Below are 122274 nucleotides of genomic sequence, written 5' to 3'. Positions count from 1 at the left end.
TATATATATATATATATATATATATATATATATATATATATATATATATATATAACATATTTTGAAAAATTGTCTTTTATTTTCATTTCTATTATTTTCTATGGAAAGAAAGTAATATTTTTGACAACCCACGCATCCCTGGTGTTCCTGGGAAAGGCTCTGGATAGATTCCACCATGATTGGGATAAAGCAGTTAATGAAGTTGATTAAATATTAATGATTAATAATATTGAATCATTCTATTTTTATTGAAACAATAAAGCCACACACATAATATCAGCATTTAACTGAGGAATGCAAGAGTTCAAAAGTGGAAACCAACTCTGTGGCATGTGAGAAAATAAAGGTGAATGTTTTTAACACAGTGAAAGATATACTGCAACATACTGAAAGAAAACTGATTGGCCTCACCTGTACCTCATCCACACTACCATAAATAACCTGGACAAGCAGCCTTTGCTCCAGCATTGGACATGTGATCATTTCAAGCCTTTGCTCTTTGGCTATTTGACTATTTGTTTTGACATTTGCCTGATTATCATTGTCCCATTTCTACTTTATACCTGTGTGTGATGGCCTGTCTCTCATTTTGAGTAGGCCCTTTTGTCGGTTTGCTGAATGCTTCAACAGCTCAGTCATTGTGGCATCCACTCCATGAAACTAGTTTTAATTGCACAACCTGACAAATATGACTGAGTTCCTTTCAAATGCTCCAAAAGTTTCCTACTACAGTGCTTGCTGTACTTTACTTCTCAAGAGATAAAGTTAAAAAAAAAAAAAAAAAAGGCAAGGTAGCTTAGCTCATCTTGCTACTCACTGCAAGAGCTCTCCAATGCACCACTGCTATTTGGACGATCAAGGCATTGCGCATTCCTACAACCGATTTGTTCTACTATTATACTTGCATTAATAGCTAGTCTAATGATGGAAATACACTATATAGGCAAAGGCTTGTGGACAACTGACCATCACTGCCATATGTGCTTGTTGATCCCATTCAAGATGTAGTCTATCCTTTGCTGTTATAATAACCTCCTCTCTTCTGGGAAGGTTTTTCTCTAGATTTTAGAATGTGGCTATGGGGATTTACCCATTTAGCCACAAGAGTATTAGTGAGGTCAGACACTGATGATGGGCGAGGAGGTCTGGAGTGCAGTCAGCATTTCAGTTCATCCCAAAGGTCTTCAGTGGGGTTGAGGTCAGGGCTCTGTGCAGGACACTCATGTTACACCCATTCCAACCTTGGCATACCATGTCTTCATGGAGCTCGGTTGATGAACAGTTGGTGCAGTGTCATGCTGGAACATGTTTTAACCCCTTAGTTCCAGTGTGGGGAAATCTTAATGCTACTACATACATAGTAGATACATACATACATTCTATACATTCTATACAATTGTGTTCTTTCAAAGTTGTGGCACCATTTTGAGGAAGACCCACAAATGGGTGTGAGAGAAAGGTGCCCATATATTTTTGGCCATATAGTGCATATTTGTATTTACTATGTAATATGTAATATTTACTATGTAAATCACACATCAGCTCCAACACTGTACTCCATACTCCAATTATGTCATGCCAAAGCAATTTCCATCTAGTATGTCAGTCACTAATCATTAATTAATGATTCAATTGTTTGATATTTCCTGGATGTTTTGTATAATTTATTATAGTAAGTAATGTAAAATTGTATAATCAAAGTACAGATCTTATGGCATTGTGCTTCTTTATTGTCTAGTCACAACATGGCCACCAGATGCCAGGAATGGGCCATTTTCCTGTGGGTATCAAGCACATCCTCTATTCTGCACATTTAGAACAGCAAGAGTAGCTGAGTAAAATGTCAGACTCACATCAAGTGGCATCATACTGTCAAGTCATCTTAAGATTTAAAACAACAACAACAAAACAAAAAGACAAAGTTGGAATACAGTGAAGCAAAGATAACACTGATTGACCACTTTATTGGGTGCTTTTTTATTGCACTATGGTACACGCATTCTGCATTTTATCAGGTTTACTTCCAATATATGTCACTTTGTATACATATAGTTACTGTAGCTCATCTGTTGTTCGTGTCATCAGTGGAAAGAGACCATCATAGAGCCACCACTGACTAGATATTATTTGCATGGTGGACGATTGTCAGTTGGCAGAACATTAATTTCACGTCTTTACATTTTTTTTTAATCCAGAGATTCTCAGATTTCACATAAACAACAACAACAACAACAACAACAACAACAACAACAATAATAATAATAATAATAATAATAATAATAATAATAATATAGTGTGTGTGTCTTACTGAAGTCTTTTCCTTCTTGTTTTGAGCTACAGCACTATTTTAAATATGAATATTTAAATTTATTACATTTATTAGATCATAAAACAATTCACATTCTTATTCTAACTGTTTTGCCATTAGCTTACACTGGGCTTCTGAATGCAGTAATTTAGTGCTGTGTAAGCTTGCGTAGTCTGTTCTGCCTTTAAGCTATTGATCTGATGTGGGATGTGGGAGAACAACAGTTAAAACTAGGAGCTACACTAATAGAGGAGATGATGTCAAAAAACTCACATCAGAAGATTTGCCTCTCACAGCCCATGTTGTAGTTTGTTCATAGATTATTTGGGAATGTTATTCTAATATAATCCTGTGGAATTCTTCATAGATGTATGAGATGTGCTGAATCGGCTCTCAACGCAGAGACTGTTCTTTCCTGCTTAGTGGAGAAAGTAGGATGTTAGTTCATTAAGTTTACAGAGGTAAGATCGAAACAAAAACCACCACAGTCCTGCTAGAGAACTGTTAAGACCAATTTAAATGGATTACTTGTCTTGAGTAGGGGGCACGGCAGCTTGCTGGTTACCATGTTTGCATCACACGTTTAGGGTTAGGAGTCTGATTCCTGCCTCCTCCTTGTGTGTGCAGAGTTTGCATGTTTCCATGTGCTTTGGGGGTTTCCTCTGGGCTCTCTGGTTTCCTCCCCCAGCTAAAAAGACATGCGTTGTAGGCTTTGTCATTTCCACATTGTCCATGGTGTGTGAATGTGTGTGCAATTGTGCCCTGCGATGGGTTAGTTAGCACCCTGTCCAAGGTGTACCCCGCCTTGTGCCCTGAGTTCTGTGGGATAGACTCAAGGCTCACAGCGACCCTGTGTAGGATAAGTGGTACAGAAAATGGAAATGGACTTGTCTTGAGTGGCCTTATCAAATATAGGCATTCTTTATTCAGGATGTATTTTTATTTATTTATTTATTTGTCTCCAGTGGGGTGTAATGTACACGTTCCTTGGGCTACTAAGATTAGCTAAACTTACAATATAAAGTGAAAGTCCAAATAATTGACTAATGAGCAATACCTTCTAAATATTGATCAGGACACTCAGTAGTTTCTTTTCTGCATGAGAAATTACAGACAAATTCATCTGAATAAAGTTAAAAGTGGGGCACAATAAAACCAAGATGGAAAAAGTTTCACCCACTTGACGAGGGCACACACACACACGCACACACTCACACACTCACACACACACACACACACACACACACACACACACACACACACACACACACACACACACACACACACACACAAAAGGACAACACTAGTAATTACTGTCAGTGTGCATTGATTCATGTTCCTATCTCTGACTGTTTTAATCAGAACCATTCCCTGCTGAGACTAATGCGACGTGACAAGAGATGACTCTTGATTGAGCTCTGAATGAACCGATTACAACTCTAATGTGAAACTTTAAAGACTTTATAGCTGGTTTTCCTATAACTTTTACTAATTCATATGAAGGTGCTGTACAAATACAGGTAATTCTTTACTTATTGTACACCAATAATGACCATTTGTGTGGCTCAGTCACTGCTGCACTTATTTCATAGATGTAAGTTATGCGTGAATCCTTCCTGGACATTTACGGAAAGTCATTATAAACTGTTCATGGTATTAGACCTCTAAGTTGTTAATTGCTCGTGCGTCATGCAGTGGCTTCCAGCATCTCACAGTTCTGACTAATGGCATGTTGCTCCAGCAACAGACACCAACTCAGTGTTGCAATTATCTTGTAGAGCTAAAGACACATCAACAGTCCAAGTAAGGCAAAGGAAGCAAACTAACTTTGCTTAAACCATTGCTTGCTTTTAGTGTAGATTCATCTTCAACAATGATTTCCTAACAAATTTGTAGGAATTCTCAATTTGAACAGGTTTAGCATCCCTGGGTGTACTGTTTTCCATTACATTGGACTCTCCAGTTGCTAGTTTAGCTGTTACAAACACATGTTTAATAAATCTTCTATTGGGCTATGTGAAATTCAGTATGCTTCGCTGTGGCCACATGTTTGTCATCTGCTCCTGTTTTTCTCCAGCAGCCAAATACAATACCCTGTATAAACACAGAACATTCAAATGACTCACCCAGCAGAATGAGTGCGAAACAGTCAGTCACCCCCTCTCCATTTCTTTGCTATGAATGCTATACCAAGAAGACTCACTGCCATCAATAACAATAATTAACGGACAAATGAGCATGAAATGGGTGACTGGACTGCAGCTCTGCATGAATCTCATGTACGCATGCTGTAGGCTACTAATGGATATTTTTAATGATGAAGAACTGCACCGAGTGTCACAAAGCTGCTTCCTGTGATAGCAGTGGTGTGACTGCTTTGTGGCACAGAATATTAAGGACATACTCAAGAACTGCAGTAAACATCTAGGTTATCATTTAGGATTCAGGATTCTGGCTGTGTGACTGTATTGAATATATTCTTATCGTGTAATAATAAATCTAATAGCAGCTCTAGCTCTCAGGAGGATGTTAAACCAGAAGGCAATTTGTGTCAATAATATTTATGATGCAAGAAAGGAACCTGTGTTCAATTATTATTATTATTATTATTATTATTATTATTATTATTATTATTATTATTATTATTATTGTTTTATAAACAATACAATATACAACATTTTTAGACAGGATCATTTAAATAAAAATGTACCACAAAATGTACAGGTGATTTACCATTTGTTAGATCTGTATAAGGAAATGAAGTAGCTGAGAAGCACAGGACATGAAATAGACAGAATAAATACAAGAAATCTTCAAGCAAAAGGTTTTAGTGCTGTATTGCATATGAATAATAACTGTTTTATCCCTTAAACAGGCAGTGAACCACAAGATACATACTCTTCAGTTTCTTGTAGAGCGCATGAGAAATAGTTTTTCACCCAGTCCCGTTATCATTTATCATAGTTGGGTCTGTTTTGAGTATATGAGTCACATGAATTCGTTTAAGTTTTCTCTGACCGTTTAGTCAGCCTGACCTAAAACCAGCATGCCTGCCCATGGTACAGGACATGCTGACTTTGTGGTAAGTAATTACAACGGGGGAAATAAGTACTGAATGTGTCAACTTTTTTTCATATATTTCCAATGAGGCTATTCACATCAAATTTTTAAAAGACTTTGGTATTATCTCAGGGGCACACGGTTAGCACGTTCGCCTCACACCTCCAGGCTCTGGGGTTCGAGTCCTGCCAGGGCCATGTGTGTGTGGAGTTTGCATGTTCTCCCTGTGCTGCGGGGGTTTCCTCCGGGTACTCTGGTTTCCTCCCCCAGTCCAAAGACATGCATGGTAGGCTGATTGGTGTGTTTAAAGTGTCCGTAGTGTGTGAGTGTGTATGTGATTGTGCCCTGCGATGGACTGGCACCCTGTCCAGGGTGTACCATTCTTCTAAACATATTGTCTTTAAATCTTCTTCAATTGGATTCAAGTCAGGTGATTGACTGGGCCATTCTAACACCTTGATTTTTTTTTTTCTCTGAAACCAATTAAGACTTTCCTTTGCTGTATGCTTTGGATTGTTGTCCTGCTGGAAGGTCCACCCACGTCTTATCTTCATCATCCTGGTGGATGGCAGCAGATTCTTCTCAAGAGAATAAAGGGCTCCATTCATTGTTCCTTCAATTATGTGAAGTCTGCCAGTACCATGTGATGAAAAACAGCCCCACACCATGATGCTTCCACCTCCAAACTTCACTGTTGGTGTAGTGTTTTTAGGATGATGTGCAGTGCCATTTCTTCTTCAAACATGGTGTGTAGTATAACAGCCAAAAAGTTCAATTTTGCTCTCGTCTGACCAGACTACACTCTCCCAGTATTTCATAGGCTTATAGCAAACTTTAAATCCAATATTTATCAGTCAACTACTGAGGCTGCAAGCACCATCCAGAATATGGTACCAGAAGTCCACCAGCTCTTTGACCAAGTGGAAATACTTGTGTGGTTACTCCTTGTTGCCCCTGTTTCTTCAGCTGAGGCGGAAAGAAGCTTCAGCACTTTTTGGAGACTAAAAACCTGGCTCCGAAGCACAATGGCACAGGCTCGCCTAAACAGTATAGACAGGGAGATGATTGCTCAACAATTCATAGATGGGAAGGAGAATATTTGGCTGTTTCAAGTAGCTAAAAATATTGAGATGCATGTTAGCTTAATCTTTGTGTAAATATTTTGTTGTTTTTGAATCAGCTCGAAAATGATAGAAGTGTTAAAAAAAAAGATTGACACTAAAAAAAAAACTTTATTTACACTAAATATTATTGCATGTTATTGTGGTTATAAGGTCTCCAGTGACATGTTTGTTAGTTTAGTTCAATTAAAGTCTCTTAGCAACAGTGTGGTTTGAATTATTTATTTATTTTCAGAAATGTAGACTGTTGAGTAGAGCAGAATAGAATAAAGTAGTGTGTGAGTATGCAAGTATATATTATATACTGAGTGCTATTGCATGTATATGCAATACAATGTACACTAAACACAATTTGTAATATTTAAATAATACAGTGCAATGTACAATATAACATGCAAGTACAGAATCATAAATTGCATATGGAGCCAATTAAGAGCAAGAAGAGATAAAATCCATCAATTAGAAAAAGATCAGAAAAAAGAATACCCTTGACACCCCCCCTCCCCCCACCTCGCCCTTCATCTGAAATGATGACTACGCCCCTGATCTGCTGTGAAAAAGAGTCACATTTTATACCAATTAGTTTAACTGTCATTCTGCATTAGTTTGTATAGCTTTCAGCTGGAACTGATTCATTTGAAATAAAATTATTCATGTTTTGTTTCCTGTTGACCTGCCACAAATGTTTGATTTCCATGGTTCCTTGTTAGAGATTTCTATATGTTAAAGCAGATGCTAGCAGAGCTGGAAGTACACACAATTCATACAGACCACAAAACAGGGTGATATACATGGCCCATAAATATCTATCCCAATTAAAAGTATTAAAAATTAGCAGTAAAATGATGTTAATCCTCCAAGTACTGCATTTTCTTGCTAGCCTTTTTGGTCTGTCTGTGTCCATGGTTTGTCACCAGTAGCATAGTAACTACTAGCTAGTGCCACACACATGCTGGTACAATATCCTCAACCAAAAGACTTATACAACTCCATCTCTCCTTTTCTTCCTCAAGTCCACCATTCCTGTCAAAAGACATAAATTTACTCTTATATTCAGTAGTGAAAGTGGGGATCCTTTGAAAAGCAGAGATCACTCAGATAAAAGGAAAGTTTCTTTCATGTCTAGCTCACATTTGATTGGCAGACACCTGTTTTGCTGATCTAAGAGTAGGTGCTGAAGATTTTTTTGTAAGAACCAAAACATATAATTTCAATTCCAAACATGTGTGTGTGCGTGTATGTGTGTGTCTGAGATAGAGAAAGAGAGAGAGGGAGGGAGAAAGGAAGGATGTAAATGCAAGTTAGCAGGCAGAAACTGGTTACGTTCCTATCTGATACACAAAAAAGAATAATTACCAAGATACTGCAACTATTGTGACTGATAAACATAAAACAACACTCCAAACCTGTGATGCAAAGGATCTGTAACAGCATATGTTTATAATGAGCGCCAAATGTGATTAGAGGGATTTTGGATACTGCGGGTAGTGAGTGGGCAGAGGAGATCAAAGCAGAGGAACTGCAGTTCACAGTTTTTTTTTTTTTTTTTTTTTTTTTTTTTTTTTAACAATCGCCGGGACCCATTTCTCAGTAAGTCACATTTTTAAAACTCTTTTTTTTTAAAACAGCAGTCTATGTGGGCTAAACTGTGGATCACTTTTCATTGCTTTGGCACAAAATGCATTCAATGATTACATCTTTGAAATGACATAAATTATTTTCTCACTTAAACACAACCATCAGCAAAACTCTATGCACCTACAGGCCAATTTGCACATGTTTGCATACGTTTTCAAAACTGTTAAACGTTAGTTCAAAACCCAACACAAAACTGAATAAGACAGCAATTTGCTACATTTCAGTAATACCATATTGAAATATATTCCAAATCTAATAAAAAAGAAGTACTATCAAAAAGAGTAGCCCAACCACAGCTGATTTCCATTGTAGATGAACACCTACTGAGGTGTTAGTTTTTCTCATTTGGTAAGACACGCTTACAGTTTAAAAAAATTGGTTTAATGCAATTTCCACAAGCAAGTGGTAAATTTTCAAAACTATTAATATTAATCTCACAACAGATCATTAAAAAGGCACTTTTTTCAAACATTTCAGCATATTTTCAATTATGTTAGTGCACAACACAAAGTACAAAGTAATCCTTTCACTATAAAAAATAAGTGTTTCCTCTATATAAACATTTCATTCACAGTAACTGTCTTTCATAATAATACTATTACTATCAAACTGTTCATTTGCATCTCTTCTTGTTCAGTTTAATACATTTGTCTTTAACAAAATTGAACTTAATGGTTAATCAATTAATCATTTGGTATGTCTATAGATTTTCAACAGGTCTGATCATTGTGTGTTGGTGTGTTGGTAAGGTATAAACTGCAAATTGCTTTAAGAGCTTTCAATCAGGATAGACCAATCATAATAAATCTCAGTTATTACTCATTTCTTTCACCTGGTGATCACAATTGAATACCATATAAGCAGAACTGTGTGTGAGCATTTGCAAAGGGTAAACATGGAGCAGGATAGAGTGGAAGAGAGAGAAAACCTGCAGAGGGATCAAAGAGGTGGGCATGGGCCTGGGCCTAGTCAGAGAGGTGGGCCTGGGCCTAGTCAGAGAGGTGGGCCTGGGCCTAGTCAGAGAGGTGGGCATGGGCCTAGTCAGAGAGATGGGTATGGGCCTAGACAAAGAGGTGGTCATCAGAGGAATGTAAGTAGAAGGCAATGTACTATCATTTCAAATGAAGTCCAGGCCATCATTGTTGACCATGTGGTTAACAGAGGCCTTTCCATGGCAGAGGCTAGTTCACTGCCAGGTTAGTTCACCCTAACCTAAGATCAACTGTCAACTCCATCATCAGAACATTTCGCCAAAGAAAACCAGTAAGTTTGCTAAATATAAAATATACTTTTATGGTACAGTAAATTGCAATACTACATAGAATTATGAACAAAATTTCATTATCATAAATTGTCATTTACAGTAGTAAAATATTGATAGCATACTCTGTTACTCTCAGAATTGGCAGGAAACTACCTGTTGGTGGTCGCACATGTATAATGACTGACCAGTAAGAGTTGGCTGTGGTGGAAATGGTCAGGGCAAGGAATGACATAAGGCTATCTGAAATAAAGCAAGCTATTGAGGAGAGCAATGACACCTTTGCCAATGTGGCATCAATCAGCCTTCCAACTACTGCACACCTTTTGAAGAAGCACCAGGTTTCTATGAAACAAATTTACCTGCTGCCTTTTGAGAGAAACAATGCCAGAGTGAAATGACTGCGTGCAGAATATGTTTAGGTACAGCACTAGGTGATGTATTTTATGTTCAGTTTTTGTCTGTGATTCTCACAGTACTGTACTACAGACTAACAATGTCAACTATTCTTTGTAAAAGAGCTAACCAAATTATCTTTTTTTAGAGGACAATGAAGCTGGATGCTACTGTGAATTATCAGAAGTACATTTTTGTTGATGAGGCGGGCTTAAATCTGGCAAAAACCAGATGCCGTGAACGTAATCTTATTATCCAAAGGGTAACCATCCAAATGCCTGGACAACGTGGGGGAAACATCTCAATGTGTGAAGATGGTGTGGTAGGCCGTAGACCAGTTCTTTGACCATGTCTTCAACCATGGTTTGTCCTTTAGAGCAGCTGGACAGAGGATCTAGCCCATTCTGAGTGGGAGCACTGCAGCATCTATTGTCAGACTTTTTTGGAATGAGAGCAGGTAAGTCACAATGTTACTGTATGCCATTTCAGCTTTTTTGTATTGCCCTGTTGGTAGACCAAACTGTGTCTATAGTAATGCAGATGTTTCATCAATCATAATGCCAATTTTGACATGCTTTTTGCTTTTACTTTATAGAATCCACACACTACCACACACTGGTGGCAGAGGAAATATCTTTAGTGTTGTACAGGAGGCTGCTATTGTAGATATGGTCATGGCAAACAATGTGATCAGACTGCATGAAATCCATTGCAGATCAGGGAGCTTTTAGAAATAGCAACAGTGTGAGTTTGGCAACTTTTGATAGAGTCCTTAAACAAAGCCATGTCAGAATGAAGCAGCTGTACAGAGTTCTATTCCAAAGAAACTCTGGCATGGTGAAGGAGGCAAGATTGCAGTATGTGTAGGTACGGATTTGTTATTCTAATGCCTTATTATACCATAGTTACATGCAACTGGAATAATTTGCTTTATGAATTTGCTTTTATTTCTTAGAGAATAATGCAGCTTGAAACTGAAGGGGTACAGCACAAATTCATGTATGTGGATAAAGCCAGCTTCAACCACTGTAAAGTGAGAAGACGTGGAGGAACATCATTGGGCATAGGGCCACTGTTACAGGCCAGGTCAGAGGGGTGCCAATATCACCATGTGTGCTGCCATCTGCAATGATGGTGTCGTTTGCCACATACCAACTATTGGCCCATACAATACAGAATGCCTCATCACATTTTTTGATGTACTGAATGAAAACTGGGTCCACCCCAAGAAAGAGGGCTGTTGAGGCCTGACATGACGCTGTATGTCATCATTTGGGAAATGTTGCCTTCCACCACTCTCACCTTGTGAATGAATGTTTGCAGCACAGCCCCGTATGATGATACAATTACTCTCTGCATATTCTCCTTTTCTGAACCCAATTGCAGTGTTCTTCTCTGCTTGGAGATGGAAGGTTTATGATCACCGGACATATGAGCAGATGTCCCTTCTGGAGGCAATGAATGCTAGTTCCCTGGCAATAGGTCCAGAGGATAGCCAGGGTTGGATATGCCACTCAAGGAGGTATTTCCGTCAGTGCACTGCAAGAGAAAACATCCAATGCGATGTTGATGAGAACCTGTGGCATAATTGTCAGAAACGAATGGACTAAATGTGAAGTTCTGAGTATTTCAACTATTTATTTATTTATTTTAATTATATATTTCCATCCATGGTGAAAGAAGACTGAGAGGAACATCGAGAGCTGTAGTCTCAGATGAGATTAGGGCTACTATAATTGATCATGTAATAAATCATGGTCTATTAATGAGACAGGCGAGACAAATCTGCAATGCTCAACAGTGGCATCTACTGTAAGAATTGTCCAGCAAAACAACAGATAAGATGTGCATTCTGCAAAGGCATGTGACCGAACGCCACATTTCAGAAGTACACTGAGCAAAGCCTCCAAACCCACTCGTGTATAACTGTTTTTGTAATTCTGCTTAGGACCCAACGGTTACCTCACACAGGTGGGAGAGGAAGGATTTTCACTGATGTGCAGGAAACGGCAGTCGTTGAAATGGTCATCAAAAACAATGGCATGAAACATATTGAACTATAGTGCATCATGTCTGATTCATTCCTGTAATTTGTATTTCAGTGAATAAACTCTGTAAACAGTAGAGAGTATTATTCTTGTTTTGCAAAGAAATTTTGCAACAACCCCTCCGCCCCTAAAAAAAACAAAACATTGTGGTCATTGTTTTGTGAGTGACAAAGTGAGCTTGTTGTGTGACAACCTTTGCTTGTGTTTTGGAAGAATGAGTTGATTCAAGACATGTATGAAGTGTTTTGGTAGTTTTAGTACATTTTGGGTGAAATTAACTGCTGTGCCAAGCTGAAAGTTGTTTAGGAGAACTGTTTGAAGAGTTTTGAAAAAGTGACCTAAGTTTTGTGAAATGAGTCCTAGCGATTGTAAAAAATAAAACTGTAACAGTGTGTATGTGGATGAAGGCGCTACCATAGTGTGACCTACTTACCTGAATGTGTGAGTGTGTTTGTAGGGTCGCAATGAGGTCTGCCAGCCTTAGAAAAGACAATGAGCATTTAAAGTGTACCAAAGAGGAATATGCATGTGGATACTTTAATGAGCTTTCTCCTTGTTACAATGCAACCGATGTTGCAGCGCATTCATGGTATCATGTGCTAGTTTTATCACAATTATGTCTGCTGAAACACTGTGAGCTACTTGTTTTGTTTCCTTCTTGAAAGTGGGAAGAATTCTGTAGCAAAATAGTTCCAACTTTGAGTCCTGTTTTGTACCATGTTCTGCATGCTGTGTTGTGAAGGGCACTGCCAGTAAAAATACTTCAGTGACAGAAAGACCAGTGAATATTATCTATCCAGTAAAGGTGTAGCACAATGCCAGTATCATCACTGGAAAAAGTTTTCTTTTTAATGAAATATTAACCTACCACTCTGCTCCTGGAGACAGTGATGAAAACGCATATGTAGAAATGGCCGTAATGTCATCATGGTTTGTGAATACTGGCTCTGTTCATAACTGCTCTCAGCTAGACATGTGCGCAGGACTGTCTTTGGAATTCTACTCGCACAGTTCTTATAAACAAGCCATTTGCCTAATTTAAACCCCGGCGACCTGTACCAGACAGTTTCTTAGGTTGAATAAATTAACGCTCTAAATGTATTGCATGTTAATGAATATTGTCTTTCTTTGTCTAGCATCCACATGAAACTAAAATACTTCTAGATCCCAGACAACATGCACACCTCTAATCTCAACTAAACAAACAAACACACAAACAAACAAACAATACTCCTCCAATTAGTATCTGTTTAGAACAGTTCATTCTAAATAATGCTTTCACATGGGGTTATATCCTTACTATCCAGCAGAACAACCTGTCATTGGTGACCAAAAGCATTTCAACAGAACTATACTTCTGTACATCGCTCTGGATAAGGGCTTCTGCCATAAGGGTAAATATAAATGTAAGTGCTCACAAAAAAAAAGGAAGCTTATCTAGTACAAGCTAGATATGTAATAACCAGAGTCACTGAAGACTTTTGTCTTAGTATCATAATAAGGATCTTATCTTAATATTCATTTTCAAGGTATGGCAAACTGTCATATATTCTTTACAAACTTAGTATATATACAATGTACAATACATAAGTTTTTAATTATTGTATTTTTTTTATGTACTGTATATGTGCCACTGTGCATGGGTAGTTTACAGTACACTGCAAAATAGTGATATTTTAGCAAATAAAGCATTTTAAGTTTAAATTTAAGCCAATTTAACTAATCCATCCATCCATCCATCCATCCATCCATCCATCCATCTTCAACCGCTTACTCCTTTTCAGGGTCGTGGGGGAACCTGGAGTCTATCCCAGGGAGCATCGGACACAAGGCGGGGTACACCCTGGACAGGGTGCCAGTCTCATTTAACTAATATTTCCCATAATTATTTTTTAAACAACATCTAATATTATTAAACCCCTTTTATTAATATTAGATATTGGTACTTTTACTGATTTCAAGCTTGAAATTGTCTTACTCTATACTGGCAGAGAATTTTGCCTATTTCAAGCATTTATTCCGTAAAAGAAACACAATCTGCAAATCGAATGAGAATTTTTTTTTGGCCAGTCCAAAACATTAACTTTATTCTTCTTTAACCATTCTTTATGTGTTTAGGGTCATTGTCTTGCTGCATGATCCACTTTCTCTTGAGATTCAGTTCATGAACAGATGTCCTGACATTTTCCTTTAGACTTCACTGTTATAATTCAGAATTATATCCATTATATTAATATAATTATATACATCAATGATGGCAAGTTGTCCAGGCCCAGATGCAGCAAAACAGGCGCAAACCATGATACTACCACCACCATGTTTCAAAGATGGTTCTCATTTAAACCAATAAGTTCAATTTTGGCCTAATCTATCGATGAATCATTTATGCATTAACCTACCGGCTTGTCCACATGATCTCTGAACTGCAGATGTGCAGCAATGTTCTTTTTGTAGAGCAGTGGTTTTCTCCTTGCAACCCTGCCATGCACACCATTGTTGTTCAGTCAGTGATGGTGGACTCATGATCATTAACATTAGCCAGTGTGAGAGAGGCCTTTAGTTGCTTAGAAGTTACCATGGGTTCCTTTGTGACCTGGCAGACTATTACAAGTCTTGCTCTTGAAGTGGCCTTTGTTGGTCAATCACTCCTGGGGAAGGTAACAATGGTCTTGAATTCCCTCCATTTGTACACAATCTGTCTGACTGTGGATTGGTGGAGTCCAAACTGTTTAGAGATGGTTTTGTGACCTTTTCAAGCCTGATGAGCATCAACAACTCTATTTCTGAGGTCCTCATATCCTCAAACATGTGTTATGGAGATCAGACTTTGATAGATCTGTTCTTGAAATAAAACTCACACCTGATTGTATCCCATTTATTGAAAACACCTGATTCTAAATTCACTTTCAAATTAACTGCTAATCCTAGAGGTTCACATACTTTTTTCAGTATCCAATGTAATATTGGATCATTTCCCTCAATTAACAAATGACCAAGTATAGTGTTTTTGTCTCATTTATTTAACTTTGTCTACTTTTAAGACTGTCAAAATCTGATGATGTTTTAGGTCATATTAATGTGGAAATATAGAAAATTCTATATTCACAAACTTTCAAGCACCACTGTGAATAAATACATTGCAGTAAACAAATCATTCAAATGAATGCAAATTGAATTCAAATGATACAAGCTCAAAGTTATGCATAGACTCAGCTGACAGTTATCTATGCAGACATCACATTTTGCAGGACCACATGCCTACAGCCTGAAACCAATCTGCAGTTTTCTTTCACACTGATGTGTAAATGTAGATTAGTAATAAATGTCACCAGCAGTAACTTAAAAAAGGCTTACAGGTGAAAATTTATGTGTACTAAGAAATGCCTGGCATAAAAATACACAAAGCCATTTCGAGGCAGTGAAGTGGTAGTGACATTTGACTGGTATGTCAAACTTCCACTCCACATTTGTGCTTAATTAATTGGTGCTCTGTGAAAGCTGCCAAAGAGCACTTCAAACCAAACTTAAAGAACAAAGGGTGTATTAATAATTTTGGACAGTATGCAAAATGCGAAAAAAACAAACAAAAAGAGTCATTTGACAATTCAATTCACCCTGTACTATATTGAAAACACATTATTAAGACATTATTAGATGTGTTACTTTGTGAATTTTATTTATTTTTTAAAATATACACTCATTTCAAATCTGATGACTGCAACACACTCCAAAAAAGTTGGGACAGTCGACTGTTTACCACGGTGTAACATCACCTTTTCTTTTAATAACACCTATTAAGCATTCGGGTGCTGAAGACACCAGTTGGTGAAGTTTAGCAAGCGGAATTTTCCTCCATTCATCCATTATGCATTTCTTCAGCTGTGCAACTGTACGGAGCCTTCGTTGCCTTATTTTGTACTTCATAATGCGCTACGTATTCTCAATCAGTGACAGGTCAGGACTTTGCAAGCTAGGCAAGGCAGGCCATGCTAGCACCCGCACTCTCTGCTTACGCAACCATGAGCTTGTAATCCAGGCAGAATGTGGTTTAGTGTTGTCCTGCTCTAGATGACAGCATATGTTGCTCCAAAATGTGTACATATCTTTCTGCATTAATGGTGTTCTCACAGATGTGCAAGTTACTCCTGACACACCTCCATGACAGATGCTGGATTTTGGACTTGACGCTGATAACAGCTTGGATGGTCCTTTTCCTCTTTGGCCCGGAGAACATGACGGCTGTTTTGTCCAAAAACTATTTTAAATGTTTACTCTTCGAACCACAAAACATGATTCCTCTGTGCTACTGTCCATCTTAGATGAAACTGAGCCCAGAGAAATTGGCGGCAGTTCTGGATAGTGTTGATGTATGGCTTCTGCTTGCATAGTAATGCATTCACTTGCAGTGGTGTTGACTGACAAAGGTTTAGCAAAGTATTCCCGAGCCCATGTCAGGATATCCATTACAGAATCATGACAGTTTTTAAGACGGTGATGTCTGAATGATTGGAGATCATGCGAATTTAGAAGTGGTTTTCAGCCTTGCCCATTATGCACCGAGATTTGACCGGATTCCTTGAATCTTTTAATTATATTTTGCACTGTAGAAGGTAAATGCCCAAAATCCTACCAATTTGTCTTTGGGGAATGTTGTTCTCAAAATGTTGGCTTATTCACTGACGCAACTTTTGGCAGATTGGCCCTTTGGCCCATCCTTGCTATTGATGGACTAGGCCTTTTTTGAAGGCTCCTACTCTACTGTGATTAGACTATTGGCTCTGATGTTTCACATCACCTTCTTATCAACTTGTCACATCGCTATTAGTCCTAAAATGCCCCGTCCCAACTTTTTTGGAAAGTTTCAAAATAAACGTTTACTTATTATGCAGTTCATTAGGTAAAAATTAAATACCTTATCTGTTAGGATTTGTGAAATAGAGAATCTCTGGGTTGCAATGTTAGGAAAAGAGAAGAAAGAAGGCACCCTCGCCTTGCTACACACTTCCCACACCAAGGCCTTGGGAGAGTTTTGCCAAATGACACACAAATTCAAATAGCAAGATCTCTCATTCATTCCAAGAAAGAGAGAGTATATATCATGCTTGACACACAACAGAGACAATGGATTAACTATTGATTGGCTAGATGGAACAGCATATTTGCATGAAACAGGAAGGTATGTAAATGCGTGCAAATGGTATTTGGGGAGGCAAAGGAAAGTGGTCAGGGGCTTCATCCATCCACACCTGAGTCAACAAAGAGAAAAGGTGCCAACACAGGAACCAGAAAAGCAAGAGGGAAGGGGGTGTTCATAGAGAGGGGAGAGTGTTCAAAGTAAACTTATCATTGTCTTTATACGTTAAATACAATTTAAAGTACATTTACAAATTACTCCTCTTTGTTTTTATTAGCATTTTCCATACTGTCCCAACTTTTTGGGGAATTAGGGTTGTAGAAATATCCTAAATTTAGAATCATATTTAGACCTCATTTAGGACAAAAGCTATTACAGAACAACATTTCCTAAGTGCATTATCTTATCTTAACCACAGAGAGGAAAAATGTATTACAGAAGCATCCTAACATGACAAAAATTCTAGAAAGTGTCTTAACTTTAGGTCAACAACCCCATGTCCATGAATGGTGTTAAATTTATTAATGATACACGACAAAGAACTGTGATGTTTGATGGTGGAAAGACTTTTGGAGTACCCAGATGATGTTCTGTGCTTTGAGAACAAAACATTGATAATTACAGACTTCCATGAAATATGATAATGCAATTACCATTAGAACTGCAACTAACATTATAATAGCTAATGAACTGTCAAGGAGCATTACCAGTCATAGTGCACGTGATTTAACATTCAACATACTCCATTTTAATTGAAAGTTCACTTCACACTTGTTGGCTGTAGTTAGTTGCTTGGTAACAGACCTGAGAGTTTAATATTTCTTAACTAGAGCTAAGATTTTGTAATATAATATAAGAATACTAAATCAAGTTAAGATTTTCTTCTGGCCATTCTCCATTGACCTCTCTCATCAACAAGGTGCTTTCATCTGCCTCTGGATATTGTTTCTACATTGCACTATTCTGAGTAAACTCTAGAGACTGTTGTGCATGAAAATCCCAGGAGATCAGCTCTTACAGAAATACTTAAACCAGCCTGTCTGACACCAACAATCATGGCACGGTCAAAATCACTGAGTCCCCTTTTTTTTCCATTCTGATGGTTGATGTGAACATTAACCAAAGCTGCTGGCCTGTATCTGCATGATTTTATGCATTGCACTGCTGCCACATTATGGTTGATTAGATAATTGCATGAATAAATACGTGTAAAGGTGTTCCTAATAAAGTGTGTGTAACTAACCAATAACTTATGACACTAAAGAGACCTTTCTACTGACACTGAAAAACACCAGAAGAAAGATGTCTAGGGTTCCTGCTCACCTACATGAACATGCCATAGGCCTGCAGCAGGGAGGCATGAGGACTACAGATATGGCCAGAGCAATTAATTGCAATGTCTGTAATGTAAGACGCATAAGACAGTGCTACAGGGAGACAGGAAGGACAGCTGATCGTCCTTGCAGTGGAAAATTACATGTAACCATCTGTCCACCCAGACGTAATCTAGAAATTGCAAACGTTTTGGTGGAAGAGTGGAGTAACATCTCACAGCAAGAACTGACAAATCTGGTGCAGTCCATGAGGATGAGATGCACTGTTGTACTTAAAGCAGCTGGAGGTCACACCACATACTGACTGTTTTTTTTATATTGACCACCCCTTTGTTCAGGGACTCATTATTCCATTTCTGTTCGTCCAATGTCTGTGAAACTTGTTCAGTTTTTATGTTAATACAAATATTTACACGTTAAGAAATTTGCTGGAAACAAAAGCAGTTGAATGAGAGGACGTTTCTTTTTTACAGTATAGTTTAAAACGTCGTGTATGACATCCACCGTTTAATTTTCTCTTATTGGTCCAAATCATACATCACATTTCAGCTGTGCTATGGTGGTCCATTGGTTCTGTTTACAAAAGAAAAAAAAAGAAAGAAAAACCCCACAAAACAAATTCCACAGCATGTTAGGTTCACTTCCTGCAGTTGGGTCGATTCAGGGTGTAGGGGGAGGCAGCGAACATGAAGTGGGGAAACATACCAGGGTTCGAGTCAAGGGGTCAAAACAGTGCATATGCATAATGTCTGATTACATGCATAATCGCCTGTTTTGAATACCTAATACATCTTCAGTGGGGGTAGAGATATGCATTAAAAACATAATCATTCATCCCTCTTTCATCTTCTTCGTAATATTCCACATCCTGTTCTTAATTATAAGACATATCTATTCATTCTCTCATTCTCTCTCTCTCTCTCTCTCTCTCTCTCTCTCTCTCTCTCTCTTTTCCAATGCCGAGAGGATGTCAGCAGATGCTTCAGCTGAACAAACTCCGCGTAGAGCTCATCAACAAGCACCACTTGAGAAAACACACGTTTCTGATACTCTGTCCACAGCATCTAAATGAGATTGTATGCAAACCCCTCAACCAGTCCGTCACGCGCATGGACACGCCCCCTTACGCTCTGATCACACGCTCTACTACAGCGCCAATTCAGCTCTAAACGACTCACGGACGCGCGCGCGCACACGGACTGGGACTTGGCGCTGGAGGAAGTCGCGTAACGGAGTTCATCTTGACTTCCCGAAGATACCTGTGACTCTACCTTTGGCGGTGACTCACATAAAGCCGACACAATAGTCACTTCACGACAGCTCCTAATTCTCGCGTCTCCACTTTAGTTTACTGGAGGGAAAAAAGTGAACGAGCGCGCGCCACTTCAGTGTTGGTGGAGGAGTGACGGGTGGCGTCACTGGGAATGGATGTGATGTCTGTACCTGCATGTGTTAGGCCTATATGTGTGGGACGTGGGCTTTGGGGAATGGGAATTTACTCCTAACATCACAGAGAGATTGGGGCTCTCGTTTTTCAGCTATTTCTGCCAGCTGGCAACATGAAACACACACTTTGGTGGAACTTGGCCAGATTGATTGTGTTCTGGAGAGTGGTACACGCACAGGTGAGTCAGCTGCTATAAGATCACTTCTAAGCCTTTCTTGACTCCATGTAGTGTGTGTGTGTGTGTGTGTTTGTGCGTGCGCGCGCGCGCGCGCGTGTGTGTGTGTCTCAGATATACAGGAATAAGATCACCACAAGAACTCTAGCCTATATAAACACTATTTAAAATGGTGGTTCTTTTGGGACAAAAGTAATTCCTTATAATAGACGCATAAGGTTTTCAATTTTTAAAAGAAAAATAATTCCTAAATATCAAGCCTTAGAGTTTTAACTAGAGATGCACCGATACTAAATTTCTCAGCCGATACCGATAATCGATTATTCATAGTGATATCGGCCGATACTGATAACCGATACCGATAGTTCTGCCTTTTATGCCTTCTTTTAAATTAATACTAATTAATTCCTCGGTTCTAAAGGAAATGCAAATAAAAACTTTATTCTCTCCATTTTCAACAAGTTATTTCAGAGTAACTGGTCTTATAAACATTATTGAATGTTATTAGTTCATATTAGGGTACACGGTGACTTAGTGGTTAGCATGTTCGCCTCACGCGTCCGGGGTTCGATTCCCACCGGGGCCGTGTGTGTGCGGAGTTTGCATGTTCTCCCTGTGCTGCAGGGGTTTCCTCCGGTTTCTCCGGGTACTTCCCCCAGTCCAAAGACATGCATGGTAGGCTGATTGGCGTGTCTAACGTCTCCGTAGTGTATGAATGGGTGTGTGTATGTGATTTGTGCCCTGCGATGGACTGGCCCCCTGTCCAGGGTGTACCCCGCCTTGTGCCCTATGCTCCCTGGGATAGGCTCCAGGTTCCCCCGCGACCTAAAAAACCTCCTGTTAGTCTCACATTCACTCACCACAAACAAAAGCATTTCTACTTCATCACTGAACATCAAACTGGTAATATATAATATCAACTTTTTTATATATTAACATTAACTTGATATGAAATATACTACTCTACAAATATATTTTTCTGTGCAATATATACTTTTTTGCCAACTCATCTTCATTTAAATCTTTCAATAGTGTACTGGCGCTTTAATTCAGTTTAATTCAGGCAAAAAAAAAAAAGACTCGACGCCGAAACTCCCGCTTCACTGCTGCAGCGTCCGGTGTAATATTTTACCAGTGCAGAGATTACAGAGCTTACAAACTACAGTTTAGTCGTCATTGTCACCCAATTCAAAGTAATTCCATACAAGAAGCATCTTTACACACAGCACGAATTCAATGTGCTTTCCCACCCTTTTTTGATTGACAGGATATAATCAGCCCTGATCATCGGATGTTTTAAAACTATCGGTCGATGGCTGATAGCGTGAAAAATAGCTTTTATTGGCCGATACATCGGTGCATCTCTAGTTTTAACCCTAAATAAGGACAAAACAGATGTAATTTTTAAACTTCTTTTTCATTTTTTACATTCATAAATGTACACTATTTAGAAAAATAGCATTTTATTATTTTACAGGTTTGGACTGTAAACAATTAGTCAATTAGATCATTGGTTTAGAGTAAAATTCCAGAAAATGCAATGCATAATGGGATATTGAATATTTTTGGCAGTGGTGAGAGTGGTAAAAATTCTCCTTGTGTTGACATCTGTAAATTCATGTATAACTTTTGTTCAATTTATTTTAGTGAATATTTTAGGCAAGTACAAATCCTTTTTGAGTTTATATTTTATATGTTACTTTTATATGCTATATGCTAACTTTGGTGTAGTAAACCTCTGCAATTCATCTTTTACTGTGAGGTAATTCAGTGGTTGAGGTGATTGAATCAATGCAGTTTAATCAAGCTAGTTGTGGTGGCTCAGTGGTTAAGGTTTTGAGTCACAGCTCAGAAGAACATGTGTTCAAATCACAACAAATCTCAAAGATGCCATTGTTTACTGTAAACTTAAAGTAATTTACTGGCAGCAGAGTTACTGTAAATTTTACAGAAAATGTTTTACAGTGTACATTTAATTACCATTTTCATTTAAAACCTCATGCATGTTAAATGGCATGTAAATAACATATTTATGACATTAACTTATTTCTGCAAAAAAATAAAAAAAATAAAAATAGGTCAGATAGAACCTTATAATATAACCACCTGCATACCTCTGCCAGAAGAGGTATGTCTTTGTGTGCATTAGAGCCTCGGAAGGTTAGTCAGCAAGAGAATATAAAGAAATATACAGCCAACGAAACACAGGTTGAACAAAATCGGTATCTTACAACAGACATGTCAATCTTTGGATTTAAACCACTTTGAAAAGCTGTTGTCTGAATTGAACTGTATATGTTATTGTAAATAAGTTATAAGTTATTGTATATACAATGAATATTTAAAAATAATAATAATAGTAATAATAATAAAAAATAATATTTGAATGTCCAATATCTTCTACAAGCGTTTCCTGCCTTATTAGACATTACAGGAGGTTTCACCAAACCCATGGTTTGTACGTCCTGGGTGTATTCCTGCCTCATGCCCAGTGTCTGAATCAATGAATGAATTAATTAATACAATTCTCATTATCTGAAGTGCTTTGAAAAATGTGGAACTACTTAACAAAATGTAATGTGTTTTTTTTTTTTTTTTTTAAATCATGTAATCTCAATTATTAAAAAGTGACCTCTTTAACTGCATTTGTACCCATATCCAAGTAAACATCCTACCCTTGGAACACCCTAACTGTTCTATCCAATATGCACATTGCTTTTTTTTCTGCTGTGTATTTAATTGTCAGAGTTTCTTTCTTTATAACCTTTTCCCTTTCACACATGAATTGAAATTAGGATTGCACCTTGCTGTTGTGACTTTGCTTTATGAACATTTTATATGAATTAATTATTTCAGAAACTCCCATTTTCCCAGCTCTACTGCAAAGCGACAGAATGATTGGCACTCACTTTTTTCATTGTTTTCTCTCACTCACTCACTGAGTCTTCTCCTTTACTTTTTGTGAGCTACCATTTCTTGAGCTATCATTCTGCATACGTAGTGTACATACAGTTGCAATAAAATGTATTGAACCCCCACTGCAAATCAGGTTTCAAATTTACAGACTTTCAGCTGTAAAAGCAATTGAAATAGTTACACAACGAATGCTTCAAGTGGTTTCCCCAAATTCAACTGAAAATGCAACTTATAATGACTTCTCCAGTCTCGAAATAATTCAACCCCTTCATGGCAAGCATCTTTAGTACTTAATAGAGCAAACTTTTGCTGTTATGACCTGCTGCAAACGAGATGCATAGCTTCTGGCAGCGTTCCTGAGGAATCTTAGCCCATTCCTCATGAGCAATGGCCTCCAGGTCAGTAATATTCTTGGGTGTGTGTGCTGCAACCACCTTCTTTAAACCCCACCAGAGATTTTCTATGGGGTTCAAGTCAGGTGACTGTGATGGCCCTGTAGAATCTTCTAGGACTTCTTCTGCAACCAAGCCTTGGTGGAATTTGAGGTAAGCTTGGGTCAGTAGTGGTGTATATCTTGGAGTTCTGGCATGGAAACCTTCTGTATTTAGTACGCACCCTACTGTACTCACTGAAATCTCAGTGCCTGTTGCCACCAAGTCTTCCTGCAAGTATTTTGCAGTTACTCAAGGGTTTTTACAACCTGCCTTCTCAGAAATCTTGTAGTTGTTGATAGCTTCCTTTTTTTTTTTCCGTCCAGGTATTTCATATATTTTCTGCCACTAGCCAGTTCAGGTATTTCATATGTTACAGCTCAAGCACACCTGGTGCAACTAATGAAGCCCTTAATAAGTTGTATCAGGTGTGCTTGAGACAACACCGGTTTTGCATATTTGTGCTGTTGTGAGAATTCTATTCAGGGTGTTGAATAATTTTGAAACTGAAGAAATCATTATAAGTTGCATTTTCAGTTGAATTTGGGGAAACCACTTGATGCATTCATTGTATTTAACTATTTCAATTTCACAAGTCTGTAAATTTTGACAATAAACCTGATTTGCAATGTGGGTTCAATAATTTTGATTGCAACTGGAACTGTATGTGGTGATCTTACTGGGGGAACATGCTTGAAATGAAGTGACCATGTGGAGGTAAGTGAGAAATGCACAACAAAATATCAAATGTTGAATTAACACCTATGCTGTTTATTTAAGTGCATCTGTAAAGGTGAAATAAACACTGGGTATACAGTATCTCACAAAAGTGAGTACACCCGCTTGGATTCATATGTGTCGAACATGAGTACAGTTAAAAGGTCTCATTTACCAACAAACATAACTGAGAAAGACCATGCAATATACTTTTGTGCAGTTGCAATTTCGCCAATTCAAGTATTTTTCCGCAAAAAAAAAAAAAAAAACTGCAAGTTGCATCCCAATTTTTAAAAAAACCAACCACAATCAAGCATTTTTGGCCACAAAAATCACAAAAACCTCAGACTCAGGATGTCTCAATGTCCCAGTGTCTCAATTTTTCAATAATGTAACTTGCAATACTAGTAACGCACCATTTACTGTCTATGATTTGAATTGATAGATGACATTGAAGAGCTCTTGTTGTTTACTCAGGCTGGTCCAGATGGGGAGATAACAGCAGAGGAGCAGGTGCAGATGCTCCTGGATGCCAAACTTAAGTGCCTCCATACTGTATCTACACATGACCTGGCAGGTAAGAAAAAATACTAGGACAATTTTCTCAGATACAGTAGCCATCAAAATTATTCAACCCCCATTGCAAATCAGGTTTATTGTCAAAATGTACAGACTTTCAGCTGACTGCAATGAACAAATCAACCAAAAGCAATTGAAATAGTTTAACTATTTCGATTGAAAGAACACTTTAATAGAATGAATGCTTCAAGTGGGTTCTCCAAACTTATAACTTCTCCAGTCTCAAAGTTATTGAATCCCATGAATAGAATCCCTCACGACAGCACAAATATGCAAAACAGGTGTTCTCTCAAGGCTAGGGGCAGTAAATTATTACATACCTGGACAAGGTAACAAGGAGAAACAAGGGGACAGGGTGTAAATCAGCTGGAGAGAGAGAGAGGGAGAGAGAGGGAGAGAGATTGTGTTCCAAGTTGGCTTATTCCACTTGCACAGAAAGGCCGGTCCTCCTTGCTGTTCTCCTGACTGTGGAATGCAATTGTAATTTTCTTCACATAGTCACTTTCTGGAAGGATCCTTTGCTATGAATATGTAAGTTTACATGCTAGATAAAATTCTACCATTTCGAGAAAATTGCTTAACATGATTCTAACCCATAGTCACACTAAGTTTATGTTTGTGTTGCAGCTTATACTGCTTTCAACTAATATAAACTAACATTGGTGAAATCCTTCTCCATACACTTATTTTCATCATGTGTGCCTTTGGAATATTTTGCCTTAATCTGTGATAACATTTCTGTACATTGTTATCATAATCATTTAATTGTAACAATTAAAGTGAATAAATTATCACGTTTTGGGTTTTGCATGGAATATACATAACTTAAAAGGCGCATGCATATTATTGACTTGATCAAGTGCAAATATACTGCAGAAACTGACATCTTACCAAGTGAAAAATATCTAGAATATAGTCCAATTTATCGAGTATTACCTATTATACAATTACAATAAACCAAATATAAGATTATTAAACCCATTTTGAGACTCATTTACTCTTTTTGTGATTTATATTTTCTTATTCTATTGGAGAAAATTTTGCTTCTTTCTAGAAATAAATGCACAAAATTATCTGGCAATAGAACAAGACTATTTCAAACTTGAAATGAGTAAAAAGTTAAAATTCTAGAGATAGATTTCATATCTCGTCATCATACTTTTGGTTTATGGTAATCTTATAATAGGAAATACTAGATAAAATTGACTATATTCACTTTGCTAAGTGAACTTTGTAATAAATGTATTGCACAGTGGATAAATAGCAATAATCAGTCATTGTAGCATGTGGATGTGCATGTATAATGGAGTGAGCATACTAAGAATGCAATGAGCATTAAGAGGTGTTCAGAGTTATCTTACTGAGTGACTAATTACAGTGTGAAGCACCAGTGAGGGGCAAGGATCTTTGATTTGTTTGTGAACATCTGAGCTGCCATGCATGGTCTAGTTCTTAACCATGAGTTGAAAGTGTAGTGGATGAGACCTGAGGCTTGTATCAGTATTTATAAGATACTTTTATCTCAAGTGGACATCCATGCTTATGTGTTAGCCCTCAATAAGAGAATACGTGATTATTTTGAGAAGATTGCTTCACAGTGATCAAGTTGTTTTAAAATAATTTCCTGCAACGATTCTGGAGGTTGCCTATCGAGAACCCATCATGTGCCACTGCACTATAATCCCTTACACTTAACAACAGCCCCATGCATGCAGGTGTTTCCATGCAAAAAAAATAAAAAAAATAATTGCAAACCATATTACTGTTTAGTTTGATAAGCAAAACATGTGTAAAAAGCTTAGTGTGGAAATATCCCAGACAGAAGAATTGTCAGCTTTGGAGGTTTGAGAGGACAGTCACTTTGGTGCTAATAATATGGACTAAAGTAGTGATGGAAGCATCTTAATTAAAATTAATTTACAGTAGTGTTTGAAAGTTTGTGAATTTTCTATATATGTGTATAAATACTGTTTGACCTAAAACATCAGATTTTCACTCAAGTCCTCAAAGTAGATGAAGAGAACCCAATTAAACAAATGAGACTAAAATATTATATTTAGTCATTTATTTATTGAGGAAAATGATCCAATATTACATATCTGTCAGTGGCAAAAGTATGTGAACCTTTGCTTTCTCTATCTGTTATAACCCCGTTGTGCAGCAATAACTGTCACTAAATGTTTCCGGTAACTGTTGATCAGTCCTGCACATTGGCTTGGAGGAATTTTATCCTGTTCCTCAGTACAGAACAGCTTCAACTCTGGGATGTTGGTGGGTTTCCTCATATGATCTGCTTGCTTCAGGTCCTTCCACAACATTGGATTAAGGTCTTTGACTTGGCCATTCCCAAACATTAACCTTATTCTTCTTTAACCTTTCTTTGGCAGAACCACTTGTATGCTTAAGGCCATTGTCTTGCTGCATGACCCACTTTCTCTTTAAATTCAATTCATCAACAGATGTCCTGACATTTTCCTTTAAAATTCTGTTATAATTCAGAATTCATTCTTCCATCAATGATGGCAAGCCGTCCAGGCACAGATGCAGCAAAACAAACCCAATCCATGATATTACCACCACTATGCTTCACAGATGGGATAAGAATCATATGCTGGAATGTGGTGTTTTCCTTTCACCAAACATAATGCTCCTCATTAAAACCAAAAAGTTCTATTATGGTCTCATCCATCCACAAAACATTTTTCCAGTAGCCTTCTGGTTTGTCCACATTATCTTTAGCAAACTGCACTGTTTTTGGAGAACAGTGGCTTTCTCCTTGCAACCCTTTTCTCTAAATAAACCAGGGTGCTCACTCACTCCTGATTATCATCCCATTGATTGAAAACACTTGTCTCTAATTTCACCTTCAAATTAACTGCTAATCTTAGAGGTTCACATACTTTTGCCACTCACACATATGTAATACTGGATCATTTTCCTCAATAAATGGCTGACCAAGTATTATAATTTTGTCTCATTTGCCTAATTGTGTTCTCTTGATTTTCAAAATTTGAAAATTCTAAAGGGTTCACAAACATTCAAGCCCCACTGTAAGTGAGATACTATCTCTTATATAAAAAGCTTCAGACTTTTTACAAATTTGATGCTGCGGACAATAAACAAATTAAAATCCGAGCCCCACATTATATAACCTGCCTGATTTAAAGATTCCCCTTCAGTCAAACACTCAAAAGATTATTACATTACAGCCCTTCATGGGCTGTTCGTAGCCTCTTCAACAGCTATTCATATTAACACTTGTAGCTATGTGAGGGCGAAGCAAGTTGCTTGAGAAGGACGTCATGCTTGGAATGATCAGTGACAAAAGAGGAAAAGGCCACCCAAGAACTCGCTGGCTAGATACCAGCGAGTATCAAGAACTGAACATAGCAGGATTGAAAGAAGCCGTGAGAGATCAGAAGACATGGAGAACATTGAGCTATAGAGTGGCCGAGAGTCGTACTCGACTGAACGGATTCCAAGTCCAAGCTATGTGGGGTGTAAACTTCTTATTTTCAGATTGTTTAAATTGCCTCTATGCACTTCACACCAGTGTGTTTGCCAGGTTTTTGTAAGTAGTGCTCTCAGAGCAAATTTTTTTTCCAATTACATCTACACCCTAAGTACTTGCAAGCACCCATTTCACAGCTCCTCGTTTGATCATTTATTTTCTTATAATGCCGCATCATTCTGCATTTTTTTGCATTCAGCTGAAACATAAATAGCAGATATCTGAGGCACAGCTCTGTTGTTAACAAACTCTGCAACATGCACAACTGTGGAATGAGTACTGAAGTGTGCAACAATTTACTTTATAATTTAGCTTGAGATGTATATTTAATTGATATTTAGTGAAGTTACTTAATAATGAATGTGTATGACTTTCTTTCACTCACTCATCATTTTCAGTAACCACTGTATCCTGGTCTGGATTGCAGTGGATCCAGAGCATATTCTAATAACACTGAGCACAAAGTGGGTGTAATGAACAGGACTCAGAAAGATGATTAGGATTGATGTTCATGAGGTTGATTGCAAACTACATCCACGATCCAAAACTCATAAACATTTATAACACGTGAAACTATCACAAAACATAAAAACTGTCATTGATCATCCAGGTAACAACACTGTATTAAGAATCAAGCGTATGTAAACTTTTTCATTTGTTTGATGGTGTAAATTTAGTTGTTATTGTCTTGTGGACTACAGTCAGGTCCATACGTATTTGGACAGTGACACTATTTTTTACATTTGTCTCTACACCACCACAATGGATATGTAATGATACAATCAATATGTGATTGAAGTGTAGACTTTCAACTTTAATTCAAGGGATTTAACAAAAATACTTCATTAACTGTTTAGGAATTGCAGCCATTTTTCACAGTCCCTCCATTTAAGCAGGCTCAAAAGTAATCGGACAATTGACTGATAAGCAGTTTCATGGCCAGGTGTGGCTTGTTTCCTCATTATTTCATGACAGATTAAGGAGAAAAAAGGTCTGGAGTTGATTCCAATGGTCTCCAAGAGAATTTGCATTTGGTAGCTGTTCCAGGGAACTCTGGGAATATGCGGTCCAAAGAGGTGTCGATGCAATTGAAGGAGGCCATTGTTAGGCTGAAAAAACAAAACATACTTTAAGAAACTTTAAGAGTGGCCAAATCAACAATTTGGTACATTCGTAAAGAGAAAGGATGCACTGGTGAGCTCAGTACTTCCAAAAGATCTTGAAGGCCATGGAAGATAACTAAATTGGATGATTGCAGAATTCTTTCCTTGTTGAAGAAAAACTCCTTCACAACATCTAGCCAAGTCAAGAACATTCTGGAGGAGGTATGTATGTCATTCTCAACGTCTAAAATCAAGAGACACCTTCATGAATGTAAATACATATAACCCTAACCCTGGTAACACTCAAGTACAGAAAAGCCAGATTAGACTTTTTTTTTTATAAACAAAGATTATCTTGTACCAGAATGATGGGAAGAGAAGAGTATGGACAAGGAAAGGAAGGTCTCACGACTCACATCATCTGTTAAACATGTAGAGGCAGTGTTGTGGCATGGACATATATGGCTGTCAGTGGAACTGGGTCACTGGTGTGTATTGATGATGTAACTGTAGAAAGACTCACAAACAAGCAGCAACTGAAGACAGCTGCAGTAAATGCCTGGGTAAGCATCTCAAGGGATGAAACTCAGCATTTGATCATGTCCATGGGTTCCAGACTTCAGGCAGTCTTTGACTACAAAGGATTTGCATCTAAGTATTAAAAATAATCGTAATATTTAATATTGTTTGGTTTGTCCAATTACTTTTGAGCCTATGAAAATGGAGGGACTCTGTAAAAATGGCTATAATTCCTAAATGGTTAATGCAATATTTTTGTTAATCCCCTTGAATTAAAGCCCGAAAGTCTATACTTCAGTCACATCACTGCTTCATTTTAAATCTATTGCGGTGGTGTACAGAGGCAAACCCATCTCAGGGAATAATTGCACACACTCCAGGCAATTTAAAGATTTCAATCAGCCTATAACACATGTCCTGGGGCTGGGGGAAGAGGCTGGTGCACACAGGGCAGAATCCCCAACCCTGGCAGTGAAAGGCAAACATGCTAACCACTAAACCACCATGCCCCCATACACACAGACAGACACACAGACTGACAGATCAGATTCTAATATTGTATAGCAGCATAATACAGGATTTTTTCTAAACAAAATCCTCCAAATAGTCTGAACACCGTACACTAAATAAAAAATCTTGCATTTATTTAGTCCAATTTTAAAAAATCATCAGTTATGTATGTATCACGGTTATGTGTCACTTTCTCATAGTCTACCATTTGTACTTTTTACTAATTCTCTGATTTATTAAAGGTGGCTGTTCAGCTGGCATGAGAAAAGCAGTTCTCTCATTCCCTGTCATATTGATGTATCTTCACTAGACTGCTAGGGCTGCATTCATATCGTGTGTCTGAGCCTCAATTAGCCAATTCCAGTTTGAATGACCAGAAATAAGTTGCATCTGAAGAGATGATGGAATTCACATTTCTCCAGTTTTACAGAGGGGTAGTTTTAGATTCGTTTGTTGAGCACAATACACACATGGCAGATCTGTTCCTTTTCTGAGGGCAAGAAAATCAAGATGTTTATCTTGGAACCTCAAGTGTACCTTGGTTTATCACACTGAAGGGAACCCTTAACATTTAATCAGATGACCTACAGATAGGATACAGATACAGATTTAGAAATGCCCTAAATATTATTCTTTTTGGAATTATGCATTCACATCTTACATTTATCAATGGACTTAAGCACCAAACAGATCGTTGGGTGTATGAGTCAGAGCTTTGCAAAAACAGAGGTATTTGTCAGTTATCTGATATTCCAACCTCAGAATGAAGGTTTTTCTTGTTGTTGTTATTGTGTTTTTATTTATTTATTTATTTATTTATTTTTTAAATTTTAGCTGATTCAGATTATTTGTTGAACATGAACAACAAGAAACAGAACAAGAACAAAATGAACAACAAAGCAGTGCTGAATTACATTACCCATCAGCCCCTGCACATCACATGAGATCATGCATACCTGAGAATCATACACATTTGTAACACTCCTTGTCTAGTGTTTGTTGTTAACTTCATGTTCTTTTGTGTTTCCATGCTTGCTTCATTCTTGTTCATGGTCTTAGTGTTGGTTTTTGTATTGTACTTAGTAAAAAGTCATCTGCACTTGCATTGGCCTCTGATTCTAATGCCTGACATAACATCGATGACAATCATGACAACGATGATGATGGCAATATTAAATAAAGAAATATTGCATTATGAATTAAATCATTTTATGAGTTGTCTACACTTTTGAATTGTTTTACACCATTTTCTGAAGTGTCACTCTGTTATACCTCACTAAAATTGTAGAATATATTATGATGTAACTAAATTAATGATAATTGCAGCTCCTATTTTAATATCATGGCAATGGATTAATTTATCACTTATACTTTTATTGTTATTTCATGTTGGTGTTAATCTGGCAGAAGCAAAGTTGAACTCAATCCTTGTTTTAACTTTCAAATTATTTACCAACAATTAGATTATAGTGTATGGAACTGTTAATATTGCTTATACAGCATATAGTATAGGTTTAATAGGCCTAATCCTTTGGCTAGGTTGCATGACTGTATGTGTATATATAACACAAACATACAGTATACATATATTTAAATCAATGCAAAATATGCAAGACCATTAGTGTGAAGGTACTTATGTAGTGTTTCTGTAGTGCATTAACAATCTTTAAAAACTCCACTCATGTGGTGTTTTTTTTGTTTGTTTGTTTGTTTGTTTGTTTGTTTTTACGGCGGAAAATACATTGTGTGACATGGTCTGATTTTATGGTGGCATATTGAAAGCAACATAATGTAACAATTCTCGTCCTCCACTCATTCTGTGTGACATCCCATAAATGTATTTAGCAATACAAGAACGCTGAAATGAAACTAACATGACTGATTTCCTCGATTTCAGTTCAAGAATCTGTAAAAACAGCAGAACTATCATTATACGGCCAGCATCAGGCAAAGGAAGGTAGTACAGTTCTAAATGCATGGTTGCCAATAATTAAGACATGTGGTTTTGTTTAATATTTCTCTCATATTTTTAATGTTATACAATAATAAATAATCACAGATAATTTTTAATAACATTGTTTACCCATGATTACCAAGGGTGCCAATAATGGAGCAATAATGGAACCATTATTGTGTTCATGTCATATATTGTTTTTTTTATTCATTATTTTAGTCATCTGTCTTTGTTTTAAAATTTTCTATGCATGGCCTAAGACAACCAATTATTATATTCTTAAGAAGCCATAAAAAGTAAAAGTAATGCAAGCAAGCAATTTAGATGCCTGAAATGCAAATCAGGACTATATCAATTTAGAACATGTTGACAAAAGAAACATTATCCCCAGAAGCATCCTGATTATAGCAATGATAGTCAACAATAGAACTATAAATGCTGCACTGCAAGATGTAAACATCTAATCATTAGTCCAAAGCAACTACAGAGATGAGCCAGGAGACTTTTGAAATGACTTTTTCTGGTCAAACGAGATGATAAACATGCACCAGTGGGACATGAAGATAAAGTATAAAGATAAAAGGAAATAAGTGTACATTTTTTAAAAAAAATTCAGCAATGCAACAGCACAGTGAGGTTCAGAGCTTGTTGGAGTATAGTACAGCTTCTTCATGTGTAGAGACAGAATATGGTGTCCTTTTAGTGGCTGCATCTCATTCCATAACCTTGTGGCCTGCTCAGTATGAGAGTGCTGATTTCCTTGGTGGGCTGTTCCATCAGCACAGTCAGAGTGTAATCCCAGAAGTCAGCACAGCAGAGGTTAATGGGCTGCAAGCCAGCATTAACGACATCTTGGCAAAACTAGAGCTTGATCCTAGTGCAATGACCTAAGTACTGGGCTGTTACACAGTGTAACATTTTCGTAAAGGAGCTTGTACATTCATTGGGAGTGCAGGAAATCTGTGAACTGCTGTAAGAGAACACATAATGATTGCAATGGCAGATGCAGAAACCACAGGCTGCAAATGTTGTAAATAGAGAGACCAGTGGCCTCAATTCTCGTACAAGTTGATGAAGCATTGTAGGCATATAAAAAAATCTGACACACATGTTTGCAATGGACATTACAGTGTAAGTCATGTCACTAACACCTTTGCTCTTGCCTCTCAAAGAGATAATTCCCACAACATTTACAGGCAGTGTTCCAAGTTATAGGAGCTATAGCAGCAGGACATGGGAAATCGTTGAGTCTGTTGATACAAATGAGAAGGCAAGTTTGACTTGCTCAATTACCATTGCAAGAGGCTAGTAAAAGCACTTTGTGCCACTGGTCACTAGTGCCTGTGCCAGGTCGTTGGTGCATAGGTTCTGGGGACATTGGCTGATCACCTGTCTTTGGTGGAAACATGAACTGAGCATATTTGACTAAGCAAAGCTGGGGGTCATATGGAAAGGTTTATTAGGAAAAAGGAAGATGGAATGAGGCTCAATATCAACATACTCAAGTGGTGCAACCTTTCCATGTCACAGGTACTAGTGTGGATAGACACTGCTATGGTGGTGCTGTATGGTCCTAGACTTTCCCATCAGAAAGGTGACATGCACTGCATTCCTCTCATTTACGAGTTTCAGATAGCTCACAGAGCCATAACATTGCTCGCTTGCATCAGCAAAGTGATGAAGGTGTGCCTGTGCATATTTGTTAAAGTGCTTGGGTTTTACACATTGGCTGACTTTTATGCAAATCAGTTGTACAAGACTGATTAATACAAAAATTAATTATTAAGTCATTATTAAATGCAACACTCATCTTGGGAACTTTAAAATAATTAATTAATATATTTGAACCCTGGATGTGGCCCTCTTAATCTGAACATATGCTTGATGAGAAAACAACATGATTCAGCAATAATTTACATTAATAAACTTTTTTATTTTTCTTGGGGAAAAAGTGGATGTGTGCCCTCCAGAATGGGATGGTTTGATCTGTTGGCCACAAGGTTCCCCTGGATTTCTGAGCAAAGTGCCCTGTCCCAGATACATCTATGATTTCAACCATGCAGGTATGATATTTAAATTTACAGCATTTCAGCAGGGACAATTATCCAGAGTGACTTACTGAAGTTCTTTGTAGTAAAAACAATCCTCATGCTGATACAAATAGGTTAGGGTGTAAGAATCAGGCTAAAATTCAGTTAAAAAGGAGTTACTGTGCATGTTAGAGGTGTGAAAAGGTGTTATAGGGGCTTGGCCAATACAGTAGCAAAAATTATCCGCATCCAACCTCAAGCACAGGTGCAAATGGCCCATAACCCTAGGACCACACAAACCCAAAGTGTGGAGGCTATTTCAGTGAACTACCCAAAAGACATTTCAAGTGAAACTGCATGGAATGTTTACAAATACAAGAGACTGACAGAAAATCCAGAGACTCTATTTGCAGACCTCCATAAGGATGGTGGCACCAGCAACCTGATTTTTTTTTACACATACAAACCCCATGCATGGCACAGGGCCATAATTTCAAACTTTTCCTCTACTGAAAGAAAAGACATCTGTTAGTGTTTCCAGCTAAAAAGAAAAAAAAATGAGAGACAACAACTATCAGCATTGACATATTCTAAACAACAGGGGTAGTTGTAGTAAAAAGCATCCATGGGCTCTATGAAAAAAAAACTTCCTCAAGATCAAGGAAAGAGCACAGCAGGAGCCCATTACCAATGACCAACTCCTCACCCCAAAGGAGTCAGACAGACTACTTGCTTCCACCTCCCCCTCAGATGAGCATAAAGATCCCCCCAGCATTGAACAATCCAGATACCCCATCCATACTGTTACTGCACTGACATTATAGAAAGCTTCACAGTGCTGGAAGGGGAACTGGTACAGCTGTAGAGATGACCATCTCTCTACATACAGCCCAATGCACAGGCCATCCCACAAATATTTGGTTTAATTTTTATCGATTCACACAGTACAGGTACTGTAATTATAGTATTCAAATTAACATAGGTAAAGTGTGTGTCGTTGAATAATGCAGTGGTAATGTGCTGTTGCAGAACACCAGCAAATGGGGTTCAATACTCAGCTCAGGTGAAGTTTTTTTATTCTATTTTATTCAGGGCATTGAAAATATATTATCATATCATGTTTGATGTACGAAAACATAGGTTAATTAAATTCAATCAAGTGGGACTGATGTACGAATTTGAATTAAGTAAATTCACTGGGCTTTTTTTTTTTCCAGTGTGTGGACTTCTGTGTTCACTTTAAACCAGTTTTTTTTTTAAATAATAAAACTTTTAATCTAAGAAAAGAACAAAAGTTTCCATTGGCAAGAAAGGAGAAGATGGAATTCATTCAGCATTACCTTGAGGAACTTTCTACAGTGAAAAAATTCCAGTCATTTAAAGAACACTCAACTGAGGTCAGGCTCAACCTCCAGTTGCTGGCATGCCAAACCCTGCATATTACCACTGCATTAGTCTAGTACACATGCTGTAGCAACGTTAATTTAAATACAACCCCAATTCCAAAAAAGTAGGGACTGGGCAACAAAAGACTGGAAAAGTAAGTGTTACTAAAAAGAAACAGCTGGGGTTTAATTGGCAACATTCCCAACTTTTTTGAGACATGTTGTGGCCATCAAATTGAAAATTACCTTATTTTTTCCTTAAAATAGTACATTTCCTCAGTTTAAACATTTGATATGTTTCTATGTTCTATTGTGAATAACATATGGTTTTGTGAGATTTGCAGTTCATTGTATTCTGTTTTTATTTACATTTTACACAGCTTCCCAACTTATTTGTAAATGGGGTTGTGATTATACGATATAGTACATATAGTAACATCTAATGTATTTTCACTTTTACAGGCTATGCCTACAGGAGGTGTGAATCCAATAGTTCCTGGGTGCTTGGAGAGGGCTTGAATAAGACGTGGGCCAATTACTCAGAGTGTATAAAATCCCCTAGGCCCAACAGAGAACGAGTAAGCTACAGCTCAGTAATGTTCTGATTTTATTGTCCTGCAATTGAGATATTCCCACTGTATATACACCACTAATTTGTACCTTTTACATTTAACCTACAGCAGGTATTTTTTGAGAGGCTTCACATCATGTACACTGTGGGGTATGCAGTGTCCTTTGGGTCTCTTCTAGTGGCTATCCTCATCATTGGATATTTTAGGTAAATTTGTGCCTGTATATTTATATTGCAGAAATTGTATAATTAATACATATTGAAGACACAACAACACTGCAAAACACGATATTAGTTTAACTAAATTCAACTAATATTTCTCCTTATTAGACTAGTTGTCTCAATGACCAGAGGTGAGATTCAAATTCAGCAGAGTGAAATTTAGTTAATAGCTGAAACAGGCAGGCAGACAAATCCAATACAAAATCAAGGTCAATAAACAGGAGAGGGTCAGGCAAGGCACAGTCAGCACAAACAGGGCAAAGACAAAGTCGAAAACCCAAGAAACTAGCAAAAGTCAAAACCAGAATAACAAACACAGGACAATAAGGCTTGGTATACAGTATCTCACAAAAGTGAGTACACCCCTCACATTTTTGTAAATATTTGATTAAATCTTTTAATGTGACAACACTGAAGAAATGACACTTTGCTCCAATGTAAAGTAGTGGGTGTACAGCTTGTATAACAGTGTACATTTGCTTTCCCCTCAAAATAACTCAACACACATCCATTAATGTCTAAACCGCTGGCAACAAAAGTGAGTACACCCCTAAGTGAAAATTTCCAAATTGGGCCCAAAGTGTCAATATTGTGCGTGGCCACCATTATTTTCCAGCACTGCCTTAACCCTCTTGGGCATGGAGTTCACCAGAGCTTCACAGATTGCCGCTGGAGTCCTATTCCACTCCTCCATGACGACATCACCGAGCTGGTGTATGTTAGAAACCTTGTGCTCCTCCACCTTCCGTTTGAGGATGCCCCACAGATGCTCGATAGGGCTTAGGTCTGGAGACATGCTTGGCCAGTCCATCACCTTCACCCTCAGCTTCTTTAGCAAGGCAGTGGTCATCTTGGCGGTGTGTTTGGGGTCGTTATCATGCTGGAATACATGCTGGGATTATGCTTTGCTTCAGTATGTCACAGTACATGTTGGCATTCCTGGTTCCCTCAATGAACTGTAGCTCCCCAGTGCCGGCAGCACTCATGCAGCCCCAGATCATGACACCCCCACCACCATGCTTGACTGTAGGCAAGACACACTTGTCTTTGTACTCCTCACCTGGTTGCCACCACAAACGCTTGACACCATCTGAACCAGATAGGTTTATCTTGGTCTCATCAGACCACAGGACAAGGTTCCAGTAATCCATGTCCTCAGTCTGCTTGTCTTTTGTGGCTTTTTTGTGCATCATCTTTAGAAGAGGCTTCCTTCTGGGATGACAGCCATGCAGACCAATTTGATGCAGTGTGCGGCGTATGGTCTGAGCACTGACAGGCTGACCCCCCACCCCTTCAACCTCTGCAGCAATGCTGGCAGCACTCATATGTCTATTTCCCAAACACAACCTCTGGATATGACGCTGAGCACATGCACTCAACTTCTTTGGTCGACCATGGCGAGGCCTGTTCTGAGTGGAACCTGTCCTGTTAAACCGCTGTATGGTCTTGGCCACCGTGCTGCAGCTCAGTGTCAGGGTCTTGGTAATCTTCTTATAGCCTAGGCCATCTTTATGTAGAGCAACAATTCTTTTGCTCAGATCCTCAGAGAGTTCTTTTCCATGAGTGCCATGTTGAACTTCCAGTGACCAGTATGAGGGAGTGTGAGAGCGATGACACCAAATTTAACACACCTGCTCCCCTTTCACACCTGAGACCTTGTAACACTAACAAGTCAGATGACACCGGGGAGGGAAAATGGCTACTTGGGCCCTATTTGGACATTTTCACTTAGGGGTGTACTCACTTTTGTTGCCAGTGGTTTAGACATTAATGTCTGTGTGTTGAGTTATTTTGAGGGTACAGCAAATTTACACTGTTACACAAGCTGTACACTCACTACTTTACATTGTAGCAAAGTGTCATTTCTTCAGTGTTGTCACATGAAAAGATATAATCAAATATTTACAAAAATGTGAGGGGTGTACTCACTTTTTTGAGATACTGTATGTCAGGGGTGGCTGCACAAACTGAGCATTTACTTAGCAAATGTAAGTGAATGAAAGTCTCTCTTATAAAGTGTGTGTGACATGGAACAAGTGCATGAGATCAATAGTCTGGAGATTGTGAACGTGTCAAAAGAGGTGGCTTCTGGAAAAGTAATGGTAAATGTTCTACACTTATATATATAATGTGTATATATATATATATATATATGTATGTATGTATGTATGTATGTATATATATATATATATATATATATATATATATATATATATATATATATATATATATATATGTGTATATATATGTATGTATGTATGTATATGTATGTATATGTATATATATGTATATGTATATGTGTGTGTATATGTATGTATATTTTAACCTTAGCAGTTCTATAAAGCACTTTACACTGGTTCTGATTCACCCATTCACACACATACTCACACATCAGTGGTAGGAGAGCTGCCATGCAAGGCGCTAGCTTGCCATCGGGAGCATCTTGGGGTTCAGTGTCTTGCCCAAGGACACTTTAGCATGTGGTCTGGGACGGCCATGTCTGTAGGCCGTGGTGTATTCTGGGGAACTGAGTTCACAGACAAAGTTGACCTGACACTAATTTTAAACAAATATATTTAAGCCTATTTCAAAAACGTTTTAATTATTTGAAGAATTTATTTTTAGAAAAAAGCTAAATTATATGCCAATACATTCAGACAGTTTCAATACAGCTTGAAATGAGTAACGGTACCTAGAAAAAGGCTTAATTGTCTTATTTTTGTTATATAATAATTTTTTAATGAGAAATGTTAGATAATCTTTCCTTTATTCAAGATATCTTAATATTAAATTCCGAAAAAGTTGGGACATTATGGAAAATGCTAATGAAAACAAAGAGGAGTGATTTGTAAATGTACTTTGACTTGTATTTAAACAAAACATGCATAAAGACAAGGCATTTGATGTTTTACATAATCAACTGCATAGTTTTTTGAAGATAAACTTTTATTTTGAAATTGATGCATGCAACACGTTCCAAAAAAGTTGGGACAGGGGCGATTTAGGACTAATAGCGATGTGACGAGTTGAAATAAGAAGGTGATGTGAAACAGTTGAGGCAATCGTCTAATCATAGTATATAAGGAGCCTCCATAAAAGTCCTGGTCCTTCAATAGCAAGGATGGGTCGAGGCTCGCCAATCTGCCAACAGATGCGTCAGTAAATAATGCAACACTTTGTGAGCAACAATCCCCAAAGAGAAAGCTATAGGATTTTGTGCATTTCACCTTCTACAGTGTACAATATAATTAAAAGATTCAAGGAATCCGGTCAAATCTCGGTGCATAAAGGGCAAGGCCGAAAACCACTTCTGAATGTGCATGATCTCCAATCCCTTAGACGTGACTGTCTTAAAAACAGTCATGATTCTGTAATGAATATCCTGACATGGGCTCGGGAATACTTTGGTAGTCCTTTGTCAGTCAACACCATTCGCTGCTGCATCCACAGATGCAAGTTAAGGCTTTACTATGCAAAGCAGAAGCCACACATCAACACTGTCCAGAAGCGCTCCCCACTTCTCTGGGCTCGGTTTCATCTGAGATGGACAGTAGCACAGTGGAATCGTGTTTTGTGTCCAACGAGTCAACATTTCCAATAGTTTTTGGACAAAACAGCCATCGTGTTCTCTGGGCCAAAGAGGAAAAGGACCATCCAAACTGTTATCAGCGTCCGTCCGAGAGTGTGGGTGCTAGCATGGCCTGCCTGCAGTCCTGACCTGTCTCCCATTGAGAATGTGTGGTGCATTATGAAGCGCAAAATAAGGCAACAAAGGCCCTGTACAGTTGCGCAGCTGAAGAAATGCGTGATGGATGAATGGGGAAAATTCAGCTTGCTACACCAACTGCTGTCTTCTTCAGCGCCCAAGCACTTAAAAAGTGTTATTAAAAGAAAAGGTGATATTACACAGTGTTAAACAGTTGACTGTCCCAACTTTTTTGGAGTGTTTCAGTTATCAGATTTGAAATGAGTGTATATTTTCAAAAAATACATTCAATTCATAAAGTGAAACATCAAATAATGTGTTAATAATGCATTTTCAATATAGTACAGGCTGAATTTAATTTTCAAATGACTCTTTTTTTTTTTTTTTTTTTTTTTTTCCCCCCTTCCATTTTCCATACTGTCCCAACTTTTTTGGAATTGTGATTGTACTAAGATCATTTTTTGCAGTGAATCACGTTTATCACTGCAACTGCATCTAAGCTAACATTCTCTGTAACTTATATATATCGTATTGCATCACATTTTTTTAAAATTTGGATATTGACAAAGGTGAAATTAGATGGTTAAATAAAAATTGGCCAGTAATATCTATTGAGGGTTTATAACGCATATAATCACCCTTTACAACCATGGCGAGCAGAAAAGCATGCACAAAACATTGACCTTCTGGTGGATGGGCTAAAACAGCAGTAGACCACATTGAGTTCCAGTTACATGCTTTTCTGCTCACCATGTGTCTAAAGAGTGCTTATTTGAGTTGCTATAGTCTTCTGTCAGCTCAAACCTTTCTAATGCCATTCTTATCTGATCTTGCTCATCAACAAGGTGTTTCAGCATGCAGACCCTCAACTCACATGATGTTTTTTTTTTTTTTTTTCCCCCCATCATACTATTCTGTGTAAACTCTAGAGACTTTTGTGTGTGAATATTCCAGTTTTTGAAATACTCAAACCTGCCCATCTGGTACCAACAACCATGCCAAGCTGAGATTACATTTTGCACCATTATGATGTTTGATGTGAACTGATGTTAACTGAAGCTCTTGACTTGTATCTGCATGATTTTATGCATTGTGCTACTGCCACATGATTACCTGATTGGATAACTGCATAAATGAGCAAGTGTACAGGTGTTCTTTAAATTGACCAGTGGGTGTATATCTGACCTGTTCTTAGCATTTGTTACTGGACTATTCTCACAAACTCTCAGAACTAAAGCACACTGTTATGAGACCTTTTAGAAATTAAAGAACACTGTGACAAAATCTGATAATACACAGGTTTCGGAGATTATATTGTTAAATTCAACCTCAAACTGTACATTTGCTTTCAAAATGTTCAAATCCATTCTAAATGCTCAGAACAAAGAGAAAGCAAATGAGAAACCACAATTGTATATCCTGGAGCTGTTTGTGCATAAATAAAGGTGATCGGTTTAATGTGTCCAAATGGTCCAGATATGTACAGTGCATCCAGAAAGTATTCACAACGCTTCACTTTTTCCACATTTTGTTATGTTACAGCCTTATTCCAAAATGGATTAAATTTATTATCCATCCATCCATCCATCTTCTATACCACTTAATCCTTTTCAGGGTCATGGGGAAACTAGAGCCTAAGCCAGGGAGCATTAAATTCATTATTTTCCTCAAAATTCTACAAACAATACCCCATAATGACAATGTGAAAGAAGTTTGTTTGAAATCTTTGCAAATTTATTAAAAATAAAAAACAAAAAAAGCACATGTACATAAGTATTCACACCCTTTGCCATGACACTCAAAATTGAGCTCAGGTGCATCCTGTTTCCACTGATTATCCTTGAGATGTTTCTACAACTTGATTGGAGTCCACCTGTGGTAAATTCAGTTGATTGGACATGATTTGGAAAGGCACACACCTGTCTATATAAGGTCCCACAGTTAACAATGCATGTCAGAGCACAAACCAAGCCATGAAGTCCAAGGAATTGTCTGTAGACCTCTGAGACAGGATTGTATCGAGGCACAGATCTGGGGAAGAGTACAGAAACATTCTGCAGCATTTGAAGGTCCCAAAGAGCACAGTGGCCACCATCATCCATAAATGGAAGAAGTTTGGAACCATCAGGATTCTTCCTAGATCTGGCCACCCGGCCAAACTGAGCGATCGGGGAGAAGGGCCTTAATCAGGGAGGTGACCAAAAACCCGATGGTCACTCTGACAGAGCTCCAGAGTGTCTCTGTGGAGAGAGGAGAACCTTCCAGAAGAACAACCATCTCTGCAGCACTCCACCAATCAGGCCTGTATGGTAGAGTGGCCAGACGGAAGGCACTCCTCAGTAAAAGGCACATGACAGCCGGCCTGGAGTTTGCCAAAAGGCAACTGAAGGACTCTCAGACCAAAGATTGAACAAAGATTGAACTCTTTGCCCTGAATGGCAAGTGTCATATCTGGAGGAAACCAGGCACCACTCATCACCTGGCCAATACCATCCCTACAATGAAGCATGGTGGTGGAAGCATCATGCTGTGGGGATGTTTTTCAGCGGCAGGAACTGGGAGACTAGTCAGGATCGAGGGAAAGATGAATGCAGCAATGTACAGAGACATCCTTGATGAAAATCTGCTCCAGAGCGCTCTGGACCTCAGACTGGGGCGAAGGTTTATCTTCCAACAGGACAATGACCCTAAGCACACAGCCAAGATAACGAAGGAGTGACTACAGGACAACTGTGTGAATGTCCTTGAGTGGCCCAGCCAGAGCCCAGACTTGAACCCGATTGAACATCTTTGGACAATTTGAAAATGGCTGTGCATCGACGTTCACCATCCAACCTGATGGAGCTTGAGAGGTCCTGCAAAGAAGAGTGGGAGAAACTGCCCAAAAATAGGTGTCCCAAGCTTGTAACATTATACTCAAAAAGACTTGAGGTTGTAATTGGTGCCAAAGGTGCTTCAACAAAGTATTGAGCAAAGGCTGTGAATACTTATGTACATGTGCTTTTTTTTGTTCATTATTTTTAATAAATTTGCAAAGATTTCAAACAAACTTCTGTCATGTTGTCATTATGGGGTATTGTTTGTAGAATTTTGAGGAAAATAAGGACTTTAATCCATTTTGGAATAAGGCTGTAATATAACAAAATGTGGAAAAAGTGAAGCGCTGTGAATACTTTCCGGATGCACTGTATCTTTAAAACTTACTGGCATTTAGAAATAAGCATGACATTAAGCACCATTAAAATTATAGGCCAAGAGCATTGCACTGAGTACACTGAGGTCAAATCAAGTAGTTATACACTTCATGTAACATTTGGGGATTGGGAGCAAAATGGTTGATTCACTAATCAGCAGTATACATTTTCAAAAGGATTTTATTTGCAAATGTAAATGCATACATGAGGAAAGAGGCTCTAAGCATTTGAAGCCTAGTTGAACAGGCACAGTACTGTACTGTCAGTAACCAAAGTGTAAAATGAGTCATAGAACAATGCTGTAGGGTAAGTAGCACTCAGGAGATCTTTTTGTGGTTATATCTTTCTGACGATAGTTATTCAAAGCCCTCTTTAAGGAGGAGGAATGGCTATGTGGAGAATAACTTGCCCACTCTTGCAGAAGGCACTGTAGGATATTTCCAGATCTGATGTTAAATAAAAAGTTCTCAATAACTCCATCCACAAAATTATTTGAGCGGTCCGTTGGGATCAAATATTGTAAGTTCACCAAAAGTGTTACAAAATAAAAGCACAGGCTAGGAATAAATTTCATGCAAAAGATACTTTCCAACTCTGGCTAAGATGGAGGAAGTCTCAATTATTCAGCTTAAATGTGTTGGCCATTCATTATAATAGTTAGTTATAATAGCATTTAAAGTATCTTCTCTTTAAAAGAGAGAGAATTTTCACCAAGGTTATTGTGTAGTTTCATGAGACTTGTGATTCCAGAGCTGCGTGCATCTGCAGGTGGCCAGCGAGCTATTTTACATGCTAATAGTGAAGACATTTCAGACCTCGTCAACTCCAGAGGAGAGACAAAGGGTGTAATAGGAAGGATTGCAGTGATTCACTTGACACTGAATGCAGACATCTATTTGTGTGGTTTCTTTGGTGACTAGTACACTTCATTGGTAATAATAGTTCCTTTATTTGACAGTAAACATGAATCCATGTCTTACAAACGTATCTACCTGCAATGTAAATGTTAAACCAAATGCATCTGAAGTATTGCTTTATCCATTAGCTTCCCATCTGGAAGGAAGAAAGAATAATTAACGCCTAAGACAAAAATTAATTTATTTTGGTAAAAGTGTGGAGTAAAGTAAAATAACTAGTTTAATATTATAAATAATGATAAGCAAGACAAAATGAAAATAATATTAATCCTAACATCCTAAAAGCTGTTTCATCATTGCTTACTGTATCATTGTTATTTCCAAGCTGCACATTGTACCAGATCAATAGCCTTTTCAGTAATTATTTAACACAGTTTAACACATTTTGAAAGAGGACCAAGAACAGTGCTTGATTTCAGAAGAAAGGGGAAAACCCGTACCAGACACAGTTGCGGTATTTGGGGGGGAAAAAAACCCCTGAAGATTATAAGAGGTATCTACATTACTGTAGTACACTTGATTAAAACTGATGAGCCCTGGTTCACTTGCAATCACCTCCAACATTACTGGCACCCTTGGATTAAAGAGGTCATGAAAAAAGTAGGTTAATCTCACACTGAAGATATGAGAGAAATCTATCCTTTAACTGAAGTAAATTTATCCTAAGAAAAAAAAAAAAATATATATATATATATATATATATATATATATATATATATATATATATATATATATATATCACATCTAAATACAGTTAATTCAAGGACATGAGTGAGAATATGTGTAAAACCTGATTAAATGTTTTTTCAGTAATTCTGGTCCTTTATCCTGGGCAACACTCCTAAAGGTCCCTTAGCACAGGGGTTCCCCAAATGGCATTAATATTTCACAGAGGCCCCCCTTTTGCAAGATGTCTTTAAAACACATTAAAAATACAGACTTCTGAATATATCCCCCTTTTTATTAATAACTACATCTTACATCTTTACATTACATTAGGAATTGATTGTGTGTGTGTGGTTGTCTGAGAGTGAGAATTTATTTTTCACACCAAATTGTTGAGGCCCCCCGGGCGGCCCCCAAGAGGGCCGCAGCCCCCACTCTGAAAACCACTGCCTTAGCACACTTAGGAGCAGTTTAGAGTACCCAATCCACCTACTGATATGTTTCAGGAAGAAATTGAAAAATCTGGAGGGAACCCACATAATGAAATACTACCCTCCGTGCCACTGTGTCCCATATATGAATATCTATAGTAAATGACCGATTTGATATACAGTAGGGGAAAACACACCTATAGAACACCTGGTCTTTGTATTATTATAAATGTTTAACTCTATAAAAGAAAAGGATAACTGTTATAATGAGAGTTATAATGGGAAGGGCTGGAGTCTTAATCTTAATTTTAAGGGGGTACTGAGGGAAGTATAGTGTGCATGCAGAACATTTCAGGTTTGAGACTTCTTTTGAATATCTCTGGTGGGGGACAAGATACGAACCTGAAATTTTCACAGAAATAAGTCCTCTATAGTAGCATTCTACTGTAAAAATTTTGAATTTGAGAATCCTAAAAAAATTTGGAAAATTTAAAATGGGTCAATCAACCTGTATTGGACCACTTGAGATGGAATGACCCATTTATAAAACACAGTACTATGATGTACCTGCATTTTTTTTTTTTATTATTCTTTCTTGGAAATATGAATATTTCACTGTACTAACCCACCTGTGCACATTTATAGGCGCCTGCACTGCACAAGAAACTACATCCATGTGCACCTGTTTGTGTCCTTCATACTACGTGCTATAAGCATCTTCGTAAAAGACCGGGTGGTGCACACCAGTGCTGGCCTCCAGGAATTTGATGCTGTGCTCATGAATAACCTCACAAACACAGTGGATGTAGCACCAGTGAACACTTCTCAGTATGTGAGTAATGTTGAGCCTGTGGAAATGGTACATCATTAGATCCATCACTTCACAAAGCACCAGCTTCCATCCCAACAATCGCATTTCAAGTTTTTGTACTTTCACTGCTTTAACAAATCTGATGCACCTCATGATAAGTTTGACAAATGGTATACCACATGATGTTTCCAGTGTTGGCATTCAGAACCACTAATATAGAGAATGTAGTGATAAAGATTCTCAGTTATCCTCTGTGGTGTATTGTATTAGTAGATTATTTCTTTACCTCTTTCTCTAGCCACATGTTTCTAAGTTGTTCTGGCAGATTGCAGGCTTTGTTTTCTTTATTGATGTGTATAGTATTTGACATAATTTGTTGTGGTGTATATTCATAATGTTAAACAATTGTATATACAAGGTCTGTTACATAGGACAGTGTCATAAAGCTAAAATGTATTTAAAATGCATTAAAAAGACGTGGAAAAAAGCCCTCGGTATGTAGGGCTTATCAGTGGAATTGTACACATTTTAGCTGTTGTCATTTACTGCTTTTTTTCTTTACTGCAAATCATTTCTGTTTTTCAAAACATCTTAATCTTGTTTAGTTTCACTGTGGAATAGATAGATAGATAGATAGATAGATCGATCGATCGATCATTTATTGGTCCTCAAAAAGAGGAAATTTGTTTCCACAGTGGGTGCGTACAAAAACATAACAACGTCATACATATAGGCCATCATAAACAATCACAGGCATAGAGGGGAGAAGAGGACAAGGAGAAAAACATCAGGATCATCATACAACAATGCATCTGACATCACAATGGCTGAGTACCTATGTGTTTAATGCTCGTATAGCCATAGGAATAAAACTCCTACCATAGGTAGCCTTTCTGCCCATGGGTAGATTATACCTGCGGCCAGAAGGAAGGGGGTTGAAATATTGATAAAGTGGGTGGTTTGGGTCATTCAAAATTTTATGTGCCTTCCGGAGCATAAATGAACTGACAACTTCCTTGCTAAATTAGTTATTTTCAAAAGTTTGTTCTTATTGGTTACTATTAGCATATCGAAAAAACAAATGGCACCATTCATAAGAACTGGTTCAATAATACTTCGGTACAGAAGAAGAGGCTGACTAGAGTGAACAGACAGATATTTAAGTTTACGGATAACTGTGCGTCTCTGTTGACAGCACTTGTAAATACCTAGAATGTGCTGATTGAAGTTGAGATGTTTATCCAATGTGATGCCCAGATATCTGAAATGCTCCACACTTTCAACCATCTCTCCATTAATGGTAATACTGGAAGGATGGGTAGGTGTTTTGGAAGAGCCAAAAACCAGTTCCTTCATCTTTTTGATATTAAGGTGGAGAAAATTATCATCACACCATGTACTAAAATGTGCTATGGAGCATTGATGGTCCAAAAAAGAATCATTGACTAGGGGCTGCACAACATTAAAAAAACACATCACACAGAATTTCAATTACCAGATTAATAGATACATAGACTAGACTAGGTAGACTACAAATTACTCTCCAGCTTCAAAGCTTTTCAGGCTACAGTGTTAATGATGAAAATAAAGAAATCAATAGAATAAAAGTGCTATATAATAAGTCTGTATATCGTATACAGTGGGGAAAATAAATTGAATTAATTTTTTTCAGTAAATATATTTCCAATGAGGCTATTCACATGAAATTTTCACCAGACATCAGTGTTAACTCAAGAAATCATTAAAGTCCATAAATGAAGTTATGTGTAAGAAAGTGGAATGACACAGGAAAAAAGAATTGAACACACTAAGAAAAAGCAGTTCTCCAAGGCAAGGTAGGGCAATGAACCATCTGAAATCCATAAGTAATTATACCTCTGTCCCGATTTCCCTTAGAGCTAAATGCTGTAGCATGCAGCGTGCTTGGAAAATCGCTCCAAGCGCACGCTTTTGGGTTTTCAGTGACTCTGACTTTATTTACTGTCAACAGGTGCATTTGTTACGGTTCATGTCCTGTCTCCACCCCGTATCTTCAGTGGTTGTTTCCCGTATCATTTCCTATCATTGTTCTCAGCTGTTTTGTGTTTCACCCGTGATTACGTTTGTTATTGAAACCCCTCGTGTACATTATGAAGTATTGAGTGTTATCACCATACCAACAATACCTGTTCCTCGTTTTGTTTCATAGTCTTTGTTTCCTTTTTCTTGTTACATGCTTTTGCCTTGCCTAGTTTATACCTGTTTGCCAATCGCCTGACCCATTGCCTGTTTTTGACCATGCTATTGTCTCATGATTTAGATTTGTTTGCCTGCCTCTCTTTAATAAAAGCTGTAATCTGCATTTGCATCCGTCCTACCTCCATTACATTCAGATACGTGACAACCTCCTATCTGTGCAAATTAATATCAGCAGGGTTAGTAAATTGATGGTCTATAAAAAGGCTTTTCATTACCACGGTGTCACACAAGAAACATCTCATGATGTGTAAAAGCAAAGACCTCTCCCAAAACCTTCGCAACTTTCTTGTTGCAAAGCATATTGATGGAGTCGGATACAGACGTATTTCAAAACTTCTGAATCTTCCAGTAAGCACCATTGGGGCCATTATCCGCAAGTGGAAAAAACATCACAATGTCATCAAGACTTGTGCACTGCTGCTACTCCAAGGAGGTATAGAACGCAAGTGTGTACTAACTATGGCTGTTTGTACCCAGCTGACGGTATACTATACTATACTGGGTTTAGACTAGATAGGTGTGCAGTTCATAATGTGAATGCATGTTGGGGTGAGTGTGGTTCTTTAAAAAAATAAATAAATTTATGAAAGATAATTGACTGGTGACTGCAGGATTGCTATGGGGCAATAGGGATTCGTGCTGCTTGGGCAAATGTGAAAAAAGGGGGCGCTCCTAATAAACTAATTGGTGCCACTTAGAGTGCCAATTATCTGAACTGTGTGGAATAGATGTTTTTAGGGGTTTTTTTTTAGGGAATGGATAATCTGCTGGACGACTGCAAAATCGTTGGTCACAACAAGGATTTATGCTGCTTGAGTGAATTTGAAAGAGGCGTGCACCTAGTGAAACCCAGCACCACTTGCAAATCTTTAATTAACTGAATCGTGTGGAATTGATATTTTCCCTTCAGCATTAAATGGAATTTATAAGTGTTTAACCTCATTTATTAGCCATTATCAGCATTTATATGCCATCACCTGCATTGATCTGCATTGATCAGCCATTTTGAGCATTTGTTAACGATTATCTGCTATTATCACTCATGTTATGTTAATTGTTTATGGTCACTTATCAGCATTTACCACCGTTTACTGGCATTTATTGACTGTTGTCAGCATTTTTCAGCATTTACCACTCTTCATTGGTCTTATCAGCATTTAGTCAGCCGTTATCGGCCATTATCTGCGTTTACCATTGTTCATCAATCTGTAGCCTTTGCCTGGATTTATCAGCGTACTACCAGCTTTTATGGGCGTTTACCAGCCATTTATCAGCCGTTATGTGCTTTTATCGGCATTTATAAGTGTTTATCGGCCGTAGTCTGTATTTACCAGTGTTTACCATCATTAATCATCCTTTTATCAGCATTTGTCAACCATTATTATCTGTCGTTATAAGAATTTACCAGCATTTATCAGAAATTATCGCCTTTAATTGGTCGTTACCGGCATTTAGCGGCCTTTATTTGTGTTTGGGATATTAACGACTAATCTCAGGGATTATTAGTGTTTACCATCGTTTATTGGCCTTTATCAGCTTTTAACAGCATTTACCGGCATTCATGCCATTTAACAGTGCTTACTGGCATGTATAGCGTTTTTCAGCCATTATCAGCATTTGTCATGTTTACTGGTGTTTATCATCGTTTATGGCCATTATCAGCATTTCCAGAATTTATCCCCTGTTAACTGCGTTTACAAATGATCATTGGCATTGTTGGCATCCATCAGCCATTATCAGCCATTATCTGCTTTTCAGCATTTATGGCATTCACCAGAGATTATCGGCATTTATGCATTTACCAGCCATTATCAGCGTATTGCCACATTTCCCAGCTTTAATCGGCCGTTATTAGCATTTATAAGCATTTATCAGCATTTTTCAGTATTTTCCAACCTTATCAACATTTGTCAGCTATTATAGCATTTATCAGCATTATCTGCCACGATCAGTGTTTATCAGCCATTAACAGTGCTTGTCAGCATTTGCCATCTATTATCAGTTTATTAGCATTTGCCCACCATTATGTGTGTGTTTTTGCCCATTGTTTTTAGTTACTGGCCATTTGTTTATCTGTGTTTTTCAGTGATGATCAACTTTTACCAGTGTGTACAGGCGTTTGTCATCTGTTGACAGTATTTACTGCTGTTCATCTGTGTTAGCAATATTTAGCAACGTTACCTGCCTTGTCAATGTTTACGCCGTTTGTTGGTGTTTACAAGCATTTATAATTGATTGTCAGCATTTTACTGCCCAAGGATGTAAAATGTCGTGGTGCAGCAGGCCAGAGCTGGCTAATTAGCTGGTTAACTAATAATAAAGGGTTACGTGGACAGAGAAGCATGGCTGCTGCACGGTGCACGGGAGTCGAGGGAGCCAGTCATTGCACAGATTAATGGCTGAACTAGGAATGTGTGTGTGTGTGTGTGTGTGTGTGTGTGTGTGTGTGTGTGTGTGTGTATGTATATATGTATATATGTATGTATATATATATATATATATATATATATATATATATATATATATATATATATATATATATATATATATATATATATATATATATATATATAATATAACGTACCTTTATTGATTCCGCACACACAAAGGGTGAAGGTGGGATTCTAACTCCCTCCCAGAGGTCCTCATCACCAGAATACTAGGCTACATCCATGTCAGCTGAAATTTCACCTGATACCCACTTTCTCATTTATTTACTGTTTATATACTGTCAGTGTTCATTAGCAAAGCCTTGCTTGCTTTACCTTCTTCTTCGATTGCATTTTCTAGTTTCTGATACTTCTGGATTGATTACCAATTGAAACCCTTTGCCTATCCTTGTTGTTTTGCATATTATTTATCAGTTTGGCTTTGACTCTTGTGCCTGCCTCTAAGACAGATTGTGTCCTACATTTATTTTTAAAAAATCAATGCACTTGGATCCTACGTTTCTCAGATTGTGCAATCAGCTGTATAAACACTAAGAGATGCACAAACATACCTTGGCTACATCTGGCTCTTGCTACTTACACAGTAGGAGCTGTGCAATACAATAATTTACTGTAGGTGTTTTTTTTCCTCACTCATTATTCTGGTTACTGATAAATTACTGTAGAATGATTGACTGGAACAGAAATCATAGCAAACCTGTCACCAAAAGGCCAGATGCAAACAAATGGCCATAATAAAGATTGTGTACAAATACTGGTATGCATATATGATTCCCCAGTTTTCATCAGCATGGACCTCACAAACAAATTAATCCAGAACAGGGGCACTATTGAGTAATATTAATCTGCAGTGATGGCTCAGGTTAAAAGGGTTCAGATTGACGCGTGGTAAAAGTGTTGCCCTGGCAAGATAGAGGTCTGGCCTAGACATTGGTTGTGGTTGAACAAGCTAAATATTCATATGATTATTCCAATATTTTTGGGTTCCATCAGAATAACTTCACATAATTGGAGAGCAGAAATGAACTGCAAAATTGATTGCACCAAATGCCCCACAAGGTTGAAAGGCAGTGCATTTGATTACAGTGAGCTATAAATGCATGCTGTCTCTGCAGTGAGTGATAAGTTAGCCAGAGCCACAGGGCATTATTTCAGAAGAAGAGATTCACCATGTACAAAGTCTTTTTTGGCACTGTGCATGGTGAGGTTTTTTCTTCTCCTTCTTTTTCTTATTCTTATTCTTTTTAATAACCACCCACAAATCTGCCTGGTGCTGCTATTCAGTCTAGTGCTGCCATTTTAGTGGAATTTGATTACATAGTGTAGCCCACGCTGAGACTTTAACCATGTCCACAACAGCTAACATGAGAATTGTGAAATTAGCATTGCCAACCCCACAGCTTGAGTTTCTCTTTATCAGCCACATAGAAATGGATCCAGTGTCTGAGGGTGGATGGGCTTTGGGGACCAGTTGCTTTGTGCTATTGCTAGGGCATAATCTCAGCACAAAGTTATGTTCATGCTTATGGTTATGCAGTTTAAAGACAGAGCTGCAGGATTGAAACAGAATTCTGTATTAGTATACCTGACATCATGGCATCAATTTTGACTCCTTATGTTTGATGCTGTATTTTGAACAGTGTGTGAGCTGGAGTCTATTAGGATGCATTATAATGGAAAATTGTTCCATATGGAAAAACAGCAGCCTTTGTTCGCATACAAAGCCCTGGATGTGCTCCTATATGAGCTTATTAACCACAGAGTGTCAGGTCAACTCCTGCCTCAAACTCAACTTCCCAGAAAACACCACGGCATACAAACATGACCGCTACAGACTACAATCCCCAATCCGCAGACTACAAACCCCAGATTGTGAAATTTAACATTCCTCCTTTGTCTAAACAGCTCTTCACACCACCCACAGAACAGAGGACAGAGACGGTTAACTTTCATACGTGAAGTCTACTTTAATATATCATGCTTTTATACAAGGTTCATAGCTATATTTTTAATCATCATGCTGTTTATCATCAGCCACAGGCTGATTGCCTCCATGCCATGCCGCCTTGATGCAGTAATTTGTGCAAAAGGAGCCCCAACCAAGTAACTGAACATATTTTTCAGAAGGTAAACATTTCTGTATTATAAATTCTTTATTCTAATATTTTTAGATACTGGAGTTTTGATGTCCATGAGCTGTAAGCCGTAATCATCAAGATTAAAACAAAAAACAAAGGCTTGAAATATTTCACTTTATGTGTAATGAATCTAGAATATATGAAAGTTCTACTTTTTGAATTAAATTACAGGGGGAAAAAAAACAAAAACGTTTCCACGATATTCTAATTTTTTGAGATGCACCTGTATGTGTTAGAATAGTCTCTGTGTGGTAGTTAAATTAGTGTCATAAAGTCTCATCTATATTGAAGTGAAGTTGCTCTGTTGGTTATTTTGTTCATGATCTGAGTCCCTAAACTTGTCGATTTTGTTACCTTGCTATGAAATATAATGAATTATATATTAAATCACTACAAGGTATTACTGCCAAAGGGCAAGGGCATGAGTTTTCAGACTCAGTGCACACCCTCACCAAAAGCTTCGGTGGACAAATAAATTAGTTAGTTGCTGTAATTTAATTCTGGAAAAATTTGCCTAAATTAATTAAGATTCCTTGAGAGCTAATGTTTTTCTTACATATAACAGTGGAGAACACAGCAACTTATTCCAAACAGCTCATTTTCCCTACACCATACATTTCTTTTAAAAGTCAATTAAGGCATCTACTTTGTTTCTCTCAGATGTAATTAAAAAAAAAAGATTGATAAAAGACAGATTAGTTTCTGCTTTAATTCACTGTATCAGAGTTCCAGGGGGTCAACTTTTACACACAGCAGGTTGACTCTGTTTAAAAAAGCTGATAGAAATGAATGTATTAATTAATGTATTGAAATTAATGTAATGACTTTTATAAGCGTCTGATTGGCCAGTTGTCATCATTAGGAGTTAATTGGCAGTGCACATTTGGCTGTATTTAAGTGACCTGACACAATGGAAAAACTCAGCCAAGACCTCAGAAAAAATTGTGGACCTCCACAAGTCTGGTTTCTATTTCTGAACTACAGAAAGTACCATGAGCATCTGTTCACCCAGGTGTATACAGATATAAACGTCTTGGGACCACACAGACACTACATCATACAGTAAAGAGGCACAAATTAACTCACAGGGACGAACAAACTTTGGTACAAAAGGTTTAACTGAACCCCAATGCAACTAGAAAGGAACTGGTGAAGGAGTTGGAGGCATCTGGTACCAAAGTATGTACATCCACAATAGAGTCCTTGACCTGAATAAAGAATCACCATGACCTGAAAGGCTGTCACACAGGGAAGAAGCTCCTACACAAAGACTGGCATAAAAAACAGAGTGTAGTTGCCATTTGGAGGACAAAATAATTCAATTGAGAGAGAGAGAGAGAGAGAATGCAGCTGCAAATACAACATCCTATTTTTGAGAGCTAATTAAGTATATACAGTATGAAAGCTGAGACCTTTATTTGATTTAGAAACCAATAAACAAAATCCCCAAACAGCCCAGAAGAGAATAGAGTTTTATACCATGGGCCATAATTCATAATTCCAGCTAAACATAGTATAACGCATGGTCAGAAGTTTACAGTCTTGCCCCATTTTCATATCTACTGTACTGTCATAATGTGTAAGAAATTAAACTCCTGCATGTTTTACATGAGCAGAAAAACAAGGGTCTCTGAGAGCACAGTCAAAAGGAAGAGAAAAATGGGAACAACACAAATAAATTTCCTTGAAAGAAGCAGAGATTTGGCAGAACTACAAGATCAGCCAAAGCATGTCACCCCTTTGATCATCTGTCGTAAAAGTTGCAGTCACTGAGATATATGTGGATTAATGCAACAGCAATAATCCAATTAAAAAAAAAAAACCCAAACTATTTAAAAAAATAAAATGGTTTTTCCTGCTTGTAAACTGGTTCTCATTATTTATAACAGCAAATCAATCAAATCATACTTTTCTGGGAAAGCCAAAAGAATCAGGGCTGATTGCAGATGGCAAAGTCCTGCATCCTCTGTGCTATATATTGAAATGTCAGTGTACAGTGCTGCGAAAAAACTATTTGCCTGATCCATCCTGATTTCTTCTGTTTGTGTGTATATCTCATACCAAATAGTTTTAGATCTTCATATGAAATGCAACATAAAACAAAGGCAACCTGAGTAGACACATAATACAGTATTTAAAAAAAATTATTTATTGAAGCAAAAAAAAAAAAGTTATCCAACACCTATCACCCATGTGAAAAACTAATTGCTCCCTTAAACACAAATCTGGTCGTGCCACCTTCAGCAGCAATAATTGCAACCAAACGCACTTTCACTTACTTCTAGGACTAGGACTTACAGGTGCATATATATATAAAATTAGAATATCGTGGAAAAGTTATTTTTTACCTGTAATTTTATTTAATAAGTGAAACTTTCATATATTCTAGATTCATTACACATAAAGTGAAATATTTCAAGCCTCTTTTGATGATCACGGCTTACAGCTCATGGAAATCAAAAATCCAGTATATCAAAATATTACAACAAAGAATTTATAATACAAAAATGTCGACCTGATATATACCATGAAAGTATCATATCATGGCTATAACCCTGCAGTCTGAACCTAACTCCCTAACAAGCTGGGATATGTGGGGAAAGAATAATTTCACTGGACTGTACATGTATACACTCACCGGTCCCATTAATAGGAACACCTGTATACCTGCTCATTTATGCAGTTATCCAAACAGCAAATCATGTAGCATCAGCACAATGCATATAATCTTGCAGATACAGGTCAAGAGCTTCAGTTAATGTTCACATCAAACATCAGAATGGGAAAAGTGTGATCTCTGAGGCTTTAACCATGGTATGGATGCTGGTGCAAGATGGGCCACTTTGAGTATTTCATAAACTGCTGATTTCCTGGGATTTTCACACAGAACAGTCTCTAGAGTTTACAGAGAATAGTGCAAAAAACAATGTGCGAAGGTTCTGAAGGCTGAAACACCTTGTCGATGAGAGAGCTCAGAGGAGAATGATCAGAGTGGTCTAAGCTGACAGGAAGTCTATAGTAACTGAAATAATCACCCTTTACAACCGTTGTGAGCAGAAAAGCATCCCAGAAAGCACAACACATAAAACCTTGAGATGGATGGTCTAAAAGAGGAGAAAACCACATCAGGTTCTTCTCCAGTCAGTCAAGAACAGGAATCTGAGGCCATCATTGGCACAGACTCACCAAAACTGGACAGTTGAAGACTGGATTTTTTAAAAATCTAATCTTCAACGGCCCAGTTTCTTGTACTGAACTGACAATAGTGGAACCGGATGTGGTCTTCTGCTGTTGTGGCTCAGCCACCACAAGGTTTGATGTTTTGTGCATGCTGAGATGTTTTTCTGCTCTCCACAGTGTAATTATTTGAATTACAATATCCTTCCTGGCAGCTCAAACCGATTAGGCCATTTTTCTGTGACCTCTCTTATCAACAAGGCATTTCTGCCCACAGAACTGTCACTCACTCAGCATTATTTTTGTTTTTGCACAATTCTGTGTAAACTTTAGAGACTGTTGTGTGTGTGAAAATCCCAGGAGATCAGCAGTTTATGAAATACTCAAACCAACCCATCTGGTACCAACCAAGCTAAGATCAAAGTCACAGAGATCACAGATTTTCTTCATTCTGATGTTTGATGTGAACATTAACTGAAGTTCTTGACCTGTATCTGCATGAATTTTTCCATTGCGCTGCTGCCACATGATTGTCTGATTATATTACTGCATGAATGTGTAGGTTTACAGGTTAGCCTAATAAAGTGGTCAATGAGTGTATGTGACAATGGCTGTGTCCAAAATCTTTTACTATGACAGTACCTACTGCATTCAATTCAGTACCTACTGCTCGGCCATTAATACAATATGTACTGATCAGTAGATGTGTCTAGCATGAATACAATCCAGATGTACTGCATCCGCCATGTTGGCATTGTCATGTGACCTAAAACTTAAAAAGAACTACCTTCCACGATTTTAGATTCTGGCAGCACTTCTGCGCCAGTCGTGTTGCCTTATGGGAAAGCACAATGTCCATTATTTCCCTACTGCAGAATCTTGGAAGCAGAATGTCATCCGGGTATTTCTCGCCTACTATTTTATGAATACTGAGAATCCGGACACGCTACTCCTTTGGCATACTACTTTTTGCCTACTGTATAGTAGGGTAGTAGAGATATTCAGATGCAGCCAATAACAACGTCTTCTTCCAGAGGAAATAACATCCTCACACAAACATTTGCTCTTGACTAGGATATACATGACTTTAACATTATCTGGTGCAGAAATGTTTCAGCTCAAGTGTATTTTTAAAAGAATCAAACAAGCACAATAACAGATCATAGTTGGGTAATCTAAATACTTTTTCTGATAACGCAGTAATGTAACGCATTACATTTTAAATTTATATAATTTGATTACAGTTATTGATGTCAATAAAATTAAATTACTTGTTCTACAAATTAAAGTAAAATGCATTTTTAAAATAAATCATGTTTTGCCCTGAAGATTTTTTCTTTAGCCCCGAATAATTCTCAGTTTGTCACTACGTAACTGGACGTCGGTAAAAGAAGCCCACCTGTAATATTATATCTTCAGTGAAGAGGCGAGACCAATCAGACAGGGTTTACAGAAAAATACGTGGAAACACTCGTGTCTTATTGGCTAACAGCGCTCAATTCTACCAAACGCTAGCTCACACAGTCAGTTTGAGGAAAAATGGATATATCACAATTTTTTTTTAAACCACTAAAGGGGTTGAAACTGAAACAGTAACATCCTTTGAAGCTGAGCAGAAAAACAAAGTGTGTAAATGTCTTTATGAGTTCCAGTTTACATGAACATGATATTAGCAGAGTATAAGGAAAGGTACCGTACTTTGCATGGCACGCAGCTAAACCCATACAACGGTAGCTTAGGTGTGCCTCCCCTTGGCTAGCAACACCAAACTAGCCTAGTTAGAAAAGTTTTATATTTTATTGGCTTGGTAGTCCTGCAAACAGTGACAACACCCAAGGCATGTATTATAATAAATCCATCTTTTTCTGATCATATCATACATTGACATGTGCGAAAATTACTGAAAAAATTTCACTTTCTATGAGTTTCACTTTGTAGTGTATTTTTGTAGGTTTTGAAAGTAAAGTAATTAGTAATCTGATTACTTTTTACATGCAGTAATCAGTAATATAATTAGATTAAACAAATGGTAAATGGCACACTTATATAGCATTTTTATCCAAAAGGCTTTACACTGTGTCTCATTCACCCATTCACACACACACTCACACACCAGTGGTAGCCATGCAAGGTGCTAACTTGCCATCGGGAGCAACTTGGGGTTCAGTGTCTTGCCCAAGGACACTTTGGCATGTGGAGTCATGTGGGCCGGGAATCGAACCACCTACGATTAGTGTACAACCCGCTCTACCACCTGAGCCACAGCCACGCCAGATTACAGTTTTAAAGTAGTAATTAGTAATCAGTAGTGGATTACTTTTTTTGAGTAACTTACCTAACACTGTAACAGATACACTGCTAAAAGAAAAAGAAACACTCTTAGGAATAAAAGTACTTCTATGAAGTTTAGGTCCATTCATTTTTATTCAGTTTCGATGATTGTATCATGAGTCATTTTTTGCTTGTTTGACAAGTGACAGGTACACTTTGACAAAAGCTGTACAGTAACTAACATGGCAATATTCAAACATGTTGCTGGAGCAGCATAACACCATGTGCAGTAACCCAAGAGTTCATAGAGACTGCATGATAGTGGCTCTATTTTTAATGGAATACTGTATATACTACTCATACAGTACCATTCCACCCACAAGCACTACATAAATGCACAGTAAAGAACCAATATAAATATTTCCAGAATGCCAAAGCAGCACCACTCCAGGACCCATGTGTCATGATGTAATGCACATACTCCAGTAAATACAGTGAGGGAAAAAAGTATTTGATCCCCTGCTGATTTTGTACGTTTGCCCACTGACAAAGAAATGATCATTCTATAATTTTAATGATAGTTGTATTTGAACAGTGAGAGACAGAATAACAACAAAAAAATCCAGAAAAACGCACGTCAAAAATGTTATAAATTGATTTGCATTTTAATGAGTAAATAAGTATTTGACCCCCTCTGCAAAAAATGACTTAGTACTTGGTTTAAAAACCCTTGTTGGCAATCACAGAGGTCAGACGTTTCTTGTAGTTGGCCACCAGGTTTGCACACATCTCAGGAGGGATTTTGTCCCACTCCTCTATGCAGATCTTCTCCAAATCATTAAGGTTTCAAGGCTGACGTTTGGCAACTCGAACCTTCAGCTCTCTCCACAGATTTTCTATGGGATTTAGGTCTGGAGACTGGCTAGGCCACTCCAGGACCTTAATGTGCTTCTTCTTGAGCCACTCCTTTGTTGCCTTGGCCGTGTGTTTTGGGTCATTGTCATGCTGGAATATCCATCCACGACCCATTTTCAATGCCCTGTCTGAGGGAAGGAGGTTTTCACCCAAGATTTGACGGTACATGGCCCCGTCCATCGTCCCTTTGATGCGGTGAAGTTGTCCTGTCCCCTTAGCAGAAAAAAAACCCCAAAGCATAATGTTTCCACCTCCATGTTTGACGGTGAGGATGGTGTTCCAGGGGTCATAGGCAGCATTCATCCTCCTCCAAACACGGTGAGTGGAGTTGATGCCAAAGAGCTCCATTTTGGTCTCATCTGACTACAACACTTTCACCCAGTTGTCCTCTGAATCATTCAGATGTTCAGTGGCAAACTTCAGATGGGCATGTATATGTGCTTTCTTGAGCAGCGGACCTTGCGCGTGCTGCAGGATTTCAGTCCTTCACAGCGTAGTGTGTTACCAATTGTTTTCTTGGTGACTATGGTCCCAGCTGCCTTGAGATCATTGACAAGATCCTACCGCGTAGTTCTGGGCTGATTCCTCACTGTTCTCATGATCAATGCAACTCCACGAGGTGAGATCTTGCATGGAGCCCCAGGCCGAGGGAGATTGACAGTTCTTTTGTGCTTCTTCCATTTGCGAATAATCGCACCAACTGTTGTCCCCTTCTCACCAAGCTGCTTGGCAATGGTCTTGTAGCCCATTCCAGACTTGTGTAGGTCTACAATCTTGTCCCTGACATCCTTGGAGAGCTCTTTGCTCTTGGCCATGGTGGAGAGTTTGGAATCTGATTGATTGATTGCTTCTGTGGACAGGTGTCTTTTATACAGGTAACAAACTGATATTAGGAGCACTCCCTTTAAGAGTGTGCTCCTAATCTCAGCTCGTTACCTGTATAAAAGACACCTGGGAGCCAGAAATCTTTCTGATTGAGAGGGGGTCAAATACTTTTTTTGTGTGATTTTTTCTGTGATTGCCAACAAGGGTTTTTAAACCAAGTACTAAGTCATGTTTTGCAGAGGGGGTCAAATACTTATTTACTCATTAAAATGCAAATTAATTTATAAAATTTTTGACGTGCGTTTTTCTGGATTTTTTTGTTGTTATTCTGTCTCTCACTGTTCAAATAAATCTACCATTAAAATTATAGACTGATCATTTCTTTGTCAGTGGGCAAACGTACAAAATCAGCAGGGGATCAAATACTTTTTTCCCTCACTGTACATTTAAAAAAGCTGATCTGTAACTGATTGGATAAAATAAATAAAGTAAGTGTCGGTCCCATAGATGCTGCTATTCACATGAAGCAGCGCCGGGAGATGCTGGCAGAAGGTGGCAAAAATTGTCTCTAGTCTCATCTGACTCATATACATATGGCAAAATGATGAATATTGCTGTAAATGTTTTGCAGTACACAAATTAGATTTTATAGTTAATTTAGTGTATAATTGTGTATGAATTAATTATTGTTTATGTAAAGAATGATAAGGGAATACTGTGTTTAGTATTTAAAGGTATAGTAGTCAGGTCTAGTTAGCATACTAAATGATACTAAATGAGTATTTTGAAGTGTACTAATAGAGTAAAGAAGAATAGAGTGTAATGCATACTGGCACAGGAAAAATCTATCACCCTCATCTGTTTATCTGAGTTTCCACAGTCATTTGAATATGGATCAACAAATATTCACCCTATACCTTGTTATATTTACTGTAGTTTTTATTATGATTGTGGTTATATGAGCTTACAGTGCAGTCGGATAGTATTCACTGCGCTTCACTTTTCCCCATATTTTGTTATGTTACAGCCTTATTCCAAAATGGATTAAATTAATTATTTCCCTCAAAATTCTACAATTCTTCAAAAAAAATTCTACAAACAATACCCCATAATGACAACATGAAAGAAGTTTGTTTGAAATCTTTGCAAATTTATTAAAAATAAAAAACTAATAAAGCACATGTACATAAGTATTCACAGCCTTTGCCATGACACTCAGAATTGAGTTCAGGTGCGTCCTGTTTCCACTGATCATCCTTGAGATGTTTCTACAACTTGATTGGAGTCCACCTGTGGTAAATTCAGTTGATTGGACATGATTTGGAAAGGCACACACCTGTCTATATAAGGTCCCACAGTTAACAATGCATGTCAGAGCACAAACCAAGCTATGAAGTCCAAGGAATTGTATGTAGACCTCTGAGACAGGATTGTATCGAGGCACAGATCTGGGGAAGAGTTCAGAAACATTTCTGCAGCACTGAAGGTCCCAGTGAGCACAGTGACCTCCATCATCTGTAAATGGAAGAAGTTTGGAACCACCAGGATTCTTCCTAGAGCTGGCCGCCCGGCCAAACTGAGCGATTGGGGGAGAAGGGCCTTAGTCAGGGAGGTGACCAAAAACCCAATGGCCACTCTGACAGAGCTCCAGCGTGTGTCTGTGGAGAGTGGAGAACCTTCCAGAAGAACAACCATTTCTGCAGCACTCCATCAATCGGGGCTGTATGGTAGAGTGGCCAGACGGAAACCACTCCTCAGTAAAAGGAACATGACAGCCCGCCTGGAGTTTGCCAAAAGGCATCTGAAAGACTATCAGACCAAGACCAAGACAAAGACTGAACTCTTTGGCCTGAATGGCAAGCGTCATGTCTGGAGGAAACCAGGCACCAGTTATCACCTGGCCAATACCATCCCTACAGTGAAGCATGGTGGTGGCAGCATCATGCTGTGGGGATGTTTTTCATTGGCAGGAACTGGGAGACTAGTCAGGATCGAGGGAAAGATGAATGCAGCAATGTACACAGACGTCCTTGATGAAAACCTGCCTCAGAGTTCTCTGGACCTCAGACTGGGGCGAAGGCTCATCTTCCAACAGGACAACGACCCTAAGCACACAGCCAAGATAAGAAAAGGAGTGGCTATAGGACAACTCTGTGAATGTCCTTGAGTGGCCCAGCCAGAGCCCAGATTTTAACCCGATTGAACATCTTTGGAGAGATCTCAAAATGGACACTCCCCATCCAACCTGATGGAGCTTGAGAGGTGCTGCAAAGAAGAATGGGAGAAACTGCCCAAAAATAGGTGTGCCAAGCTTGTAGCATCATACTCAAAAAGACTTGAGGCTGTAATTGTTGCCAAAGGTGCTTCAACAAAGTATTAAGCAAAGGCTGTGAATACTTATGTACATGTCCTTTTTTGTTTTTTATTTTTAATAAATTTGCAAAGATTTCAAACAAACTTCTTTCACGTTGTCATTATGGGGTATTGTTTGTAGAAATTTGAGGAAAATAATGAATTTAATCTGAATTTAATTTTGGAAAAAGGCTGTAACATAACAAAATGTGGAAAAAGTGAAGCGCTGTGAATACTTTCCGGATGCACTGTAAATGTGTTAGATTGTGATATCCTCACATAGGCAAGGATTTTGGATCTAAATATCTAAAAGACATGACTAAATAGCTTACCATCTGCGAAGCCACTCAGCCAAAACTTTGTAAATAACACACAAAGGTTAATGTTTTGCTGATAATAAAATCACTTAGCAGTGCTGCCTTGATTAACAAATCAAGGGATTTTTTTTTTTCTTATTCAGCTGAAATGTGTGATTTCTGTAAAACTGTGTTATTCTCATCTGGCTGTCAGATTCTCACTATTTTTAGAATGCCATTTTCACATCTTCTAATTGACATGATTCAGTAATTTTTTTAACTAAATGAAATATACATGGTGACAGTTATATTTTAAGTATTTAAGTATTTGAGTAACAGAATAATGGCAGTAAACTAACATTCAGCTGTCAAACTAGATTAGATTTATGTTTGGTACAGATAGATGTAACATCACTTTAAGGGTTTAAACATAACTGAAGCCATTTTAGGAGGGCAATGAGGAGCACTTCATTGCTTAGGGCTCTCATGCATAAATAACTTCATCAATAACAACATAAAGATTTTTTTTGTTTTGTTTGTATTTTTAATAACCATAGGCAAACTTGGTAAAAGCAATAGAAAGACAGTGGTTTGACTAAACAATGAGTTATATATACTAGCCATGCGCACAGATTATTATTATTATTTTATTTTATTTTTACACATTTGAAGCAACAGTATTTGAACAATAAAATCTCAATTCAGGTATTTGTTATTCGCACATTTAGAAGAAGAGAACTTTTTAATTTGCAGATTAAGCCTGTTTTAGATCAGAAGCAATACTGTATGCATGGCAGATAGTAACTGCTCAACAAAGCTTTTCAATTTCCACCCAGTGCTGTTCTCACATTAAGCTTTCTTTTCTGTTTCATTCACTGGTTTACTAAATATCAGCCAGTATCTGCACTGGCTGTCAGAGTTTTATACACAAAGTTTGAATTGTAACCAATACCGGCATGCAAACTGTTACAGTACGGCTACAGCAACACATTAATATCTACGTTTATCATTTCTCTTTAGGACATCTGTCCTATACACACCTGTGCTGCCACTGACAGGAAAACAATTTAATTGCATTGGGAAAATACTACCTTAATATTCTGTCCTGCATAATTTAATTATATCATGTTAAATATGTCCTTTCTCATTTCCTAGAGGCTAACCAAACATCTGTTCATTAACTTTTACAAAAAAATAAATTTAATATTAAGCAGAAAGCTTACACAAGACTTACACAAATACCACAGTGTAGACAGATTAAGATAAATCTTTGTCTTATTCTGTTAAAATGTTACTTTTTCCTGTGTCATTCCACTTTATTACAGATAACTTCACTTGGGGACTTTAATGTTATGAATTCTTTATATTTCTGGATTTCTTGAGTTAATACTGATGTCTGGTGAAAATTTCATGTGAATAGCTTCATTTGAAATATATTTACTGAAAAAATGTTGACGCATTCAATACTTATTTCCCCCACTGTATACGATATACAGACTTATTATATAGCACTTTTATTCTATTGATTTCTTTATTTTCATCATTAACACTGTAGCTTGAAAAGCTTTGAAGCTGGAGAGTAATTTGTAGTCTACCTAGTCTAGCCTATGTATCTATTAATCTAGTAATTGAAATGCTGTATGATGTGTTTTTTAATGTTGTGCCGCCCCTAATCCACAGTAAAACTAAACAAGATTAAGATGTTTTGAAAAAATGAAATGATTTGCAGTAAAGAAAAAAGCAGTAAATGACAGCAGCTAAAATCTGTACAAGTCCACTGATAAGCCCTACATACCGAGGGCTTTTTTCCACATTTTTTAATGCATTTTAAAAACATTTTAGCTTTATATTTACTGAAAGAAAAATGTTGACGGATCCACTATTTATTTCCCCCACTATAGATGTTGCTCCAGTTCCAGTTCTGTTTTTGTTAATGAACAGAAAATTTAGATGTTCACTATTACAGCCAATGCTCTTTTTCCTGCAAAATAATCTTGTACAATATTTATAGAATTTCTCTTAATTTACAATGAGCTGAGCGCATTGAACTTTAATATAATGAACAAATGTGCTAATAAGAAGGCATTGTACAGCTAAAAAATATGGATTTTCTAACAGTGCCCCCTTTGATTTAGCAAAAGGCTCTAAATCATAAGAGGCCATTACATAGTGAGAATGAAAGTAAAATTACTCCAGAAAGAACAAAGTTCTGAAAAATAAGATACAGGCCTGAATTTATAAATGACAACTTATAAATACAACACAAATAAATAAGCAACCTTATATCAGTTGGACCGCAAGATCATCAAATGTGCTTTTCGGCCAAATTAGTTCCAAGACCTGGATTCCCAATGGAGGATGGTTTCGTACATGTGAAAATCTTGGATTTAGCAGTTTAGTAACTAATATCTTCTGTATAAACTCAATAAAATTGCTTTTTCTCTGTGTAGACATAGTATTAATATTTTTGTGGCAGTGTGTTGGTATATTTGAAACCAAACTTTATTAAATATTCATATGCCTACCCTTACTCAGAGTTCATTAGACTTGTCCAGAGTTTATTTAAAAGTAGCCTATCATTTCCAAAAGAAGAAAAAGAAGAAGAAGAGTGCCTGTTAGACCTTACATTCTAATTTGGAAATCATGCTCTAACAAAATTTAAAGCAGGGCTAGTAGCTGACTCAAATTAATTAAAAAGGTATATGTGCAGCTTCCTGGGATAGGCTCCAGGTTTCCCGTGACCCTGAAAAGGAGTAAGCGGTAGAAGATGGTTGGATGGATGGATCGATGGATGGTATATGTGCATGATATAAGCAATATATCTCCTTTGCAGGTACAATAGCAAGAAACAGGCAAATAATACGTAGAATATTTTATACATACTTATTCTTGTCAGAAATATTATGGAGATGTGAATGTTGTTAAATTAAAGCTAAATCTGAGTGCCAATATATAAAAAAATATATCAATATATTGATATATATCGTTTGATATATATATAGGGATGAATGCAGAGTTGCTTAAAATTTGAAACAGTGTAGAATACAAAAATCTACACTGTCTGCATTTTGGTGACATGGATAAAGTGAAGACATAGGCAGTGCCTGATGTCAATCCCAAATACCGACTGTATGAGCATAACCTGTTACATGAGCAAGCTGAACCTGAACCAGTTAGCTATGTCAGCTATTTGCATGTCAGCTATTTGCATGGTAAGACTGCAGTATCATTCATTATTAATAAAAGTCTACAGAAGCTGCCTGATCTTCTGCTTGGCTAAAATCTTTAGGACTTTCTACAGAGGTTAATAGGACATCACTTATACTCTTGAGTGTTCAGAATTTATTAGCCACGTTTCCATTCAAGGGTTTTTTGTGATAAAAGGTGTAGCACATTGAAATGTTTATTGATATAGCTGATGGAAATGCAAATTATCAATAAAAGTGTCGACATAATCTTTTTTTTGTTTAACTTTAATGCATAAACTCGATGCTTCAAATGTCGATACTTTAAATGTTGCAAAAAAATTTTTTGGAGAAAAATGGCGTTCGCGTAAAAAAAAAAGTGTCACATAACAGAATTTCTCCATCAGTCGGGGGAAGATTAGGAATCCATCCATGTGTGTGCCATCCAGCACACTGCAAACCTGTGACACAAGATACACCAAGGAATTATGGTATACAATTTCATTGGCTTCTGCTACATTCAGCAGCCTTTTCTTTAATAGCTGTGTACACAGCATATACAAATCGATGGACAGCCGTTTTACTAACCCCGAAAGTTTCCCCCACTACACTGTACTCGGCTCAGGATGCCAGCTTGAGCAGGGTGAGAGCAATCCGCTTTCTGGTCAGAACCGCTGGTCGGTGGCAACCTGTGATGGGCGCAGCTCTGCAACACTACCTCCACCATGGGGAGGGGCGAGGCAGGACAAATTTTCAGCTTGGGAGTTTAATGACCAGCCCATTGTTTTCTTTGTGCTGGAAGAACTTTGATAAATGAAGTGACAGTTCAGTTCTTACTATTCTGCTATATTTATTAATGACATGTTTCAGCAAGAATATAAAGTTAAATAACAAATACCATAGGCAGCCAAGTATTGTTTTCTGCTCCAAACGTATATCTGTAACATTATGGAAAAAAATGTTTGTTTGCATTCAAACAAATTTGAAGAATTTCAGTAAGAAATATACTTATTTGGCAGCTCGCACCACGGTGCGTGATGACGGTATCTTGATGTCTCCATGGTTACGACCTGAGTAGAGAGAGAGCGGGCACGTGCGCTGAGCCAAGTGACATGAGAAAACGGCACTTTATAATGCATAAGTAACTGATGCGCTGCTTTAAATACAAATGTAGTGTAATTCGTTACTTCAGTTATTAGTCACACAATAATGTAACATGCTTATTTTATGAGACAATTTATGAGCAGCCCACCGGGAATTCTCCCGATTGATGAGCCACTCCGTCATTGCCCATGGGCTTCAGCATACTTGAACACCTATCAGACGAAGAGCTGCTCCATTCTGACCTCTGTAATTATTTGTGAAATTGAAATTAAAATGAAAGTAAGCTGGTCAATTTCATTTAATTCTCTCAATACTTTCTCCATTTTACAAAGATTTGAGGACATGTGGAATGCAAAAGGTACACAATTTGTGATATACACAAAATTATATATGGAAACGGCTCAGGGCAGATTTCTTTTGCGATACACCAAAACTTATGTGACAATTAGGCCTAGTTCGTTTTTTTTTTTTTTTTTTTTTTTTAAATTATGACATCATCACGCACACAATTTTAACAGTAAAAGGCCAATGGGATGGAAATAGGTGGGAGACAGCAAATATCGCAAACTTTTTCTTTACGCACTTTCACTTTGCCGATAACAGAAATGCACAAAAAGTGGATGGAAACTTGACTACTAGCCATGCCTTTACTGTTTGTCCTCTTTCTCTTCATCTTAGCTACTGGGTTAATAATTAACAGTAGGCTACCTGATATGCGCATTCCAGTGGTGTACCTTTTCCCTGTAAGTGAATAAGCAACATATATGTTTTCACGTTCACTTCAGATCTACTTCAAATAGCTCACATCAAGTCAACTTATTTACAATAATAATAGTATAAGAATATATTGTTATGAAAATGACTGTACTGATTGGTCCTTTAACATTGACTCTTGCATATGTATTGTGAAAACTTGAGTTCTACTCCAGCATTGAGGTCAATGAGAGCAAGAAGCTTTTCCCTCCTACTGATGCACATGTAATATTAGCACTACTTGAAAGTTCAGTGACCTGGATTATGGAAAAACATTTTGTACAAATAATTACTAACATGTATAAGAAATCTGAAAGAATTTTCTCTTAGACAATATGCAACAAGTAGTATTGATTGTTCATCAATGTGAGTCAGCTAGAGAAATGTGAGGTACTGTAGATAATATCCAAGTGTCATACATTTCCTTACAATACAAGCTGGTGGATTTATTTACACACAGCATCCCTGCAGCCAAAGGTCATTTCTGAAATAAGAAATGCTTTCCATTACTGACAGGGCAATTTCATTAATTTATTATTTTCATTTGTATAAAAGTTATTAAAATAGTGTAGTTGTCAGTCTTGTTACAGTGAGTTTCTGTTCTGTTTTCTTGTAATAAGAATGTGTTACAGTTGCCTTTATTGCTCCAAGTACAGTGTGGTGTGAAACAAATTGTTGCATTTCATCATTATAAAGCAGTGGTTCCCAATTCCAGTCATAAGCACCACAAACTCGACACCTTTTTGTGTTTAAACAAAAAAACTATTCTGACAACCTGATTAAACTCCACTAATTATCCAGGCCCTAAAAAGTTTTGTCAGTAGTAGAGAAAGGAAATTTTTTTAAATGTTTTTGTGCATAGTATGCAGTCCTGAAGAACATTTAGGAAACTATGGAAGCTAACACAAAAAGCAGAGCATACTTTAGCATTTAGAACCCCCATTAGTATGCATTTTACTATCCCTGGACATTTATTTCCTCCACCATATTTCCGTTCAATGATCCCATTCTGGCTATAGTTCCCATTTTACTGTCACAAAAAATATTGTTTTTTTTATTGTGTATGAGATGGTCAAATAGAGAGTCACCACTGCAAAGCAAGGTTCCCCAAAATGTATTTTTATAAAGAAACAGGTATACATAATAACATTTATGTTTGATATTTATACATATTATGCAGTAACTTTAAACGTAATATTATTTGAGTTTTGACTTGACTGAGTTCTCACTGAGAGCAACATGTGTTTGGAAATAAATAGTTATGAATATTATTAGATTCACTGCTAATGGTTCTTGGCAGATATACAGGTCTGGATAAGTTAGTATGCAGCTGAGCCTTAAAAGGTGATGGTGGTGCATTCTGTGAGAAAATGTACTGAGAATCCCTCCCTCTTCATTTAAATGTTTCAAGTGACTGACTTCAATAAAATAAATTGAACAAGATCTGTTCTAGTGGTGCATCACTTATGTCAAAGGATTATTGTCAGGCTGCAGACTAGGTTATAGGATTATAGTCGCATGGTGTTTGTGTAACAATATGAGGTTTGTTTATCTTTTCTTTTTTTCTAAGAAAATAAATAAGTATATACAGTCATGGGGAAAAATAAGTACACCTCATGCAAATTGTTTCCTTTTTTGACATATTTGGACAAGCAAACATTTGATCATCTTTGAAACAGTGCCTAGTAATGAAGTGATATACTTGAACAAAATCACAAGGAAAATTAGCTTTTTAATTTATTCAATCATTTCATTTATTCAACAGAAATATCAATAGATGTGTGTTCTGTGGAAAAAGTAAGTACACCCTTGGCTTCAGAAGCTAGTATTGCCCCCTTTAGCAGAAATAAGGTCTTGTAGGCGTTTTTGCATAATTGTCCACCAGTCTCTATCATCAGCTTGCTGGAATTTTTGACCACTCTTCCATGCAATATTCTTTTAGTTACAAGATATTTGAGGGTTTTCTTCCATGTACTGCCAGTTTCACATCCCCTACAACATTTCATTAGGCCATTCCATAACCCTCCATTGCTTCTTTTTGAGCCATTCCTTGGTGGATTTGCTCGTGTGCTTAGGATCATTATCCTGTTTGAAAGTAGAGATTGACCAATATTCTTTTTTTAATAACCGATACCGATGCCTATTATTTGCATGTTTGTGTGCCCGATAACTAATATACAGAACCAATATTTATTTATTGGTTTACTTCTGTTTTTGACAGAATGATAACAACCACTAAACTGAACAAACCTTTTTATCCATAACAATTTTGTCAATTTCACTTCCTCCTTGCATACAAAACAAAACTCTTATTTGTACACCAATAAATAGAGGGTTCTGAAAGAGTGCAAAAAATAAAGTGCACTGTGTCTTTTTTTAAATAAAAGCTTTAATGGGGTAAAAAGTGACTCTGTGAGTTTGTTTCTATTTCTGAGTGCCAAGCTGCTTAAACTACATATCAAACATTTATGTAACACATCTAACTTGTGCATTAATGGCTGTTATGTTAAATGAAGTTTATTAATTAAAGCAAAGCAAGTATATTTTACCTGTTCACACCATTGTTGGCTCGTCTCTCCTCAGATTCAGTGCCGCAATCGCGGTCCTCAAAACACCTACAAGGTGGTGATAAACCACCAATATTACAAATCCGATACCCGATTATGAAAAAATGTTTAAATATCAGGGAAAATATCGGCAAAACCGATTATCGGTCAATCTCTAATTGAAAGGTCCACTTTCGGTTCAGCTTCAACTTTTGGACAGATGGCCTCACATTATCTTCAAGCACTCTTTGATATGATGCAGAATTCATAGCTGAATCACTGAATGCAAGCTGTCCAGTCCCTGAGGCAATCCCAAACCATAACATTTCCACCACCATACTTCACAGTTGGTATGAGGTGCTTCTCCTGAAAAACTGTCTTTGGTCTGCGCCAAACATACAGTTCTCAATTTGATTTCAAAAGCTGAATAACACAGATGGAAAAATAAGCTTGTATTTTATATAATAATTAATGGGTTTGTGGTTGCTTTTTTAGTTTTTACAGTAATATTTCAGTCAGTAAGGCATCACAATCTTGCCTGTCATCATTGGCACGCCATATTCATTTACGCATAATACAAAAATGATGAGTCTCTGCCCTAAGGCAGTACCCTAAAATTACATAATAGGGGGTTAGTGTGAAACCTAGAAGAATGACATGACGGCACTAAATTTTACTCTGTGCCATTTCTTAGGTATAGGAATGTGTGTTGGGCTTGGTGGACAACAAAAAAATATGTTACATAAACTAGACTTTTTAATGCTTGTTACTTTTATTGCCACAGTCTCTTGCTTTTATTCATCTTAAGGCTCTGTAGAATAGTTTGTTATTTACAAATTTGATTGGATAAGATTTTGTGAAATGTAAAGGCTTCTAGATATTGCATATATTGTTCAAGGTGCATGAACCTTTTACTATTACTATTAACCCATTTTACTTATGGGTTAATGTTATATTGGTAAACCAAACTTTAAAATCTCAGATGAGCCCATAATAAAGGTTAGGATTTAAACATGAAGTGCAAACTAATGCACTGGAGATTCAAATTGTGGTTTGAAATGAAGGAATGTCCAAATTCTTTATCCAGACTATATAACTTAGAGTTTAATGTACTGTATTTACAGGTAGTCATGTCATTGACAGATTTAACTGAAAAAAAAATGGTCAAAGAAATAGAACTCTGATTACTCTCAAGATTAACTCTCATGGCTCTCATAAAGTCTTGGCTTTACCATAAAAAAATAGAAATATAGTAGGAAGTAGAACAAAAAATGGCTTTCATGACCACCAAGTGTAATAGTAGAAGTCTTTTTGTAGTTATTCTAGGGCCACAGTCAAGGATAATTGTGTTCTCTGGATGATTACAAGGTGTCATGATTTTAGGTTAGTATTAAGTGATAATCTCAAATTGTTTAGGAATGTGTAAAATCCAATATGCTCAATATTTATAACTCAGCATACTACAGTGAAAGCGTAAGGTTGGCAATCTTGTGTGAAGTTGCAATCTTGACATGATATTTGAAACTGAATAATGAGTGACAACTATAGCTAAACTGTTGCCTTCAATATTTTTTCAGTAAATATTCTGTTAGATCCCAGGTTTCTTTATTTGGGATAATTGGTCAAGACTTATGTTTAATTCTGGGCAAATCTTGTAATGTGGAGGATATCTTGACTGAAGGTCAATTTAAGACAAATATCGTGAAATTCTGTCATATTGTACAGTATGGGGTCTTTCACATTTTCAATGAAATGAAATCAGTTAAGGTTGTATAAATTAAGTACACAATTTGTGATGTAGATATGCATGTCATTCATTTATTAATTCATACATGAATTCATTCAATTATTCAGCAATTGATCCTTCCAGTTCTGGGTCACTATTTAATACTGGAATTATTTTGATAGGTTTCCCTGGGGTGAACATGGAGCCTGGAGGTGTGAGGCAGGAATACACAATGCATGGCACCATGCACATGCGCGCGCACACACACACACACACACACACACACACACACACACACACACACACACACACACACACACACACACACACACACACACACACACACACACACACACACACACACACATACAGAGAGAGAGAGAGAGAGAGAGACAGACAGACAGACAGAGAGAGCAAGCTACAGGCATGTTTTTGGGAGGTGAGAGGAAACCCACTCAGACACAGTGATTGAAACTGCAAGTGAAACAAAGTGACATTTTATTATAGATTTTGATCGATTTGTCCCTTTTCTACAAAAGCCCAAAGAACACAGCTTTAGTTTACTGTTCAGCTTCCTGCTGAGGAGATAAAATGAGTCAATGTGTCTTCTCAATCTTTTTTTACCATGTTTAAATTGTGCTATTGATGTTTCTCTTCCATTTCTAGATAGGTTGTAAGGTGACAGTTCTTCTGTTCATCTATTTTCTGGCAACAAACTACTACTGGATCCTTGTGGAAGGCTTGTACCTGCACAGCCTCATCTTTATGGCTTTCCTGTCAGACACTAAGTACCTGTGGGGCTTCACTCTGATTGGATGGGGTGAGTACAGAGCAGGGCATTTCTTCTTATTCAGTTGTTCTGTGGGGGAGATTTTATTGATGTTTGACAACTCAGACAAGAGCTCAGTTAAGCCTTGGAATTGTATTGTGTCTGTTTCTTTATTTCACCAGATGCCTGACATGAACTACCTCTAATTGTACTCTCTGTTGCTTTAGCCCTTAAGATTGAGATTCAGTTATAGAGTTTTATGATGATATTTTATTAACAAAACTTCTCTACATTACTGTATCTCTCATCAATCTATTGTCATTTAGCACACTGCAAAAGTAATTGACCCCTTAAAATCAGAGGAATCAACAGCAGGTCCAGGCTTTCATTAAATAACTACATTACATACATTTCCTATTAGTACCACTGTAATAATGGGATGGAACAAAATCCAGGGTCTCCACTTTGATCCTGTGCTTTGCTTACTGTCTCTGCAGAGTTTCTCTTTTCTCCCCCTATGTGGGTTTCCTCTGGTTTCTCCTGTTTCCTCTCACCTCCCAAAAAACACACCAGTCGGTGTAATGAGGACTGTAAATTGCCCCTGAGTATGAATGTGTGTGCATGGTGCACTGTAATGAATTGGTGACCCATCCAGGGTGTAATCCCACCTCACACCAAGTATTCCTCCAGATTTACAATCTTGACTAGGATAAAGTGTTTACTAAAGATGAATTACATAAAATACAAACACAGTGAAATGCTGTTTTTTTCAATTGTCAAATTATTTATAGAGCACAATGTGTGCTTATCTATCTATCTATCTATCTATCTATCTATCTATCTATCTATCTATCTATCTATCTATCTATCTATCTATCTATCTATCCAACTAGCTTGCTAGCTCACTATCTATATATAATTAAATACCAGCCAGCAAATGCACCACTGTATTCTGTTTGTAGCTAAAGAATGCTAAAAGGTTTGAGAACACTACCTTAGGTATCTTATGTCTTATATCTTATATTAAGGTATCTTAATGAACAGAACTCAGAAGATGTTTGAGACACTGTGAACCTCGTATTTCATCCATCCATCCATCCATCCATCCATCTTCTACTGCTTACTCCTTTTTCAGGGTAACAGGGAACCTGGAGCCTATCCCAGGGAGCATCGGGCACAAGGCGGGCTACACCCTGGACAGTATTTCACTGTTATAATTTTCAGCAGTGCAATAGCACACAATAAACTTTTTTTTTACATTTAATGCTCCAAAGTGAAAACTGGGGAGTGCACATTTACACCTTATAATATATCACAATATATTATCACAGTATCCTAATATGTGCTTTATTAGATAGTGTCACATGTTGATGAACTATAAACCTGACATTTTGGGGGAACAGAGCTTATTTCTGTTTAACACTCAGGTCATTTCAAAAGCCCCTCAGTGGTATCCCCATCATGCAAAATCACAATTCATAGAGCACCGCGAAGCTGTTAGAGTGATGTTACGACTCTGCATGGGCATTTGGCTCCATTACATTTTTTTTTTCAAAGGATGTTTGTACAAAGAAATATATAGAGTTCTTGTGTATAGAAACCATTTGTACTGCTTGCATATTCCTACATAAATCCATATGGAAACACTGGAAAAGATGAGTGATTGGATAATAGCTATTTGAGCTTGGTTCAGAACCACCAAACAACATGTCGTCCTCGGAAAATGACTGTGTAAAATAGATAAATTTCTTTATAGATTTTTTTATGAGACTTACCTAACATACACTATGTTGGTATATTCAGCTAACACCTCATTTACAACTGTAAGTTGTGGTGCTTTTCCTGTGACCTCTGTCCTTGCACAAATTGCAGTAATGGTATGTTTAAAATTGAATAAACAACATTTATTCACCTGCTCCTTAGAGAAACACTGACACGTCCTGTTTTTTTTTTTTTTTTAACTTCCTTTTTAAGTGGCCCCATAATAAAGCATTTTTTATTTGTCTGTTGCATTTGATGTGTTTCTCCTTATGGTGGACAGAGGAGGAAGGCAGCGTTGATATGCAGAATCAGTTTTTTGGAAAAGTTTTTTATGGGCTTAATCAGCATATTTGTCAGTAGAATGAATGGTGTCAAATGTACCAGCTGTGTAATTGGCCTTGTATAACAGAAAATATGCAGTTTGCAAGTCAGATTTATAATTGGCTGGTGATAATATGATGCGGCTTCTCCATATGGTAGTAGCCTAAATGAGTGCATTTAGCAAGAAGCATGATGAGAGAAGGATATGACATAAGTTGACTGTGAAAATAGGAGTGAAAATATCTTCAGAAAATTCACACTGTTGTCCACTGAACATTTTAAATTCTACTATCCCAATCAAAAATTTAATAATTCTTATCCAAACTTTTTAATAGAAAGTCTGGCCAGTTATTACTGTCATCCAATTTATATACAAGTAAGGGAAGAAACTATGCACATTAAAAAAAAAAAAAACATTGTTTTTTATTACCTTGTATATTTGATTATATAGTAAACACCAGCTACGTTGGGACAAACAAAATGGCATATTTAATTGTTTGTGAAAAGCATGTAAATTATAGCAGCATATAGATCCATCCATCCATCTTCTATACCGCTTATACTTTTCAGGGTCACGGGGAAAACCTGGAGCCTATCCCAGGGAGCATGAGGCAGGGTACACCCTGGACAGGGTGCCAATCCATCGCAGGGCACAATCACATACACACACTAAGGACACTTTGGACATGCCAATCAGCCTACCATGCATGTCTTTGGACTGGGGGAGGAAACCAGAGTACCCAGAGGAAACCCCCACAGCACAGGGAGAACATGCAAACTCCGCACACACAGGGCCACAGTGGGAATCAAACCGCAACCCTGGAGGTGTGAGGCAAATGTGCTAACCACTAAGCCACCATGCACCCTTGGAGCATATAGATGTTTAAATTTAAATTTAGATAAACAACAGGCAACTGCAAACCAAGTTTGTAAAGCCATGTTGTCTTTCATTATAAAATTTGTTTTCACTAAACAGGGGTTTGACTAGATGACACCTAATCAATTGATAAGCTAATATTAGCAAGCACAACTGTCACACAGTGCAATTACAGGGAGATTCGGGCTGAAACAAAAGACATTTTTAAAGCACAAAACATGAAAAGAAAAGCCACAAGGGACTAAATATAAGTAGTAGAAAACTGAGGTATGCACTCAACAAGTGGAAACACAAAAAAGCAGAAATAAACTTTAAATGCGCACTCAGCAAAGAATAAGGCAGTCCAGGTCCAGGTGTAGCCAATAGAATTTAAGAATGAGGCGTCAGGAATCCAGGAGTGTTGCTCAGGTCCATAGCCCTTCCAATCCACCAGGTACTGTAACCCATGGTCTACTCTGTGAGAATCCACCATCTTCTGGACAGTGTACACTGAGTTGCCTGCAACAAAACAAGAGGAGGCAGTGATAGCTCTGAAGTAAATACAGGTTTAATAAGGAACTGTGAAATGCTGGACTCACTCAGAGTAACATAAGGGTCTGAAGCTGGAATACCACAGGTTTATAATTCTCAACACCTTGAATGGACCTGTATAGGGAAGAGTGAATTTGTGAGAGTCCGTTCACAGAGGTCCCTGTTAGGAAGCCATATCCTTTGCCCCAGTCTGAATATTGCTGTTCTATAACTGTTTTACCTTCCGATGCAAGAAGCACCATAACGGAGTCAACATGAGAAACATTACATGGATGAACAAATCCAAATACCTTCCTCACTTGTGGCAACCAGGATCCAGTCCTGAAGTCTGGGCTTGTAGGACAGGGCTAAGCACATCTCTACCACTATGCTTTGTGGGGAAATTACATGATCTGACTTGGGTTCTTGGCATGAAGATCAAACTGATGTGACATTGCATTGCCATTTTTCTTTTTCAAGCTAAGGGGGGAGGTGACCACAAAATCAAAATGATTGAAAAATACTACCCACGTGGCTTGTCTCAGGTTAAGTTTTGTGGCATCTCAGATGTATTGGAGGGTTTTGTGGTCCATGGATTGGGTGCCATGCACCATCCACTCCTTTAAAGCCAGCTTGATGATATGTAGTTTCTCATCCTCCACACCATAGTTGCATTCAGCCTGAGAAAGTTTGGATGAAAAGAAAGCACAAGGATGTGTCTTACCATTCATGGCTGATCATTGCAACAACATGTCTCCCACTCCCATGTTGGATGCATCTTCCTCTGCTATTAATGGTGGCATGGGGTCTGGGTGAGTCAGAAAAAGTTCTGAAGTGAACCTTTTCAGCAAATGAAATGCACTAAGGCACTATACCCCGACATCATTCATGAAATCTTGAAAAACCACTAGACAATTAAATAGCCCAAACAAACAACATCACTAAGTACTTGTAGTGAACAGTGGGTATACTAAATTCCATTTTTCATTTCCAATTCCATTACATGTATGTCATTTGGCAGATTCCATATCCTTGGTGACTTACAGAAGTGCTCTGAAGTCTCTGTCAATAAATGCATGCTCATACTGGTTCACTAGGTCAGGGACTATCTGTCTAAAAACCTAACTATGCAGTGCTAGAAGATTGGAGGAAACATGGTGTAGTGTGGGGTGTAATAAGTGATTTAAGGTAAAAGCAAGCAGAAGTGATTCTAATCTGATGCAGGCAGCTGCAGGAACTCAGTTGAGGGACATTAGCAATGGGGTGGTGAGGGATTGCTTGGGAAGGTTGAAAACAAGTCATGCCTTCCGGATCAGCTGCAGAGGTTGAATGGCATGCACAGGCAGATTCAAGATTTTATTTACTTGCCAGATTTGCCAAGAGTGAGTTGCAGTAATCCAGTCTTGAAATGACAAGGGACTGAAAAGGCACCTGAGTGGTATCTATGGATAAAAATGTACAAATCCTTCTGATGTTGTAAAGGAGAAATCAGCTTGAGAATGTCAGTTTAGCAATGTCAGAGGAGAATTACAATTGATTGTCCATGGTTACCCCAAGGTTGCATGCAGTGAGAAATGGTGAGATCTGAGAGTTTTCCAGGAAAATACCAAGATCCTGACATGGGGATGCATCTCTTGGGCTGAACAGTTCAGCTTTACTGGGATTAAGTGTCACCTAATGAGTTGCCATCCATGATGAAATGTCTGCTAGACATGCGTTTATTGCTTCTTGCCTCAGTGACTCCCTCATGTTGGTAAACCCTTTATTGCCCAATTAAATGTGGGATTATGTTTCATACATGGGTTTTCCCTGTGATCCCCTCCCAGCTTAGCAAAATGTCTATTCTCACGCAGTTAAGTGTCCCAAAACCACTTGCAGGCATGGGAAGTTTGAAGTTGGGTGGCAGTCCAAGTCCAGCGTTGTACTTGCCTGACGGCATTACTTCACAGTCTCTCTCCCTAATGTGCTGATCCATGCAAATGGCTGTGAAACAAAGGCCTCTATGGTGGCCTACTATTCCCACACTGCCAGCTCATCCTTGATTTGCTCTCCCAGACCATGGTAGAAAGTCATTAGAAGGTCTTCCAGGTTCCATCTGCTCTCAGTCACCAGAATATGAAATTCCTCTGTGTATTCTGATACTCATCTTGATCCTTGTTTATTGTATATAAGTTGCCTGTGAGAGGGCATTTTACATGCACTTTTCTCCTTCTTCTACTGTACTCATTTTTAGCTACGACGAGTAATATATAAGCAGTAGTAAACTAAAGTCACAAAGGTGACAAAAAAATCCTCCAAAGGAACCACAGTACTCAGGGGGGGGGGAAAAAACATACACATAAAAACAACATTAAATAGAAAATGGAAAGGTGAATATTGAAGTCAGAGTGCAGAAGTGCACTTTCAGTCTTTATTTATTCTAGTGCTGATTGAGAGTAGGTAAGTTCTATAAACAAGGTGTGATGTTGGTGACATGTAGAGAGCAGAGAACAGAACCTCCAATGACATATGTATCAATCCACATGATCCTGCTATTGGATCCTGCTATTCAGATATTATGTGCATAATCATACGCTCGGTGTCTATTGTGTACTACTACTGACCATTAGGGACACTTTGCAGGATATTTTACAAACATGGACGTACTTCGCTGGTGGCTTAGTCGTTAGCATGTTTGCCTTGCACCTCCAGGGTTGGGGGTTCAAATCCTGCCTCTGCCCAGTACACAATACATTGTAATGCACAGAATATACAAAACACACACTCACGCAACACAACATCAGTGTCTATCAACCTAATTTAAACAAGTATGAATAGAATAAAATAGGTAAAAATTAAACAGTACAATAAAACAATACCCTTGAAAAGAAATGTCTGTCCACCTAGTTCTCTGAGCTTGCTCAAGTCACAACACGTAGACAAAGGAGAGTTTATTGTAGCCTTCCAATTATTGATATTCTTTTGCTCTGTCTCGGATTTCAGGTGTACCTGCAATCTTTGTGTCAGCCTGGGCAATCGTAAGGGCAACAGTGGCAGATTCCAGGTAATGGGTTTTGCATGCTCACTGTTGAAAATAATAAGCTATCAAACAATTTCACATCATCTAATGTGAAAATGGCTATGAGCTTAGCTTAAGCATGCTTAAAAAAGTGATTTCATATGTTTGTGTGTATGTATATGAGTCCAATATAGATGTCCCAAAAGTCTCCATACATAGGGGAGATTAACACTTTTTTAGCACACAATAACTTTATTTACAAAAAATCCTCTACATGATAGCCAGTTGTAAACACACACAGAGTCGTATCTCTCACTCATGATGAACTCCTGTTGACGCATCTGGTGTTGTGCATGTAATTGCATGTTCATTGCATCCTTGGTACCTTGGTACAAGTTCCCAAACCAGCCATGAGAATGATTTCAATACAGTATGTAAATTTTTGTCAAAAGCTTTCTTAAAGGCTATACTTAAAAAAAAAAAAAAAAATACACACACACACTGCCCTCCACTGGAATTGGCACCCTTGGTAAATATAAGCAAAGAAGGTATTGTTTTGTTATTGTTTAACCTTTTGATCTTTGGTTAAAAAAATTTACAAAAATACTCAGATACTCAGTACATTCAAACACAATGCAGGTTTATAAAAAAAAATTTTTGTTAAATATAGGGTGTGCAACAATTATTGGCACCCTTTTATTCGATACTTTGTGCTACATCCCTTTGCCAAGATAACAGCTCTGAGTCTTCTCCTATAATGCCTGATGAGGTTGGAGAATACATGGCAAGGGATCTGAGACATTCCTCCATACAGAAGCGCTGGTAGACTCTCCTCTTCAGTTCATCCCAAAGGTTTTCTATGGGTTTCAGGTCAGGGGACTGGGATGGCCATGGCAGAACCTTGATTTTGTGGTCAGTAAACCATTTTTGTGTTGATTTTGATGTAAGTTTTGGATCATTGTCCTGCTGGAAGATCCATCCACAGCCCATTTGAAGCTTTCTGGAAGAGGTAGTAAGGTTTTCATTTAATATCTCTTGTTATTTGATAGAGTCCATGATGCCATGTTTCCTAACAAAATGTCCAGGTTCTCTGGCAGAAAAACAGCCCCAAAACATTAAAGAGCCACCGCCATATTTAACCATGGGCATGAGGTACTTTTCCATATGGCTACCTCTCTGTGTGCACCAAATCCACCTCTGGTGTTTATTGCCAAAAAGCTCTATTTTGGTTTCATCTGACCATAGAACCCGATCCCATTTGAAGTTTCAATAGTGTCGGCAAACTGAAGATGCTTGAGTTTGTTTTTGGATGAGAATAGAGGCTTTTTTTTCTTGAACCCCTTCCAAATAACTTGTGGTGATGTAGGTGACCTCAGATTGTAGTTTTGGAGATTTTCTGACCCCAAGACGCAGCTAACTTCTGCAATTAACCAGCTGTGATCCTTGGAGGTTTTTTGGCCACTCGAACCATTCTCTTCACAGTGCAATGAGACAACATAGACACATGTCCTCTTCCGGGTCGATTCATAACATTTCCAGTTGACTGGAACTTCTTAATTTTGGTGGAAATGGGCATTTTCAATGCTTGTGCTATATTCTATTGAATTCATAGGGGTGCCAATAATTGTTGCACACCTATATTTAACAAATTTATATTTTTAATAAATTGTTTGATATCCATGAGAGCGGATTATTGTTGTAAATTTTTAACAAAAGATCAAAAGTTTAAACAATAAAGACACATTTGTCATGAAATCAGTAAGGGAACTCTGAACTACAGTTCCCAACAGCCACTGCTTCATTTTCACATGACCACCTGCACCTGATTCACGTTCCTGGTAATTAGCACTCTTGTATATAGTCACAGGTTGCAATGCACTCTTTGTCTCACGTTATTGTCTCACTATACCTTTGTCTATGCTGCCGTATTTTGTCTTTGCCACAGTGTTTTATTTCCTAGTTGTAGAGTGTTTTGTATGTTTGTTTGTTATTAAATGTATAAGAATCTGCGCTTGCTTCCGTCTGCACTTTGAATAGTGACAAAATATCCCAAGCCTTCTTTGCTCATATTTACATCAGGTGCCAATATTAGTGGAGATCACTACATAAACATAAACAAAGTATGAAAAAAATATGAAAAATTTGGAAGACATTTTGCTAAAAAGGGTTCATTTCCAATATTTCTGGAGACATTGGGACACCCTGTAGTATAATAGCATTTTTGGTGAAATCTGTCAATGCAGACACAAAGCATGGCATTCAGTTTACAATGCGCTGAAAATATGTAATTACTGTAATTAAGTAGCCTTTCAAAAACATTTTAGAAGAGCATTTATGACACATCAATCCTCAGTATCGAAAAGTTCACTGTCAAATATAAATTAGTGTTTAAAGATGTTTCATTAACTTCTGTGCCCTGATATTACATATGACTAGAGTTTGCTGCCAAATACACCATTTATCCACCATTACCATTACCACACATCCTATCTGTTCAGATGGGCAAAAAAAATCACACTCATCATTTCTCTCTGGGTGTCACAGAGAGGGTTTTAGCATGCAAATGAAACTGAATAGATTAGAGCTCTCTTAGATTGCAACAAGCTTTTGTATATTTTGTCATTTGCATATTTGCCATGATAAAAGCTCAACTTAAAATGTTAGTCAGCTAATTGTCTCTAGCAGAGTCAGATAACTCAAGGTTTTGATCTAGCTTTATAATTATGACCACTGGCAGTTAATGACAAATAAATGAGCATGAGTAGAAATATAGTCATTATCAACTGCTTTTTTTTTTTTTTTTTTTTTTTTTTTACATTTAAATAAGCATCTTTACTGATATGCCTATCATGCTTGTGGTCCCAAAGACTGATCATTTTAAGAGGGCAATAATTAAAAAAGAAATACATTCATTATTATTATTATTATTATTATTATTATTATTATTATTATTATTATTATTATTGTTGTTGTTGTTGTTGTTGTTATTAATAATAATAATAATAATAATAATAATAATAATAGTTTTCGTCTTTCATAAAATTTGCTAATTTTTACTTGGCATAGTAATGTTTCCTTGTTTTGTATGATACAGATATGTACGTGCATGTACTGTATGAATAGAGAGAGACTGCAAATAGATTTTAATTAGGGTTTCTGCCATTCATATACAGTACTCATCCAAATGAATTGCTCAAATGATAATTTCTCAACTTTTTCTTAAAACTCTCTAACTGCCTAGTCTCTACTCTCTAAAATGGGTCAATTCTTTTTTTCCCCTATACATCTTTTTCTACTCCATTAGTCATATCCAAGTGAAATTACATGAATTATTAGTCATATATGTGCTAAAAATATCTTGTAATCATGTACTCATTCACTTAAATCTGTGCTTGCTTCATGTAAAGAGCTGCAGCATCAGCCTTTTTTAAATCCTGTTCCAAAGAAGATGATCCTATTAGGGTATTTGATAAGAATGTGAGACTGTGTAATGCTGTAATTTATGTCAGTTTTCTGAAATCAAATTAGATTTTGTTACTATTAACCAGCATTTGTTATATAGCTACTAGTATTATGCTCTGTAATTGTTATGTTGTTATACAGTATGTTACATAACTTTAGTCTAAAGCCTCATTTTAAGGGGAGCATAGTAGTCATGATTAACAAGATTAGTCCTGGGTATTTGAATGCTTAATTACAAGAAGTGATTAAGGCAGTGTGATATGCTTTGTATACATAAAAAAGACCCTTTATATATATTCTATTATAGTGTAGCATAATCATCTTCGAAGGTATAATTATCCTCAGAGTGAAACAGTGGAGATCAGAGTGAACAATTATAGCCACATTAGGCAGGCAAGAACAATTCAGATCAGACCTGGAGTGTATATGATCAGTACTCACACTGAGAAAGGGACATATAAAGTATAAGTAGGCTGAGTACCTTTTCTACACTGGAAAATTCCCATATACAAACCTCAGTTAACATCTGTAGATTTTAAATAACATCTGCAGTGTTTCTTTAGGTTCAACTGGAATCAACTGAACACTGTTAATTCTGCAAATTTCATGTTGGTTGCGTGAAAATTCCCAATAATACATAATAATCACTTGTTTTCTGTTTTCTTCCCTTTGTTTCTGTCTTTCCACCTTCTCCTTGTATCATTCACGATCTTGGCCCCTTCTCCCTCTCCACGTTATCTACTCTGTTTTTTCAAATCCCTCGTTTCCTCTGTAGATGCTGGGAGCTAAGCGCAGGCAACATCAAATGGATATATCAAGTCCCTATCCTGACAGCCATTGGGGTAAGTGAGGAAAAATGTCACGCATGTAATAAACACTTCTTAAGAAGCTGAGTGAGAGACGGAGGTGGTCTTGCATAAGGCATAGGAAATTGCTTGCCTTTACCCAAATGTTATTTTTCTCCCCACCAACTGTGAGCCTGAAACCCCTGTGGCATGTGAAGTGGATTTTAAACACATTAGTCTCCTTACTGCATTCAAGTTTGTTTGTCTGTGAGACATGTTAAGCTTTATGCTTACAATGAATGGGATTAGCAAATCAGTACAGTAAGCAAATATACTCAATTGAAACAGCAGAACCATCATACCAAGCACAGGTTCAACCTGTACAGTTTCCTGGAACTATTTATGATGGTCTAATACAGCAGGTCTAACAGAAAGAAACAACTAATAACAACTCAACAAGCAACTAATTACATATCACAAGAATATTCATGTTCACATCAGGTGTCAGGAAGCTGCCACAGGAGTGATTTTGAACCTGGGGGGGCTGGGGACGCTAAAATGCTAAGGGGTTTTTTGAAAATACTCCCTTGAAAAGATTTTTTTAAATAAAGCACTTAAATGCTCATTTCTATTTACTTTTGTGAAAAGAATATACTAATTAGAGTGGTTGTAAGAGGGTATTTGCAGTGATAGAAGATTGCAAATACTCAGACTGGGGAGCAATTATAAAGACTCAGCTGCACAGTCAGAGAGACTGACTATAATATAACTAGAACAAAAACTACTACATACCATAAACTGCATAATATAGTGGTCCTTGTACCATCTATCCTGGAAACTAAGTCTCGTATTTGCAAGCTGCTGCTGAATGATACATCCTGGTTCAGGTTGATATGGCCTTTGATACTCTGTCAAACAAATGTTTGTGAGCACAGGACTGATGTATATCACTGAATGAAGCTCAATTTATTCTTAATATTAATCCAATCCTCGGAGACAGGCAGGAAATGCGAAATAAAATTTGAGATTAGGAAAAAGGTGGGGGGGCATGCCCCGACCTCCATTTATAATGGCTCCTACACCCATTGGAAGATGGTATTTTTAAAAAATGTTGTGTCTTTGCAAACAAAAGAGTTTACAAAACACTTTAAGTCTCGAATGCTCAACCATATTAAAGATGCTTTAAACTAGTTAATATTTATTCATCTGCGTTAAGTCAATTAAATCTAGTATAAAAAAAACCTATATATATATATATATATATATATATATATATATATATATATATATATGTGTGTGTGTGTGTGTGTGTGTGTGTGTGTGTGTGTATATATATATATATATATATATATATATATGTGTGTGTGTGTGTGTGTGTGTGTGTGTGTGTGTATATATATATATATATATATATATATATATATATATATATATATATATATATATATATATATATATATATATGCCGTTGGGTATTAATAAAAATTTCCCTGTTGTACAGAAAATTAGCTGTTTATGTGGAATTGTTTAATTCTCCATCATTATATGTAATGACAATTAGTTGTTTAAATTGAGTTACACGCTGTTATGATACAGGGAGGTGAGGCAGGAGCAGGTGCAGATCAGCGTCTTTACTTTTACACAGCAGACAAAACGCAGGAAACGCGGTCTATACTGGACAACATTAACGGGTTAAACATAGAACTGAAGTCAAGGCATGGAACAAGAACAGGACACGCAAACAAGACCGCTTAGCATGCGTCACGTATTCACCATTACACTCAGAAGGTCTGGGGCCCCTGTGTGAGCTGTCTCACGATCTGAAAACAAAGGTGGCCTTCGCTGGGCTGTAGACAGGCGGAGTATCACCCCCAGTGGAATTGAAACTCGGGGCAAGCGGGACAGCTTCCTCAGTAGGACAGGACAGCAGGATAGCTTCCTCAGCGGGACAGCGCAGCGGGACAGCTTCCTCAGCAGGACAGGACAGCAGGATAGCTTCCTCAGCAGAACAGGGCAGTGGAACAGCTTCCTCAGCAGAACAGGGCAGTGGAACAGCTTCCTCAGCAGGACAGGACCGCAGGATAGCTTCCTCAGCAGGACAGGGCAGTGGAACAGCTTCCTCAGCAGAACAGGGCAGTGGAACAGCTTCCTCAGCAGGACAGTACAGCAGGATAGCTTCCTCAGCAGGACCAGGGCAGCGGGACAGCTTCCTCAGCAGAACAGGGCAGTGGAACAGCTTCCTCAGCAGGACAGGACAGCAGGGCAGCTTTTTCGGTGGCAGAGACCTCCCCGCGGGTCTCTGGCTGGAGCTCTGAGGTCACCCTGTTGACCTCAGGCGGAGGCTCCGAGGTCGCCACGTTAACCTCGTGCTGGGACTCTGGGGCTGCGACCTCCTGCTGCTTGCATTGCGCAGTGTAGTCCCCCGGCGGCAGGAAGCCCCAGTAGTTCGGGTAGCTCTGCTGCCTGCATGGCGTAGTGTAATTCCCCTGCAGTGGGAAGCCCCAGGAGTTCGGTAAGCTCTGCTGCCTGTGTAGCGCAACGCTGTTCCCCGGCAGCGGGAAGCCCCAGTAATCCGTGTAGCTCGGCTGCCCTCGTAGCATGGCGTAGTTCTCAGGCAGCAGGAGAGGGGGAACTTGCGCGGGTGGCAATGTGGTACATGGCCCGGTCTGCGGCTGGGGTGCTCAGCTATGCGTTCGGATAGCAAGTTACTCGATTCCCAGAACGATCGGCTCCATTACTCAAACTCGGCAAGCAAGGCAGCGCTCATGCTGGTCTGCTGCTTCCGCGTGGTCGGCGCAGTATGCTGTTATGATACAGTGCTATCTGCCGGTGGGAGCGTAACACACGCGTTCTCCACCAATATATGTATAGGAAATTAGCTGTTAGGGTTAAATTGTTGCATTCTCCACCATTATATTTAATGAAAATTTAGATAGTTAAATTTAGTTACCTATATTCTCCACCAATACATGTAGGAAAGCCTTAGATCCCTTGGAATCTTAATTTGATTTAGGAAAATATTGCCAGAATCAAAGAACAGCAGCTAAACAATTTATTCATCCAGCGAAACTTCTGAAAGATATTACTCTCTGTCATATATCAAGGAAACACTGGGCTTCAGTTCCCATCAGCCACTGCACTGCACTACATGTCACATGACCACCTGCACCTGATTCACATTTGTTAATGAGCACACTTGTGTATAAATAGCCATTGTCTGCACTGTTTCTCTGTCTTTCGTTGTCTTAGACCTCTGTGTTCCATGTTACCATGTTTCTTGATCTTGTTAGTTTTGTTTAGTTTTGCCATAGTATTATGCCAAGTTGTCTTAGTGTCTTTGTTTTGTTTTTTGTTTAATAAACTATTTTGAAAATCTGCGATTGCTTCCGAACTCCAACCTTGAAACATGACAGAATGAAAGACCTACAATCGGAAGCAGCAGATCGCCAGGATGGAGAACTGGGGAGTCAGGATGCCACCGATGATCGTGGAATACTTTGCTACGCTACGCCAACAGGCGGAGGATTACCAAGCAGCACTACAAAAGCAGCAGGTCGCCAGGAATTATCTGGGCTTCAACTTACCTCCTATGTTCACAGAGGACTACGCCATGCCACACCAACAGGAGGAGGAGTCCGGGTACAAGGGGGAGTCTGTGGTCGGGGCTAGTACTATCTCACACCCTCCCTCCCCTATAATGGCTCTAGTCCAGCAAATGGAGTCAGCGGAGAACGAAAGTAAGCTTCCCTGCTTGTCTGAGGACGCCGCTCAGCTTTTCGGTCCAGCTGAGGACACCGCTCAGTCACCTGGGTTGGCTGAAGATATTGCTCCGTGGCCATGACATTCCCAAGTACTCCCCTCTGTTCAACAACCCTGTATTCAACACCGCTGTGCTTTCCTGCTCAGCTGAGGACGTCGCTCTGCCTTCATGCTCAGCTGAGGTCGTCGCTCTGCCTTCCTGCACCTCTGAGTATGCCGCTCTGTTTGCCTGCACCGCTGAGGATGCCACTCCGCCTTCCTGCTTGGCTGAGAAGTTCGCTCTGCCTACCTGCTCGGCTAAGGACCTCGCTCTGCTTTCCTGTTCAACTGAGGATGTCGCTCTGCCTTCCTGCTCGGCTGAGGACGTCGCTCTGCCATCCTGCTCGGCTGAGGTCGTCGCTCTGACTTCCTGCTTGGCTGAGGTCGTTGCTCTGCCATCCTGCTTAACTGAGGTCGTCTCTCTGCCATCCTGCTTTGTGGAGGACGTTGCTCTGCCTTCATGTTCCGCTGAAGACGTCGTTCCTCTTCTTTGCTGCGCGCCGTATTTCACTCCCCATTTCTGCTCCACGGAGGACATTGTTCCCCCCTCATGCTCCGCGGAGAGCATCCTTCCTCCCTTTGGCCTCGCGGAGAACCTCGCTACTCTCCCTGGTCTCACGGAGAACCTCGCTCCCCTTTATGGCCTCGTGGAAATCTTGGAGCTTCCCTCGGACCTCACGGAGAACTTTGCTCTCCTCTCCTGTCCTGCGGAGGAGGTTGTACTTCTGTACTGCTCCAGCCCTGCCGAGGACGTCGCTCTGCTTCCCTGCTCCGCCGAGGATGTCACTCTGCCTTCCTGCCCTGCCAAGGATGTCACTCTGCCTTCCTGCCCTGCCGAGGACGTCGCTCTGCCTTCCTGCCACGCCGAGGGTGTCGCTCTGCCTTCCTGCCCCGCCAAGGACGTCGCTCTGCTTTCCTGCCACGCTGAGGACATCGCTCTGCTTTCCTGCCTCGCCAAGGACATCGCCCTGCTTTCCTACACTGCCGAGGATGTCCCTCTGCCTCCCTGCTCCGCTGTCTGCTACCCAGAATCATGTTTTTTCCCATGGATATTTTCAATCACTCAGTCTCCAATTCTTCCACTTTACTTCAACTTTACTTCTAACCTCAGCTGTTCTCAGAGTAGCCTCAACTCTGATTGGTGATATGCACTAGCTGGCTTACAATATTATTGGGTCCCTCTGCTGTTTGTCACTGACTGAGCTGAAATAATGAATAACTGTCTGAATAATTTTTAGTTTTCATTAAACTCTCAAGCTGAACACAAGCTGTAGCTGTGTGTGTGTGTGTGTGTGTGTGTGTGTGTGTGTGTGTGTGTGTATATGTATGTATATGTATGTATATGTATGTATAGGTATAAAACGGGCGCACGGTGGCCTCCTGAAGAAGGAGTGAGTGGTAGAAGATGGATGGATGTGGTATAAAACGTAATTTACATAGTTCAGTACACACACACAGACAGATTAGAATGACTCAGCACTACTCTATGCCATTTAGTTAAATGCAGAGAAAAGCTTCACTTATGCTTTTAAAAGAGTTTGGGTTTTCAAGGGGTGGAGTGGCCTTTACATTCACATCATATTTTCCATCATTTGATCAAACTTTGTGAAGACCAGGTTTATAATTATATACCAGATATAGAAACACCTCTCATTTCCAGGTGTTTAGAGAAGGATGAATAAATGCCCCTATCATGCAGTCCTTGACATCATATAGACATTGATGAAGCAAGTTAGTGAGTGTGTAGCAACAACAATGACAGGTGGTGCACGTTTTTTTAATGGATGCTTTGTTTCTGTTTTGTACTCTATAGTTGTTCCTCTAAAATGGATGAGAGACTCATCTATGCAGAATGAGGGAGTTACATATATGACCCTAAAAAGAAAGGAGGCAAATGCTCCTATATACAAAAGCACAGTAAAAATCTTTCATATGCACAAAGCCTTTCACATGTAATACTGCAGAACAATCCTTTACACACATTAACATTACACAATTAACACACATGCATATTTCAACTAAAATATTACACAACTTCTGCACTCTTCCAACCAGGTCCTGTAACACATAATTTATGACCACTAAAATGGCTACAGTGCAACACTAAGATCAGGTATAATTTAATACTAATTAACACCTTAAATTTATATAGTGTAATTTCAGACAAATTAAGACTTTTCAGGTAACCAAGGACACTTTGTAATTTAAAATTATATTATTTCAGTCCTATTATGTAGTCACATGAAATGGGTCACTATGAACAAAAACAGTTCTGAAATTAAAGATTACATTCCATAACTTTATATTTATTGATTAATTTAGTGCAATGCTCACAAGTAAATAATTGATGCTATCTCAAATAAACTGATTTGCATATTTAATGTATCTGTTTGTGCAATGAAATCTGAATTCTGAATGCAGCAAGAAATGAAAATGTAGCGAACTCTGTTCTTTCCAAACACAGTGCCCTACACTAATATTGGCACCCTTGGTCAATATGAGCAGAGAAGGCTGTGAATTTTTTGCTCATATTTACCAAGGGTGCCAATATTAGTGGAGGGCACTGTAGCTCTTCACTTCATTCTGCGGCTTTATGTTCTCTTAATCTGAGTCAAGTCTATTACTGGGTTCCTCCGGTGCTTGGGCACAGGTGTAATGCTTGGTAGATATAAGCACAGGGCACAAGGAGCTTAGCTGATTTGCAGAATAATTTATATGTAAGACTCACAGCACTTCTGATATGGATAAGAACAGTGTATATTAAGAAAGTCTGAAGAAACTGAATTTTCATATTAAGTTTTGTTATTCAGTATTCATATTCATTGAGATATTTGCCATTGCATATGTACTTTATATATGTTTTTATTTAATATGTAAAATCATTGGATTGTCTGAGTGTATTTCTGGTATTTCTCATTGAGTGTGTCTGAAAGAGAAGGCATCTGTCTTGTTATGACGCCTTGTTGTCTAATAACTAAGTTGTATTTTAAGGCAGCAGTTCAATAGCTATGTCATAATACAACCTTCTATAATGGTTCCAGTAAGGAAATGGTTTAAGGCTTAAAAGGTAACATATGTCACCACTTTCCTAGGTTACCAACATACACTAATGGTCACTAACCCCAAATCTCTATTTTATAGATTATAAACTATAAATTATTATAGATTATAAATTATTATAAACTATATTGAAATGATAATCATATAATTATAGAGTTTTTTTTGTCTGCAAAGTATTCCCTCTCTCAGTGGTGTTTTCTGCCACAACTTTTTGTCACAATTGGTTTATGTGTTATTAATAAGTAATTGAACTAGCATTTTACACTGCCCACAGGACCTCGGACACACCATAATTTTCCAAAAGTGGCCTTGAGTAGTGCTGTGAAAATAATAAAATGTGCATCCTGTATGTGAATTTGTTTGGATAGTTTTAACAGTAGTCAATGTTTCAAAGCAGAGCCAATGGTGCACAATAAAAACATCCAGAAAGAGTATGAGGAAGAATCCTTGAGAGAAACCAGACTCAAAAGAGGTATTAGCAGGGGCAATATTATTGTGCTTACATTTTGAACTCAAATGGATAAATGTTAAACTCGCAAAAAGACTCTTCATTTCTTTTCCAAAAAAAGAGAGAAAAATCTCTTTATTTTTCTGTCCCTTTAAAAAGAGAGAGAGAGAGAGAGAGGGTGAGAGAGAGAGAGAGAGAGAGAGAGAAGTATGAATGAGAGAGAATTCAGGAAGTGTGTTACGCCTGCGCCCGTTTCATCATGGGGGAGCGGGGCGGACACACTTTCTGTGTGAAGTGTCTAGGAGTGTAGCACGCCAGTGCAGCCCTCAAGACGTCTGACTGTGCGCATTGTGAACGCCTTACAATCAGGCAGCTCCGCTCGCGGCTCGCTCACTTTTCGGCCGAAGGGAGTTGGGTTTCAGAACCTAGCGGATCTTAGATCCTGGGTATCTCCAGGCTTTTAATCTCCTCGAAGTCGGCCTTCTCAACATTAAGAGAGATCAGGCCCACCATAACAGTATCATCAGAAAACTTGACAATGGTGGTAGAGTTGGAAGTGGCCACACAGTCATACTGTAAGTGTACAAAGTGTATATCAGGGGGCTCAGGACACTACCTGCACTGAGACAGGGAAGTTGGTAGTGAATTTGGAGGAAATTATAGTTTTAATTGCTGAGCTGCAGTAAACAACAGCATTTTAACATAACTTCCCTTCCTGGTGTCCAGGTGACTCAGGACTGTGTGTAGGACGTGTTTGATGGTGTCATCAGTTGAATGATTGAATAATTTAACAAATCAATTTAACAAATCCGTTTGTGTGAAAAGTAGTTATGTTGCTGAATTTTGCTGATAATTCCACTTAGAAATAAGCTAATCAATACTAATTTCTTCTGACTGAGCACCTTCTATGATTAAACATTCTTATGCCAATGGGAGTGGTCTCTTCCAGTATGATAATTCCCCCATCCACAAAGCATGAGGGTTTACTGAATCAATTACAGAGGACAACAATGATCTAAAACTAAGGCCTTTACATTTACCAGATCTCAACCCAGTTGAACACCTATAGGAGATTTCGCAGTACAATGTTAGACAGTGCCCTCTACCACCATCATCAAAACACCAACATGAGAAAACCTTACACACCCATGTCTGTATATTGTCTCTCTGTTTATTTATATATTTCCTACATGTCCACTTCCCATTATCTTGTTGTAGTACATTTTAATGACTTCCTTGCCAGTGCTTTATTTACATTTTAATGACTTCCTTGCCAGTGCTTTATTTATGTATATATTTTTAAAAGTGGATTTGTATTCTATGCAACATTAAATCATCTTCTGCTGAAGAAAATACAGGGGGAAATTAGCCTCATCTATGTCTATAAATATGTAAAAAAATCCATCTGAAATGGTTTTAACATATATGATTTTGAATGCATTTCAAATATAAATGTACAAATATAATACAAATTCCAAAGACACCAATAAAAGCCAGTCTCATATTAGACGCCAAATAAATATCAACTCACTTGTTTTTGGATTCCACTTTTTTTATTATTTATTTATTTTTGACTAAAAGTATGCATTTCAGATGTCAGTTTTAATTCTGTTAGAAATCTGACTCACAGGCCCTCAAATGTGTACAGACATTCAGCAAGCAATTATCAGTTTTCAAATAATTCCTCAACCAGAAAAAAAAAAAAAAAAATCCATTAATCTCATTCCAAATGCTAAACAAAACATTTGTTATTCAAACAAAAATAGCCATCTGGTGGCAACCCGCAGTGACAGGCTTTGATTCTCAAACTGTGATTATGTGTGTAAATTCGTTAGTAAGCTCAGCACCTGTCAGTCCTAATGAATTTGCTGCATTGTCTTTGAGCATGACCTGAACAGATATTTGGGTCTCTTACAAATTCTGTTTCTAGCCTGCCATATAAGTGACTTGTATTTTGTAACTTTACATTTACTAAACTAGTAGTTGATGGTTTGGGGTTTATCTATCTGTATAAGATATTCTGAAACTTTGACAGCTTTATAAAGAGTTCAAGGTGTGTGTATGTGAGGGATGTGTGTGTGTGGGGGGGGGGATGTTTGGATGCTCTAAAAATGTCTTGGATATAAGATGTGTTTTATTTCTTTGTAGGAAGGATATTTTAATTCCCATTATAATAAGAGAAAGGAGGGTTTACACTGAACTGACAAATACATATCTGATTTATACTTCTGTAAGCAATTTATCACCCCAGTGATTCTATTTTTTCCCATTCTCTCTTTCTCAGCTAAACTTTATCCTATTTGTGAATATTGTTCGGGTGCTGGCAACCAAGATCCGAGAGACCAACGCAGGCCGATATGACACGAGAAAACAGTACAGGTTTGTGCAACAGCCTTGGGATTTTACCTCCATCACTTCATAAGTACTGATGTAAATCATGGGGTATTGGTACTGAAATTTATATTATTCAATGGAACACTGGCATTGGAATTCCTGAAGTGAATAGCCCCAGTGGTATTAAGTTGTTGTAAATAAGAAAAGAGCTTCAGGCAACTGTTAATGCTCTTGAGTCTTGAGTCAAGGAAGAAATAGACTCCCCAGTGCAGCTGCTTATAGACAACATAATTTTCTTATGATCACAGTATCAGTATTCGATTTTGTTATCAGAACCCCTCTTCTCTTTGGTGCTGTGTGTTTGCTGATTTAAATCCAATAAATCTAAATAAAAAAAATAAAATAAAAAAATAGGTTTAACTGCTCTTTGATCACAAATGGGGTGAAAAATCCCAGATCATGCACATAAAGTGATGATAATTACTTCCTTTTGCTTTCTAGTGTGAAAAGGCCATTTGTCCATATAAGCATTCAGTCTGGGAGGAAGTAAACTGCGAAGGCACACAATTTTCTGTGGTTAATAACAGTAATCAGTTCAGTGCTTTTGGACACTATCCCACTGCACTATGCAATATATCACAGCTGCCAGTCTGGCCAGATGGCATTGTTCAGTCAAGGCCACATCACCCATGTTTACAAATTTATAAGAGAGGGTGCAGTCACATTGCATTGTTTAGCTGTGCGCTTTTAAATTGCTCTCATCATTAAATGAACACCTCATTTATTACTTTTCTTTGCTAGTTATATTCTCCAAACTTTCATCTTCTCCAGTATTACTAAAGTTTTAGATTTTGTGTGTAAGTGGGATCATTATTGTACCTCATTGATTCTTCTGTAGGTGTTGGTGGATAGTTGGTGGATCATTTGAGGATTTTCATGCCCAATATTATCTCTAGTCAATCCCCATATGACGTTCTCCAATATGTTCCCTGAAATGTCACACTGAATTTATTATAATACTGTGAAGTTATGCTTTGAAATATCCTGATAATACAGAGCTTTGTGTAAAATATAATTACTTGGATTGGTGGGGTGGCACTGAAGTCAAGTTACTATCGGTGCAGAGTTTCTATGTGGAATTTGTCCACGTACTCCAGTTTTATGACACCTCCCAAATCCATGCCAGTAGGTGGCTTAGCTACTATAAATTGACCCCCCTGGCTTCCCATCAAGTTTGTATCAGTGTTTAGCACTCAGTATTCCTCGGGATTGGTCCCAGATCCACTGCAGCTCTGACCAGGATAAAGTATTTACAGAAGATGAATGAACGAATTAACTTACTTTATCCCAATATTGCGATTATGTACTGTATAGTGTTAGCTATTTGAAACTGTAGGTTGTCCCTTCCTTTTACTATGTTATATTACATATAGAAAACTTAATCTCAGCCCACAGGCTCCATAGGCTAATTTGTGCACAGTATGATGATCCATGTTACGCATTTATATTAACAAGATAGTAAACAGTGTAATGGCTCCCTTCTCCCACCTCAACCTTTGTGTCTGTAACCAGGAAGCTGGCTAAATCCACGCTGGTGTTGGTGTTCGTTTTTGGTGTACACTACATTGTGTTTGTGGGGATGCCACACACCTTCAAGGGATTCGGCTGGGAAGTGCGCATGTACTGCGAGCTCTTCTTCAACTCTTTCCAGGTATTTAATCATTGGTTAAGTGCTCGTATACCTAATGTAATCAGAATAGGTACAAACAGGTAGAACAAAACGGTAGAACAATGTAATGTTTTACTTGTAACTGTGGAAAACCATGTAAGATTGCAAAGCAAGTTTTCTTACTCAAACTCCATGTTGTTTTTAAGTTTGGTCTAAGAAAGACATTTGAAATACAGCATGTAAAGAAACTGTCAAAAGTCTTTTGAGAGGAGATAGAAATGTCTACTTATTAGCACAGATATAGATGGGAGAATATTCTCTTCTTCTACAGGCACACAGAACAACCACTTATACCAACATTTCCACTAGCAAAGTACAATGTGCTGGAAATTTCTCAGTTCACTCAGTGCTGTATATGTGGTATTCTTGAAAGCTGATGTTTCCACAGTAAGTGTGTACAATGATAGTACAGGAATTGTGCAATCTTTTGTAAAATCTTCAGTGACAGTTTTAAATCCAAGTCTTATACATTTAGTAAATTTATTCATGAGACCTCCAAATCATCTGCTGTTTTGACAAAGCCTGTGCTCCTGATTGCACAGACTTCACACTCTCCTGTCTGTGACTATGAAGTACAGCATGACAGCTGCTGTTTAGCCTGAAAATCCTATGTGTGGTTTGGGCATCTTGCACTTTCTGGCAGCTCATTTTTGTATCTCCCTATCTCCTCACACATTCAGCATATGCATTTACAGAAGGCAAGATTTGTGTTTTGACAGAAATATATATTATCCAACCTTACACTGGTTCAATTTCTTCAAATCGGTTTTTGAATGCAGAAGTTATTGGAACTCTTTGTTATTGGAATCCCCAACTCATACTGGCTTTCAGTGCAAGCATACATAAATTAAACACGCACACAGGCCACGTAAAGTCCTATACACAAACTTAGGTTAAACATCAGGTCTTTCACATTGATATTTTTTTCCTTCTTTGTACATGCCCCAGATTTCCATCATCCTGATTTTTAAACAATTATATATGGTAAAGTTTTACATTACCATTCCCTTAGCTAACATTATTTATTTCACAAATTAGCATTAATAAATACTAGACTTCAGTATGAATACAGTGTCAGTAAAATTAACTAGGTAACAAAGAACATTAACACATTAACACAGGTCTGCACTGACTAATGTTTATTCATTAAAAATGATTAACAATGATTAACATGATTAAAAATCTACATAAATTTAATGGCAGCATGTTATAAAATGTTGACAACATACTAAACTCTGGGACGCTGTTCTCCTGGTGTAATTATTGGAACTTACTATTCACCCTTAGGTATTTTTCTACTTAATTAAATAAGGTGCTTGTTTATATTAGTCGTTTTGGGCTTAAATATACTCATTGATTTTAAGAACATTGACTTCATGCTGCTTATTTGGCTTATTTGTGTTATTTTTTATTTTATTTTTAAATCAAGAAATATAATTGTTAGCTACTTTGTTAATGTTATTTATTATGCATTAATGCTGAAGTTCATGGTATATTCATGATCAGCTATTGTGTTAAAAATTTCCATTAAGGGAATGTTAATGTAAGATGTTACCAATATAATATCTAGTAATTTTGGCTAGTCCTCAAGAGAGTCATGGAAATTAAGCAGTGGAAACAGGCCAAGCCAAATATCCATATTTTGTTTTATTTTTGCCTTCTTTTTTTCCCCCTGATTTTAGAGGATCCTGCTAATGTAATCCCCTGAGAATACTACTAGCCAATGCATACAATTTGGTCTCTGTACAGCCAGCTCTGTGGGTCTGACTCACAGTGTTTTTTGGGTTGTTTTTTTTTTTTGCAGCTTTCAAATGCTAATTCTGGAAGAGCTGGCATCTGCCCTCAAAGCCCAAAACTATTTTGTTGAAATGCCATTTGTCATTTAATGAAATGATAGTTTAACACGCAAAAAAACCTTTATACCTTGTGAACTTTGCAATCCACCCTGAAATCTGATCTCACAAATGATACAAGTGGCTACAACTGCCTACTTATTATCATTTCATCTAAACTCTGCAGATAACTGAGCGTTGTTATCACTGGAGAAAGCAAAGCCTCCAATGTCAGTATATTGAGTTGGGAAAAAAAACTTTGATGTGTGGTTTTAAACATGAAGGGCTCGGTTTTCTTGTTGATGCAAACATAATTTTCTATTTAATACCTGGGTGTTGCTAGTTTGGTTGGGTGCAAAGCAGTGGGATTGGTTAAAAAATGTATGTTATCACCACCCGAGACCCCTTCTCGACACGAATTCAAGTGGAGCCTTATAAGTCTTGTCCCATTTCTTACAAGATTGTTTTGTGGTTTTTCAGTATTTACTGTATATCCCTCCACTTTTCCATCCAAATACTAACTAAATACAATAGACCGAATTGCTTTATCTTTAAATAAGGATAAACAACTTATTTGAACAAGTTACAACAAATCCTAAACTAAGCTACTAAAGAACAAGTTACAACAAATCCTAAAGCTGCTCAGATAGAAATGAATCCAAGTGCATTCTATGTCTATAATAACATTAGTGTTTTAAATATCACAATTATTTAAATATTTAAGTATTCAGAAATATCAATGCTAGAATCCTAAAGCATTATCAGTCAATTTTGCACTTCATACAAAGTTAGATCAGCTGTCCAAAGTTTTTTGCCTCAATTTCTCAATTTCCCTCTCTCACGTGATTTTATTTAGGTCCATTCTCAATAGATGATCTCAATATCATCAAGAGATCCCCATAATTGTACTGTATGTATCCATAAATAATGCCACTATAATATATATTATGAAGTTCTATCTGCCATTTAATCTTAACTCAGCCTAAACTCCTAACAACACAACCTAACTCAACTTGAACCTCACAATATTAAGGTGATGTTTTATGGAAATGTACATTCTTTTTTCATTGTTAAAAATGGTCTGAAGTACACAGATGAAACAAACCACAGTACAGATGGTACACTTGCACTGGGGCCCACAACTTGGTGACCAGGTTACTGATGCCACCGTGTAGCTAATCGTTTACTCTAAACTGTGGCAGTGCGGATAACTGCACTATCCAACATCTAACATATTCAGGATATTTGGTTTTGAATCACTCCAGTGTAGCATTGACAGTATACTGAGGGTCTTTATTCTGTTTAAAATTGAACCTCCACTGCATCACACCTGCACCTGTACCACGTATATGTTTTACGATTTGGATTTGTCTGCCTGTCTCTAGTATAATAAAGCTCTTATCTGTATTTGCAGATCTGTTACGACACTGAGAGTAGGATGAGAGTAGGATGCAAGTGCAGATTTAACTGAAATAAAACAAAAGTGCTAACTCAAATGATTAAACACATAAACAATGGAATCTAGGCAGAGAAACGAGACAACATAACAACAACAAAGAAAGACAAACAAGACAAGGAGTGCAGTGCAAACTGTGGCTATATACACATAGGTGCTCGTTAACATGACATGATTCAGGTGCAGACTGTGATGCAGTGAGGTGCAGTGGCTGCTGATGAACTGTAGTTCAGAGTTCCTTCTCTGATATACATGAGAACTGGGTCGTGGGGAACCTGGAGCCTATCCTAAGGAGCATGGGGCACAAGGCAGGGAATAAAATATCATATATAGTTCATGTACTGTTTTGAAAACAAATATATAACGCTTCAAGAGTGGGTGGATTTCAATCCCATTAGACAAGGCAACTTATAAATACATACTTACTCTAGCATTTAGAATGAGAAAACATAATTGGCCACATGGACCAGTGCTTTAATACTAACAGCACTTATTTTGTTTAGAGTAGATTCATCCTAAAAAAGAACAGGATGTTTATCCCACTATTTATAATAAACTATATGTTTTAAAAAAAAAATCACCCTGTGTATAATTAGGGCTTGAATCTCACTAGGAGATTCTCTGATTAGTAATAGCACATTTAAGACTAAAAATAAAATGCTCCTCCAAGTATGCTATGACTTTTTTTTTTTATAGATTTTTTGATAAAAATATTATATACAAGAGCCTTACATAATGTAATAGGTAATAGAGTGCTTATGTGTAGATTTACAGTTGTTATCATATGTAGTGTTTGATATTTAAACACTGTGTTTTTATTACTTAGTTTTTTCTTTCCCTAAGAAGGAAAAGTGTGTATTCATTTATCCCTACATTGTAACTGTGGCCAAAAACTGATTAATTAAAATTAATTTGTGACAGATTATGCTTTTTTGATTTGCAAACAGTTCTGTGTGTTTTCTGCTCAGCCATGACTTTCTGCTAATCATTGACAAACAGAGGCTTACATAGACCTACAGCAAGCTAAATAAATCATTAAATCCAAACACAATTGTTTGCATAAAAAGTTAATAATTTTTGTAAGTTCTTGCATTTATTGTGAGCATGTACACGTTTCTTTTCAATACTTTTAAGTACTTTTCTGACATGATTCTTAGCACACTATACTATAATAAAAGCTGTATTATTGGTATTTGAGGCATTTACAAAAAATGTTACAAAATATGATTTGTATACAGACAGGTTGCAAGTATTATGACAAGTGCAATGTTTTAAATGATGTTCATACAGATAGGTGCCTAGGTTACACACTAAGAATATGACTTCTTTTAACTGATTCTGCCTTATTGCAGCATGGCTCAAACCAGTGATCAGAGTATTCTAAGTCATAACATTGTCCAAAAGCAAGTCAGTACTGATGATCTGTCATGATATCAGTGTTCATTTATAAGCCTAGACATGGATATACACCGATCAGCCATGACATTAAAACCACTGACAAGTGAATTGAATGGTGGGATATATTAGGCAGCAAGTGAACAGTCAGTTCTTGATGCGTAGGAAGCAGCAAAATGGGCAAGCGAAAAAAATATGAGCAGCTTTGACAAGGGCTAAATTGTGATTGTTAGATGACTGGGTCAGAGCATTTCCAAAAGGACAGGTCTTGTGGGGTGTTCCCGGTATGCAGTGGTTAGTACCTTTCAAAGGTCCAAGGAAGGACAACCAGTGAACTGCAGACAGGATCATGGGCACCCAAGGCTCATTGGTGTGCGTGCAGAGTGAAGGCTAGCCTGTCTGGTCCGATCCCAGAGAAGAGCTACTGTAGCACAAGTTTCTAAAAAAAAAAAGGTAATGCTGGCTATGATAGAAAGGTGTCAGAGCACACAATGTATTGTAGCTTGCTGCATGTGGGGGTTATGTTGACCGATGCTGACCAGTCAGAGTGCCCATGCTAACCCCTGTCCACTGCCGAAAGAACCTACAATGGGCACGTGAGCATCAGTACTGGACCACGGATCAATGGAAGAAGGTGGCCTGGTCTGATAAATCATGTTTTCTTTGACATAATGTGGAATGCCGGGTGTGTGAGTGTCACTTACCTGGGGAAGAGATGGCACCAGGATGCACTATAGTAAGAAGGCAAGCTGGCAAAGGCAGTGTGATGCTCTGGAAAACCTTGGGTACTGGCATTCATGTGGATGTTACTTTGACACGTACCACCTACCTAAACATTGTTGCAGACCAAGTACACCCCTTCTTGGCAGTGGTATTCCCTAATAGCAGTGGTCAAAAATGGTTCAGGAATCAGTTATTCTTAGTTATTATATGATGATACAAAGCATGTTTTCACAAAGAGAATTCTTGGAGATGTAAAATTGTAGATGGAGTCTCAATAGCTTCGTATTTATTTATGTTGGATATTTCTTCAATCATCTCCCAATTGGTTCCTCAGATATGAAAAATAACATTTAGATTTTCCCACTTTATTGTTGTCCCTTGTGCCACAATCATTCATGTTCAATATATCCCTGCGTGATGTAGGAAATTCATTCAATGGTATATACATTCATGCAAGGATGGTGAAGAGTCTACAGTGATGAATCTATTATAAATGTATTTGTTACAAATAACCAATTAAGAATGTGTCTGAAAACTTGTTTTTTTTCTTTTTCTCATCTAGGGTTTCTTTGTGTCCATAATCTACTGTTACTGCAATGGAGAGGTGAGTCTTTAAAAGCTCATTTGTGCAGGTTGATGCTGTATCTTGAACAGAATTTGTTTAGTTTAAACCACTAATGATGAATTAGTCACTGTGATTAGTGTTAACCTGACATCCATCTCCTTCTCTCTCCCTCAGGTCCAGACAGAAATAAAAAAAACCTGGACACGCTGGAATCTGGCCTTCAACTGGAAGGGTCCAGTAGTGTGTGGCACTTACCGCTACGGCTCAGTGCCAACAGGCCTCAACAACAGCACCAGCAGCCAATCACACCTGGCCACAGGAGCATCTGGTACGCGCTCCACCATGCTCTTCTCCAGCCGGGTATACCGCAGCACTGGAGCCCCCTCCATCAGTGCCCACATGGCCCTGCCAGGCTATGTGCTTAACAATTCAGATGCTGACAGCCTACCACCATCCATTCCTGAGGAGTCAGAGGACAGTGCAAAGAAGGTGGATGACATTCTGTTGAAAGAGTCACTTCTTGCACTTCCCAGTAGTGGCCCTGAAGATGATGAGGAGACTTTGTAGATATCAATATCTGGACCTGTGACATAATATTGAAACATTTCACCACTCATTTAATGAGAGGACATTATACCACAAGCCATGTCACCTTAGCTTACTACTGCTACACATTTAAAATAAGCTGGATGACTGAAAACCTTCATAGACATGTATATGATAAAGAGGATCAAGCTGCACAATCATCATGGTATTATTGAGATTGCTAAGCATGAGAAATAAGGGTGTACCAACTTACAATCTTTTAAACTGTGATCTATTACTTTTATCTTTTATAATCCCCTACTATTCAACGCTTTCTGGCGAAAAGCAGAAGGTGCTTAGAAGTCCAACCCTAAGTTCTCAGAGCTTTCCCAAGTTTCACAATCATTCTCCATGTCATTTAGTCTAGATCATCATCTACACTTTCAAATAAATTATAAATTATTCATGTGTACTGGCAAAGCTGTTAAATTTTCCCCAAATTGTGAATTCTTTGCAGTGAGCATATCTACAGTATATATGGAAGAAATTTGACTAAAAGGCAATTATCTTTAACAAAGTGTGTAAATATGTGAGTAGAAGACTCACCTGGAGCAATTTCACATATGTCAAATAAAAAAGGTCAGACAATTAACTTAATGTATACTTTAACTAACACTTTGTTTAAAGTGATGTTCATAAGACTACATGACATTTGCATTAGCCCTTCATATCAATGGACAAATCTACAAAAAATAATTCATGAAGGGTTTTTCAAACTCATGTCAGCTCTTATAAAGATTGCTTTCATCAATTTTTTTAAATCAACTGACAGATTTTTGTTGACATAAGGTTCGGCACTGACACTTTCTGGGCTGATTTATGTTAGAAAGTCATGCCAACTGATTTTGTATCTCAGTGTACTACTGGTTTGTCAGACTCACATAATGATGGTTATGTGACACAGTATGCATCAAAACAAATCAAGCAAATTTTACTGTATGGACAAATCTTTGACACTTGATCCAGGTGTTACGTCCACTCAACATCAAAATTGACAGAAGCATGTCTGTTGGAATAAACCTATATATATATATATATATATATATATATATATATATATATATATATATATATATATATAAGCAGATGTTGTCTCCTGTCTGGCTCTGGAGGCTCTCTGTCAATTCTGTCCCTCCATTTGATGATGTTCTTCAGTGAATCTGAGATCTGAGAGAAGGTTTCTTTGGTGTCCTAAGATTTGAACTCTTTCGGTCTAGTCTAGCTTCAGAATGTTTCCTCCAATCAAACATTGTCTTAAGGCAGGGTGTAAGCCATATTCTCCACCCATGATGTTAATTAGTCCATTGTAGATTGCAGATGGGTAGTTTCCATGTTGTGTGGATAAAACTTGGTTTAGAAATATTATCATATACTTATAACAACATTCTACCCTAATGTCCTTACTCTTATCCTTAAGGAAATCATTCAATGAACACACACATACCACACAAGACATTCATTAACTGTTGTTAAGTACACTACTAATAGTAAAACACAATAATCATACTAGTACTACTATACGAATACATGCTACATAAATGGAACAATTAGTGGCAACTTAATGGTTATAAGCATAAAGAAAATAGAAGAAAACATGTCAGAAAATAGTTGAGTGCAGCTGTTTTAAAGCTGTATAAATTTTCACATTGCCTGTCACTACCTCTGTAGGCTATATGGAGTACTCTGATTGTGGAATGTGTGAACACAGGGGCTTTGGGTTGACCCTTTCCTGAGGAAGCAAAAAGGTCTCATTTCAAGGTCCCCTTTCTTCCTGAAGTTATCAACTTTACTGGTGAGGATCCTTGGACTTATCTGTTGAGTAAGCCATCTGGTCTGGCCCAAAGGCCTAAATCACTGGATTTGACAGTAGTTTCTGTCGTTGAGATGGTTCAGCCCTGGATCAGGGATGTCTCTAACACTTACCCTATTGTTGCAGGATAGCTGAGATAAGGCAGATGCAAAGAGCTTTACTTTAGTGGCTCCTCAGTGTCTGTTGAGTGAGGATTAATTTCTTTACGATTTCTATGCCTAACTGAGTAGAGCCAATTTAAAACATTTCCTCCAGAGCTATCTGTTGGGTTTTCCGGTTGAGAGGGTCCATGGATTTATGTGTCTATTTTTTTTGTGGGTCATATATCCTACTTGTGGTTAAGATCCTACAACAATCACAGCCAATCACCACAGTTTCAGGATTGCAGACTTGTGAGAATTTGCATGAGTTAGCTAAAAAGTTATAAAAGATAAGGAAGAGGCTAAGTGCAGCTTTTCCTGACACATCATTTGTATGAAAAAAAAAATCAACTACTGTCTTTTCAGTTTATTTGTACTAGTCATGTACTCCAGACAATCACCTGTATAAAGTATCACACAAGGGCCAAGGACAGCTATGGGCTGAACTGACTAAATATTCATTCATTCATTCATTCATCTTCAGTAAGCACTTTATGCGGGTCAGGTTTACAAGGGATCCAGCACCTATTCCAGGAACCCTAGGTGTGAGATGGGAATACACCTTGGATTTAACTTCAGTCCATCGCAGGGCACAATGCATACACATACAGTACTCACACACATTACCACCTAGAGTAATTTAGAGTAGCCATTCCACCTCCTGTTTTGGGATGGTGGGAGAACCTAGCGGAAACACATGTTGAAACTGGAAGAACATGCACAGAAACTCTGTTTCCTGAGTTATGGGTGAAACCCTGGTGCTGTGAGGTTGCAACACTAACCACTACTCACTGACTAAATCACAGTAAATATTTTGAATCAGAAAAGTCTTGTTCTTGGCATAATGTTTTTTGGGGTTTTTTTGTACATGCAGAAGGTCTTGGTTACTCTGCATATATAATTGTTTTGATCTTTTGTGTAAAAGCATGTTCTAAATGCTGAGCATTCTGAAAGCTATTTGATTACAGATTATTTCCTGTATCATTTTAAAATTAAATAACAAGTACGTCTTAGTGGGCTTTCCCCTAATAAAGCAACAGTTTTCTTTATTTTCTTTTTTTATCCAACTTTGAGAAGCATGTTTCCTGCAAACCCAGTATTCTCTTGTCTGTGTGTGTGTGTGTGTGTGTGTGTGTGTGTGTGTGTGTGTGTGGTGTGTGGATGAAATGCTGCAAGATGGTCTTTTTGCATCCTCCTAATGCATTTTCTTAATAATAAAAAAAAAAATCCATTAGTAAATAATTTAAGTCACACATTTGATTTCAGAAATAATGTATTTGGTTAATGCTTCTCCCAATGACAAAATGTGCATTAGTTATGTTTGAGTTATACTCAAATATGAAAATGGATCAGACTGAATCTTGCTCCTGAGACACTGTGCCTGAAATTTAATAATGTACTCTACACTAAAAAACATGATTCTTTATGTAATTTCCTTATCAGTCAATTCAGTATACAAATTTCTCTGTCTGCTGTCTTTTTTTAAGCAACAAGTTTTTAGCGGTTTGATGATACATCCTGAGACACTGCTGGAGCTGGTTAAAGCTTTTAAAATGAACGGCTAATCTCAAACAAGTGATTGTGTGACTGTGATTGTGATCGTGTGCTGATGGGCACCATCCCATCTTAATAGCAAACAGTGATACTATGAATGCAGACTTTAATACACTGAAAAAGACTATTAGCTAAAGACACTATTAGCATCACATAAATATATATAAATAACATTGGTTTCGCTCTGCCCATGTTTTACATTTTTTCGTACATTCTTTTGAATGTCCGTGGAACTGCACCGTGCGGTGAACAGGACAGTGAGGAGAAGCCGCTCCACTCATCAGCTGTCAGCTACGTGTGTTTCTACCACCCCAGAAACACACGTAGTTGTGCGAGGAGCGCGGTGGTTGTGCGAGGAGCGCGGTGTGTTGTGCGAAGAATGCAGTGTGGGTTGTGTGTGTGGGCTGCAGGCCTGCCATCATTGGGGGGACCTGGTCGATCCAATTCCACCAGGGAGCGGAAAGTAGAGGGCTGTTCTTTCCAAGCTTTGCGGGCCACATCCAGCAGTCCTTGAGGTTACTGTCTGAAGAGGAGCTCAAAGGGGGTGAACCCCATAGATGCTTGGGATGTCTTTCAGATGGCGAAGAGGACATAGGGAAGGAGGAGATCCCAGTTTTGGCCCTCATCATCTACCATTCATCGGAGCATCCAATTGAGGGTCTAATGGAACTGCTCCACCAAGCCGTCTGTCTCGGGGTGGTAGACAGGGGTCCAGAGGTGTTTCACCTGCCACAGCCAACACAGATCACCCATGAGCTTAGAGATGAAAGGCATACCTTGGTCTGTTAAGATGTCCTTGGGGATCACCACATGGCTAAACAGGAGCACCAGTTCTCTGGCTTTCCGCATGCAGGACTGCCTTGGGGAACTTGGTGGCATAGTTAAGGATGACCAGGATGTATTCATGACCTCAGGCAGACTTTGGGAGTGGCCCTAGCAGATCCATGCCTATCCTCTCGAAGGGGACACCAATAATAGGGAGAGGGATGTGGGGCATGGGTGGTGGCTTTTGGGGCTCCACACACAGGCACTGAGGGCACTGCTGGCAGAGGGCCCGGATGTCAGCATCCATGATGGGCCAGAGAAGCCTGTCATGCAGCTTTCCTAGGATGTTGTGGACGCCGAGGTGACTGCTGAGTGGGTGGCTGTGCATCAAGAACTGGGTTTTGGGCTGTGGCACGACCAGGAGATCACAGGGTTCTATTCTGAAATAAAGGAGGCCATTGGAGACCAGGAAATAGGTTGCAGGGAGACACTGTTCTGGATGCACCTGGCCCTCAGCTGTTCATCCTCCTTCTGCTCACATCCAAGGTTCCCTTCCTGAGCGACCTAGTGAAACACAGATTATACTGGGTTTGAGGGTGTGTGTGTTTGAGGCTTGTCCCGCAGCATCCCCGTCATCCTGGGCCATGTAGGCTGGCTGGACCAGGTCTTTGGTGTTGGGTGACTTCTTCTTTCCACACAGCAGTGGGCCCTAGCAGCTAGCAGTATGAGGACTGGGAGCTTGAGGATCATCCCAACGAGGAGCGGTCTCTTGCCAGTTTGGCAGCAGGGATGTCCCTGACATCTCTGTGGACACAGGAGACCAGGAAGACTCCGGTGGGGTTGGACTTATCATAAAACATGCCTCGGTTGTTATCACTATTTTTAGGACTACCAGACTGATCAAATATAAAACCTTTCTAACTAGGCTAGTTTGGTGTCGCTCACACTGACTATGTGAACAAGCGTTTGGCAGAATTGAGAGCTGTCAGCCAATAAGACACATGCATTTCCATATATTTTCCTGTAAACCCTGTCTGACTGGTCTCACCTCCGTTCAATGAAGATATAAAATTACAACATTACTGTCTTCTTTTACTGATGTTTAGTTAGTGACAAACCGCTCCAAGTGGATAATTGTTCGGGGTTAAAGAAAAAATCTTCGGGGCTACAACCCCAATGCCCAGGCCAAGTTACACCCCTGGTCATTTACAACAGCTTCCAACATGGCTCAGCCAATCAGAACCAAGCTTGACCATAATAGTCTGCTATCTTTTCTAAGCATCACAATGGAAAAACTGTCAGTAACCATTGGTTAATTGGTTAAAAAACAACAAAGCCCCTATTGAAATGCAGTGTTTCTAATTATTAAATGTATATTTCAAAAGTTTATATTTTTGACAAATATTAAATAATGTGGTCACAACAGTTGACCTAAAGCCTATTAATTAATGTAGAGTATTAGACAACTAGGCTATCATTAATGCTCCCATGCAGAGTAATCCAACTTTTCTATCATTTTTATTTTATTGCAAGGACAAAATAATACAAGATACAATGATATAAATAATAATAATAATCTTTCTAAAGTTTAATAAAATAAAACACAGGATAATAGTATTACAGTATTTTATACAGTATACAGTGAAGGAAATAAGTATTGAACGCGTGAACATTATTTTCAATAAATATATTTCCAACAAGGCTAATCCCATGAAACTTTCACCGGACTTTGGTATTAACTCAAGAAATACATGATATAAAGAAAGCCAAATATTAAAGTCCATAAATAAAGAGGAATAACACAGGAAAAAAGTATTGAACACGCTAACTTAAATGTATTTAATACTTAGTGGAGAAGCCTTTGTTTGTAATGGCAGCTTCAAGCCGCTTCCTGTATGAAGAAATTAATTGGCCGCAGTATTCAGGTGTGATTTTGCCCCATTCTTCTAAACACATTGTCTTTGAATCTTGTTCAATTGGATTCAAGTCAGGTGACTGACTGGGCCATACTAACACTGTGATTTTTTTTCTCTGAAACCGATTGAGAGTTTCCTTTGCTGTATGCTATGGATCGTTGTCCTGCTGGAAGGCCGACCCATTGGGGGCCAAGCCTGTTATTTGTGGTACGAGAGGTCCTGCAAGCCTCCACAGGGTTTTCCCCATTTGAGTTATTGTATGGGCCTTGCAGAGTCTTAGAGAAAATTGGAAGGCGGGAGCAAAAGTGAAATTCAATATGTTCTTGACCTGTGAGCAAAACTTGGGCACTTCAAAATTACAAGTGTGAAACGTTCCTCTACCTGGGGTTAAAAGCGGGGTTTAGAACGACAATAACCCAGGGTTAAGTGCAATGTGAAAAGCTCTATATAGTGAATTAATGCTAAAACAAATCTTTAATTGATTGTTGTAAAAATGATCTCTGAAGTGAACAAAGTAGATACCCTAACTGACTTGCCAAAATAAGTGTATGGAAACATGGAATGGAACAAGAAAGATTGAAGATTGAGATCCTTAGCCTAAGTGTATGTAAACTTTTGGCCTCAACTGTAGCTTCTCCTCAACCTTAATGCACACTTTCTATGATTTCTGTTCATGCCTCTATGAGCCCTTTGACAGGCCAGGTTACTGATTCAGCTGAACATAGAGTTATGAAATATGGAGTCAGACCTTACAAGTGCACTGTCTCAACGCAGCAGCTTGTTTTCCCCATTAGCATCAGCAGCAGTAGGTGCATCTAATATAGCCATTACAGTGATGTTAGTGGTCTACAACTATATGTGTTTTCTTGTGTCTGCCTTACACCAAGTCGAGCCTGTAGACGAAAAAAAAATGCAGTCTACATACTAGGTTTAGCAGTGTGATACACTATTCAAGCCATTTGTTCTTTTTATGCTGTAGCCACAAACTGTTCCTCAAGCAATTGCAAAACATTGGAGTTCAAGTTCAACAAGCGCTTCATGGCATCTCTTTTCATGGATGTTTTTCTTGATAAATAACCTGGAATTTCAGGGTTTCAATTATTGTACTTAGGGTCTTTGGAGAGACTTTAAAATGATGAATTCTCCTCCCTCTCTTGGTCATCCACAATAGAAAAAGATTGCAGGCTCAAATGGGATTTGATGCTGACCCTGTTCTCTTTGTGAAAGATATATTTTGCATAGCCCATGGATGTCACGAGAGTACCTTATCTTTTCTTGTTTGGCAAAAAAAAAAAAAGTCTTCTGCATGAGGTTCTTCATTGTGTTCTCTATTTGTCAATTTATGCAAATTTCAAGCGATTTACCATCCTGTTTAATTAAGGCCAACCTTATGTGCTTGTGTTCTCACTCTTGTAGGTCCCATATCTTATTCTTTTTTATCCTGGAAACAGATCTCATGCAGTATTCTTTTGGTATTGTAGACAGCTTTTTTGTTTAGATCACAGCCAGTTTCCCCTGACAAGCCATACCAAATATTAATCTTTATAAAGTAAGTTTCATTAACATGTACTCCAATGTTCATTAGAATTCATTAGCTTGCATATAGCATTCTCAAATGGGGATAAGCATTTGCACGTCAATACAAGCAGACATCTGTTTCATCAGCATTTTGTAACCTGTTTCTGTTCCAAGTCTAAGCAGGAATATGCTGGTTCATTATTTAATGTCAAGAAACCATAATATAGATCAATTACTTGTAGTCCTAATGGTCTGTTTTTAAAGTCTGCTCTAAAAGCTGCTCTGTAAGTATAAGAGGATGAAGAACTCATGAAAACAAACTTTGTCCACTGGGAGGTTTTGCATTTAACATTTTAGCACTTTATAGCCATAATATTTCATATTTCAGGCTCGTGTCATTTTGAGTTTATGGTATCGACTGCACTAACTAGAGAGCTGTGGGTCTCACACACAGGGTGTTCACAAAAGTATGTGAAAAGTGTTTGAACTTTATATTGAAAACTGCTTTCTACTTAGAATAATAGTATGTGGTTTGGGACACTTTTGTTTCAGGGTGTGCTATATTTTGATTTTGATGTTATGAGTTATTCAAAAGAATCTCCCATGTGATGTAGATATAGTCAGAGATTTTGAATCACTTGTAAATACTCAACAATGGGTTTTTGTCATTGCTGAACTGAAGAGAAGGATGTCTAACCATGGATTTCACATCATCTCATTGTTGATGAAACTTACCTAAAAATCACCACAACATAGAAAAAATATTCTTAAAAGGGCATTCTGTTTAAAAAAATCTAAAAAGGTCCTGCAACCTTTAAGTGCTACACTTCCTCTTCAAGCAATGTGTTGTGTATCTGAATATGACATTAAAGTGAAGCCCAACTTTTTCCTGGAAGCAAACTCAGAATTACATTTTAATTAAAATGAACTAATAAAGTAATATGCACTAATATGTTAATGTTAATAATATAATTTTAATATATTAGTGGACACTAGAAAATACATAATTAAACAGCAGATATTTAGGAGGTTGAAAGTGTTTTTCATCTAGCAGTCCTGGCGATCCAAGATTCAGGTTGAGATGAAGTAGATGAGGCTCAAAATGGTGCAGGGCAATTGGTCTTTAGGACTGGGCTAGAGTTATTTAAAAATGAAGAAAGTCTTTTAAAGTCTTACTATATACTATTTACTTTAAACTAAATTAAACGTTTATTTTTTACAAGATACCTAAATATTAATATTTTAAACGTATTTAATTATTAATCAATTGGGCTCTAATTAATAATTAACTTTTAATTAATAACCTAAGTATTACTTGCATGTAAATTGTTTACTTATTATTATTAGTGGTCTTCTGATAATTGCTTGCTGACTTAATAAATAATAATCTGTTCTGATTCTTTTTAGTGCCTTCCTGTACAAAAAAGGCATTACACAGTATAAAAAAGTATTTTATTTATATATATATATATATATATATAATCCCAACCCCCCCACATTATTAAATAAATGAGTAAACTTACACCTCTATTCTGCGCACTTTGCTTCTCTAGAGCTCAATTATAAATCTAAATCTTGCATAGAACCACTACTTGTATTGTTCTCTGCTTGATATATCGCTTTGCTTTTATTTCCTCATTTGTAAGCCCCTTTGGATAAAAGTGTCTGCAATGTAAATGAATGTAAATGTATTTAAAAAAGTATAAAAACTAGTTTTAAAAAAAGATTAGACATGCATATACAGCTGTATATTGCACATTTCCTAATATTATATACAGTATTCTATTATTTATGTTACATACATATTCTCTATTCAGATCACAGTGACATACAATATATTAATTGCAATCATACAAGGACAATAAAGGTATCCTATTCTACAATGCTTCAGAAAAAACACTAACAGGAAGAAGAATGGGAAAAGTACATTTGGACTCTAAAAGATCACTAAAAAGATCTGCCCTCCATTGATGGCAATCTGGTCTTAGGCCTAGTATCTTAGGTCTTAGTAGACCAGTATTGATGGATCTGCGAGTCGAGGCTAGGCTAGTGCCTGTATTTGATTTTCTGTGTAACAGGTAACCAGTGTAACTGTTGTAGTAAAGTGTGCTGAACATTTGGTATGACTAAAGACTGTAGCAGCAGAATTTTAAATATTTTGAAGCCGATTTTGTTTTTGTTTTTTAGCAGAGATTTCAAAGTTGAGGGAATTACAGTGATCAAAGCATGAGGTTATGAAAGCATGGACCAGGATTTCAGTAGCGTTCCAACTAAGCACGAGTCAAAGCCAGGAAATGTTGCAGCACAGATAATAAGAAAGTTGAGATGGCCTAATGTAAGGGTTCAAACGAAAGTGTGTTGTCAAATATTATAGCAAGATTGCGAAGATTTGTAAAAGGTTTAACAATCCAGTCCATATCAACTGAAAATTATGTTATTTTAGAGAGCAAAAAGTAAAAATTCTGTTTGGTCATGGTTTAATTTAAGAAAGATCATAAAATTCAGTTCACATGGTTAATCAGGTGCGAGGAAGAGCTGTGATGAGATACAGCTGAGTGGAAGCTAACAGTATTCTTGCAAATGGCCATGTTAAGAACTCATGCATGAGTAATCTTACTTTAGATATGTCAAACCATGATGAGACTGTAACAAGTACTGGAAAAAGACAAACTCTGTGGATTTATTAGAGACCTAATGAGACTATAGCTACATCAAGCACAATATTAAGACTCACTTCTCACTTCTCAGAGATGACTTGAGCTCTACTATTCTCAGAAAAGCAAATGTTAAACAGCCTTTTTCCTAATGCTTCTTTACACAGTTGCACTGTATGTTTAAATGAGAAACTGCTGGAAATAAATGTAGCATGAACTCACAGACTCACAGGTCTCACATACACACACACACCCACATACACTGTACATACACAAATCTTAGAATACAGAAGTGCTTTTCTGTACCACTTTCTGCAATGAGAAAACATAAATTATACACTTTATATATGGATTAGGGGACTGCCAGAATCTATTTATATTTTTGCAGCACAAAAGAAGTTCCCCTTTTATTCATCAACTAAGCCAAAGCTAATGCATTCCTATTGGACTGTTTGGTTATACTTGGTGGTGGTGGTTTTTGTTTTTCCTACTGAACCAAAGATAAGAACAAATCCCACAAATTATATAATGATAATGAAACACACACACACACACACACACACACACACACACACACACACACACACACACACACACACCATGATTACCACTGCCACCACTTGCCTGAAATAAAAACTGGATGAAATAATCCAGTTATTTTTAAAATAGTGCAAGATAGCAATCCGAGTTTCATACAACTAACAAGCTCGACACATCTTGCCTCTCTGTGCTAGTATGTCTTGCATGCATAAAGACGTCAACAGTCATTTCAGAAAAAATCAACAATACAAGAGAGACTGAACAAGAGTGACAGCTCGTTAAAAATTCACCGGGTTTGCCATTGCCATCATGCCTGTGTATCTGCACATCAAAATTGGGCCACAAGAACATGCATAGAAGAAAACTTCATGGTGTGTCAGGCTCTCGTGCTTGTTGGAGCAATGTGTGCCCAAACGCCTCCATGCAATTTTACCCTAATGAGTTGCACATTGGTCCTTCAGCTATCAACTCTTCCTGTTTTTCTTTTTCACCCGCGTTCACCTGGCATTCTCTTCCTCATTCCTCCTGCATCTCTCGAAGCTGAGTCAGAGAGCATAGAGGGCTGAAATGAACAAACGTGCACTTGCAAATCATGAGGGCTGGATGTGAATATTAAGTGTCTTCAAACTGCTTCTTCAATGCTTCTCCAAACAGGACTTTCATGGAGCATAATAGGGTCATTGTCTGCAGTTTTTTTTACTAATTGCGTGGCACATATATTTGCTTGTCCATAAAATATAAACTTCTACTAACAGAGATATTCTTATTAAGTCATAAACTGACAGAAATAATGCACATAATCTTTCAAATGTCTGATGGCACTCGCTGTGCTTTATTTCCTCCTCCAAGACCAATCTGTGTTTAATTACATAAACCAGGAAAAATCCACTTAATTAACAGGGATTCTAGAGATCTTTTTGTCCTCAAGCACAAGCATAAAAGCCGAGCAACTTCTGCGTAAATATTGGCTACAGCTGCCTGGTATAAATTGGACTCAAATGAACAATGTTAGATTATTATGCTCATAACCAGAGTGTACACAGCGATAAATTAGCTTAACAAGCTTAGTTTCTCAGTGTTTTCTTGTGATGCTGAATCTCAGTATAAAGTCTGCATAAAATTCAAAAGAATCTCACTTTTTTGTAAAAAATAAATAAATAAATAAATAAAATTATAACCATTTTAAGCTCATTTTGAAGCATACAGCAGAAACATATTGAAACATATCACGTTCACTTCATATGAGCTCTGAACTAACATAATATTTCAAAGGACATACAGAAGATATGCATCTAAATGACTGTTTTCCATCAAATTAAATGGATTTTGCTTTCTGAGTTCATGAATAAGTTGAAAGCCTGGAGCTAAAATCATGATTAACTAAAAGACGACAATGTTGAATGAGAATTCACTGCAATTAGAACATCCCAAGGCTGGACCAATACAAAATACATCAACAAATATTAGGGGTTAATTAAGGTTTTATTCTTTGTTCAATAAATGTAAATGGATTATTCAATATGAATTAGAATTTATTCTTAAACACTTGTATTGGTTAATAATTGGTGATCTGTTGTGTGAAAATGACTGATACTGTAAATGTATTATAAGTTGTGATAATGTGCAATATTATTTTAAAGTCCTTGATATCTAAATTAATGAGTATGAATGAATCATTTACAGTAAATTTGCCTCTTATTAATATATAGTCCCCTCTGATACAATAAAGCCAATTCTTTTGATTTTGCTATATACTGAAGATATTTGGGTTTGAGATCAAAAGATGAATATGAGATGATAAATCAGAATTTAAATTATTAAACAACTAAACAATTTGGAACATGGCACCTTTTGTTTGAACCCACCCATTTTTTAAGTGATCAAAAATATTGGAACACGTTACTAGCAGATGTTTCTTATTGCCCATGTGCGCCCTGTTAGATTGAAGGTTTAAACAATTAATAGCTATGGACATCTACTCTTGGTTTGAGCCCTGGGTTTTGCCTGTGAAGACTGCATTTGTTGTTGTTAAAAAGGATAAACCAACATGTAGTCCAAAGAGCTCTCTATGGGAGAAAAAGCATTTTGAAGCTTAGAAATGAGGGGAAATTAATGAGAGCCTTTGAACAAGCATTGGGCATAAAGAATAAAACAATTTGTAATGTCCTAAAACTAAAAAAAATAAATAAACCACTGTTGTACGAACAACCAGACACAGAACAGGTTGGCCAAGGAAAACAACAGTAGTTGAAAACAAAAACATTGTGAGAGCTGTGAAGAAAAACCCAAAAACAACTTCCATAAGGTAGGGAAGAAGAGTTTGGTGATGTCAGTGGGTCACCAGCTTGATGTAATTATTTCAATCAAGGTATATGCAACCAAATATTTAGTGTTAATTACTTTAATTTACTTTAGAACTATCTGTTCCAATAAAATTGGGTGGTCTGCCAACAAAGGTTCCATGTTCTAAGTTGTTTAATATACAGTACATAGATATAAATATTTAAAAAATAAAATAAAATTTAAAAAAAAACCTAAATTCTCATATTCATCTTTTGATCCCAAACCCACATGTCTTCAATGTATAGTAAAAACAAAAGTATGCAATACTTTTGGAGGCCCAAGCACAACACTCAGCTGGCACGTTTTGATCACACACAGCTGTTTCCAAATACATTCAGTCCCTGTATAAACAGACCTTGAACAATCAATCAATGTGAAGTAACTCTCAGTGTGTCTTATCTAAACTTACCAAGCCTTTTGTTCTCTGATCGCTATCTTGTTTTTTTTTTTTTTTTTTTTTTACTCTCTTTTGTTTCCTGGTTTTTGTATTCTGGTCTCGGCTACGTTGTACTGTCTGCCACTCGCCTGACCCCTTGCCTGTATTTTTACTTTGATCCTGTCTCACATTTTTTAACTGTCTGCCTTGGTTATTAAACTGCTTAAACTGCAATTGCATCTGTCTCAGCCTCTCCATCGTGACAGTTTCATGCAAGTACATCTATCTACAGTTAAATAATAAGTTATTAATCTAACAACCTTCATTAAATGGTAGTAAAGGACATGCAATAAAATACGAGCTAGTTTTCAACTGTCTTGCCAGTCTTTTAGGAGTCTGATCACATTTCATTTTAATTATCCAAGCATTTGATCTAAGCTTCTTCTAGAACTTTTACATGGCTTTAGAAATGGTGAAACAATAATATATAAAACACGATGAGGGGTGCTGTTGTAAGAAAATGATTAATGACAGCATGATGTGATGACACCTGAGTTACTATTACCAACCCAAATTCATTATTTTACTATAACAGCATGTCCTAAAGTGATTAATTTCTCTAAAACCAAAGCAAATTTGCCAAAATTCACATTTTTATTAATTTTTATTAATGACTCATCATACTTTTTAAATCAGTTTTTAGTTACATTTAATGTTGTGGAACATCAATGAAACATGTTATCACCTTCAAAAAGACAAAAAAAAAAAGCTTGTTACGGAGAAGCCAGAAAGTATAAACTCCTCTTTCCTGAAGCGTTTCCCATTGCTTCTACTAAGCATTGACACTGAAAAGCATTTCCATAAATGTTAAATAATCATTTCCTAAGAGAAAACTTTTTAGATGTGTTTATTATTCAGTTTAGATTAAGTCACTGTGAATGAGGTGTTATTAAAAATGATAACATACTAGAGCAAGTGTATTAATATAAATATGTAATTTGTCTCAGAGCCATGCTGTTATAGAAAATTAATCAGCACCTTCTGACAAATCAGGGGTCTCATTTGCCACATTTGTAAATTTGAAGAACCAGTACGTATAAATAAACTGACATTTATCACACATGCCTACACACAGTTGTACACAATATGGATGTTGATAAGTTCCACACATTATAAATTGCTCTGCTTGTGCACAGCCGTGTTCATTCACATAAAGAAACACCCAGAAATTAACATATATATGGTCAATAACTTCCCTTTAAAAAGTGTAGTAGAATGGTCATTTGTTATGGACGAAATAGAGCATGTCAAAAGTTCTCAGAAGATTAACTTCACCAACAGTGGAGTACAGTACAGTACAGTAAAATGGATATGGTGACAAATATGGTTTATTTGTTACTTTTTATGAATGATTTGTCTAAGAAATACATAGGGGTTTTTTTCCCCCTTTTTTTTCTTCAATTTCTTGGCTAATTATGTTACACTTCATTTATAAAACTTGTGATGGCATGACCATCCATAAATATCCATCCATCTTCTGTGTCTTTTTCCACTGCTGTATTTGCAAATGTATTGTATTGCATTTCCAGATTCGGGTTCCTACACACACATGATCAGAAGTGTGTGTAAATCTTAGTGTGCACAAGAAGAACTTTCTGTATGTAGAAACATTCTATGTAGAAACGTGTGTATGCATGGTTTATCATGGTTTGGTAAAATGAGACCCAAGAATCAAGAATTTAACAGCACTTTGGTATATGTGATGATGTTTGTTATTTGTTGCAAAGAAAATATTAGAGTAGGACAATACTTTTGATTGCTTGATTTTCTTTCCTTGAACCCCAGCTCTGCTGTGACCAAGTCTCCAATCATTGCTACCAGCTGTATCTTGTGATTAGTCTGAATATACAGTATATTATTTTGTTTGTCTAGTTGGTTTGTGTAGTTTTGCAAGTGCCAAAGTTGTTAGAGCCTTGTTACCTTTGTATTGTGTTACAGTGTCTTAGCATTTAAATTTATTCCTTTCTATTGTTTACTAGTTTCTCTTCAGTTCTGACCCCTGTCTGTTTTTTCCCCCAATGGTCTACACTGACAGTGTCTATGCCCTGACCCGGAAGCCTGAAAATAAGGCTTTATACTTACCTGAAACAAAGTAGAGTACAATACAAATGAGCTACAGATATTGCAGATATTGTGATTAACCCCTTAAACCTCAGGTTTATTATTCAATTATGCATCTTAAAGCATTAACCAGTTATGAATTATTGGGTAACTACAGTAAATCTAATACGAAGTGTGTGTTGGCTCAAATTTAGCCTATTACCCAAAAACACTTTTCAAAACAAAAACAAAATTCAACATAGAAGCCAATACTCACATCTACCTCTGAGCCCAGTTGGAGATAGAAAAAAATACACCAGCCGTGAGTGAGAAGAAGCAAGGGTCCAGCTTTATTGTTCCGTTCCACCACACGAGATCCACACCGATGAGAATTCTCAGAGGTGATCCCAATACCCTGAGCTTAAGCTCCAGTATTTATACTGTACTTACACACTAAATAACCCATATGTTTCAAGAAGACTATGATCTCACTACCAATAGGGTTAAAAAAGAGCTCATCTACCTTACTCTTATGTTCCAGAAAAGGGCTAGTCCACTTACACATAGAATTGAAACCAGGGGTTTTAATTTACACATAAAATCAGAACCCAGGCATTTCTAATAACCCAGAAAATAAAAAAACAGAGTTTTGAATTACACAGAGAATCAGAAACCAGAGTTTTGAATTACACAGAGAATCAGAAACCAGAGTCTTCAATTACCCAGAGAATAGAAAGTGGACAAGACTAAACAATCTAGAGGGACCTTGGTCTTATTGTTATCTCGAGGGGGGGCAGCTTGACCCAGCCACCCTTATAACTGGCTCCTCATGGTTCTCTTAAAATTAAGGCCTTCCTTGCGAGACAAGAATCTTAATCTACAAGAATCTTCATCATCTGAATCATGAGTAAGTTATATCTTCCTGTATTCCTAGTTCATATTTTATTTTCATATTTGCTCTATATCTCTTAATATATATACTGCTTGAAAAACCGGTTTACTGTACTTCCTACTTCTTAATATCATTATATTACCCTTCTACTGTCCCACATATCCCACATGTCCCATGTTTTTTATAAAGAGTATATATATATATATATATATATATATATATATATATATATATATATATATATATATATATATATATATATATTATTATATGATATTATCCTCATAATATCTAAATATTCCTTTTTATTATTCTGGTAAAGTTATAATAGTGTGTGTGTGTGTGTGTGTGAGAGAGAGAGTGTGTGTGTGTGTGTGTTATGTCTACGTGCCCGCCCTTGACTGTACGAGAGTGTGTGTGTGTGTGTGTGTGTGTGTGTGTGTGTGTGGTAGCACTCCTCAGCTCAGCTCATATACCTCTTTTTGCCTTTTTTGACTACTACTGCTCTTAAAGATCTTTAAAGTGTAATTCCAATTCAATATTCAGTATCAGTCAATATCCGCCTCACACTACTTCTGTGTGTCTTGGTGCCCTCTCCCCTTTACTGGATACTAGGTCTCCCTCATGTTTATTTTATGACATTTTTTATCCACAACATGTGTATGGTTTACATTTTTTTTTTTTTTTTTTTTTACAAACGCTAGGACCCGTTTCCCAAAACTTAGGTCACTTTTTCAAAACTCTTCACACAGTTCTCCTAACCAACTTTCAGCTTGGCACAGCAGTTAATTTCAGACAAAATGTACTAAAACTACCAAAACACTTCATACATGTCTTGAATCAACTCATTCTTCCACAACACAAGCAAAGGTTGTCAATGACCACAATGTTTTTTTGGGGGGAAGGGGTTGTTACAAAATTTCTTTGCAAAACAAGAATGTAACGCTCTACTGTTTACAGAGTTTATTCACTGCAGTACATATTACAGGAATGAATCAGACATGATACGCTATAGTTTCATGCCATTGTTTTTGATGACCATTTCAACAACTGCAGTTTCCTGCACCTCAGTGAAAATCCTGCCTCTCCCACCTGTGTGAGGTGACCGTTGGGTCCTAAGCAGAATTACAAAAACAGTTATACATGAGTGGGTTTCGAGACTTTGCTCAGTGTACTTCTGAAATGTGCAGTTCTGGCACATGCCCTTGCAGCATGCACATCTTATCTGTTGTTTTGATGGACAATTCTTACAATAGATGCCACTGTTGAGTGTTGCAGATTTGGCTGCACTCTCAGACTCACCTCTCTCATTAATAGACCATTATTTATTACATGATCAATTATAGTAGCCCTAATCTCATCTGAGACTACAGCTCTTGATGTTCCTCTCAGTCTTCTTTCACCACGCATACATACTCCTCTCCCTCTCCCAGCCAGTCTTCTTCCTCTGTTAGCCACTTCATCTCTGGCTGGTTCTATGTATACATTAGTGTAAAATTATTCCTAATATGTCCCCTTTTGTATAGATGGTAAAGAATTTCAAAGACTAACACCACAGTAGTGTTCAGCTACAATGGGAATCAGTTGTAGTTGGTCTAATCATTACAGTTTTTTACTATCGCTATGACCATTTTTTCAATACTTTAACAATTTTCCAAAACACTTAACGCACCAACACACCTTCATCATACAATTGTCAAAATGGTTAATTTCATGCTCAAAATCGCACGTTGTAAAATAACCCCAACAATAATTTTCAAAATACGATAATACACTAACACAATACACTATGTCTACCAAAACACTGCAAACATGTCTCACAATCAAATAATTCTTCCAACACACTAACACATGTTCTCTTCCAAAAGGAACATTTAGTCAATCATAGCACAATGTCATAAAAACACTAACATCAAATGGAATGACAGAAACTGCATTATTTTTTATGTGTCAGGTCTGCCCTTATACAGTAGACAGTTACATATTAGAGTCATACAGAGACATACATTCACTATACAATAATACATGGTAAAATGACTGTATTTACACTTTGCAGTAGGAGGAACCCTTATACAATGTCCTACCTGTTGGTTTCTCGAAATATCTGGACAACGGATGCCACTGTATCCCGGCTGAGATTTGGTTGAACTTGTTCACCAGCCTCTCTGTATGATAGCCTGTGGTTTATGATGTGGCCTATGATAGTAGATAGAACCTGCATCAGTTACCCTAGCTCTGGCCCTTCTTTGAGCGCCACCACACATTCAAACTCCTCTATACCTTGTCCTCGTCCAGGCATTCCTCACCCTTGCCCTTGTCCCACTCCTCTCCTTTGTCCTGGTACTTGTTTTACTCTCCCTCGTGCAGGCATTTTTCTTACTTTCTTCGTGTTGCTCTATATTGTTCCTTTTCCACACAAGATCAGCCCAAAGAGGTCCTCTTTTACTGTATACCATATGTGTCATATCACAGCAAACCAGCAACTCCATTTCCCAGGATGCACCACCAACTACAAACATGGCCGAAGAGGACTACACTTCCCGCACACACACACTTTTGCCTTCTCCGGAGTTCTAATCACACACACCTGTTACCAATCTCACACACACTCACTCCACAGTATATAGAGTCTGTTTCAACTCAATGACTTAGCGAAGTATTACGCTCAGTTGCCATAGTCTCTGTTGTGTACCAAGCCTTTATCCATAGCTTCATGTTTCATGGTTTTGATCTGGTTCTTGTCCTCGTTAATTGAGTCTTGTCTTAGTCTAGTTTATCCTGTGTGCCGATCGCCTGACCATTTGCCTGTTTTGACCATGCTATTGTTTCATGATTTGGATCTGTCTGCCTTTATCTCCTATAATAAAACTCTTATCTGCATTTGCAGCCGTCCTCTACCTCCTTACGTGACAGAATACTTTGCCTCACCATGGATGCAGCAGAAAGAAGGAGGAGGCATCATGCCTGGGAAACCAAGGAAACTGTGTCAGCATTAGATTCAATCCAGTTTCCTCAGTGGACTGCAATGGAGCTCCCAGATCCTTACGATGGATTTTTGGCTATCCTGAATATTTTCTTGTGGACTGCTAGTTTTATTTGTAAGCCTAATAGACCCCAATCTGGAGGAGAAGCAATGGGTCAAGTTCATGTGGTCCTGGTTCTTGAGGGTGGCCTCCACACCAGAGTGCCAACCTGAGACCCACGATGTGGTCTCACCTGCAGAGCTCCAGCCGGAGGTCAACGTGGTGATCTCATCACCAGAGATCCAATCTGAGACCCACGAGGTGGTCTCACCTGCCGAGTTCCTGCCGGAGGTCAACATGGCGATTTCATGTCCTGAGCTCCAAACTGAGAGCCACAAGGTAGTCTCAGCTCCAAAGCCTCAGTCCGAGGTCAACATGGCAAACTTCTCCCCAGAACCCCAGCACGAGACCCATGAGGTTGTCTCATCTCCAGAGCTCCAGCATAAAGTCAGGTTCCAGTCTGAGGTCGAAGAGAGGGCCTCTCAAGCCACATTCCTGTCCGAGATCAAAGAGACAACCTCTCAAGCCAAGTTCCTGTCCAAGGTCGAAGAGACAGCCTCTTAAGCCTTGTTCCTGTCCGAGGTCGAAGAGACAGTCTCTCAAGCCACGTTCCCGTCCGAGGTCGAAGAGACGGCCTCTCAAGCCAAGTTCCTGTCTGAGGTCAAATAGACGGCCTCCCAAACCACTTTCCTGTCCGAGGTCGAAGCGATGGCCTCCCAAGCCAAGTTCCTGTCTGAGGTCGAAGAGACAGCCTCAGCCAATTTTCTGTCCGAGGTCGAAGAGACGGCCTCTTAAGCCACATTGCTGTCCGAGGTTGAAGAGACAAACTCTCAAGACACGTTCCTCTCCGGAGTCGAAGAGACAACCTCCCAAGACACCTTCCTGTCCGAGGTCGAAGAGACGGTCTCCCGAGACACGTTCCTGTCTGAGGTCGAAGAGACGGCCTCTCAAGCCAAGTTCCTGTCCGAGGTCAAATAGACGGCCTCTCAAGACACGTTCCTCTCCGAAGTCGAAGAGACAACCTACCAAGACACCTTCCTGTCTGAGGTCAAAGAGACGGCCTCCCAAGACGTGTTCCTATCCGAGGTCGAAGAGACGGCCTCTCAAGCCAAGTTGCTGTCCGAGGTCGAAGAGATGGCCTCCCAAGCCAGGTTCCTGTCCCAG

At 37.9% G+C, this 122274-nt stretch overlaps 1 protein-coding gene across 1 annotated transcript; it reads left to right on the top strand.

Moving 5' to 3' along the window:
• Positions 1-19441: 19441 nt before the first annotated feature.
• On the top strand, positions 19442-102049 carry pth2ra (parathyroid hormone 2 receptor a). Its single transcript, XM_017469306.3, has 13 exons — positions 19442-19925; positions 24464-24563; positions 34115-34225; positions 36040-36155; positions 36258-36355; positions 45930-46116; positions 72738-72891; positions 79292-79352; positions 83545-83611; positions 93145-93239; positions 94767-94905; positions 100892-100933; positions 101069-102049. The coding sequence occupies exons 1-13, from the start codon at positions 19860-19862 to the stop codon at positions 101459-101461; spliced, it is 1629 nt and encodes a 542-aa protein (XP_017324795.1). The 5' UTR covers positions 19442-19859; the 3' UTR covers positions 101462-102049.
• Positions 102050-122274: the final 20225 nt, after the last annotated feature.

This window comes from Ictalurus punctatus, chromosome 6, assembly GCF_001660625.3.
Source record: "Ictalurus punctatus breed USDA103 chromosome 6, Coco_2.0, whole genome shotgun sequence".
NCBI lineage: Eukaryota > Metazoa > Chordata > Actinopteri > Siluriformes > Ictaluridae > Ictalurus > Ictalurus punctatus.
Note: the sequence above shows the minus strand (reverse complement) of the source record. Positions and strands in the feature narration are given on the sequence as shown.

Bases quoted from the DNA above. Each gene is read 5' to 3' on its own strand.
- pth2ra (XM_017469306.3), top strand. From the start codon at position 19,860: ATGAAACACACACTTTGGTGGAACTTGGCCAGATTGATTGTGTTCTGG. The intron at 24,564-34,114 runs GTAAGAAAAAAT...TTGGGGAAAAAG, and splicing joins ATCTACACATGACCTGGCAG to TGGATGTGTGCCCTCCAGAA. The intron at 79,353-83,544 runs GTAATGGGTTTT...TTTCCTCTGTAG, and splicing joins GCAACAGTGGCAGATTCCAG to ATGCTGGGAGCTAAGCGCAG.